The 144,179-nt window shown below is 38.4% G+C and overlaps 1 protein-coding gene and 2 long non-coding RNA genes across 4 annotated transcripts; 2 read left to right on the top strand and 1 right to left on the bottom strand.

Moving 5' to 3' along the window:
* Window positions 1-14,914: 14,914 nt before the first annotated feature.
* On the bottom strand, window positions 14,915-15,583 carry LOC307170836. The gene is made up of 3 exons (XR_013823456.1): window positions 15,541-15,583; window positions 15,189-15,294; window positions 14,915-15,033 (listed from the first exon to the last, which is right to left on the bottom strand). It is a non-coding gene; the product is annotated as an uncharacterized lncRNA (long non-coding RNA).
* Window positions 15,584-34,647: 19,064 nt separating this feature from the next.
* On the top strand, window positions 34,648-41,649 carry LOC307159722. The gene is made up of 5 exons (XR_013821434.1): window positions 34,648-35,660; window positions 36,622-37,088; window positions 37,566-37,655; window positions 38,789-38,902; window positions 40,452-41,649. It is a non-coding gene; the product is annotated as an uncharacterized lncRNA (long non-coding RNA).
* Window positions 41,650-72,323: 30,674 nt separating this feature from the next.
* Window positions 72,324-135,911, top strand: LOC307159639 (NACHT, LRR and PYD domains-containing protein 3-like). Of its 2 annotated transcripts, XM_079873113.1 has the most exons (15): window positions 72,324-72,541; window positions 73,029-73,157; window positions 73,756-73,863; window positions 77,597-77,681; window positions 77,960-78,155; window positions 78,250-80,080; window positions 85,646-85,816; window positions 91,641-91,814; window positions 92,511-92,681; window positions 105,669-105,842; window positions 106,077-106,250; window positions 109,061-109,234; window positions 109,929-110,099; window positions 123,557-123,730; window positions 135,316-135,911. In XM_079873113.1, exons 2-15 carry the CDS (start codon window positions 73,099-73,101, stop codon window positions 135,524-135,526), a joined length of 3,873 nt encoding a protein of 1,290 aa, XP_079729239.1. In that variant the 5' UTR covers window positions 72,324-72,541; window positions 73,029-73,098; the 3' UTR covers window positions 135,527-135,911. The 2 variants fall into 2 exon arrangements, with proteins under 2 accessions (XP_079729239.1, XP_079729240.1); XM_079873114.1 differs by lacking the exons at window positions 91,641-91,814; window positions 92,511-92,681; window positions 105,669-105,842; window positions 106,077-106,250.
* The last annotated feature ends 8,268 nt before the right edge of the window (window positions 135,912-144,179 follow it).

Here is a 144,179-nt window from a genome sequence, read left to right as displayed (position 1 = left end):
TTAAGCTTTGTCGGCTTTGAATTCTGGTTTGCGATCTGGTCACCCGATTATCAGCGAATTTAACAATATTCCATTAGTTATTCCATATAGAATTGTCTACTTTTAAACAAAACAATTCAAGCGAAAATAAACCGACTAGCATATGCTTATGAATTCTGTATGAAGTGTGCATTTCTCTCTATAGGCGTGTTCACTGAGAAGATGATGAGTCAGCATCGTCAACTTCATCCTTGCAGCCGACACAGAAAACACTTTATTAATAAACAATTCAAATGTCTCCTTGCTATATTTGACACATTCATAATCATTACTTTTGCCGGTTCTTTGTGACAGCTGTTATGTGCGTTACTGGCAGCGTCACCATCTGGTTACATGAACACGTCACCACCGCATCAGCACCAGAACATGGAGATTTTATTTTAGAGAATAATCGCACAACCTATTCGATATTCTATAATTAAATCAACTAATCGAATATTCAAAAATCGTGACATCCCTGCATGGAATCTCTTGTTTCTTTTCCCATATCGTCACTCGCGTCTCTAGTCAAAAAAAAAAAAGCCTGAAATAGTCTCTGAGTTTCTTCATTCTTTAAAAAGCTCAGTCTTGCCAGCAGAGTTTTTTCAGAAAGTCTCAAAAAATCTATGAATTTCTTCAAAAAGCCCGTTTTTGGCAGCAGATTTCGCTTACGGCCATACCACTTTAAGAACGCCCGATCTTCTCTGATCTCGGAAGCTAAGCAGAGTCGGGCCTGGTTAGTACATTCTTCATTCAAACTATACCGCTAACGTTAGGTTACGTTAGCCACCCTCTGGTCGTGGGTGAGTAATGCTATCACAGGTCGCTAGCTAACTGGCTGATAAATGCAAACTATCATTTCTAAATGCATTTTGTGGGGGCATTGACTTTAGCTAAAGTTACCACGTGTAAGTTAGTTAACGTTACAGCTAATGTTATGTTCGTAAATTCAAATGCACTTGTTCTGCTGAGTGTTTTTAATAGTTAACCTTCAGCAAGGATGTGTTAACTAGGGTTGGGTACCGAAACTCGGTTCCAATAGGGAACCGGTTCCGACGTAAACGGTAGTAACCAGACCGAATAAGAACGAAACTTTCGGTGCCTGATTTCGGTGCCTGACGTTTTTTACCGCCCCCTATAAAACATCTCGCGGCACGAATGATCCAATAATAAAACATCTCCAGTTAACCAGCAGAGCATTCATTTAGTTCGTTTGTTAAATAAGAGATCTAGCGCTGAAATGTGTTTTTTAAATCAAGTGATCAAAGTGCTCGTTGCCGCTGCGATCAGTGGCGCGGATACAGTGTTTTCTCTTGGCTCGCGCACACACTTGGCTTCACTCGGACGCGCGCTTCAATACGTTGCGGAGATCGATCTATTTATGAGGCGCCGTCTATATGATTATGTGCGCGGAGAGTTTGTGTGTGCGTGCTCGCGTCTCAGATGAGTGTGTGTGTGTGTGTGTGTGTGTGTGTGTGTGTGTGTGCTCGCGTCTCAGATGAGTATGTGCGCGGAGAGTTCCGCGCGTCTCGTGTGTGTAGAGTTTGCGTGTGTGTGCGTGAGCGACTTTAGAAGTTGTGCATTTCATATGTATTAGTTTGAGTATTCAGTAGTATACATGTATGTGTGACTACCTAGTACATGTGTATGCAAGGGTTTCATATGTGCGTGAATGAAGTTTGATTTAAGCCCTAGACGGCGCCTCATATCTATTCGTTCTGGTGAAATCTCAAAATATAATGGACACAAAGTGTCCCTGCTTGATATACAACCACTGATGAGCATAATCGGTTTAAAAAAATAAATAAAAAAATAAACAAAAAACTACGAATGCGGATTAGAACCCAAAACCTCTGACACGCTTGACTAAAGTTCAAGTTCAGCTGCCAGTGTTCCTCTTCGGGTAAGTCTAGTATTTTAATGCTAACTGCAAATCTTGAATATCAAGTATGAAGTATATCAATATCAAGTATATTTATATGGCTATACTGTGTGTTAAATATTTCTGCTCAGTGTCAGATATTTCTCTGTTTTGTAAAAGTCATAATATGAGAAGACAAAATTTTGATCTTAACTCAAGTGTTTTGTGCTACATCAGTAGCCTTTTAAAGGGCACAATTTTTCATTTAATCAGAAATCAGAAAATCTTTTTCAGAAAATCACACACACACACACACACACACACACACACACACAGAGGTATTATTTTTTTGATAAAGTGTGTGCGGTTTAGTTTTCTTAAGTACCGTTTCAAGAACCGTTTAAGTACCGGAACCGTTTGAAAAATACCGAGTAGGTACTGGTATCGGATAAAACCTAACCAATACCCAACCCTAGTGTTAACCCTCTGGGGTCTGAGGTGTTTTCTGGGCCCTGGAGGTGTTCTGACATGCTCTGACATTTGTGCTTATTTCTGTTACTTGTGACATGTTCATGGCTAAAGTCTGATTACACTGTATTCAGCACAAACTCTGCTACAATAATATATCAGCAGCATGTATGTAAAAGTTTGTAGTTTTGAGATAATGACGTTTATGTGTGGTTTGTGAAAAAAAAACAAAAAAAAACAATTGTCACTGAAATAAGGTCATGAAACCCATATTAATTATTTCTTCACAAGACCTTTGAAAATTGTATCACATAGCGTAGAATATTTGCTCCAAAACTATGTGAAAATCATCCTGACAACTCATTCAGATAAGACAATATATTGATTTAAAATTTGTAAGACATGTTTTGCGTAAGAAAGCTTTAAGTAGGCATGAACACATCCTGAATATTAATGGCTTTCACACCTGAGGAAGACAAAGACCCTCCCCTCTAATGGCCCTATCAGGTGCTAACAGGCCCTGTCATTCTGAGCAACCTTGCACAAAGAATGAGGAGATTTAAAAAAGAATGGCTTTTTGATTGTTTGGATTTATTTACAACACAACATAATCCAAAGATACACAACAAATGCACATTATTTAAAGGGGTGGTAAAACACCTTTTTTCAAAGACTTGAATGTGTTTGTGGGGTGCACTGTAACATGTGTTCATGCTTCGTTTTTAAAAATTCGCATTATTTTTCACATATTTAACCATTATTCTACACTGCTCTGTCCCTCCTTTAAAAACGGTTGATGATTTCCGCGTTCTATGAAGCAGAGACTTAACCAGTTACACACCTTTGTGCGATTCCTGAAACATAAAATACCACATTTATTGAAACCACTGTAGTAATGTTGACTACTTTAATCATGGTTTTGCTTCCTTTCTGGATTTCAAGAGGTGCAATGATGTTGCTGTTTATGTGTGATTTAGATGCCTTCAGGTTTCATGAAAAATATCTTAATTTGTTTTACAAAGATGAACAAAGGTCTTACAGGTGTGAAACGAGTAATTAATGACAGAAATTTCATTTTTGGGTGAACTAATCTTTTAACACTGTGTTCAGCATACACTTCAGTACTCCATTACTATCATTTGAGGAACACCAACCTGCATTTTCTACTTTCACTTGTGAAAATACATTGACACCTTTTGTTACTGTCAAAATGTATAAAAACACAAACCATGTCTGATAATACACCATTCATAGTTAACACTAACATCTGGGAATAACAATAGACAAATAAAAACTTCTCCCAAATGTCAGAACACAAAATTTCCTCAATTATGAATGAGACCAAAACTGCTTACATTTACATCTTTTGTTTATCAATCAACCAACAATTCACTTTCCTGTTTTAAGCAAAATTAAGACATAAACAAGAAAATTACTTCTCTCCAAAGTACTCAACTGAACATCTTTCTTTGCGTTTTGTTGTCTCTCTTAACACATTTTCCATTTGTTTTCTCATTCGCTTTCAACGCAACTTCAACAGAAACTCCAGCCTTGCTGCTGTGAAACAAGTTCTCATTACCCACTTCTAGACTAACTTGTTGTTTCTTATGTCCTGCAGTTTCTTTAGACCTTCTGTTGCTTTCATCACCTCCATTTCCCTCCAAAGCCAGACTCAAATAATCAGAAGTTTAATGTGTTAACATGTTATTTCCCCTCTACACTGTTCATTACGGCACAAAGGGCTTTTACACTGTTGAATACGACACGGTGTGCTGAGGATTAGCACATGAGCAGCGCGCTTGTCTGTAAATGTGACAGTGATGGTACTTGGCCAAACACTGACTAAAGTTGTATAAACTATAAACATTGTGTTAATTCTAATTAACATAAACAATTGTTCAAGCATCAAATTTTCAGACAGTGCTTCTGTAAATTGTTCCATGGTTGCACTACTTGTGCATCTGATAATTTTCTTGGAACACGTATCCTCTAAAATGTCCTCTACTTCCTTAATAGTGTCGGTGTAAATGGGATATTCGAGAGGACGATAATGCTCTGTGATAGAAAGTTGTCTCAGTCCCTCCCCAAGGTATTGTGCTCTGTCTAAAATAACCGTAGCATTACCTTTATCGGCTGGCTTGATTACTATCTCAGTATTGTGATATAATTCTTTAAGGGCTTTTCTTTCGCCCGGGGTCAAATTGGGAGTCACACCCAAACCCCAGTGTAATTTTTTGAAGGCAAAATTGTCAGCTCTGATGATTTTTTTTTTCAATTTCTTTAGGCAAGCTAGATAACACGGGCTCCCAGTCAGAGGGGTGAGTGAACGGTACTTTCGTTTTTTGTTTTTTCTTGCCCTCAAAGAATGTTTCTAGCTTGAGTCTGCGGTGGTATGCCTGCATGTCTGCTAGCAATTCTTTTTTTCTGCAGCTCGATGGGGTGGGGATGTAGGAGAGGCCCCTTTTAAGGACTGAGGTTTGATCTTCCGATAACACAAAGGACTTCGACAGGTTAATAATGAGTTTGTGAGAACCGCATTTTGGGTTATCAGGGTTTATAAGTTTAAATGCGAAGCCCAATGTGTGAGGAGAGCCTTTGCCGTGGCCGGTCTCCAATGGAGTCTGTCTTTCTCCACATGGAAATGTGTGGATACCAGCCGAGGGATAAAGTTCAGGTTCTTCTTAATAAAACTGTTCATGTGCTCTAGCATGTCCTGCTCTGCCTGTGGCAGCACTCTCGAGAAATTAATTAGAGGCACGATTATTTCTGTCTGTGGTAGGATCCTTTTCACTGTTTTGTAGGTCTTCTGAATTTCCGTTATGGCCGTCATTCTGTATCTCTGTTTGCGATTGTTAATGCCAAATGACAGAACAACTTTCTCTGGTACCCTGTGGCCTTTTCTAAAATATTGCACGCATGCTGGAACTTAGCCCCAGGTAAGCTGTCAACTTGGAGATCGGGTTCCTCATAGTGAGGAAGCCTAGATAGGTTCGAGTCCCCAATGATGACAATTCTCTTTTTTAATGTGAGGCTCCAATCTACAAGTTTTCTTGTAGTGTTAATGTGGCGTAAAGAGCGGTTAAGAGAACCAGAAGATGGGCTGTCAATCATTTGGGGTTCATTTCTGTCAATTTCTGTTGACAGTCTGGATGTGTTTATGTTTGTGTCTTTCCTAGGTGCAAGAACCACAGGAGATGGTGGTACATCTTTGCCTTCTGTCTCAAAACACTGTTTTGCTGACTCAAAATCACCTCCTTTACCCTTCTCCTCCAAACCCTGGCTCTGTGAACATTCAGCAGTTTCAAGCATCAACAGTTCTTCAAGTATCAAATCTTCGGACATTGCTTCTGTAGATCGTTGCATGCTTGATGTATGAACCACAACGTGTCTCCCTTGTGCTTCAGAAGTCTGATTTGCTGACTCAGAATCATAAATGATGCAGAGATAACACGTTGTCCTCTGTATTTAATGTGCAAATGGCCATGATCATCACTGAGCAACTTTGCTGCCAACTCATCTGGTTCCAGCCGACTGTAGACTTGCACATCCAGCAACTCACGAAGCACAACATCTTCTGTTACAAAAGTGCTCATTTGCTCACTCTTGTCCTGTACAGTGACAGCTGCACGAAGGACTGACATCACTCTTGCTGTTTTGCAGTATGCTGCACATTGTGGACATCTTGTCATCAGTGTCTGGAAGTTGAGCGCAGGCAAAGGATGCAGCTTCAGACATTGGTATTCCGCTTTGACCTCTGCCATCACAACTTCTCCCTCTTTGATCTTAAAACGGTCAATTACTTGCGCAACATTGCTTGATACATCAGGCACAACTGTTATAGAAGACTGTTTAGTAGTAGACAAACCAGAACAACCATCAAACTGTCGAATAGATGCATTCTTGATTGTGTACCACTTCCCTGTTTCAAGCATATCTCCTCCCCAGACAGTCAATGACAAACCACAGGTTTGATCTCCCACATCATAAGACCTTCTTTGCAATCTTTGATTGTTGCGGGTCATTGCCTGAGTATCTTCAGCACTTTGATTGTGACATTCACCTAAAATACAAAATACAGGGCAAAGAATTGTTACACTAACCAACAATAATCTCTTTTCTTGGCAACAATAACATGATGTTACACCACACACACACATGAATCCAACAAACAAGTATGTCTCTATACAACATCTCAGGTACTACAGGCAAACTATACTTAAAGTTACTTAAACTAAACTTTATCTACTATTATCATAAAGGACTGTTTAACAACCACACTTAAAACATTCTAATAATATTTCCTATATATACCAAAACAAACGCCATCTTTACAATCAGAACTGCCAATCAATAGTGATTCTAACAGCAGCACATCCTGTCACATGACCAGAATGATGTATACCGTCTTTACCACCACTATTTACAGATCAATATGGTTAATAGTGCTGTAAAATATGAAAAAAAATATTTGCCAAATTATTTTTTCTTTATTGCCAATATTTGTAGCCACCATACCTTTTCATAAATTAAATGTGACATCATTGGTTATTTCTTTATACTTTTAAAACTTTTTTCATATGTTGTGCAGTACGCAAATGCTTGTATTATAGGTTTGGAAGAATCTTTTTTGCATCTTTTGCAGCATCTCGCACATGACACAATGTTCTACGCGACACTCATAGTAAAAGAAGTTCAACTTTTTAAAAACGCGCCCCTACACCTGCATCTCGAAGACACCTTCTGTGTGAATGGCCTAATACTCAATACTTTATTTTGCCGCAGTGATAATTTGAAAAGACTTGCAAATTACATAATTCTGATTAGGGTTGGGTATTGGTTAGGTTTTATCCGATACCAGTACCTACTCGGTATTTTTCAAACGGTTCCGGTACTTAAACGGTTCTTGAAACGGTACTTAAGAAAACTAAACCGCACACACTTTATCAAAAAAATAATACCTCTGTGTGTGTGTGTGTGTGTGTGTGTGTGTGTGTGATTTTCTGAAAAAGATTTTCTGATTTCTGATTAAATGAAAAATTGTGCCCTTTAAAAGGCTACTGATGTAGCACAAAACACTTGAGTTAAGATCAAAATTTTGTCTTCTCATATTATGACTTTTACAAAACAGAGAAATATCTGACACTGAGCAGAAATATTTAACACACAGTATAGCCATATAAATATACTTGATATTGATATACTTCATACTTGATATTCAAGATTTGCAGTTAGCATTAAAATACTAGACTTACCCGAAGAGGAACACTGGCAGCTGAACTTGAACTTTAGTCAAGCGTGTCAGAGGTTTTGGGTTCTAATCCGCATTCGTAGTTTTTTGTTTATTTTTTTATTTATTTTTTTAAACCGATTATGCTCATCAGTGGTTGTATATCAAGCAGGGACACTTTGTGTCCATTATATTTTGAGATTTCACCAGAACGAATAGATATGAGGCGCCGTCTAGGGCTTAAATCAAACTTCATTCACGCACATATGAAACCCTTGCATACACATGTACTAGGTAGTCACACATACATGTATACTACTGAATACTCAAACTAATACATATGAAATGCACAACTTCTAAAGTCGCTCACGCACACACACGCAAACTCTACACACACGAGACGCGCGGAACTCTCCGCGCACATACTCATCTGAGACGCGAGCACACACACACACACACACACACACACACACACACACTCATCTGAGACGCGAGCACGCACACACAAACTCTCCGCGCACATAATCATATAGACGGCGCCTCATAAATAGATCGATCTCCGCAACGTATTGAAGCGCGCGTCCGAGTGAAGCCAAGTGTGTGCGCGAGCCAAGAGAAAACACTGTATCCGCGCCACTGATCGCAGCGGCAACGAGCACTTTGATCACTTGATTTAAAAAACACATTTCAGCGCTAGATCTCTTATTTAACAAACGAACTAAATGAATGCTCTGCTGGTTAACTGGAGATGTTTTATTATTGGATCATTCGTGCCGCGAGATGTTTTATAGGGGGCGGTAAAAAACGTCAGGCACCGAAATCAGGCACCGAAAGTTTCGTTCTTATTCGGTCTGGTTACTACCGTTTACGTCGGAACCGGTTCCCTATTGGAACCGAGTTTCGGTACCCAACCCTAATTCTGATATCGTCTCTCCCGAATCCAAAGTATTCAACATATATTCATACATTTCTTGGTCCTTATCCTGCCCTGAATTCACCTTCCCTGTTTCTGTGCTTTCTTCTGCCTATTTCACACAAACTCAGTGCATATGTGATACAGCAGTAGCACACACTCATGTGCTTTCCCATATGCCACATCTGCAGTGCACAAATAATCTATGTAATCCGCTGTATATCACAAACACAACATTTACTTATTTTTATTTCAAATCCAAAAGTTATAAAATGGCTTATCAGCATTGCTATTCTCTTTGGATACACTTTTTCATAGATGTCACATTTAAACATACTACATGTGAACAACATTTTTAATCAATTCATTACTTTATACTTGTATAGTAACACTTTAGATTTATATATTACAAAGCTCACGCAAGTGGCAAAACATTTAAACATGGCAGAACATCACGTATAGTGATGAGGACATTATACGTCAAAGAGCACCGTCCTTCGGATGAGACGTTAAACCGAGGTCCTGACTCTCTGTGGCACATTGTGATTACATTACCACATTTTCATAACAATCTATGTTCATTATAAACACAAACCATGCCCTGTCACTTTAATTCAGCATGTGCAGACAATTGCTGCACTACTGTATGTATGCCAAGACACATTGCTGTACCACACCCGCATGCAGTGCGAAAGCTCTAACCTGTTAACATGAGTATGCAAAATTATTATGCAATGCAGACAGACTGTGTGAAACAGGTGCAACATTCTGTTTTTGTGCTAAATTAAGGCATGCTTCTTTCATGTTGCAAACTTAGGTTTCTGCAGTTTAGAAATCACACAAAACCACATTGCTAATTTATTTCATTTCAATTAATGGGTTAAAATAAATACCGCCCTAAACATTAAAACTTAAATAAATCCTTGTAACACATCTTTCCCATAAACAGCTTTCATGTGTTTGTGTGATCCACAACACACATATTAATCAAACACTACTGTAAAAACACACAGCTTCTCACATGAAATTTTGATTTGTAGCATTCATGTTTGCATGCCATTAACATCAAACTACCTTTTGATATTCCCTGGGATTATCTACAATTTGCTGCAACATCCAGTCTTCTACAACCTCACGTGAACAGTTATCGAAGGCAAACTCCAGCCGAAGCACACGTGTCAAGGAGGATAAACTGTTTACAATGATGTCAACCTCTCCTTTCTTCTGCCGTGAAGGGGACAAACCCACCTCACACAGCCTTACAGGACTTCTACAAAAATAACAAAGCACAACTTCCATTAAGATTATCCTACATAGACAAACATGCAACTAATAATTATTCATGAAAAAATTCTGCTTTAACCTGTCACACTTTTTACAATTACCTGTCTTTCTGGGCTTTGACAAATATGTGAGGCCTTTGTACGTCAAAGATAACAACACAACGATTTCTTCCTGCCTCCTGTAAAACGGCAGTGAAATATTTGGCCGATTTGAAATATTTGGCCACACCCCTTCAAGTTAAGTGTTACCGGAGAGAGTTCCATTCATTCTAATCTGTGAATACTCTGCTATAGCCTTTTTGTAGACAAGGACTTGGACCTGATTGTACCTCCTGAGTAGGGATGTAACGGTTTCAAGGTTTCACGATATACCACAGTATTAAAACAGACTGTTATCATACCGTGGCATTTGTCATTCAAGATATTGTATTAATTTAATATCAGGTGCATTCCTGAATTGGAAAAAGAATTAACATTCCCATTGTAAATATCAGTCCTCTTGAGAGAGTCAATTACATTTACACAGAATCATATAAACTTCAGGCAACCAAAAAAAAAAAAACTCAAAACTTAGGGCGTTTTCACACACCTCATTTGGTCCAGACTTTCTCACTTTTCATTTTGTTCCGAAACAATATTTCAGATGTGAAAGGTGCCTCGGACCACGGTCCAGATCAAAATACTACATTTTGGTCCAATCAAAATAGGTGGTCTTGGACCAAACTGAACCATGGTTAGGTTCGTTTGCAGTGTGAAAACACTTTTTGGATGGTTTGGACTTTTGGAACAATTACAGGAAGTTAGGCAAATACGTACCATAGAAAAGAAAAATCTGGAAAAAAATCTTCTAGATCATACTGTCGCTGGCTAGAACAAGCAAAAATGAGTTGTGGAAGTACATGGGGAGAGGAGATTACCGGTAGATTTTTAAATTCAATTTGGTCAGACGAAAACTTTAAAAGTAAATTATAACCTACATTTCTAATGTACAAGTACTGCGCTTCAGAGGTGGGTATTTACTTGAGTAAAGTACTTGTCTGAGTAACTCTTAGTTCACAAGTTTTGGGAAGTCCCTAATTAAGACCAAAATGATCATGTAAAGGGAGTTGATATTTTAACAGTGACCTATGAAACAAATCCCTTTACATGATCATTTTGGTCTTAAGTAGGGACTTCCCAAAACTCTTGAACTCAGAGTTACTCAGAAAAGTACTTTAACTCAAGTAATTACCCACCTCTGCTGTGCTTATAGTTGGTACTGCGCTTGTAGTTGGTGCTGACGTTGTTGTTGCTGCTGGTAGTAATACCATAATAACGCAATCAGGATTTGATAATTCATTTGTTAATTCATTTTCATTCATACGGAGAATACTACATGCCAAAATGACAACACGCCGTCAGACGAACGCCTGTCTACTCACCAATCAAAGGGATTACAAAACACATGTACGTGGTGACGACACACTGTAGGTATGTCATGGAAAGTTCTTTAGTGTGCTAGCAAAATGACTGTGAAACCAAAAAAACGTATGTATAATGTCAAATGTATAAAACGTACTTAAACACAAATGTTGGTCCGGACTTTTAGGTGTGAAACTGCCCTGAGACGTTTTCACTACTCCAGAGCCCAGCGGGAGTGTACTTCACTATCTTATGCCAAAGTGTGCAACCAATTATATTTTTACTAATACTGTGAGACTGTAATACCGTGATCTTTCTCTAACGGTTATCATACTGTGAACATCTCAAACCGTTACACCCCTACTTCTTTTTATCTATTTATTTAACCTTTATTTAACCAGGTGAGCTTTTAGAGAGCAAGATGACAAAGAAGTTACACATGAAATTACACAAAATTACACATTAATTGCACGGAGGGATAGAAAAAGAAAGAAATACAGATAAGCTACAGGATGAGAGGGCAACACAGTAAAGGTGTAGGTATATGTACAATTATTGCAGCACAATCAAACAGAGAGGTAGAAGAAGTTGGTGAATAAAGTGGCAAGGCAACTACCTTAGTAGTAAATTAACACTGGGCGTAATTGTCCAAGTCGAATGTAGTGCAAATGGCATATACAATGAACAGGCAGAAGATCTAATAGACTCCTTAGGAAATAAAAAAAGTACTGACTGCTGAGTATTGTTAATCACAACTTTTGTCAGCCAGGAGCTAGTAGGAAAGTACCTGAGCATTAAGAGAAGCGTGCAGAGTTTTATGGTTAGTGATCTAGTACATTATTTATCCTCACTCAGTCTTCATCGGATGAATCACTGTCATCATGGAGGTAAGGAAATTCCTCACTCTTCCTCATCAATTGAGAGAACACTTGGATCCACCACAATCTGCCTGTGATAAAGTGAACACAGGTAATTGAAATGATCAATATCTTGCATCCTCACTTTCTCAGTCCTGTTGAGCTCATAAAATGACACCATCATTTTAGTAACAAAATATTTTACTTTGTAACTTTCACACAATGCAATACCAAAAGTATGTCTACAAAGAAAGATTAAGCTATTTTACAAGGTACAGTACAAGACAGGGACCGAACATGCAATATACATGTACTGGTACATATACCTACCTGCAAGTCCATGTGCATACAATACAAAACACCTATGCACAATTACAAATTTAACCCACAGATAAGCACCCACCTATATTTTGACTTCACCTCACTCATTTGATGTTGTACGTCACTCAATCTTGCCAGCATAATGCAGCACAGTCCCTCGTATGCCTCCACAGACATGTTAGTAGGACAGACTTAAAACGTTTTAAGATTGGTTAGGGGCAAATGTATCCTACTGCAGCTTTTTACAGAAACATACAATGTCCATATTTCTGTCCTGATGATCTTTGCTAGGTTAATGTATCAGCATTAATACCAGTCATTAGCTCATCCATTGAATATGGCTACATATATCTTACTTAACAAGTAATTATATGCATATATTATATATTTTTTTTTAGACCAAATGGCATGAAAAAGAAAGACCTGTTAGTGTTTACTCCACAAACCTGTCAAATTATACAGTATCTCAGAAACAGTAATGAATACTTACTCCCTTCTTTCAAGTCACCTCTGACCAACTTTATATCATCACCTAATGTCTTGGAGACACCAGCCAGGAACTGCCAGTGTTGTTTCATCTCTTTAATGAGAATAGTCTTTTCTTCTTTTAAACGAGACAACAGCATTATCTTGTCAAACACAATCTTCTTTTGTCTCAAGGGCACAGTGGATTCTGTAAAGACAAATACTGGTAATAGCAAAAAAGATTGACCGACAGTAAAAGGCCTTGCAATGTGATATAAAACTACATACCGTATTTTCCGGACTATAAGTCGCACCGGAGTATAAGTCGCACTTATATTTCAAGGCCCTTTAAATAAACACTTTACTGGTCACCAAAGGCATGGTTATAATTTTATGCTTGTCTACTTACAACTTAGATGTTTAAATATGTTCATTGATATTTACAAAGTAGTTCAAATGAGTGTTTTCCCGAGTGCCAATATAGAATAGACCAGCCAGACGAGTAAAAAAACTGTGACTAATAGTCCGTAAAATACGGTAATAGTGGTAAACAGATGCACTACAAGTCATTTGTCCCAAGCCATTTAGCATTTTAAATGCTTATGTCACAAAAGTGATGTATCACTCTAAAAAGCATTTGAAGTTATTTTGTGAAGTTGTTTAATTATCTCCAGGTTGCTAATTGTGTTGAACTAGTTCTGTTACAAACTTTGTCAGCACATTTGAATTAAAAAAAAACTAGGATCACTATATTCTCAATAATAAAAAAAGCAAATAAAACGAGTTATTTAAGAAAAACTATTGTCTACCATGCCCCTCACACTAGGAATGATTTACAGAGAGAACTCAAGATTGATGCTTTGGTTCCTTTAGGGCATTTTAAATCCATGCCACATTAGAGCATAAACTCTCGCCGAAATTTAACCTATGATGTTTTTTTTTAAATGTATTCGAGTCAACCGTTTCATTAATAGCATAATTAGGATGTAAAAGCCACGTTTAAGATTTATTGTAGTCTCATTGTTCGGTCAAATGGCCGTTTGAATTGAAGTGATGGGGGCATTGCTATGATGGCATCAAAACTGCTATTCCTAAAACAACATTAAACTTTTCTCTAAGTATCACCAGGGGCTCTACACATGAACTAAAGCATTGAGAACATTGTTTGTGTACACAGAGTTTACTAAAAAGAAATGTTTTGAACAACTCAATGTAGCTGTTTTTCTTTCCAGCCGTCTCTATGTTGACAGTCCAAAAGTGTCGATCTCCGAATGCGAATGAACAGACTCCATATTAGGAACTACAAGGTCAATATTGCTTTTCACTAAAGACAAAACAACAAATTACCCATGCATTTATATGGAACTAAGCTTTAGGAGCTTTTTCATGTTTACTCTCCTCCCTGTTACTTTGCAATCAGAGATCGACACTTTTTGACTGGCAAAATGGCAGACCCCGGAATCACGAACTGCAAAAATAATTTTTACAAAACCTTGCATTTTTGTAAACTTTTTGAACACAAACAATGTTCTCAATGTTCGAGTTCATGTCTAGAGCCCCTGGTGATACTTTGAAAAAAGTTTCATGTTATGTTGAGCCTTTTTAGGGTTTTAGGAATAGCAATTTTCATGCCATCATAGCAATGCCCCTATCACTTCAATTCAAACGGCCATTTGACAGAACAATGAAACTACAATAAATCTTAAACGTGGCTTTTACATCCAAATTATGCTATTAATGAAAAGGTTGACTCGAATACATTAAAAAAACCCACCATAGGTTAAATTTTGGCGAGAGTTACACTTTAACCATTTTCTGTTGAATGTGCTGTAATTGTTATTCTTAATAATGTTTCTTGTAATTATATTTTACATATTCTGTCCACAAGGCTCAGCTGTAAAAGAGACCAAGGCCTCAGTCTGATTCTCTCTTTATAAATAAATGTAACATAAAACTAAACTACATGGAATCTAATTGTGCACTATTGTGGTAAGTGAAGACAAAGACAACTTAAATACTGCGTTGACAATAATATTTCCTGTTCCAATCTCTACCTGTTTCCCAAGGCCATATTGAAAAGTCTTGTGCTAAAAGGGTGTCTGCTGGATCCACAGCCTCTGCATTTGAGACCAGAGCATTGTATGATGTTATAGCCTCTTCTAGTTTGCTCTTCTCTTTAGCAATGGCAGATCGCTTGCATCGCCTGTCTTTGTTGCTGTCTACAAGGAGGTAACACATGAACACAGATTTCAGAAAAATATAATTTTAATAAAGTACACACATTATGACATTTCCATTCAGATTCATAGATTACTTTCACAAGAATGTGTAGGATCCTACAAAATAAAAAAAATAAAAAAACTCAATCACAAACCTGTCTCTCTGTACAACTCACATTTTCTTTTGGTGGATTTTAAGGACCAAGCCTTCCATTAGACGCTGCAGCCCCTGTGGATCATGTGAACTGATGGTACTCGGAGCTGTTTGCAAACAAAACGATAAGCGTACAAACATAATATTCAAAAAGTTATAACATTCAAATTTCACAAATGGAAGGGCGTAGGAGCGGGTGGGGAAGGGGGGACATGATCCCTAGTGGCAGTTAATGTGGTCCCACCCAATAAAAACAATGATTGTTGAATAAAATGTGTCCCCCTCAATATCAAACTCATTCCTACACCCTTGCACACATGACATGATTTCTTTAGATTTAGTAACAAAATGACTTGATGCTGCCCACAATTGAACATCTGTGACCCACTGCTGAAGATCTTCACTTGTTTTGTTCAGGTGGGATTTGGTCATCTCAATCTCCCCTGCCACCTCAGCTGTTCTCTGTAATGTCTGTAACGTACATTTCTTAAGTGATGTTTTGAAACCATACAGAGTGTTTTGTTGTTTGATAGTATTTGGGAGAGAGTTCCATTCACACATCGCTCTGTACCTGACTGAACGTTGAATTGATTTGGTTTTCACTATAGGTAAAATAAAACTACCTCCTACTGCATGCCTCGTCTGATAATGATGTGTATCAGTACTAAAGGATAGTTTTGTATATAAAGTAAAAGGTGTTTTGTTTGTTATAATATTATATAAAAATACCATTAGTGAATACACCAATCTATTTTTAACTTTAAACCATGAGAGGCTTTCATGCATTTTGTCAACATTTGATCTAAACCCACATGAGAGAGCCACACGTGCAGCTTTATTCTGAATCACCTGTAGTTTTTTATATTAGTTGATGAAGTATTGGACCAAACCACAGAGCAGTAATCAAGCTGTGAAAAAAACAAAGCATGAAGTACTTGTTTAACGATCTGTGGTGTAAAATGTTTTGCACACCTTTTAATAACAGACTAAGTGTTGCCCATTTTAGTTAACAGTTTCTGAACATGTCTGTCCCAACACAATCTATTATCAATCATCACTCCCAAAAGTTTAGCTTCTTCTCTTTGCTCAACAGAATTTTGCTCTATGCTGAGTTCAAGTTTCGGTTTGGAAAGTAAAGAAAAAGGAGTTCCAACCACTAAACAGGTAGTTTTAGATGCATTGAGAATCAGTTTGTTACTCCTTATCCAGTCCACCACTAACTGTAGCTCTCTTTGTAGTTTTGTATTTAAATCACCAATATCAGTTCCTGCTAAATATATAGTGGAATCATCAGCAAACATTGAAATGCTTGCCTTATCTAAAACAGATGGAAGGTCATTGGTAAAGATTGTGTAGAGGAGCGGCCCAAGACAACTTCCTTGAGGCACGCCATGTTCCACAACCCTTACCTTTGAAAAGCTTTCATTAAAGTAAACTAATTGTCTTCTGTCTGACAAATAACTTTTCATCCATAATAATGGGGGTCGTGAAAAACCATAATATTCCAGTTTTTTTTAACAGTAAGTCGTGGTCAATTATATCAAATGCTGCAGTGAAATCAAGCATTACAACACCTATTATTTTCCTCTCCTCCATATCCTTGAACCAGTCATCCACCATCTGAGTCAGGGCAGTGGCTGTTGAGTGTTTTCCTCTATATGCATGCTGAAAAGTTGTAATTAAATCATTATTCATAAAATAAGACTGAATCTGTTCATAAACAATTCTTTCCATTATTTTACCGAGAATTGGTAATAAACTTATTGGTCTACTGTTTGACCCAGAGAAAGGCAGTTTCTTATTTTTAGGTATTGGCACAACTTTACATATTTTCCATGCTTGCAAACATATATTATCCATAAAACACAAATTAATTATATGTGCAATAATAGGAGCAATGATTGCAACTATTGGCTTAAGCAACTTATGTTCAAGGTAGTCAACACCAGGTGGTTTGTTTTTACAATTCATCAGAAGTAATTCCACTTTGGAACCACTGACACTCTTGAATTTAAAGCTACATGATCTACTTTCCATCATCTTATTTATCAGTGTATTTGATAAATCTGTCTTGTATGGCTGTGTAGTATTTTTAAGTTTATTTATTTTATTTATTAAATAATCATTAAGATGATTCGCTATATCACTTGGTTTAGTAAAAAATTCACCTTCATGTTCTAAATAAGTTGATTTATTATTTCCTCTTAATATATTATTCAGTGTATTCCATAATTGTTTACTATCATGTTTTATTTCTATAATTTTCTTAGTATAGTACAATTTCTTTTTCTTCTTATTTACCTTAGTTACAAAATTTCTAAGTTTACAATATATTTGCCAGTCTGATTTGAATTTAGATATGATTGCTGCTTGTTTAGCGAGATCTCTCTCTTTCATAAGATCTTTTAATTCTTGATCCAACCACAGGGTGTTGACATTTCGAACTGTAAACTTTTTTATTGGTGCATGGTTTTCTACAATTGTCATTAAAGTTTGATCAAAAAGCTGAAATGCCTTCTCTGGATCCTTTTGTAGAATTGACCAATTTGTGTTTCTGACATCATCTTCATAGTAAATGATTGAATCTTCTAAATGACCTTTTCATTATTACTTTTGGACCCGATTTAGGAACTTTTGTTTTCCTTACAATTGCAATAAGATTGTGGTCACTAAAACCAACTGGCACTGATAAGCAATTTGAGCAAACTTGTAGTCTATTTATAAACATGTGGTCGATACAGGAAGCTGATCGAGTGCCATCCCTTTTTATACATATTCTAGTCGGTTTATTAATTACCTGTGATAATCCACATGCTGTTGCTGTGCTCATTAATTTGATTTTCCTAGGACATTCAGAAGAATTCCAATCTATATTGAAATCACCCATTAAGTAAGTTTCCAGATTCATACTGCTAGCATGATCTAACATATCACATATTTTAAACTCAGAATCGAAGAACAGGAGACTTTGGGATCACGTTCAAGAAGGTTGTATTACAAATTTATTAAAATGTTTAATTTAGGTTTACATTGAATTTAGCATGTTAAGGTTAGGTATAAATTATTATTATCAGAGTTTTCTAGCAAAAGACTCCGGTCAGTCCTGTTTTACTGAAACTCTTAATGGCTCTTGGAGCTTGTGTTTTAGCAAGAGAGTCCTGCCAGTCCTGTACTCGGGTCTCCGCATTTGAATAGATATGCTGAGTGGATTAGGATGGGCAGCACTCTCAGTCTCGAACAGGTTCCTAAACCTGTCTCATCACAAAGTTTTGGTATCTGCCCCTAAATGTATATAAACTGTATGAGAACGTCCACTTAGTCAGACTTTGGAAGAACTGCAGCCACGTCAACGCAAAGTCCTCAATAAAGAATAACTTCTTGAACGTGATCCCAAAGTCTCCTGGTCTTCGATTCTGAGTTTCCAACAGTGCCATCTTGGAGGTTTAACAATCCTTGATGAACGTTTAGGTTTCACACAGTCATCCTCAGTCTCCATTCCAGTAGCCTCTCCGGCTCGAAGGACCATGTAGAAATTTAGCAGAAATTCTAGGCTGATTTGGCTGTTGCTACTGGAATGGTGGGTCCATTAAAACTCATGCAGTCATCAAGTACTTTTCCCAGTTTATTTGTAGTGACATATAGGAGTAGACATTTCACAGATGGCAGTGATGGTAATTGTTGGTTTCTAAAACCCATAAACAAAACCATTAATAAATACAAACATAATTGCAAATCTTAAATCATACATCTGAAATCAGCTTTAACAATCAAATGAGTATAACACTGAAGAGCTACTAAACATAACTAGAATTCAATATATCATATCAAACACACATAATCCTTTAAACTAAACAAACAATCAAAAAAGGAAACTTACATGGTCAACAACGCAACAATTCCACACAAGCCATGTCTGAACGACAGACTTTTGGTTCAAACAAGAGGAGACTGAGGGTGTACTCACACTAGCCAGTTTGAACCGTGCCCGAGTGCGTTTGACCACCAAAGCGCGGTTCGTTTGACTAGTGTGAGTGCTCCGAACCGTGCCCGGGCGCGGCTCGATTAGCCGGCCCTGGCCCGCTTGGAAGAGGTGGGCCAGAGCACGGTTCAGTTGGACTCGGGCGCGGTTCGCATGCAGTGTGAGCGCTAACCGTGCTAGAGCACGGAACAGGACGCGCGACGTCACGGTTTTGCGACGCTCCAAAACCAACATTGGCGGGGAAAGGGTCGCTTTGGTCTACGGCAGAGGTGCAATGCGAAACCTCCTCATACGAGCAGCACGATTACGTGAAAATGTTCGTGCCACAAAGGCGATAGATCTGTTTAACAACAGGCTGTGAGAGGGCTGTGGACCACCGTGGACCAAACGACTCAAAATTATCCACAAAGTAAACAGAGCGATGGACTCCATTGTGTTCAGTGAGAGCGCCGCTCTTTCTGTTTATCCCGAAACCGTTGCACCATAATGACGTAAGCGTGCTCCGGCACGAATGCTGAAACCCTATGTGAGTGCAGGCCAGAGGGGGAGTGGGGAGTGGGGAGTGGGGAGTGGGGAGTGGGGAGTGGGGAGTGGGGAGGGGGGACAATCGTACTCGGGCCCGGTTCATGGCAACCGTGCCTAGTGTGAGTACACCCTGAAACATAATTAGTAAGGGGGCACAGGTGCTCTTTATCAAGACTCAGTCAGCCAATCAGATCACAGCAGGATTTTCTACACCATTTAATGACAGCAACAAGGCAGACCAAAGTGCTGTACAACACAAAATAAAAGACTGTAAGATAACAAATAAAAGAAAGCAGAGAAGAACAAAACAAGATAATAAAAGCCAATGAACAGAGATATGTTTTAAGACTGGATTTGAGTGCAGATCAGGTAGAAGCAGCCCTACTGTGGTTATAACGAGGGACCAGCCACAAGTGCAGCCAAAACTTCCAATTGCATCTGTGCTTAGATTCTAAAACAGCGTGCTAAGACAGGTTGCTTTTTCACAGGACAACACTGATTGCAAAACGCTATTGCTTTTTGCAATTGTTTAAATATGCAGAATGGAGAATGACATTTAAATGCTGCAGCAGAGGGAAAGACTTTTAGTGAATAATGACTTAAATTTCAGTTTTCTTTGTCTACTATATGATAGGACAATTACTTGTTAAAAGATTGTGATCTCGATTCAAACACCCACGTGATCTTATTTCTAAATGACAATGATTCTGAGCAGTTGCCATGTATCGGTATGAACATATATGCTCTGTATAAATGATGTATTAACATATATGCTCTGATAATATAGTGTATAGGTTATATGCTGTTATAAAATAAATACATTTTCTGTATTCAGATATAACGTTTTTTTTTTTTTTTTAAGTAGGCCTACAAATAAAATGACAAAATGTAGATGTTAAAAGACATTTATATTAAATGTAATAATACAAAACAACACATTAATGAATTGAACCAATTTGGAATTATTAAACAACTCACAAAAATATTGACATAAACACAAAAAATATTACAAGACCTTGTACTCAACAGAACAGATATTACTTTACCCTCTGAGAGGAGGTCAGATAAATAAAATAGGTTTGAAAGCAGTGAGGCTTGTCTTAAGTGAGACCACACTATGGATATGAGGCTTCCACACACGATAGCGTCCTTTAGAAACTGTGTATACTGATTCTGAAACTCTTTAACTGCATTCTCCTCACGACTGTTAAAATAACAACAAACATCTTCACAGAAAGTGCTCTCCTTGCTTTCACTGTTCCAGACAATGACTGACACCATGTATTGCTAGCACTTCTCTTGCTACTGCTTTCGAGACAAAGTGCTTGTTGTATTCCTCATTTGTAAGTCGCTCTGGATAAAAGCGTCTGCTAAATTAATAAATGTAAACGTAAATGCGCTCACCTAAACAGCAGTTCGCCAGGTAGAGGAGAATGGAGAAAGACTTTATTTGCAAACTAAATAAATTAACTGTCAATTCAAGTTATAAATACTATCACATGATTTAATTTATGGTAAGAATAACAATAATTCAACAAACGCTGATGCGGTTTCTAGTAAAATGTTCATCGATAAAATGACAAGTGACTGCCATAAAACTTGTAGTTGTCCGAGACGTCCAGGCATCAGTCGTCAGACACACAGCAGAGGCATTGCTGACTTTCACCTTCACCTCTTCTTTACTTCTGCTGTAGAGCTGTGGCATCAGAGTGTTTGATATAGTCTTTCGGTTCGGTAAAATGTATGATGGATCAATTGCCTTCTAGAATCTTCTAAATCCAGTGTCACTGACGATTGAAAAAGGTTGAAAATCCAGTGCAATCATTTTAGATAACTCCTCATCCACTTTGCTTTGTTTGACAGGGCCAATTGGTGTTCTCACAAAGCTGGTCATCTAACTCTGTCTCGTCCTTTGGACACTGGTGCCAGATGAGGACGCGGTAGAGGCCGTAACAGAGGAGACAGCAGCCGTAGAAGCACGACTACCTCAGGCTTATAAAAAAAAGAAAAAAACTGAACTTCCGACACTGTCTATTTACTGTGTTTTTGCCAAGTGCAACACAGTCAGTGACACACTGGGATAGACTATGTGGTGCCTGCCTTTTGGGAAGTGAATTTCCCCTTGCCCTTCCATAGCTGTGCTCTCTTCTTGAGCTTTTTGCCCGTGGGATTGTCCGGATGAGCCGTCTCCAGCTGAGCAGTCGTCACTATCGCCAGCCTCGTCCACTCCTCGGCTGGGCTCTCTGGGCTCTCCGCTGCAGCTGCACAAAGGGGATCTAAATAAACATGTAAAGAGAAATTTAAAAGAATTATATATGTTTTTATGAAACTATGGCTGATTGTCTAAATGGATTAATCTAACAGCCTATCACACAGTATAAATCAACATGACAACAGTCTCCTACACAAACTCAAACAGGTATGAGGCTCTCGGTGTTTTCAGCATCTGCACACACACACACACACACACACACACACAGTCTCACTGTATGAGTACACTCCACATGATCTTCATCTCCAGAGCTGCACTTCACAAGCTTTCCCCCGTTTCATCTGAGGAAAACTACTGTTAAACACACACTGAAACTGTCTGATTACATTTAAAATGAAAGTTTTTACTCATTTCAAAACACATCATATTTGATGCTACATTTGTATTCAATCATAAAACATAGAATCCAGAAAGATATAATAAAACACACTTTAGGAAGAAAAATAAAAAATAAATGTGGGCCCTAAATTAAAAGGTAGCTTACTCTGTGGAGTTTAATTGTGAACAAACAAATTATGATGATATTTTTGGCCATATTCAGCTCTATTTTTGAATTATGAATCATTTGTGTCCTAATACAAAACAAAAGGATTGAATGTATAATAAATGCAAACCTCAGGATGTCAGTCATTTACAATATCCAGCATCTTAAATAGTCCAGAAACAGGGAATATAACAGATGCACTGTTGAAATGTCTATTTAAGAGGTTTTAAACAGGATTTAGAGATGTGGTATAATATCCCGCTCCAGTGCAGTAGGTGTCGGTGTGCAACTGTTCAGCTGTTCCAAACCCTCCTGTGAAACACACGAAGAAGAGGAAAACGAAAGTAAAAGCATCTGGGCCTCGTTTATCACCGCTGCGTCGCACAGAACAGACCCTGACGGTGCGTGTCCACTGGCGCGTTGCGAGCGGAGCGGAGCGAGCGTTTTCAATTCATTCCTATGGAAGTTGAGCTTCACGCTCGCGCAGTGCATTTTGGGATTGCCAGCGGACCGGAGAAAGCGTTGAGAGCGACCGAGAGCGTCAAAAAGGTTGGGCAGTTTTTGACTTTATGCAAATATCAAGCGAAAAACGCGGTCGGCAGCCAATTGCTGTGAGGTTCGGAATGTGACGTCTGTTTTGAGAGTTTAAAAATATGCAAATTGTGCAGGAGTTTATGCTGGATTTAGTGCGTAAATCATTTTGTTTACAAATTAGACGCTTTGCAGTTGTTATATATGTTAAAGATTTTATTTTGGATGTGTTCATTGTGATTATATTGGCTGGGTTAATAAAAGTTTATAAAATTGAAAGGATATCTTTGCTTAGTGCATTTGGAAACAAAGCGTCTATTTCTAAATGTAATCGCGTGCATCGCTGATGATTATACTGTGTGTGTGTTGTAAAAAACTTAGATTAAACACACTCGCAACAGACACGCCCCAAAGCGGAGGCGTTAGAGAGGCGGACGACACTTCCGACGCATAAGATGTGATTTATAAAGACAAACTTGATGGGTAAATGTGCGCATCTGCACGCAAACTGTGACCTATGTGTATGAACGTTTTGGAGACGGAGCAGTTTGGCGAACCGATGGTGAGCTGGAGTTAAATGTCGTTTTGTTTGCTTTTAGACAGAGCATGTTAAGAACATTATACATATACAGAGAGATAATACAACTATAATTTCACTCACCAAGCCTGTCACATGAAGCAAACATCCATCTATCCTTTCTACATGTCCGCGCCAGCGAGCGCGCTGGGCCGTTTAGTGGAACTGACGCATTAGCCTATATCTAACGGCAGAGGAAGGACAACCGTACATCTTCATTATGAGTCATAATCATAAATACAGTGCATGTTCACAATATTAGTTTAAATAAATAAAAGAATGATTTAAAATATGTTTTACTTCTGATATAAACATTTAGATGAAATATAATCGATAACGGACGAACGGTTTTCCCAGCAAACAATTTTACGTTCTGGGAACGTTCTGGGAACGTTAGTTTTTGGTTCCCAGAACGTTCTGGGAACGTTCCCAAGAACGTTCCCTATTGGTTAGCCAGGAAAGTTTTCTTTACGTAAATAGAACGTTCCCTTTAGGTTAGGGGAACGTTCCCAGAACGTTCCGAGTAGGTTCCCAAAACGTTCCCGGTAGGTTCCCAGAACGTTCCCGGTAGGTTCCCAGAACGTTCCCCTAACCTAAGGACATTTCAGGAATTTTACAACAAGGTTCCCAGAACGTTCCCGGTAGGTTCCCAGAACGTTCCCGGTAGGTTCCCAGAACGTTCCCCTAACCTAAGCACATTTCAGGAATTTTACAACAAGGTTCCCAGAACGTTCCCGGTAGGTTCCCAGAACGTTCCGGGTAGGTTCTCAGAACGTTCCCCTAACCTCTACTGATGTCTATACATAAATAATCAGTCAACAAACCAATACTTCTACATAGTTTATGTTCACAAGAATAAAGTTCTCTGAAGGTTCCCAGAACGTTCTCCTAACCTAATACATTATGATGTCTGTACATTAATAATCAGTAAACAATTAAGCCATACTCTGCATAGTTTATTGTTCACAAAACATAAGAATAAGGTTCTCTGAAGGTTCCCAGAACGTTTGTCGGTACATTAATAATTAGTCAACAAGCCACTACTTATACATAGTTTATTATAGTACAAAAAATTATATTTTTCTTTTTGTACATAAGAATCTTATGAACCATGAATATACATATAAAATGACTTGCATTTAAAGAAATTATCTCAATCTCTGAAATGGGAAATTAACATTTTATTTTAAACAACAAAACAATTTATAGGTATGGAAAGGTGTAAAACCTAAAACTGAAAATGTGTGCAGTGAACAAAAAACTGTGAAAATGTGCGGTGAACAAAAAATTTGAAACTTCTCCATCTTCACTTCCCCATCAGCTGCAAAACAAAAACAAGGGGGGAGGGGGAGGGGGAGGGGGAGGGGGGGGGACAAGTTAGAGCAATTATATTATAATAGAAAACATTATATAATGCTTTTAACTTGCCCTAGTTTTAACTTAAAAAAAAAGAATAAAAATGATACTTCTATGAAACTACTGAAGTCACCATGCAAGCCTTAAGATATTAATTAATTTGCCCTGCATTAATTTAATTGCAGATTACTGCATAAGTGACGTCCATTGAAGATAATAAACTAGGATATATACATAGGAATATAACTACTACTACTTAATATACTATGAGGATTATACACTACTTTTTACACTCATCTAGTAATTATTCTTTCTAAAGTTAAAAGTTTAGATTTTATTAAAACTAATATCAAAACTTTATTTTGTATGAGGTACATTGAATCATTGAAAACTAAAACAAAACTAACACAATTACATACCATTTTAAATGCCTGTGTGGGGCAAATTTCAGGACCATAGATATCAGGTCTTCGATGTCAGTGGCCTTAGTCTTGTAGACCTTCTGCATTGCCCCTAGATGTAGGAATAAAAGTATGTAAACATTGTAGCCATTTGAGATATGGTATTATTCGAAAATGTACATTGGGACAAGAACAATTTTCCAAAGTGCAAAATTTTTTTAATTGAAAAAAAAAAAAAAAATTGGCTATAATTAGAGAAAACCACTGATAACTTGCCTATGATTACACTGCAAATGTTGAGCTTCAGGAAGGGCAGTTTGCCTTTTTTGCCTTTCAGGCTGTAGGCACCCAACACTTCATTGGTTGCAACCCTGCGCATTATTTTGCGCAAGGTTGCACCCGCGTTCACTCCTCCAAGGGACCGAAGATAATTCGTCTGAAAGAAAGAAAGAAAGAAAGAAAGAAAGAAAGAAAGAAAGAAAGAAAATTTCATTCATTTTTTCATTTACTCAGTTAGCCAGTAATCATAATGACTCAGCTAGCCAAAAATCAGATATGCAGAAGCAGCTGGAAAACCAAGAATGTGCAGGACACAGATGATTTTTCTGTGGGTAGAACAGTATAGCATGAGTTCTGAGTTTGTTATGGCCAAGAAAAAAAAAACTTTATAGTAATAAAAGTATCCTGCATTAAGGTTTGCGTGCCACCTGCTTTGAGTTGAATCACATTATATTTTGTTATAATTTGTTTTGACATCCATTTGTTGCATCAAGGTCACTGCTATTTGTACCAGGTTGTAAATAGAGCTATTCTCATTTGGAAAAAAATCTGGTAATAGATTTGAGTGTCTTGCATAAGTATTACCATCTTGGCCCTTTTTTCCTTGCTTTCTAATTCCTGGTCAAGAGTCTGCAGCTCCTCAACAGTTTGGCATGGCCCCTTTTCCAGGAATTCCCCATCCTCCTCCGTCACTGTTACGGCTACTGCAGCCAGTAGCTGCCTCTGCATGGCCAGGATGTCCTGCTGGTTTTCAACAATTTCTTGAAGTCTTTGTAAGACTTTTGTGCGATAGCCTGTGAAGCAATATCGCAGTGTTAAAAAATGTGCAGTATTACTGTAGTGTTGAAAAACAAAATTGGACTTACTCTTTGTCCCAGAGTCAGAACACTGGGGCTCTTCTACAAGAAGCTTTGAAGCAACTGTGGCATAAAACAAAATTTTGCCATCTATAATTATTAATATTCACAATAAATATAATATTCTGAATTTCAATATATAATATTCTGAATTTTAGAATAGAAATTTAGAAACATACCTTCAAGGGGCCGTGACATGCTTTGCAGGTGGGACTCCTGCAGCGATTCCTCTGCTGTATAAACACATAAAAAGAATATGCATTTTCAAAACGGGTTTTCAAGGGCCACTCTTCAAAGTTTAGATCCAACCTTAATCTAGCAGACCTGATTAAGCTAATCAATGTTGATTAATTTAATAATTTAATTATTGAAATTTATTTATAATTGAAGGAAGTTTAGTTTAATCAAGGTTGAAGCTAAACTCTGCAGGAAAGTGGAAATCAAAAGCCACATTAACCCCCAGTTTCATAGACAAGGCTTATGTCTAGTCCTAGATTAAATTTTAAATCTAAGCTATTTCAACTGAAAGAAACGTGCACTGATCATCTTGTTTTTTCTTAAGTGACCTATGAACTATGAACCTAATCCTGGCTTAGGCTAAGCCCTGTCTGTGAAACCAGGCCATATAGATTCAGTATTAATGAATGAGTCACAGGTTATAATTAAACATGAAAATAAAAAACTATATATACTTACATTGTTGAGAAAGATAACAGGAAATATCTTCTTTTTTGACGAGAGAGAGAGAGAGAGAGAGAGAGAGAGAGAGAGAGAGAGAGATTCATTCATTCATTCATTCGGGAAGATGTGTTTGCTCATAAAAACATACTTGTATATTATACAAACCCTTGTCCAGAGGATGAATATTGGAGATTGATGAATCTGTAAATACAAAATTGAATGGCTGATAAATGGAGACATTGGGTAATAGTCATCTGGGCCATACAGTAATTGAGGGTACATCTTAGGTCTGTGAGATCATTTTGATTCTCATCATTCTCAATGCATACTTTATAGAAACGTATACCAATCACTTCTCTAAATGTGGAAAATGTGGATGTTTACTGTTACAATACCCTCCAAAAAATTAATAGTCACACATAATTTGTATTACATGATATGTTCTCAAGAAGCCCATTGATGAAAGACTAGATGTCATGTCTTCTCTCTTTTCTAAAATATTGCTTAATATAGCAAATCTGTGTCTAGACTGTTACACAAATATAATTACAGCAAATTGTTAACAAGTTGACTAAAACGTATACCCGTAAAAATAAACGTCCCATACGCTTAGTAGCTCTAGGTGTCTATGTAAAAACAGTCAGTAACATAGTAGACCAGTAACATAGTTGACCAGAAATGTATATTTTTATATGCTTTTTGAAACTCACTCACTGTGTTAACAACTTACATTTTGGTGGATGAGGTTTTGACACATCTTTTTTCTTTTTTGGTAAAACTCTTCCATCATCTGAAATGGAAACATGCTTCAAAATAGAGTTCACAAATTGTCATTACTCATTTATTATTACGTTGGCTTCCTGTTTTTTTGTTGTTGTTGTTTTGTTTTCAGTGGATATATAAAAATTCTTTAGTGATTTGAATAGTTACCCTCTGAGGAAGAATCCATTTCAGAGACAAATCTTTGTGTCTTTTTGTGTGCCCTCTTTTTTTCAACTTTGGAGCAGTCTTCAGTTTCCACATTTGAGGTCTCCGCTACTCGCCGGCATTTCTGAAGACCTTTAGTGTAAGAGTCTGGAAAATATGATAAATATTGAAAAATATTAGAGATAGTATAATAGTATATTCATTTAAATATTGTAAAAACTACATTACCTGTCCTTAACCAGACTTTTTTTAATGGACATCGCCTCCACTTTGCCTTGTCTGGCAGAGTGCAGTTTTTAACAAGTTTTCTTGTATTGGGTAAATGTCCAGTAACAGAATATTCCCTGAAAAAAAAAGAAAAAAAAAAGATTTACCATCCTTGAACTGATTTAGTAATGTACAGTAAATTAATGTAAAACGTATTGAAAACAAAACAATACCTCTTTGGTTTCCTCCAACCATGAAGTTGGAATAACTTCAACCGCATTATCCTCACCAAATTCCACAACTGCAAAACTTTTGTTCATCTGTTGAGATAAAAATACACAAAAGGAAATGTTTAATGAAGGTAATTTACACAGTGTATTATATTTATCCAATAACTTATTGCTTATAATAACCTTCACTGTTTAACCTCCTTTGTTTCCCTGAATGTCCTTAAATGGTGAATTAACAGTAGATCTTAACATTGAAGCATTGGATGTGTGTGTGTGTGTGTGTGTTTGTGCGCGCGTGTGTGCGCGTGTGTGTGAGCGTGTGTGAGAGCGTGAGCGTGAGTGCGAGTGAGTGTGTGTGTGTGTGAGAGAGTGAGTGAGTGAGTGAGAGTGTGGGTGAGTGAGTGAGTGTGTGTGTGAGAGTGTTAGTGAGTGAGAGTGTGGGTGAGTGAGAGTGTGAGTGAGTGAGTGAGTGAGTGAGTGAGTGAGTGTGTGTGTGAGTGAGTGAGTGAGTGAGTGTGTGTGTGTGTGAGAGTGTTAGTGAGTGAGAGTGTGGGTGAGTAAGTAAGTGAGTGAGTGAGTGAGAGTGTGGGTGAGTGAGTGAGTGAGTGAGTGAGTGTGTGTGTGAGAGTGTTAGTGAGTGAGAGTGTGGGTGAGTGAGTGAGTGAGTGAGTGAGTGTGTGTGTGAGAGTGTTAGTGAGTGAGAGTGTGGGTGAGTGAGTGAGTGAGTGAGTGAGTGAGTGAGTGAGTGAGTGAGTGAGTGTGTGTGTGAGAGTGTTAGTGAGTGAGAGTGTGGGTGAGTGAGTGAGTGAGTGAGTGAGTGAGTGTGTGTGTGAGAGTGTTAGTGAGTGAGAGTGTGGGTGGGTGAGTGAGTGAGTGAGTGAGTGAGTGAGTGAGTGAGTGAGTGAGTGAGTGAGTGAGTGAGTGAGAGAGTGAGTAAGTGAGAGTGTGCCAGCAGCCATATCACCCTGTAGCCCAAGACTGGTTGCCCACTGAAGCAGGGCTGAGCCTGGTTAGTACCTGGATGGAAGACCTTCTGAGAAAACCAGGTTGCTGCTGGAAGAGGTGTTAGTGAGGCCAGCAGGGGGCGCTCACCCTGTGGTCTGTCTGGGTCCTAACACCCCAGTGTAGTGATGGGGACACTATACTGTCAATGAGCACCGTCCTTCGGATGAGACGTTAAACCGAGGTCCTGACTCTCTGTGGTCATTAAAAATCCCAGGATGTCCTTCGAAAAAGAGTAGGGGTGTAACCCCGGTGTCCTGGCCAAATTTGCCCCTTGGCCTCTGTCCATCATGGCCGCCTAATCATCCTCATATACTGATTGGCTTCATCACTGTCTCCTCTCCACCAGTAAGCTGGTGTGTGGTGGGCGTTCTGGCGCAATATGGCTGCCGTCGCATCATCCAAGTGGATGCTGCACATTGGTGGTGGTTGAGGAGATTCCCCCTTTCATGTAAAAAGCGCTTTGAGTAGGCCTGCCTAGAAAAGCGCTATATAAATGTAATGAATTATTATTATTATTATTTGTGAGTGAGTGAGTGAGAGAGTGGGTGAGTGAGAGTGTTGGTGAGTGAGAGTGTTGGTGAGTGAGTGAGTGAGTGAGTGAGTGAGTGAGTGGGTGAGTGAGTGAGTGGGTGAGTGAGTGAGTGAGTGAGTGAGTGTTTGAGTGAGTGAGAGAGAGAGTGGGTGAGTGAGAGTGTTGGTGAGTGAGAGTGTTGGTGAGTGAGTGAGTGAGTGAGTGAGTGAGTGAGAGAGAGAGTGGGTGAGTGAGAGTGTTGGTGAGTGAGTAAGTGAGAGTGTGAGTGAGTGAGTGAGTGTATGTGAGAGAGAGAGTGAGTGAGAGTGTGGGTGAGTGAGTGAGAGAGAGTGCGAGTGAGTGAGTGTGTGTGTGAGAGTGTTAGTGAGTGAGAGTGTGGGTGAGTGAGTAAGTGAGAGAGTGAGTGAGTGAGTGAGTGAGTGAGTGAGTGAGTGAGTGAGTAAATCAGTGATAGAGAGTGTGAGTAAGTGAGTGAGTGAGTGAGAGAGCGAGTGAGTGAGTGATTGACTGGGGCATTATCTGTGCACATGCAGGATTGCTAAGAAGATAGTCTCTTCTCTTTTTTCCACCATTATAGCTTTTCTTGTCAGTTGCCGTTTTGGTATGAGCTTCATGACAGCATGCCTTGATTGCACTTTGAAGCATCCAAGTATTCTTGAGTCACATGGATCTCTAAAAAGTGATTCTGTTTTCTCAAAAAGCCTGCATAGCAACATCTGGCAACCATCATCCGACTCGCTCTCTTCAATGGCCTCACAGCATTTACCTTGATCAAGTATGAAGGCATTATTAGGCCTTTTGAATTTGGGCTCAGAGGCCTCCACAGACAATGGGGATTTTGACATCTCTTCTAGCCGTTTCACCACTTGAGTAAGTGGCTGCTTTCCTGATCTTACTAGTCGTTTCAGCTTCCCAAGATAATTTTCGAAAGGAAATGCACTGCAATCATCAAGACTGCCATAAGCCATTGCCTCCTCTGGTAAATGCACCATTGAATGTACATTGTACACAATGAAGTGGTCTCCATATAGTTCTCCTGCTTTTCCAACAAAGTATTTCATCAGCTCTTTGCTGTAGCTGTTGTGTTCCACTGCAAGTGTAGGGCAAAGCAGAAGACCCAAGGCAACACTGAAGACCATGAAGTGATCATATAGCTGGTCAGCCAGAATTCCTTTAAGCACGATCTTTCCTGTGTAAACAGCAAACTGCCGCAGTTCCGTTGCCTTCCATCGGTCAACGTCTTCCAAATTTCTAGGTTTCCGGGCAAAACAGCTAGGAATGACCTTTCGAAGTGACAGCAGCCTTTGGGTCACATTGCTTATTTGCTCAGCAGACATTCTCACTTTCCTGTCTCCTCTAACCCACACTGTTATTAGTTTTTTCATTACTCCCAGGCAAGCTTGATGCATGTAATCAATCGGGAATTGTTGTACCATGTCTAGTGGGAGGCTCAGAAAGGGGGACACAAGAGTGTCCTCATTTTCTTGACGTCTAGTCATTTCAGCGCGGAATGTGTCGTTGCTTCGTAAAGTGAGGTTATCAACTTCTTGGTAGGTCACACGTCCATCCACCCATGTACCCTTCTGTGTGCATTTATCACACCCATAGTATCCAGAATATTGTTTGATCTTTTTTACCATGGCTCTTGCGGGTGCGTCACACACAACACATCTGATTTTTATTTCTTTTCCATCCAAACCATTGTCCAAAAGTTCCTGGATGTCCTTTATGGCTTCTTCAGTAAAATCCAAATTTGTTGGTTTGGTGGGACCAAGTGTCAGTGTGACAGGGAAGACACAGACGGGTGGCAGGTGAATGGCACAGAGAATGGGCCAAAGATTTGTTTTGCTGCTTTTAAAAATAGGCAGGCCATCTATATTAAATGATAGCTCCAATGTGCTAACTCCTTCTGTAATCTCTCTTGGATAGCGCTGCAGCTGTTCAAGAAGGCTCTCTCTTAAGTTAAAATGGACACACTCCATTCCTGATTTTGCCACTGATGTAATGAGTCTTGGAGTTTTCAGCAGTGTCCTTGCTGTTGATTGAAGCTCTGGGTGTCCATTTTTTTAAAGTCCTTTCAGGAGATCATCTAGGGCATTATGCTTGATGAGGTGTTTTGTTGCCCATTCTTGTAAAAATGTTGAGAGTGAAGTTTGGGTCACTTTGTTTTCATCCTCGATATCTGAATTGCAGTTTTCCTCTCTGGACACATCGGCCACACTGTCAGGTCCTGAACTGGAGTTCTCCCAACTGACCCCAATTTCTACATCTTCAGAAACACTTGAGATGTCTTCCTCAGTGTAATTTTCTTCATTAATTCTTTTTTGAAGGGTTACTGGATGAACTGATGACTCTTCTCCAATTTCATTACACCTTTCATGCAGTGATCTCCGTGCATATTTCCACTGCCGTGTGTAGCATTGCCTCTTGGTTTTTGAATCCATTCTAAATCCAAATTATTAGACTTGTTGAAAATGTGGTACTGGCATATTTTGCAATATTTCATTATATCTATTAGCAGCCAGTCTTCAGGTTTTTCCCATATAAATATAAACCATTTCAAGAACGTAAACAATAAATTGGTTGGAATACTACTGCTCATGTCTGAAGGCCCTGAAGCATTTCCGGTGGGGCCATTTTTAAATCTCAGGTTTATAAAAAAAAAAAAAAAAAAAAAGCATGAACCTTTTAAGTCTAGTGAAAAGGCAACAGTTACACATCACACTTAAAGGGTTAGTTCACCCAAAAATCAAAATGATCTCAGTTTTTACTCACCCTTGTGTTGTTCTAACCCTGTAAGACTTCCATTTATCATCGCATCACAAAATATTATATTTATGATGGAATCTGAGTGCTGGATAAGTCCTCCATAGACATACAAGTGGCTTAAACTTGCTCGATCAGTAAACGTATTAAGACATCGTTTAAAATAGTCCAAGTGACTCCAGTGGCTCAACCATACATTTATCAAGTGACTAGAATACTTTTTCTGCGACAAAAACAAACAAATATAACAAATTTATTCTAATATCCATTTACTCGTGCTGTGCTTCAAAGCTGTTTACGTAGTCTATCTGCGCAAGCTTCTGGGTTCTACGTCACCACGCAGGTCATGTGTATGACGTAGAACCCAGAAGCTTGCGCAGATAGACTACGTAAACAGCTTTGAAGCACAGCACGAGTAAATGGATATTAGAATAAATTTGTTATATTTGTTTGTTTTTGGCGCAGAAAAAGTATTCTTGTCGCTTGATAAAAGGATGGTTGAGCCACTGGAGTCACTTGGACTATTTTAAACAATGTCTTAATACGTTTACTGATCGAGCAAGTTTAAGCCACTTGTATGTCTATGGAGGACCATCATAAATATAATTTTGTGATGCAATGATAAATGGAAGTCTTACAGGGTTAGAATAACACGAGGGTGAGTAAATACTGAGATCATTTTGATTTTTGGGTTAACTAACCCTTTAATTTGTTTAAATGCGTCTTTTCTTCTCCACCTGTTTTTGTATGACCCTGCTGACCAAATGAGCATTTCACCGTCCAATAGTTATGCCTTAACTGCAATTTAATGCATCCTTCTCATGGGCATTTCATAATTTGTGACTCTTCAGTCAGAGTTAAATCTCTTTTTTGGCTTATTTTATCTGTAAAAAAAAAAAAAAAAACGTGTATATTGCTAGTTGCTTAGTATCCATTCTTCTACCTTCACTGCTGCAATCCAGGGGCGTTTTTCGGAAATCTAAATTCTTTGATTTCCGAGAGCAAGTTTTGGGCCTGAGAGAACATCCAACGTGATGTTGAGTGAATAAGAAAATTAATCACACAATTGCCTTAAAAATGCCCTCCTGCCATAGTTTTGAATGTGCGTGCGGACTAACCGTCTGAGGGCCAAACACATCACTTCCTTACATCTACAAATAGCTGTTGAAATGGTCTCTAAACATAACAGTTTTCTTAAATATATGAATGCATGTTTATTTAAACCAACATTACTGAGACCACCTTAACATGAATATAAAGAATATTACTTACCCTGAATGTGGCAAGACAAAAATGTGAAGGAGGTGGGGAGACGTGGAGGTGGGGAAGATGATGCAAAAACTATTACATGAAAAAAAATATATATAATAATATATTACTCATAAAAATTAAAGTATTCAACATTACAAATGCTGTATGCATGCTGTAAATTATGCTTTTGTGAATATCAAAGGAGAAAAGAGAAATAGGAGTGAGATGTCTGTATAAATTCAAATGTTTTCAGTTCCAACAGTGAATATTAATTAATTTAAAATTATGACGAAACTGGCAAATCAGAGATGCAGAATTCCATTCTATTCATTCTTTTTTTTTTAAGAATAGTCTCTTTAATGACTTCTTTAAGACATTAATAACATGCTGAATGATGTTGCTTTTGATTGATCTTAACCCAAATACTGAGAGGTATCTGATAATCAGTCAAAATAAATACTCACCAAGCCAAAGATGCTCTTGTGGTGTGGCTCTTAGAAGAGCCTTTGGGGTGTATGTAGCTGCTGTTGACAAACAAATGAGGGAAAAGACCAAATATGAGTAAAATATGTCTGTACAAATTTAAAGGTTTTCAGTTCCATCAGTGATTATTGATTCATTAATGTGTTATGACGAAACTGGCAAATCAGATATGCAGGATTCCATTCTATTAATTAATTTATTTAAATAATGAACCATTTAATGTATTCATTAAGACTATAACATGCCACATTAAGTAGCTTTAATTTATATATTGATCAATTAGCATATGATGAATGTGGCAAATTTGAGTTGTAGGTTGACTTCTAATACTTACAACGATCAATGGCAATTGACACTGAAAAAAAAAAAAGAGAAGAGAATAAATTATTTGCTATGTAGCCTGTACATTCTGAAAGTTTCTCAAAGACTCTGATGAATAGGCCTACATAATCCACATTAAGATGCATTATACATAACAATTGTGTTAAGTTTCATAATTTATTTATAGTAAAGTTTCTATTAGAATGTATTATTTTATTATTGTTCATATAACTGTTTTATTATGTTTGTATATAACGTTATTACGTATATATTTTATTTGTATTTGATAACCTGTTTCAAAAAACGTTCATGCCAAAAGCCCCTTTGAATTGAATTGAAAATTGAATTGAGAAAGAGAGCTCGCAGTCAAACCTGTGACAACGCACTATTTTCCATACAAATTAAAGATATTGTGAAGCACTGTATAACTATTTTCTTTTCAAGGAATATTATGACATAATTCTCAAACGAAAGAGCGTCTCTCAAACGGAGCGTATTGGCTCCATCGGCAATGACGTTGTCACAGATTCAACCAACGTCTTCTCACTGACGTCACTCACTTCTAAAACTTGGCTTCCGCCCCTATGAGTACTACCTGGTCCACGCCTATGGTCCACGCATCCACATCAGTCGCAAAGGAACTAGCTAGCTATGCCTGCAATATGTTGTGTGGTGGGGTGCAACAATAAAATAGGAGACCCCACAATATTATTTTACAGGTTACTTCAGCACGAAAATAGACGCCATCAAGAGGGCAGACTGGACACCAAATGCAAACACTCGTCTGTGCAGTGCTCATTTTTTCTGTGGTGAGTGGATGTAAATAACGTTTACGCTAACCCTCGCTATCGCGACCAGATTATTTAACGTTAGCCCCTTTGTGCTGAGTGACATGCTAGAAGCAAGTAATTAACGTTAGTCTAGATAGCCTTGAGTTGTTAGGCTAAGTTAGCTGCTGTTTAAAATAACACTTACCTTTCTGTGGCAAGGGGTCCTACTATAACGTTAGCGAAGTTTGTGACGGGAGATAGGCTCGGAAGACCGGTGTGGGTCAAGTGCAAATGACAAACACCTGTGTCTTGTTTAGTGCGTGAGAGACTGGGGGGATTGCTGTCAGAATTGAAACTTTGCTGCTGCGCTAACTGTTACTTCGTTTTGTTGTTTCTTTTCGCAAAGTAATGTAACGTTGTTTGTGTGAGATGTGGTACATTTACTGAAAAAAGTCCAGTTTTTATAGTAATTAGTTTAATGAGTGAAAAAAAGAGGCTATTATTTTAATGGAGAAAAACGAAATGTTCCCTCAGACCGTTTGCGGTTATAATTACTTATTATAATTACATTTCATTACTTTTTGTCTTCATAGTTTTAAATGTAATTTACTTTTGTTGTCGGACCATACTTTTAAAAAGTAATTTAACGAAATTGGTTAAGTAAAAAGTAACTCACCTCAGAAAACCGCAGTTGATGATGGGATGTCACTCAAAGGGTAGACGGGTTGTGTGCGCGCGGTGGGAGACCCCAGCTTCTATAGGCCCGCTGCCCGGTTTCACGGGCTTGGCACGCGATTAATAACTTAAATATTGTGGGATTTATATATATATATATATGTATGTGTATGCACATAATATAATGACACACCGCTTTACCTTGGCATTAAACGTCAAACAAATTTGGGGTTTTCTAACTGCGGTGTTTGTGTTTGAATATACTTTATTCAAAGCAATGTTACCAAAAATATAAGTCATATAAATTTTTTTCTTTTTCTTGCAGGTTTGAGAGTCCCACATTGTTAATATAATTGAAATTGAGCAACCCTATGTGGCGATACGCACGCGAGCAGGCATTAAAGGGATACTCTACCAAAAAATGAAAATTGTCATCATATACTCACCCTCATGTTGTTTCAAACCTGTATGAATTTATTTCTTCTGCTGAACACAAAGGAAGATTATTAGAAGAAGTTCAGTAATCAGACAGTTTTAGATACCATTGACTTCCATAGTAAAAATAAAAAATATATAGGCTATACCATGGAAGTGAACTGTCTGGTTACTGACATTCTTCTAAATATCTTCCTTTCTGTTCAGCAGAAGAAAGAAATGCATACAGGTTTGATACAACATGAGGGTAAGTATAATTAGAGAATTTTCATTTTTTGGTAGAGTATCCCTTTAAGGCAATGGATGAAGATGAGCCAGCTAGCCGCGCTGAACGTAGAGTTGATGGTTGAGACTGAGGTAAACAGTGTACTAAGAAACACATTACAGAAATAATTTACAAAATGATAACAATCAGGAGTAGTTTACGCTTTACTTTGTTCAATGTTTCTTTGTGCTTGAAATAATCCATAAGATCACACATGTCAGACAAGTACCAGGTGCATCCATATGTTTATTGATATTTATTGTGTAAATGTATTGTTTTTTGTTGAATGAAGCGTTTGGTTCAGTACATTTATTTAAAATAAACCGTCAATTGGGTAAAGTTATTGCTGACATTGAGTGAATTATGTCACTTTAAAGTCATCATTAATAACATCAACAATAATGTTAAAAGTGTTTAGAAGTGCAAAGGCACCCAAAAACTGCCCTGTTGTGCAATTAAAGTATCTGCCTTCATTTTACCTGAAGATTAGTTCATGAAAAAATGGTTTATATTATTTGAATGTATAAGTCTGTAAACATCATACATGTTTTACCCATCTTCTTTTCTAGTGAGATGTGCATTGGGAAACCATAATTCTCTTCAATGGCTTCACAAAATTCCAACTGAAAATTTACTGAACAAAAAGTGAAGTAGCAAAGGTCAGTAACCTTTCACCTGTCAGTGTCCCTTAATAATAAATTATTTTAGAAAAGTGTAACCTGGTCCACTTTAGACTTTCTACTTACTATATTTAACTTTGTAACTACATGTCAACTACTTCTCAATAATTTGCAACTACATGTCTTCTAACTCTCAGAATAAATGCTGTAGGTTTAGGGTTAGTAGAATAAGTTGACATATACTTGCAAAGTTTATTAAAGGTAGTATGTTGTGGACACATAAAAAAAAGTGTTAGAAGATATTAAGCAGACAGTTTACTAATTCTCTAATGACTGTTACTGACATGTACTTGCAAATTTATAGCTTTGTCTACCAGCATGAGAGGGTTAATGCCCGACGAGGTGTCCATTGTCAGGTTTTAATGGACGACGGCGAGGCGTGAACTTACCGACGCTCAGCAGAGGACGGTTGCTTCCGCTGAAGTCCATTAAAACCTGTCAATGGACACCTCGTCACTCGTCAGGCATTAACCTGCTTATACCATGGACAAAATCGAAACAAAATCAAAAATCGAAAAAACAAAAAAAACAATTGAAAATGTAAAGTTTATACAAACAATAACTCCCTGGTTACACCTGACAGTTTGACTGGACAGTGGCAGTGTTAACTGCCTGTTGCTATGGTTATAGAAGTCTTTTACTAGGTGTCCATTATCACTGTCCATTATCACTTTTTAATGGCCACCCTGCAGCCAATCAGAATCGAGTATTCACCCAGACCATGGTATAACATCATTTTTATTCTGTGTGAGTAGAAATGAGAAATGGTAAGAGAAAATTAGGGAAAGAGAACATTTGCTATTGTTTCAGCTACACACAATTATGATGATATTTGAAGAATGCATGCTTTTTTCCTTTTCCCCCCTACCCCATTTTTAATACTTTTTACAACTGCGGAGAGAACTAACCACTGCTGAAATAAGAGCGGTTTGTGACACTAAGCATCTTACCCTGTTCAGTGTTAATAATTGTATTTTATGCCTTTATGTGTAGATATGTTTACTATTGTAGTATTACTATTGTACTATTGTTTACTATTGTATACTATTGTATAGACCTTTTGTTTAGCTTAGTTTTATTATTAATTTCATCTGTACTTATTATTTTTGCAGCTGGTGATCTGCTAAATGTGGAAACCTTTAACAGTTTTTGAAAGACCAAGGGAAGTTGTCAAGAAAGAAAGACACAGATGAGTAGAAGGTGAATGGGTGGCACAGTTGACTGGGGTATGTACATAATCAGTGACATCTCTGCATAACAGTCCAACAAAAGCTTGTTCACAAGTGTATGCACAACAGATACAAATTATATCTGACAAAGAAGTGTGATCTACATCACTGAGCAGGTGGTGTTTACAGAATGTTTTCATTGAAATATGGGTTGTTAACCAAGCATCTTTGCTACTAGTTAACCCTGACCAGTTAGGTTTTGATCTTTCAAAATGGTTTCTGTCATTTTAACTAAAACCATTAAATTAGCACTTCACCCGTGGGAACATTAATCTTTATTGAAAGTGGGTTATATATTATGTAGTTGAAATGTAAAATATTTTTTTAACTTGGTGCCTTCTTGACCGAGAAAAGACAAAGTAACTTTAGGTTGCATTTTTGGATGAAAGACTGCAAATCCCACAATGCATCACATTGCACAGCTCCACAAGCCACTCCCACTTATCCAGAACAGCGCATATCAGAGAAATCATCCATCTACTCTACAAAGCTAGCTACCACCAGAGCTTGAAATTTATTTCACACAAAATTAGTTGGCGAACTCATTAGTGAACTACTACTCGTTTGTATTTCCCTCAAAATGGTGAATTCACCCTTTGCAGGGAGCATGATTGACAGGTGATCGGACCAATTATATTTCGCCATCCACCATTTTGCCCGACAACATTGTCAGAAGAGTTAGTAGCTTAACATGCCTGGATTTGAACTTGAGAAACGGAGTGCACTAACATCTTTCCTCGGTTAAAAATAACAACGTTCGTTCTTATCTTCATTCATGTTTATTTGACACTATAATTGAACTAGAAGGAAGAGATGATCGGTTCACGAGAAGCTGTAACTGATGCTCTACAACGATCTGTCACGAGCAGTGGCGTAACTTTGCTTTGAAAAGTGGTGGGGACACCGCACAACTCGTTTTGCTATTTGTTTATTTAATAACCGAATGGGCTTAATGGGCTTTAAGCCCAGCTGCACTACTTCCTGAACTTCAGCCTGCTCCTTTGTTTCCTGTCTGTCATTATTAGACAAACTGATTAAATCAGGTGTCTGTTTAGTGTTGCTGTGACTACATAGGCCAGGCACACCTGTATTAATCAGTTTGTCCAATAATGACAGACAGGAAACAAAAGAGCAGGCTGAATTTCAGGAAGTAGTGCAGCTGGGCATAAAGTCTATTGGGGACTGAGTTCAGAGTTGGAAATGCACTTAATTTTCACTTTGTATAGGCTACAACACATTCACAAATATGTCTATAAACATCCGAATTGTCTCATTTTATTTAACTTGATTTAGTTGTTTGTTTAATACCAGCAAAAGACTAATGGGCCTATGGATAAAACAGTAGATATATACCTTTTATCAGTTTATCAGATATGAATGTTTATATGAAAGATGGAGTAGTGGTGACTTTACAAGTGACCACTCCAACCCTTTGAGTCAATTGGAATGATATAGCATGATGTTATGGTTCCCAGTGTTTGCTTGTCTTTATTGTTATAATTTACACTGATAGGTAAATGCAATTCCTTTATGATCTTTTGTGTAGGTAAGGTTTTAAACTTCAGTTCAGTGATGCTGAACAACTCTTCTGTGGTGTATGAGGAGAGGATGTACAAACTGCAAGTAATGATGGCAAGCCAACCAACCCAGACTGTGGCTTTCATCTTTTTTTCAACTGTTCCTGCAAAGGAGACCTGTTACACGGCAGATTCTCTGTAAACTGACAACCAAACAGTTGGAGTATCCAGATCTGTTTTTAACTGAACAAGGCATTGATTTCTTCCATTCTTCTACCAAAATTGTATTCCACGACAAGAACAGAAATTAAATGTAATTTAAGTAGCACACATTTTAATAGTTATTTAATTTCATGTAGCCTACAGCCTCATTTTTGTGTATTTCTTGTCTGTCTAATAGTAAAGTGCTATCTTTTTTTATTTTAAAACTTCATTACAACCTAAATCTGTCCTAATAGCATCACTGTTGTGTTAAGAGAACACGCGTTATAACTGCCTTCAACTGCAAGTCTTGATCATCATGCTTGTGGGCATCTTCTGAAAAAAATAAAAAATCTTAGAGAAATGTTGCAAAAAAGTATTCAATATAATTTCATTCTAGAAAGACATTTATATAATATAAGTTTATGTAGTCTTACAATTGATTCCACTTATGTTACAGTACTCATGTGATGGATTCAAAACTGTCAAATTGTCAAGAAGTAACTGCAAATAAATATTAAGAACATTGTGATTATATGCATGAGGATACACCTTTGTGAGGTGATATGTTTTTAACATATGTTTGTAAATTCTGTTTGAAAATAAAAGTGGTAACAGAGCAGGGGCCTGCTATGATGAACAAAGTGACTGGTTTTGTCAGACATGTGCCATGAAAGTGACATGTACCATGAATCCTGTACCATGAAAGTGGCTTGGCTAGCTGTGTTCATTGCCATACCTTCTCTGGGGCAGGTTATGTTTTGAATTAGAGATCGCAAACTAAAAGTAGCCAGCTAAACCGGCTTCATGGTACAGGCCTCTGAATCAACTCTTAAAATGACTGGTTATTTGCTAAGACAATGTTGATCGCAATGTTGGGGGATCCTTCAAGGAAAATGGTAAAGCAACACTAAAACATTGTGAATGACCATCATTTATGTCTGATACACTATTTAAAAAAAATAAACTAAAAACTATATTTTATGTCAATGTCAAATGTAATATAACTTAATTTTAACATCTGCTAAAGAAAAAAAAAAGGTTTTGAAAGTGATCTGCAATAATCTGTTTAATTGTAGTTCTTGTTTTCAAAAGTAAATAAAATAAGAGAACAGGCTGCACAAATATATAATTTATAATTAACTAAAAAAGACTGCCTACCAATGAGCAAAGTTATTGATTACTTAGGCATTATCTACTGCCTGATAATGGTCATGTAATTAAGCATTTGATAAATGGTGTTAAAGCACAAAACATTGCAAACCATTCAATTGGTTTAAGAAAAATAGAACCTAAAAATAACTTACAGGGAATGTTCTCTTTAGGTTATAAATTAAACCTAAAAATAACCTACAGGGAACGTTCTGGGAACGTTCCCTTAAAGTTATAAAACTTGGTTGGACGTGCCCGGAAGACCTTCCCAGGAAGGCGTCCAGAATGCATCCGGAACAGATGCCCGAGCCACCTTAGCTGACCTCTCTCGATGTGGAGGAGCAACGGCTCTACTCCGAGTTCCTCCCGAGTGACTGAGCTTCTCACCCTATCTCTAAGAGATCGCCCAGCCACCCTGCGGAGAAAGCTCATTTCGGCCGCCTGTATCCGGGATCTTGTCCTTTCGGTCATGACCCAAAGCTCATGACCATAGGTGAGAGTAGGAACGTAGATTGACCGGTAAATCGACATGACCTTACGGCTTAGCTCTTTCTTCACCACGACAGACCGGTACATCGACCGCATTACTGCAGAAGCTGCACCGATCCATCTGTCAATCTCCCGTTCCATCCTTCCCTCACTCGCGAACAAGACCCCAAGATACTTAAACTCCTCCACTTGAGGCAGGAACTGAACCAACCTGAAGTGGGCAAACCACCCTTTTCCGACTGAGGACCATGGTCTCGGATTTGGAGGTTATAAAAAGTTATAAAAATAGAACTTAAAAATAACCTGCAGGGAACGTTCCCAGAACGTTCTCTTTAGGTTATAAAATTAAACCTAAAAAATAACCTACAGGGAACGTTCTGGGAACGTTCTCTTAAAGTTATGCAGATAGAACCTAAAAATAACCTACAGGGAACGTTCCCAGAACGTTCTCTTTAGGTTATAAAATTAAACCTAAAAATAACCTACAGGGAACGTTCTGGGAACGTTCCCTTAAAGTTATAAAAATAGATCCTAAAAATAACCTACAGGGAACGTTCCCAGAACGTTCTCTTTAGGTTATAAAATTAAACCTAAAAATAACCTACAGGGAACGTTCTGGGAACGTTCCCTTAAAGTTATAAAAATAGATCCTAAAAATAACCTACAGGGAACGTTCCCAGAACGTTCTCTTTAGATTATAAAATTAAACCTAAAAATAACCTACAGGGAACGTTCTGGGAACGTTCCCTTAAAGTTATAAACATAGATCCTAAAAATAACCTACAGGGAACGTTCCCAGAACGTTCTTGTTTGGTTCCCAAAAAAATAACCAAATGGGAACCAAACGGGAACGTTAGGGGAACGTTCTGTGTTTGCTGGGATATAGCCTAAAACACGCTCTCACACGGTTATTTTTTTAGCATTTTTGGGCGAAATACAATACTCTTATTTTAGAGCGAAGAACAGCGGAGTTTGTATGGGCAGAAGTGCATGCCTGAGCTTGTAGGCTATATGCTGCGTTGCTTTGACATTGTGTAAATAGAATAGAAACAATATATTAGCCTATCCTTTACTATGTCAGTAATTACTGTGCTGCTGATTTCTGATTTGAGAGTTATTTGTTACTCAGAAAAATATTAGGCTGTGTTTTGTATCACTAGTGCAGTGTCCGTTCTCGGAGCCCTGCGCGTGAGGCGCGCGCGCGCTTCCCGCTCGCGCTGTTCTGTATTAAAAGTTTATTAATTCTGAACGTGTCACGTCTCGCGTGTCTATATTGCACCAAATGTGACACTGCACTCGTGAAGTCGATTGGATGAACGGTTCTAAATGCAAGATAAATAATCTAAATGCAAACAGACAGACGCATAGAGATTCCTGCCTTTATTAGAGAGAAGAATATGTTCAGCCCCCTCCCTCCGAAGCTTCGAATATTCGATGTTAATTCCTATCGAAGCTTCGAAGCTCAAAAAATGGTATTCGGACCAGCCCTACATTTTTTAAGCCATTACATCAACACCTCTCATAATGCGAGTGGGGGAACGGATTCCGACAGCTGTTTTTTTGCCGTCGGTTTCTGTTCCCCCTAGGTTTATTACACAATAAGGTTCTAAGATTTATCAAATTGCATTTAAGTACTAAACCCAATAGCCTAGTGGTCAGTACACTCTGCACTTAAACGAATTGCTTTTCAGCTTATTGCGACCCGAGTTCAAGTCCCGGTTCGTCAAACTTTCTTGATACTATACTGTCCTATCATAATAAAAGGCAAAATAATATATTTTTTAAACTGATGCAAGTTAAGCTCCATCCACACACAAAAATTAAATCAGCATTTTTTAAGCCATTACATCAACACCTCTCATAATGGGAGTGGGGGAACGGATTCCGACAGCTGTTTTTTTTGCCGTCGGTTTCTGTTCCCCCTATGTTTCGTACACAATAAGGTTCTAAGATTTATCAAATTGATGCTGTTTAAACTCCATCCACACACAGAATAGAATAAGCACATTTTAAGCCGATACATCAACATCTCTCATCATTGGGGTGGGGGAACGGATTTCGACAGCTGAACTATTTGCCGTCGGATTCTGTTCCCCCTATGTTTATTACACAATAAGGTTCTAAGATTTATCACATGGCAGGAAACTACTAGCTTCAATAGCCTAGTGGGCAGTGCCCTAACAATATTTTTTTTTAGCTTTGGGAGACCCGAGTTCAAGTCCCGGTTCGACAAACTTTCTTGATACTATACTGTCCTATCATAATAAAAGGCAAAAAATATATTCTTTTATTTGATACAAGTTAAGCTCCATCCACACACAAAAATAAAATCAGCATTTTTTAAGCCATTACATCAACACCTCTCATAATGCGAGTGGGGGAACGGATTCCGACAGCTGTTTTTTTGCCGTCGGATACTGTTCTCCCTAGGTTTATTACACAATAAGGTTCTAAGATTTATCAAATTACAGCTAATTACTAAACCCAATAGCCTAGTGGTCAGTACACTCTGCACTTAAATGAATTGCTTTTCAGCTTATTGCGACCCGAGTTCAAGTCCCAGTTCGTCAAACTTTCTTGATACTATTCTGTCCTATCATAATAAAAGGCAAAAAATATATTCTTTAAACTGATGCAAGTTAAGCTCCATCCACACACAAAAATAAAATCAGCATTTTTTAAGCCATTACATCAACACCTCTCATAATGGGAGTGGGGGAACGGATTCCGACAGCTGGGTTTTTTGCCGTCGGTTTCTGTTCCCCCTATGTTTCGTACACAATAAGGTTCTAAGATTTATCAAATTGATGCTGTTTAAGCTCCATCCACACACAGAATAGAATAAGCATATTTTAAGCCGATACATCAACATCTCTCATCATTGGGGTGGGGGAACGGATTTCGACAGCTGAACTATTTTCCGTCGGATTCTGTTCCCCCTAGGTTTATTACACAATAAGGTTCTAAGATTTATCAAATTGCAGCTAATTACTAAACCCAATAGCCTAGTGGTCAGTACACTCTTCACTGAAATGAATTGCTTTTCAGCTTATTACGACCCGAGTTCAAGTCCCGGTTCGTCAAACTTTCTTGATACTGTAACGAGTGGAAATAAGTGTGGCCCCTTTAAGAGCTGCGCGCTCCCTGTAAAACGGTCTGCACTCTGTATGGTATGATATACAACCGCGACTCGAATCCCCCATGTATGCGGGTAATTTCTGTTTGGAGATCAATTTGTTTTAATCTTGATTGTTTGTTTTGGTAACGCTTTGGACGGTGGAACATGGGACGGACAATTGCCCGAGTTCGATTGGAGAAATAAAACGCGAGTTGTTGTTAAATGTCAATCGCCTCCGTGAGTCTGTCTGGCCTAATAACTTTGTGAGCTATCCATATTTTCTTCCCCTCCTGACACAACGCATTACAAGTGGCGCCCGAACATTTTATCTCTGGCCTTGGAGCTAAAGCGAGGTTTTACACGGATGCTGAGGCGGTTTGTGACGGATGACGCCGAAATGCTGTGATCCTCCAGCCGGACATGTGTGAGTTTACACGAGGCAAATTTCACTGGGTATAGAGTGAACGGCCCGAGTCGCCTGACGACGCTGTAGCGGACATTTTGTGTTGCTGACGCAGAGGATATTTGTTCACATTCATGTGGATTTAAGTCGTCATAGATACGATCTTTGTGAATCTGATGTGCACGTAGGATTGTGGTTCGTTGAGGTAATCGTAAATTCAACTGTTAGTGAACTTTGACTGTTTCAAGGATTCAGGCCTGGTTGCTACGTTCATTTGTGTTCATTTGCTGGAACTGAATGTTGAACTGGTTGAATTGAACTTGAGAAACTTTTTTTTTTTGCACTGGATTTTTCCTGATCTTCTACTAGGCTATATTTTGAGTTGTCGTTGGGTAATAACTACTCGACGCTCGCACTGTGTTGCTCATCGAAGGAACTGAAAAAAAAACCAACAAAAAAAAAACATAAGAAGACAATTAATGGACTCTGTGTTTGAGGTTTGGTGATACTGAACTTGTCACTGGTATTGTAAAAAAAAAAAAAAAAAAAATTATTGTACAAATGCCGAATTTATTGTTATGTGGTTAACTTTTTTTTTTTTTTCAAAGGTTATCCAATTGTTTATTCCATTTGTTTTGCTTGATTATACAGTAAATTAGTGCAGGTGGAATTGTTTGTTAATGATATTGTGCAAATTCATTGTTTTGAATTTCATATTGACAAACTGATTTTGATACAATGGCCAGACGTGTTGATGATGAGACTTGATTTATTTGACCAATCTGCATGCTTTGAGTTTCCTCCCAGACGGAGAGTGCCAGGGTCGGGCGAGCGCCTGGAGACACAGGTTGAGTCGTTGAAAGAGGAAGTGGAAATGCTGCGGAGGTGCCTGAGTGAGTCTCTTGATCTACAAAGAGGTATTATTGACCTTTGCACAGAAAACTTGCAGGTACCTGCTTCATACCAATTGCCTTCTCAGGTCAGGCCTGTTGCTTCGTCCACTCCACATGCTCATTCACCAACTGATCAAATAAAGGGGTCTCTGTCCTTTGGAGTGGAAATGAATGCCAGAACCGAAAATGCGCTTGGACTGGCTCAAAGCTCTCTTGATTTGAATAATGCAACCAGAACTTTGGCCTCCGTCTTGCATCAATCGAGACTGGAACCCCCAGTGTTTGGGAATGATGGAAAAATTCAACCTGATGACTGGCTTATTCTTGTGGATGCCTATAGAACTTCTTTGGGTGTCAGCGATGCTCAGATTTTGCTTGAATTACCACGTTTCTTAGCTAAAGAGCCCAGGAAGTGGTTTACGGTACTGAGTTCACATGTCACATCCTGGACACAGTTCTGCACCCTGTTCAAGACTGTGTTTCTTCCAGCGGATAACCAAGAGCGTGTCTGGAGAGGTATTCTTGACCGTGTACAAGCTCAAGGAGAACCATTTCCAACGTTTGTAGCACACTTGTTATCTGAATTCAAGAAACTAAAGTCTCCACCACCAGAACAAGAGCAGATTGATCTTATCTGCAAGCATGCGCTTGAGCGCTACAGAGTTGCGTTGTACGGCGCACAAATTACTTCAGTCATCGACCTCTTGATGTGCACTCCGCTCTCGGTCCTGACAGCCGTGATGAACGAGTATTGCAGAAAAGCAAAACCAGACGAGAGACTTATTGTTTCAAATGTTCTGCGCCTGGTTTTACCTCGAGAAACTGTCCAAACTGTAACTTTGCCCAACATACTGTGCCTTTTCCAGCCGCTGACAAACAGACAAGTCCAGTTTCGAATGAGCCACGGAACGTTCGGGGAGGACGTTTCACCGAGGCAGTCCTCCCTCCAGAAGATAAATGAGCCCTTGTCTTATGTCCTCGCCTGAGCCGCTTGTCCTTGGACATGTGGAGGACCGTGCTTCTCCTTCATTTTGGAATACACCATTTATTGTTAAGGTCAATTTCTGTCATAAGGCCATCGACGCAGCGCTGGACACCGGTGCCTCACTTTCAGCAGTTCGTACAAATATGATTTCGGATGTCTTGTGACATTCTCAGAAGGTTCGACCTTGGATTTTTCCCCCAATTCAGCTTGCCAACAGTGCTGCTTGCACTCCGACTGGTGTTGTCTGGTTAAACATTGGCCTCCAGGGAAAAAATTTCTACCATCGATTTGTCATTATCCCTGATCTTTCCTCTCCGCTCATCTTAGGGATGGATTTTATGCTGCGAGCGTCAGTCAGCATTCACATCCCATCAAGGACGGTGACCCTGGGTGAATCTACACCCCAAGAGGTTTTGAGTGAGTGGTTGGAGGCACCTGAGCTTGGAAGCTTAATGTTTTTAAATGTCTGCCAGTCTGCCTTGAATGAGAAAGTTGAGAGAGCTTGTCTGAAAAGGGAAGAAAAAGGGAAATTGTTGGACCTTCTTAAAGACTTTTGGAGCCTGTTTGATGGACACCTGGGGCACACTTCATTGGGGGAGCACGTAATCAACACTGGTGAAGCAAAACCAGTTCACCTTCCGCCATACCGGTGCTCACCAGCCAAGAAAAAAATCATTGAAGATCAGATTCAGATGATGCTGGAAGAAGACATCATCGAATGGACATCATCATCAGTCCATGGGCTGCACCTGTGGTAATTGTCAAGAAGCCATGTGGAGACCACAGGTTTTGTGTTGACTACAGAGGCCTTAATCACCTGACACTTAAGGATTCGTATCCACTTCCCAGAGTCGACGAATCATTGGATTTCCTGGCTCGTGGAAAATTTCTTACTACTTTTGATTTGGCTCGGGGGTACTGACAGGTGTCGGTAGAGGAAAAGTCAAGGCCAAAGACAGCATTCGCATCACACTGTGGCCTTTTTTCAATTCAAAGTCCTTCCTTTTGGGCTTAGTAACACACCGGCCACGTTTCAGAGAGTAATGAACAATGTCCTTGCTGGATTGGTTTACAAGTGCTGTGCAGTGTACTTGGATGATATTGTCGTTGTATCCCCAACCTTTGAACAACACTTGGAAGACCTCCGGGAAGTCCTTTCTAGGCTTGAGTCAGCTGGTCTTACTCTCAAGCTAGATAAGTGTCAGTTCTGCTTGAGTGAACTCATCTTCCTAGGATACAGGGTCTCTCCGGATGGTATTTCTCCTGATCCGAGAAAGGTGGAAGCGGTCACAGAGTTCAGGACACCGACGGATGTGAAACAAGTGAGAGGATTTCTCGGCCTCACAAGCTACTACAGGCGATTCATTCCAAGTTATGCACAAAAAGCTGAGTCGCCTTTTAAACTCACCAGAAAGGAAACTCCGTTCAACTGGGACGACGGTTGTCAGGCTTCGATGGATTACTTGAAAAACTGCCTTACGTCTGAACCCATTCTGTGCCTCCCGGTTTTTTCATGTCCATTCTTCATCCACACTGACGCTTGTGACTTGGGCCTTGGTGCGGCCTTGATGCAGAAGGATGACATGGGGCGAGATGTGGTGGTAGCTTTCGCGAGCAGGACGTTGCACAAAGCGGAAAGACCATACTCAACACCTGAGAAAGAGTGCTTGGGAGTGATTTGGGCTCTGGAACATTTCAGACCTTACATCGAGGGCCTTCATGTAACCATTTATACTGATCAAAACAGCCTGAGGTGGCTGATGAACCGACCCAACCCCTCTGGACGACTGGCGAGATGGTCCTTGCTGGTATTTGCTCGACATGGTGCGCCAACCTACCTCATATCAGATCGTGGGACCCCGTTTGTGAGCAATCTTTTTGAGCATGTGGTTGCTGCCCTTGGCACTGAACACCGGCTGACAACGGCATACCACCCGCAAACGAACGCCACTGAGAGGGTAAACCGCACACTTAAAACTGCCATACGTGCATACGTGGAGGACAAGCACACTTCGTGGGATAAATATCTTCCACAAATCTGTTTTGCTCTTCGAACTGCTTGCCATGAGAGTACAGGTCAATCCCCAGCAATGTTGTTATATGGCCGTGAGTTGGACACACCGCTTGATTTGATAACACAACCAAATTCTGCGGGAGTAGATGAGCCTGAGGTACCCTATCCTGAGAATTTGAGATCTTCCCTGAAGGATGCTCACGATCATGCCAGAGCTGCTCTAAGTGCAAGCCATACAAAAAAGAAGGGTTACTATGACAAGAAGCGACGTACAATTTCCTATGCTGTGGATGACTTGGTCAGAGTTAAGACACACCCCAAATCTGATGCTGGTGCAAACTTTACAGCCAAGTTGGCCCCAGTTTATGACGGACCATTTCGTGTCTCTAAGAAACTGTCAAGTGTCAATTACAGACTTTCAAACGTGGACACTGGAGAAGATGCTGGCGTGTTTCATGTAGTGAATCTACTGCCTTTTCATTCATGGGACACGGCCATGCCCACAATCAGTTCCTATGGTGATGTTGAGATGTCACTACCTTTGGATGAGGACTTTGATTCTCAAACAGACAGAGAAGAATCTGTTAATGTTGACCAGGAGGTTGGTACTGTCTACTCAAACGAACCTTTGAATCGACACTCAGATGAAAGTTCGCTGGAACATTGTGCTGGACACTCACTTGACTTTGCTCCTGACAGTGTTGACGGGGGTACTGTTTCTGACTCTCATGACTTGACATCTGACGCAGTTACTGTCGAACCGGCAAATCAGGGTCTGAGTCGTTATGAACTGAGACAGAGAAGAGTCCCTAGAATTACTTCTGACTGGTCGGTGAATAAGTGGACTAACCCCTACCATACTCAAAGATTTGACTTGTATTAAGGATGACAGACTAAGTAAGAGTGTTATTCAAGAGTTATAACTGTTGTTGTTCTTGCATGTTCATGGTTCTTATATAGGAAAAATTTAGTGTTTCACTTTTGTGTTGCGGTCATACTTTTCTCAAGTGTTACGGTGCTAATGTACGCTGTGCAAACATGTATGCTTGTACAGTCTGTGCATTATATACCCCTCTGTCTTGTTAACTTTTCAACTCAGTCATGTATGAGTGGTTGTTAAGTAGAAGTTTTCCGTTTGCTGTGTACGGCTGAGGGCAGCCTTTTTTTTGGCCGGGGGAAATCTGTAACGAGTGGAAATAAGTGTGGACCCTTTAAGAGCTGCGCGCTCTCTGTAAAACGGTCTGCACTCTGTATGGTATGATATACAACCGCGACTCGAATCCCCCATGTATGCGGGTAATTTCTGTTTGGAGATCATTTTGTTTTAATCTTGTTTGTTTGTTTTGGTAACGCTGTGGACAGTGGAACATGGGACGGACAATTGCCCGAGTTTGATTGGAGAAATAAAACTCGAGTTGTTGTTAAATGTCAATCGCCTCCGTGAGTCTGTCTGGCCTAATAACTTTGTGAGCTATCCATATTTTCTTCCCCTCCTGACACAACACGTTACAATACTATACTGTCCTATCATAATAAAAGGCAAAAAATATATTCTTTAAACTGATGCAAGTTAAGCTCCATCCACACACAAAAATAAAATCAGCATTTTTTAAGCCATTACATCAACACCTTTTTTTTTGTCGTCGGTTTCTGTTCCCCCTATGTTTCGTACAAAATAAGGTTCTAAGATTTATCAAATTGATGCTGTTTAAACTCCATCCACACACAGAATAGAATAAGCATATTTTAAGCCGATACATCAACATCTCTCATCATTGGGGTGGGGGAACGGATTTCGACAGCTGAACTATTTGCCGTCGGTTTCTGTTTCCCCTATGTTTATTACACAATAAGGTTCTGAGATTTATCACATTGCAGGAAACTACTAGCTTCAATAGCCTAGTGGTCAGTGCTCTAACAATATTTTTAGCGCAATTTTCCACCAGACAAATTGCGATTGTTAACTCATGATTTCTGTTCTGTGCGTCTGTGCGCACCAATCTTGCACTTCTATCTACTCCTCAACCAGACCACCTATAGACTTCGGGTTTTCGGCATTATGTTAAGGAAGGTCTAATCTCGGGAACGCACAAAAAAAATCCAGGAAAAGATTTACTATCTCTTAGTGTTGTGATCCCATGAGGTGAGAAAATTGCGCTAAAACACTCACCGAGTTTTTATTACTTGTTTTTTAGCTTTGGGCGACCCGAGTTCAAGTCCCAGTTCGTCAAACTTTCTTGATACTATACTGTCCTATCATTATAAAAGGCAAAAAATATATTCTTTAAACTGATGCAAGTTAAGCTCCATCCACACACAAAAATAAAATCAGCATTTTTTAAGCCATTACATTAACACCTCTCATAATGGGAGTGGGGGAACGGATTCCGACAGCTGTTTTTTTTGCCGTCGGTTTCTGTTACCCCTAAGTTTCGTACACAATAAGGTTCTAAGATTTATCAAATTGATGCTGTTTAAACTCCATCCACACACAGAATAGAATAAGCACATTTTAAGCCGATACATCAACATCTCTCATCATTGGGGTGGGGGAACTGATTCCGACAGCTGAACTATTTGCCGTTGGATTCTGTTCCCCCTATGTTTATTACACAATAAGGTTCTAAGATTTATCACATTGCTGGAAACTATTAGCTTCAATAGCCTAGTGGTCAGTGCCCTAACAATATTTTTTTTTAGCTTTGGGCGACCCGAGTTCAAGTCCCGGTTCGTCAAACTTTCTTGATACTATACTGTCCTATCATAATAAAAGGCAAAAAATATATTCTTTAAACTGATGCAAGTTAAGCTCCATCCACACACAAAAATAAAATCAGCATTTTTTAAGCCATTACATCAACACCTCTCATAATGCGAGTGGGGGAACGGATTCTGACTGCTGTTTTTTTTGCCGTCGGTTTCTGTTCCCCCTATGTTTCGTACACAATAAGGTTCTAAGATTTATCGAATTGCAGCTAATTACTAAACCCAATAGCCTAGTCGTCAGTACACTCTTCACTTGTAAGACTGAAAATACTGGTTGAGGCCCTGGTCTGAGACAAAGGGCTAATTACCATTTGACCTCCCCATACGACCTCACTTCCGCAAACTACTAAGAACTCACACAAGAATATGGTTTAATGTGAATGTTTATCATTGACTGTTATGTTTTTGGTGTCATTTGAAATGTAATAGTGAGTGGTACAGATATCTCATATCCAGATAGATAAAATAAAAGGTAATAAGGTTTATAGAAGTTTAGAGAAAACTGGTTAAGCCATTTGAGGGTGGTTTTCCCCATCCCCCATATCACCTGGGCAAACAGGATAAAGGAAGGTGTGCATGCTCTATCTTACCCCTTTTCCACCAAGGCAGAGCTGGTGCTGGTTCGGAGCCAGAGCCTAGTTTCAAATCGGTTCTTTGTTTTTCCACCGCCAAAGCACCAGCTCCGAACCAGTAAAACTGGTTCTTAAGTAGCACCAAATCATTGCAGGGTCTAGAACGGAGCCAAGAAAGAACCGCTTGCGTCAGGGGCTGGGGGCGGGGTTACCGTGACCAACAAGACGAATAGAAACTTGTGACCGCCATTTTTAAATAGCAGCTAGTCGAGCTAATAGCAGCTCGATTATAATATCCGTCTATGTAAGTTACGGCGAGCTGCACGAACGCGTTGGATTCCGATGTATTTTTGCAAACCCATGAGCATCCATAGTATTGCAACGTCCGTTATTGTTGATGGCTTGTTCGAGATGCATCGGAGCCGCGAGGACCGATCGGAGCTGCGGGAGTGTTTTGGAGAGCATACGACTCCTTGTGCTTTTAGATCGCTATCGCAGTGCTTTGATGTCATGCGGAGATCAATCTGCGAGAAGCCGATGCATCTCGAACAAGCCTGGCGTGTTTGTGTTTGGCGCTACCGCACTAGCGGTTGCTGGGCAACATGAGACGTATACAGTGACGTAAGATCTGGCTCTGTTGTGGCTCTCTAGCCGGTGGAAAGGCAAACCGGTTCTTAGTAAGCTCGTCAGTCGAACCAACTCTGAACCAGCTCTGGCTCTGGCTCTGAACCAGCACCCGGTTCTTGTTGGTGGAAAAGGGGTATCTGTGGCTCTTCTTTGCTGGACACGAATGGAATAGGGTCTCTGTCTCTCTCTCCCTCTCTCTCTCTCTCTCCCTCTCTCTCTCTCCCTCTCTCTCTCTTTCTCTCTCTCTATTTCAGGTACAAACTGGGTAAGATTCTTTGGTGTAACCAATGTATAACCATGTTCTAGATATTTGAATTGATTGTGGAATTGATCTCTGATATCTGGAATATTAAATTATTACATGTGATTATTCTAACTGATTTTGACATTGTTCATTTAATGGTTAAAAGGAATAGTCAAACATTTGCTCACTTTTAGTGAGGCACAGATATTATTAAAACCTTTCATTTATGGAGTCAGATGAATTAACGAGAGAATACATGATTAATGTATTGCATGTAACCAACCAATACTTTGCATGAGAAAAGGACAGTAACACGTGATACCTTCCCCGTGTATTGGCGAACCGGAAATTGGACCAATATAACGGGCCTTACAAAATGGTGACCTCGAGGCGTGATCTCAAAACAGATCAAAACAGATTCACGAGAAACGTCCTTTCCAGCAAGTATTAGGATCTTAAAATCAACAAGAGGTTTGAAAATCATCTCTTTCTTCTGCTGCTATGGTAAGTAAACTTTTTCTGCCCTTTATAGAAGTGTTGAAGAAATGTTTGCATTGATTACGGGTCGGAATTAAAGCCCAGCCTTGTTTAGAAGCGTGATATGGCAGCCAGATGAAGAATGAAAAACAAACCAGCAACATGTGAAAAGAATGAGCAAACTAACAGAAAACAGAGAATTTGTAAACGATCGGAAAACACATGATTTTATAAATAAAAAGGCAGATCGATGCATTGTTTATGAAAAGAAAATTTTGGGAAAACATGATGATATGATTTACAGGCTAACACTAAATGATGTTTTATTAACAAGGTTCGGGAGGAGCAGGTGCAGATAATTAACCCAATTAGCACAAGTGGAGATCAATCTGTAATCAACTCAGGACAATATAAATAACAGCAGAACCCACCTCTGTTCCTTGACAGTTTATTCAGCATCCCACCTCCACCCCATCTCCTCACTTTTAGTTCCATCTCCTCACTTCTAGTTCGATCTACTCTTACCAACGGGGGGAGTACTCTGGGTTCGGGCAGAAATTCCGAGCTCGGAGCCCTCCACCCGGACAGCACGCCAAATACGCATAACCTTTACTGTAATAATTATATGTAGATGTGAACTAGTGAAATGCTATTGTCCATGTTGTTTTCAAAACGTTCAAAGCTAATGCTAAATGCTATCGGCATGCTGTTCTCAAAATGCTCAAAGGCTAATGCTAAATGCTAAAGCCATGCTGCGCCTGAGGCTAATGCTAAATGCTAAACCCATGCTAGCCCGAGACGCTTAACCCTTGTTTTGTGTCACTGGCTGACTGGTAGGCCCAAAAGCCACATTGAAAACATTAGTGTGAAATCATGTGTACTGATCATGTCCTGTTTACATTATGGGCTGAAAAGGTTGAGCCTACACTGTACAAACTCAGTAGAAAAGGTCTTAACATGGATGCTATTGACAATGAAATTTTCACTTGGTGGAAAGCAGTGGGTAGTAAGCAGAAGAAATCAAAACATGGTGAAATAATTGAGGCTTTAAACTTCATAAGTTATAAACGGCTAAATGAGTTAACAAAATTTCTATCTTCGCTTATGCATGCTAAATGTGAAGAAGTGCATTCTAAAAATGCAGAGGCACAAAAGTCTGAGGAAAAGATTCAAGATCTTCAAACACAGCTAGATAAATTACTAACTGAGCAGTTAGCCCTGACTGAAAAGTGTAAAAATCACAAAGAGACCATTGCAGATCCCAGCGATTGGGCTAAAAATGTACACTTCTTAGATGAGGCAGCCTGCTCTAATGATTTCGTATCTTTCCAGACAGATGAAGCATGTGATAAAGTTATGAAAAGAGTGCCTGTTTCAGCCCTTAATGTGGTACGGCACCCAAACGGCACAGAGTCAACCATTTGGCGTCCTTTAACAGTAACTGAATGTAGCTTGTTTAAAGCAGAGACCATTCCCTTTGAAAGGGCCATTCGAACCATGTTGGAGACGCATTGTTAGTCTAAAACATGCATTTCAGCTCGAACCAAAATATATTTGGCAAATTGTTATCAGCTCAATTCCAGATGTTCTGAACTATAAGATACCACAGGTTTTGATGACGGGCACCATTGTGCAGTCAATGCATCAAAATGAGCCTGAGAGCGAAATCTTGAATAGACTAAAACAATGTCTTCGCGAGCTGCGTGGTTGTAGTCCTGTTGGATGGGAATTGATTTTCAATCGGAAACAGAGTACTGAAGAATCGTTTGAGACATATGCAGAAAATATGTTTGAACTTTTTGAGGAGTATTCTGGAATTGAAGGTGTTAACCACAACAATGTAGTTCTCCTTGAATTCCTGCTTACAAATGCAGGGCCGCGTGTACAGCAATCACTCATGTGTGGTGCTTCTCCAGCACAAAATACATTCGAAGGTATTGTTAGCTGGGCAACAAGAATTGAGTCACGGAAACAAATGCATGGTGAGGTAGCTGTGTTAGAATGTCATGAAAATCCTCCATCTACAGGAGAATTCAGAAAGCCACACTGTGGCAAACAATTTGGTTGTTTGTGCTACAACATGCACATAGGCTAATTTAAAGTTTATTCTTTAACACAGGATTGCTTTACTGTAAGTGTATTTGAAATACTTAAGCAAAGGTGATATAGATGTTGTATTCTATTGTTTTGCTGTGGGGGTATTTGGAACACTTAGGTAAAGGTTGTAGATGTTGTATTCTAGGCCATGTATCCTGTGAACTGAATTAAATGATGTTTTATAAACAAAGTTCGGGAGGAGCACGTTCAAATAAGCAATCCAATCTACTCGTCATCAAACAATTATGTCTACCCTAATCAGCATGACAAGAAGTATATATATATCCACACTGTCAACTCACCTAATATTCCTTGACAGTTTTTCAGCATCCCTCCACCACCCCGACTCCTCACTCTTGGCTTAATCTTTACAGCCAGGAATACGGGGGGAGTACTCTGGGTTCGGGCCGAATACCGAGCCCGGAGCCCTCTCCTCGGACAGCACGCCAAATACGCATTTATTCTATCTAACTTATTTGTAAGTGTGAACTAGTGAAACGTGTGTATGTGCTGAATTTGGTGGCTATAATGTGATTCACAATGAATTTGAAAATCAGAAACAGCGAATGCATCTCATTAATCCTGAAACAAAAACCTTTTTATATTTAAGGCTTCAGAGAACTAAATATTGTTATGTTTGAATGTATTCTGAATTACTCTGAGATTTGTTTTTTTCCAAAATAGATTAACGGATTCGTATATTACCACAAGATTGCGTCAGAGATTGGCGACAGCTAATAACTGATATCTTTGATTGTTGCGCGTGTACGGCAAAATCCATAGATATTTAGCCAACTGCCTCAGCTTCTGATCTTCGGGGCTGACCACTTGTGTTGTGCATCCTTGGGAAGGACTGCAAAGCGATATAGTTTTCCTTATCTATAAACGGAAAAATATAAAGTAAGAGTAAATAGAAGAATCAAACGTTATAATGGCCATTTAACCCTCTGAGGTCGACAAACGCGCTGGCGCGTTTTGCTGCATTTTCTCCTGATTGTAGCACTATAAACTTAAATTTCTCCGTCATTTATGGTCATACAGAAAAAAGAAATATAAAAAAAGAATCTGTGATATTTCTACTTTTGTATGTGTCCACTTCCAATCAAATCAAAACATTGTGCTTTTGTAAAATAAAGAAAATAAACAGTGTGTGCGTTCTGCCTCTCCGTCGCGGTGAACTTTTTTTTCTTGAGCACGTCTATAAACTGAAACAAAACTCAGCGAATACTTGTCACACATTTATGAGCCATACACCTTTATAAACATTTAAGTGTGTACTTTTAAATGATCGGATTCAAAACGAAAACAAATATTCTCTGTTTAAGTAATTTGTATAAAACCAACAAGATGTCCAGCTTCTCAAACGCTTCCTAATTATTTTTTAATTTACCACGCCCACTCGCGCAAAAGATATTCACATGCAAATCTCCACATGGAACGCGATCGCCCTCATTACTTCAACAACAAAACACTTCACTTCACTTTTCGTCGAGTTTGAAAGACGTGCCTGAGCTTACATTGGATTTACATCAGAAGAAGAAGAACGCGATTTGAAGACAAGAAAGATAAGGTAAGAAATTCTTACATATTAGTTTGCTTATTGTTGCATAAATTTCACATTGCAGTTGAACTGTTGCTAGATGGTGAATATTATAATATTTAGAACCGTGTTTACTGTTACTGTGTTTGTGGATATCTGCTCAAACGTAGATATGTATATGGTAACCATACTGTTTTATATTTGAGCGCGATCGCGTTTGAATGTATCTTATTTTGGATCGTGATCGCATTTGAACGTATCATCATATTTTGGATCGCGTTTGAAAAGCAAACAGCTTCATGTTTTTACTATTATCTCATTTCATATCGTCATAACGAATGGAAACATTTGAAGTAACATGATAATCAATATATTTTTCTCTAGCTTAGTTGTTAGTGAAATCTTTTGGAAGATTTATACTGTTATAGGTTATTATTATTTTATCCAGCACTGCGCATAGCTTATGCCTACAAGGCACAACAAACCTGGTGTTCACTGTTCATTATATCTTGTTGGAAACATTTTTGTGTGTGTGTGTGTGTATTCTGTGAATTTTAAAAAGCAATTTTAACCAGAAAAATCTAAAATTTATTCCCAAAATCGTGCAGGCCTTTCTCTTGATATCAGTATGTTCACTTTTTTTTTCAGGGCCCAGATGACACTGAGGACTGCTGAATTCAACATTCACATGAGTCTCTGTATATGGTAAAGTGAAAATCAAACACCTTGGAAATTAAAGGTATGTACAATGTTTTTAGGAATGGCACAAAGGTCTCTGTCTTTGGATCATTGTTTTCAATTAGAGCTTTTTGGCACTTGTTGTGTATCTTTGGACGATGCTGTGTTGTAAATAAATCCAAACAATTTAAAAGCCATTATTTTTTAAATCTCCTCATTTACAGTATTGTGCAAGGTTGCTCAGAATGATAGGGCCTGATAGCTCCTAATAGGGCCGTTAGGGGAGGGTCTTTGTCTTTCTCAGGTGAGAAAAGCTTACATATTAATGAGCTCTCGCATAAGGCTTATTCACACAAAACACGTCGTAAAATTTTTAAATCAATATATTTTCTTATCTGAATGAGCAGTCAGGGTGATTTTCACATTGTTTTAGAGCAAATATTCTAGGCTACGTGATACAATTTTCAAAAGTCTTGTGAAGAAATAATCAGTATGGGTTTCATGGCCTTATTTCAGTGAGAATTTTTTTTTTGTATTTTCACAAACCACGCATAAATGTCATTATCTCAAAACTACAAACTTTTACATACATGCTGTTGATATATTATTGTAGCAGAGTTTGTGCTGAATACAGTGTAATTAGACTTTAGCCATGAAAATGTCACAAGAAACAGAAATAACCAGAAATGTAAGAGCATGTCAGAACACCTCCAGGGCCCAGAAAACAGCTCAGACCTCAGAGGGTTAAAAAGACTAAATGAGAAGAAAAGGTATTTGAAACCTAGCAAAGGAAAAAAGAAAAACAGCGAATGTACATCTTATCAGCCCTGAGCCAAAAGGCCTTTTAATATTCAAATGTATTGACATGAGAACAAGCAGAGATTTGACCGTGCGTTAAGTTGTTCCGGAGACTCTTAAGAGACCGAAAACAATATAATTGACTTGTATAATTGACTCGCGGAGCAGGACAATAATTGGAGAAGTGTGACTTTCGTCATTAAAACTGAATTTCTAAAACAGATTTTCATTTGTGTGCTACCCAGTGCCAAAAAGGGGAGGGGTATGCCCTTATTTTTCACCATTAGAAAACACGGCTAGAATTGTGGCACAGGTAATAGCAAACCAAATTGTGCAACAACTAAAATGTAATCTATTCAGAGAAGTAAATTTACGAGGAGGGTGTGAAATGCTAAACAACAGACAGAAGTACCACAGTTTTTTGCAGGTAAAAAATATCTGCACTAACTAAAATGTGTGAATGACACCATAAAAAGCAAATGCTAACCAGACAACCCACAGATCTGGCTGTGATGAGAGGAAGCAATGAGCATTGCACATGCAGCGGACTGAAGGCTGAACTGAAAGAGCAGCTTCAGGTGTCAAAACACATTGAAACAACAGCAACAATTCAGACTTGGTCAATGAAACTCGGTTTCATGCGACATCTGGAATTAAAATTGCTACTGACATGATAATGGAACAGGTAAAAGAATTCCACACGTCTGAATTTAATGCTTTTGAAATATTGGAATGATCTGTGGTTCGCTCTCCTCTGTTTTCTGTCTCAGGCATAGGCTACTTCTGCAAAATGGTGGAGCCCACCTGGAGCAAATCCAGGACAGCGGAATTGTTAGAACATAACCTGAGACTCAGGAGATGGGTGAAAAGACATTATAAAAGGCCTTTTCACACGTCACACTATCACATTATGGCCTCCCAGTTTAGAACTGGATCAAAATTTGCAACACAATTGTTATAGATTAGATCCCACCCATCTCCTAGACATGAACACTGAACACACACCTCCATCACTATACCCTCACAGCATCATCACCTGGAGTAGATAGAGTCGATCCAGGCTGAACACTGCACATCAGACGAAGATGTGCCATCTTCACACTAACATATCCAGATAGCTTCACACACACAGGGTGGAGCTGATCTCATGATCATGGTCTAACAGAGACACAGAGAATAGCATACGCTATTCACAACAAACTGCCAACTAATGTAACACACATGAACAACTGAATGGCTACAGTCACAAATCAAGACAAATTCTAAGGCAGACCTGCCATTAAATTTCAAACTCTATAATTGTTGGTGGGAGTTGGAAGATCAGAGGGCCCCTGATTTCTCAACTTACCACTAATAACAGAAACATAATTAAAATGGATAAATCTGAAGTGAGACCAATTCAATCAAGTACAAAAATTTACAATTCAACTCTGTCATCGACTGTGACTTAGCCAGATCAATACACACACTCTCAAACACACTCTCTCACAGACACACACACACACACACACACACACACACACACACACACACACACACACACACACACACACACACAAACACTCTCACAGACAAAAACACACTCTGACATTCTAAAAAATACTCACAAACACACAAAACCATTGATTGATTTACACCGACCTCTTGCTGCATTTCTGAAACCTATTTTGATTTCTGCATTTTTTCCTTTGAGTAATTCAGAAAAACATTTCTGAAACTTATTTAGATTTTTATTTCTGAAATTTATTTTGATTTTAATTTCTGAAACTCATTTTGATTTCTGCATTTTTTCCTTTGAGTAATTCAGAAAAACATTTCTGACACTTATTTTGATTTTAATTTCTGAAACTTATTTTGATTTTAATTTTCTTTAACTTATTTTGATTTCTGCTTATTTGTATTTTGTCCATTTTACATGCAACGATGTATTTGGACATCAATTCAATTGAATCTCTATTTTTGGTTACACCAAAATTTAGCTGACACTCTTTATGAAATGTTGTTTTAACCTAGCACTGGTTGTTTTGTTAGAATGCCATTTATTGAAATGTTTCTTGAAACAGGGTAAGCGCTTGTAAGATCTTCCTTTGTCCTTCATTGACCCTCTATAGGAGTACTATTGGCGTGGTAATTAAAAATCAGGTAATTAATGAGACCAAATGTACCACTCACATTTTGCTGACATGAACATGGTATTTTACATTGAACATGACATGATTTTGTTTTATTGCATTATGCATTCGTATGCATTTCCTTATGACTGTAAGTTCATATGTGCTCAATCGTGAAGCGGACCTTTAAGATGCTTTTCAGGTGTCTCACACAAAGCAGTGTGAACCAAGGAGAACCCCTTCATCCACTGAGGTCTGCCCAGACCACCGTACCGCTGGAGGTGACAGGGTTGGTCAAGAAGGGTCAGATCATCATCGTGGGGAAGGTGCCAGGGAAGCGGAAGTTTCTCCATGAAGGAATGACACGTCAACTGAACAAGTCACAAAAGGTCCAGATTGACTCTATGAACTTTGCACACGTCACAGGATTACAGGAAGAGAACCTGAACGCATTCATCCACCTGCTGGACTCAAGCTATACACCTGGTGAGAACAGGTGTTCTGCAGGTGAACACAGCCCACTGAGCTTCTACAGACGCCAACATTGCAAAGACAATTTTTGTGCTACATCTTCAAGGATTATAACAAACGTCTTACTGTGACCCCGTAAGTGTTCATCAGAATGTGACCCACGGGATCAAGGAGGGAATCTGTAAGACTGAAAATACTGGTTGAGGCCCTGGTCTGAGACAAAGGGCTAATTATGACCGCCGCTAGCGTAGCTAGCGAAAGCGGTCATATAGGGATTGTCAAAGTTTTTTTTTTTTTTTTTTCCCGTCACCTTACTGAATTTTTCGTCAACGATACCAGGAACACCGAAGCACCGGGGAACATGAAATTTGGTGGGCATGTAGCCTCACTATACTTCTAAGGAAAAATTTCGTTTGGTCCCCGGGGGCCACTCCCCCCCCGCGCTGGGCCCCCCCAAACCCAAAAAAATGCAGTTTTTCCTAAATAACTACCTGAACCGTGGCACCGAGGATGAAGAAATTTTTATGGTATGTTGGTCTACTAGACTTTTACGGAAAAATTTCGTTTGGTCCCCGGGGGCCACTTCCCCCCCCGCGCTGGGGCCCCCGTAAATTTTTCGTCAACGATACCAGGGACACCGAAGCACCGGGGAACATGAAATTTGGTGGGCATGTAGCCCCACTAGACTTCTATGGAAAAATTTCATTTGGTCCCCGGGGGCCACTCCCCCCCCGCGCTGGGCCCCCCCCCAACCCAAAAAAATGCAGTTTTTCCTAAATAACTACCTGAACCGTGGCACCGAGGATGAAGAAATTTTTATGGTATGTTGGTCTACTAGACTTTTACGGAAAAATTTCGTTTGGTCCCCGGGGGCCACTCCCCCTCCCGCGCTGGGGCCCCCGTAAATTTTTCGTCAACGATACCAGGGACACCGAAGCACCGGGGAACATGAAATTTGGTGGGCATGTAGCCCCACTAGACTTCTAAGGAAAAATTTTGTTTGGTCCCTGGGGGCCACTCCCCCCCCGCGCTGGGCCCCCCCAAACCCAAAAAAATGCAGTTTTTCCTAAATAACTACCTGAACCGTGGCACCGAGGATGAAGACATTTTTATGGTATGTTGGTCTACTAGACTTTTACGGAAAAATTTCGTTTGGTCCCCGGTGGCCACTCCCCCAGCCGCTCTGGGGCCCCCGTAAATTTTTCGTCAACGATACCAGGGACACCGAAGCACCGGGGAACATGAAATTTGGTGGGCATGTAGCCCCACTAGACTTCTAAGGAAAAATTTCGTTTGGTCCCCGGGGGCCACTCCCCCCCCCCGCGCTGGGCCCCCCCAAACCCAAAAAAATGCAGTTTTTCCTAAATAACTACCTGAACCGTGGCACCGAGGATGAAGCAATTTTTATGGTATGTTGGTCTACTAGACTTTTACGGAAAAATTTCGTTTGGTCCCCGGGGGCCACTCCCCCCCCCCCCCCGCGCTGGGGCCCCCGTAAATTTTTCGTCAACGATACCAGGGACACCGAAGCACCGGGGAACATGAAATTTGGTGGGCATGTAGCCCCACTAGACTTCTACGGAAAAATTTCGTTTGGTCCCCGGGGGCCACTCCCCCCCCGCGCTGGGCCCCCCCAAACCCCAAAAAATGCAGTTTTTCCTAAATAACTACCTGAACCGTGGCACCGAGGATGAAGAAATTTTTATGGTATGTTGGTCTACTAGACTTTTACGGAAAAATTTCGTTTGGTCCCCGGGGGCCACTTCCCCCCTGCGCTGGGGCCCCCGTAAATTTTTCGTCAACGATACCAGGGACACCGAAACACAATTTGGTGGGCATGTAGCCCCACTAGACTTCTACGGAAAAATTTTGTTTGGTCCCTGGGGGCCACTCCCCCCCCCCGCGCTGGGCCCCCCCAAACCCCAAAAAATGCAGTTTTTCCTAAATAACTACCTGAACCGTGGCACCGAGGATGAAGAAATTTTTATGGTATGTTGCTCTTAAGGGCCCACATCAACCTAGCCCATAATCACTCATTTGTGATTTGCGCCCCTCCCATAAAAAATGAAAATGCAATATTATTCTGCTTTAATCGCCCCTATCTTCAGTGGAGATGTTCAGAACTGCACCATATTTCATGTGTATGATTAACTTGACATCCTCTGGGGGTATCCTCTGCTAAGTTTCGTAGAATTTCATCCATGGGGGGGTATAAAATAAATTCATTTATGTGCACATTTAGTGACTGTACACTCATCGGCCTGTAGATGGTGCTGTTGAGCGAAGAGTTGCTGGTTTAGGATGATACTGTCACACACACACATGCAGGAATACAAACAAACGCAAGCATGCACACACACTGACATCCACACGCACAGACACACACCCATACACACACATACAAATCCACATGCACAGACACACACACACAAACACACACGCGCACACATGTACGCACACATACATACACGCACAGACACACACACACACACACACACAGACACACACATACACAAACACACACACATACACACACACACACACACAGACAGACAGACATGCACATACTACTACTTTTTTTAGGTATATACATAAACACGCAATACAGCCAAATTACTCCACGTCATTTATTTTTGTGGAAAGCCAGTGCAGGCCTGAGCGGCGGTCATATTTTGTACCGCGATGCGGTACATCTAGTTACCATTTGACCTCCCCCATACGACCTCACTTCTGCAAACTACTAAGAACTCACACAAGAATATGGTTTAATGTGAATGTTTATCATTGACTGTTATGTTTTTGGTGTCATTTGAAATGTAATAGTGAGTGGTACAGATATCTCATATCCAGATAGATAAAATAAAAGTTAATAAGGTTTATAGAAGTTTAGAGAAACTGGTTAAGCCATTTGAGGGTGGTTTTCCCCATCCCCAATATCACCTGGGCAAACAGGATAAAGGAAGGTGTGCATGCTCTATCTGGGGCTCTTCTTTGCTGGACACGAATGGAATAGGGTCTCTGTCTCTCTCTCCCTCTCTCCCTCTCTCCCTCTTCCTCTCTCTCTCTATCTCAGGTACAAACTGGGTAAGATTCTTTGGTGTAACCAATGTATAACCATGTTCTAGATATTTGAATTGATTGTGGAATTGATCTCTGATATCTGAAATATTAAATTATTACATGTGATTATTCTAACTGATTTTGACATTGTTCATTTAATGGTTAAAAGGAATAGTCAAACATTTGCTCACTTTTAGTGAGGCACAGATATTATTAAAACCTTTCATTTATGGAGTCAGATGAATTAACGAGAGAATACATGATTAATGTATTGCATGTAACCAACCAATACTTTGCATGAGAAAAGGACAGTAACACGTGATACCTTCCCCGTGTATTGGCGAACCGGAAATTGGACCAATATAACGGGCCTTACACACTTAAATGAATTGCTTTTCAGCTTATTGCAACCTGAGTTCAAGTCCCGGTTCGTCAAACTTTCTTGATACTATACTGTCCTATCATAATAAAAGGCAAAAAATATATTCTTTAAACTGATGCAAGTTAAGCTCCATCCACACACAAAAATAAAATCAGCATTTTTTAAGCCATTACATCAACACCTCTCATAATGGGAGTGGGGGAACGGATTCAGACAGCTGTTTTTTTTGCCGTCGGTTTCTGTTCCCCCTATGTTTCGTACACAATAAGGTTCTAAGATTTATCAAATTGATGCTGTTTAAACTCCATCCACACACAGAATAGAATAAGCATATTTTAAGCCGATACATCAACATCTCTCATCATTGGGGTGGGGGAACGGATTCCGACAGCTGAACTATTTGCCGTCGGATTCTGTTCCCCCTATGTTTATTACACAATAAGGTTCTAAGATTTATCACATTGCCGGAAACTATTAGCTTCAATAGCCTAGTGGTCAGTGCCCTAACAATATTTTTTTTTAGCTTTGGGCGACCCGAGTTCAAGTCCCGGTTCGTCAAACTTTCTTGATACTATACTGTCCTATCATAATAAAAGGCAAACAATATATTCTTTAAACTGATGCAAGTTAAGCTCCATCCACACACAAAAATTAAATCAGCATTTTTTAAGCCATTACATCAACACCTCTCATAATGGGAGTGGGGGAACGGATTCCGACAGCTGTTTTTTTTGCCGTCAGTTTCTGTTCCCCCTATGTTTCGTACACAATAAGGTTCTAAGATTTATCAAATTGATGCTGTTTAAACTCCATCCACACACAGAATAGAATAAGCTTTGGGCGACCCGAGTTCAAGTCCCGGTTCGTCAAACTTTCTTGATACTATATTAATAAAAGGCAAAAAATATATTCTTTAAACTGATGCAAGTTAAGCTCCATCCACACACAAAAATAAAATCAGCATTTTTTAAGCCATTACATCAACACCTCTCATAATGGGAGTGGGGGAACGGATTCCGACAGCTGGGTTTTTTTTTTTTTTGTTCGGATTCTGTTCCCCCTATGTTTCTTACACGATAAGATTCTAAGATGTATCAAATTGCAGCAAATTACTAGTCTCAATAGCCTAGTGGTCAGAGCCCTGACAATATATTTATTTTTTTTAGCTTTGGGCGATTGGAACGGATTCCGACAGCTGAACTATTTGCCGTCGGATTCTGTTCCGCCTATCATTATTACACAATTCACGAGTTCACACTTACATATAATTGAAGGGGTAAAGTTAAATGCGTATTTGGCGTGCTGTCCGGAGGGAGGGCTCCGAGCTCGGAGTTCGGCCCGAACCCAGAGTACTCCCCCCGTATGTAAGTGTTTAGGACTAGAAGCATGGAGAAGGGGTGGTGGAGGGATGCTGCAAAAACTGTCAATGGAATGAGGTGAGACTGATGAGTATATAAACACCTCTTACCATTGATTGCTGAGTGCTCTCCACTTGTGTTAATTATCTGAACGTGCTCCTCCCGAACCTTGTTAATAAAACATCATTTCACGAGTTCACACTTACATATAATCGAAGGGGTAAAGTTTAATGCGTATTTGGCGTGCTGTCCGGAGGGAGGGCTCCAAACTCGGAGTTCGGCCCGAACCCAGAGTACTCCCCCCAAAGGCTAAAGAGCAGAGGACAGCCGCCGGACTGAAGACCCCCCAAATGAGTGCCAAGTTTGGCGGACTGGCATCTCGAGAAGGGGCCTGGATGCTTGACCGGGGAGGCCCGTAATGGTGGCTCACTGCCTGGTCTGACGGCCCCTGTTAGTCTGTGAATGGGGAGCGGTTGTAGTTTTACAATGACCGATCGGGAGGATTTGCGCTTTTCCGCTAAGCCCAAATGCTCGCTGGACAGAGAGGAAACAGAAAGGAGGAAAAATTAGTGCTTGCCCGAGAGATTTTCTCACACTGCATCCGCTGTGAGACCAAATGCTCGCTGGATGAAAGAGAAAACGTAAGTGCTCTACCGGGAAAGTTCTCACTCCGTCCACTGGGAGACCAATGCTCGCTGGACGGAAAGAGGAAGTGGAAAAAATGAGTGCTTGCCCGGGATATTTTCTCACACTGCATCCGCTATGAGACCAAATGCTCGCTGGATGAAAGAGAAAACGTAAGTGCTCTACCGGGAAGGTTCTCACTCCGTACGCTGTGAGACCAATGCTCGCTGGACAGAAAGAGGAAACAGGAAAATGAGTGCTTGCCCAGGAGATTTTCTCATACTGCATCCGCTGTAAGACCAAATGCTCGCTGGATGAAAGAGAAAACGTAAGTGCTCTACCGGGAAAGTTCTCACTCCGTCCGCTGTGAGACCAATGCTCGCTGGACAGAAAGAGGAAACAGGAAAATGAGTGCTTGCCCAGGAGATTTTCTCACACTGAATCCAAATTAATTCCTAGGAACTCGATATATGTTGCAGGGCCCATGGTTTTTTCCTGTGCGATAGGAATTCCTAGCTCAGAGAAAACGTTTTGTACCGTGAGGATGTGCGCGGCTGGGACGAAGGAGAGTGCTTGCCCACAATATGCACAAAAATAAAATCAGCAGTATTTAAGCCATTACATCAACACCTCTCATAATGGGAGTGGGGGAACGGATTCCGACAGCTGTTTTTTTTGCCGTCGATATTTCTGACACACTAAGGTTCTAACATTTATCAAATTTATGCTGTTTAAGCTCCATCCACACACAGAATAGAATAAGCATATTTTAAGCCGATACACATCAACATCTCTCATCATTGGGGTGGGGGAACGGATTTCGACAGCTGAACTATTTGCCGTCGGATTCTGTTCCCCTATGTTTATTACACAATGAGGTTCTAAGATGTATCAAATTGCAGCAAACGTCTCAATAGCCTACTGGTCAGAGCCCTGACAATATTTTTTTTTTTTAGCTTTGGGCGATTGGAATGGATTCCGACAGCTGGGTTTTTTTTGGGGGGGGGGGGGTTCCCCCCGTATTTCTGACACACTGAGGTTCTAATATTTATCAAATTGATGCAAGTTAAGCTCCATCCACACACAGAATAGAATAAGCATATTTTAAGCCGATACATCAACATCTCTCATCATTGGGGTTTTTGTTTGTTTTATTTGGATCACCATTAGCTTCAGCATAAGCTAAAATCTATTCTTCCTGGGGTCCTACAATCTACCATGTGACAATACAGTTTATGACATCACAGTACACACATACTCACAAGACATTACACAACATTTGAAAATACATATTGTACAGTTAACGCCATTAAATCACAAAAAAAAAAGAAAAAAAAGTTGCTACTCCTAATAGATCTATATAAAAAATAAGATAACTAAGAACCCTATAACAGTATCTCCTTAAATTAAATTAATATTAACTATTTTAATTTCTTTGAAGGTAATATTTCTTAAGTGATGTTTTCAAACCATACAGAGGGTTTTGTTGTTTAATAGTATTTGGGAGAGAGTTCCATTCACACATCGCCTTGTACCTGACTGAACGTTGAACGTTGAGTTGATTTGGTTTTCACTATAGGTAAAATAAAAATACCATTAGTGAATACACCAATCTATTTTTAACTTTAAACCATGAGAGGCTTTCATGCATTTTGTCAACATTTGATCTAAACCCACATGAGAGAGCCACACGTGCAGCTTTATTCTGAATCACCTGTAGTTATCGGAACGTGCGCACTGTTGACGTTGACAGCAGCGCGGATTGATAGAAATGGAAAGTAAATAGTGCCGATTAAAAACTGAGGTATGAATTTTGTCTGGCGTGTTTTTTGTGATGTAAATTAATCAAGCTTTGAAACGCATATAATTTTTTCACGTAAAAACGCACAGTTTTGAGCCCCCGGAAACTAAACGGGACTACTTTCTTGAAAAACTTCCAGCGGCCAGAACTCTGACCAGGGAGGTGACCACAGAGTGGGTCAGTGTGTATGCACTATAGTGCTGGTAAGGATTGCATACAACTTCATGTCTTAAATGGGCGAACTAACCCTTTAAGTGAGACCGCACTATGGATACGAGGCCTCCACACACGATAACGTCCTTTAGAAACTGTGTATACTGATTCTGAAACTCTTTAACTGATCATTCTCCTCACGACTGTTAAAATAACAACAAACATCTTCACAGAAAGTGCTCTCCTTGCTTTCACTGTTCCAGACAATGACTGACACCATGTATTGATAGCACTTCTCTTACTACTGCTTTCTCTCGAGAAAAAGTGCTTGTTGTATTCCTCATTTGTAAGTCGCTCTGGATAAAAGCGTCTGCTAAATTAATAAATGTAAACGTAAATGCGCTCACCTAAACAGCAGTTCGCCAGGTAGAGGAGAATGGAGAAAGACTTTGTTTGCAAACTAAATAAATTAACTGTCAATTCAAGTTATAAATACTATCACGTGATTTAATTTATGGTAAGAATAACAATAATTCAACAAACACTGATGCGGTTTCTCCACACTGGGACACCCTTCTGGCTCAGCCACTGGTGCAGATTCTCCCACAATGACATGAAACTCTTTACAATAACTCCTAACTTAAACAGAAATAAGAGTGTGTTGTAGACATTTACGTTTGCATGTGTTCTGCATACATCCATACACTGGTGTGTGTTAGACTAATGATTATGACACAGTGCTCATCATTTCCAGGATCTGAGTTCACCTTGTCAGAGTAGCCATAATGACTGAGCACCTGTGGTCACCAACATCTGGACCCAGAGGTCAATGTGCAGCTAGAGTTAGGGTCAGGGTTAGGGTCAGGTCAGGGTCAGGGTTAGGGTTAGGTTAGGGTCAGGGTTAGGGTTAGGGTCAGGTTAGGGTCAGGGTTAGGGAGAGGTACTGGTCCACCACATCCAGATGCTGATAGCACCTCTGCTTCATACCATGAACATGCATAAACATGAACAAACATAGATAGACAAACTCATCAACACTCTTGACTTGTGTCACTGTCCCTTGAATGTGGTTTAAGCTTTCCCTCACAATCAGATTTAATGTGTGGGCAAAGCATGGCAAGTGCTTCCATTCAGCTTTCCGGAAAGCTGCTTTCATGTTGCTGGCATTGTCAGTAACACAAGCAACCACTTTGTTTGAGATTCCCACTCTTCACATATCTTTTTAAGTTCGGCTGCCAGGTTGTCAGCAGTATGTCGGTCAGTGAATGAAAAGCAGTCAAGAAGAGGTGATGAAAGAGTAAAATGTTCATCGATAAAATGACAAGTGACTGCCATAAAACTTGTAGTTGTCCGAGACGTCCAGGCATCAGTCGTCAGACACACAGCAGAGGCATTGCTGACTTTCACCTTCACCTCTTCTTTACTTCTGCTGTAGAGCTGTGGCATCAGAGTGTTTGATATAGTCTTTCGGTTCGGTAAAATGTATGATGGATCAATTGCCTTCTAGAATCTTCTAAATCCAGTGTCACTGACGATTGAAAAAGGTTGAAAATCCAGTGCAATCATTTTAGATAACTCCTCATCCACTTTGCTTTGTTTGACAGGGCCAATTGGTGTTCTCACAAAGCTTGTCATCTAACTCTGTCTGGTCCTTTGGACACTGGTGCCAGATGAGGACGCAGTAGAGGCCGTAACAGAGGAGACAGCAGCCGTAGAAGCACGACTACCTCAGGCTTATAAAAAAAAGAAAAAAACTGAACTTCCGACACTGTCTATTTACTGTGTTTTTGCCAAGTGCAACACAGTCAGTGACACACTGGGATAGACTATGTGGTGCCTGCCTTTTGGGAAGTGAATTTCCCCTTGCCCTTCCATAGCTGTGCTCTCTTCTTGAGCTTTTTGCCCGTGGGATTGTCCGGATGAGCCGTCTCCAGCTGAGCAGTCGTCACTATCGCCAGCCTCGTCCACTCCTCGGCTGGGCTCTCTGGGCTCTCCGGGCTCCCTGCTGCAGCTGCACAAAGGGGATCTCAATAAACATGTAAAGAGAAATTTAAAAGAATTATATATGTTTTTATGAAACTATGGCTGATTGTCTAAATGGATTAATCTAACAGCCTATCACACAGTATAAATCAACATGACAACAGTCTCCTACACAAACTCAAACAGGTATGAGGCTCTCTGTGTTTTCAGCATCTGCACACACACACACACACACACACACACACACACACACACACACACACACACACACACACACACAGTCTCACTGTATGAGGACACTCCACATGATCTTCATCTCCAGAGCTGCTCTTCAGAGTCACTTCACAAGCTTTTCCCCGTTTCATCTGAGAAAAACTACTGTTAAACACACACTGAAACTGTCTGATTACATTTAAAATGAAAGTTTTTATTAATTTCAAAACACACCATATTTGATGCTACATTTGTATTCAATCATAAAACATAGAATCCAGAAAAATATAATAAAACACACTTTAGGAAGAAAAATAAAAAATAAAGGTGGGCCCTAAATTAAAAGATAGCTTACTCTGTGGAGTTTAATTGTGAACAAACAAATTATGATGATATTTTTGGCCATATCCAGCTCTATTTTATGAATTATGAATCATTGTGTCCTAACACAAAACAAAACTTGAATGTATAATAAATGCAAACCTCGGGATGTCAGTCATTTACAATATCCAGCATCTTAGATAATAGTCCAGAAACAGGGAATATAACAGATGCACTGTTGAAATGTCTATTTAAGAGATTTTAAACAGGATTTATAGAGATATACCGGTATGTATGTGGTATAATATCCCGCTCGAGTGCAGTAGGTGTCGGTGTGCAACTGTTCCGCTGTTCCAAACCCTCCTGTGAAACACACGGAGAAGAGGAAAACGAAAGGAACAGCATCTGGGCGTCGTTTATCACCGCTGCGTCGCACAGAACAGGCCCTGAGAGAGGCGGACGACTCTTCCCGACGCATAAGCTGTGATTTATAAAAACAAACTTGACGGGAAAATGTGCGCACCTGCACGCAAACTGTGACCTATGTGTACGAACGTTTTGGAGACGGAGCAGTTTGGCGAACCGATGGTGAGCTGGAGTTAAATGTCGTTTTTGGTCGCTTTTAGACAGAGCATTTTAAGAAAATTATACATATACAGAAACATAATACAACTATAATTTCACTCACCAAGCCTGTCACATGAAGGAAACATCCATCCATCCATTCCTACATGTCCGCGGCAGCGAGCGCGCTGGGCCGTTTAGTGGAACTGACGCATTAGCCTAACGTTATATCTAACGGCAGAGGAAGGAGAACCGTACATCTGCATTATGAGTCATAATCATAAATACAGTGCATGTTCACAATAACAGTTTAAATAAATAAAATAATGATTTAAAATGTTTTACTTCTGATATAAACATTTAGATGAAATATAATCGATAACGGACGAACGGTTTTACAAGTCTGAATATTTTTTTGGCCTACGCCATTTTTGGCTTTCGGGCGCACGTTCACTTCTTCATTGTCTTAAATAAGATGTTCTTCATCTGTGTAAAATGGTGTGATCTCCAGGTGATGCTGAAGGATTGAGTGTTTTCAGAAAGCAGTGCTGATCAGTTTTCAGTGTCAGTTTAGCTGCAGTATGTCAGAGGAAAGAGGAAAGGACTCTCTCTCTCAGATGAGTCTCTCAGAGAAACACAGGTAAGACTGCATCTGTTTTCATCAGTTTAAACTCTGCTGGACTTTGTGTTTCCCTGTCAATAACACAACTTTAAGCATATTAGCACATGCTTTGCACAATTTCTATTTTTAACTTCTTAAATTAACTCTGACATTGTCTATAAAGCCCTGTTTGCTCTATAGAAAATATCACAGTTAATAATTTGTTAATAACCTTCTAGATGCTGAATTAATCCAAATAAACGACTTCAGTTTTTAGATCATACAATTATTGACAGACATTAGGAAACAACTATACACTTAATTTAATTCAAGTATGCTAACACAACTGTGTCACACAGACATTTCTGCTCTCTATTTCTGTCAATAAACAAAAACTTGAAATGTTCTCATAAATTAGAGTGAAGTATTTTTTAACATATTAAATCTCTCTCATATATATTAAAGAAATCGTTAAACTAATGTGAGCCAGTAAAATAAAATAGTAGTTAACTATAAAAAAGTAAATTGTGTGAGTGTGTGTATTTCTGTGGAGGATTAGATAAAGACACAGATGTGTTTCACACACAGTTGATCCTCCTTTACTAAAGTGTTTTCTCTCTGTTCTTTGTGTCATCAGTGTAAGATCAGGCTCACATGTGTCCAGCTCTGTGTCTCTGAAGAGTGATCAGTCTAAACGTGGAGAACCACCATTCTTCAGTGAGAAAACACCATCATCTAATAAAAGGTATTTCATAAGTTTCTAATTTTTTGTCACACGTTTAGTTTAGTTTATTTGTTTAGCACATGTTTAGTACAAGTACAAAACTATGCAAGGAGGGAACGAAGCCACTCTAGGCTTGTACAGAGTTCCACTCCTGCTCATATTAACTCATGAGACATGCAGACTAAACACTTAAAAATAAAAAAATAAAAAAAACAACAACAAACGAAACAAAGCAAGAGCATAAGCAGAAGAAAAAACAAAAAAAAAACAATACAAAGCAACAATTCAATAACAAAAGATGATCAATCTAGATAAGAATGCAAAAAAAGCAAACAATACCTAGAAAGGACTACATAAAGGCGTCAGGCTAACAATAGTAGTCTCTTCAAATGCTTTTTGAAAGCAGAATAAGAGGACATTGATCGCAACGATGGACTTAAATCATTCCAGAGCTTAGGACCTCTGAAAGAAATATTAAATTGATGTCTTGTAGTTCGTGCGTATGGTAAGAATAAAGTATTATTGCTATGTCTAGTTTGAAATGAGTGTACATGTGAGATAGGGATAAACAAACTCTGAAAAGAGTCTGGTAGATCTTGTTTCCTATATATAAACTTATGCATAAGTAGACATGTTTGATAAATATTTACCTTATCAATAGGGAGAACTTTGAATTTATTATAAAGGGGTGCCGAGGGTGCATATCTATTTGAATGAGAAATAAATCTAAGATATTTCTTCTGTATGACTATTAATTTATTCAGGTAGGTAGGATAGGTAGCTACCCAGACAATATTGCAATAATTAATGAATGGAAACAAAAAGCTATAATATAAAGTTAAAAAAGCTGAGGAATGAACTAAAGGACAAACCCTCCTCAATATACCCAACATTTTAGCTGACCTCTTAGATACGAAGTTGATATGGTTAGACCATTTAAGACCACTATCTATAATGACTCCCAAAAATTTGGTATGCTGAACCAATTCGATTTGAGTCTTATTAATAAAGATTTTTGATAATTCTATAGGGTAATGTTTGTTAGTATTACAAAAAATCATAAAGTTGCATTTTTTTATATTAAGAGTAAGTTTGTTCCATTAAAACCATTCCGCAATGCATGGTAGTTCCTCATTGACCGTTTTGATTAAAATATTAAAGTCTTGGTGAGAGGCTACAAGATTTGTATCATCTGCGAATAGTACTGGGAGGAGTTTGGTACAAGTCGTGGCCATATCATTAATATAAATTAAAAATAGAAGAGGCCCCAAAATTGATCCTTGAGGGACCCCAATCATAATTTGTGAGTTCATAGAGGTATAGCCTTCCAGGTATACATATTGCTCTCTGTTAGCTAAGTAGCTTCTAAACCATCTCAAAGCAACATCCTCCACTCCGTATCTGCTAAGTTTAGCAATCAAAATATTGCGACTGACCGTATCGAATGCCTTACTCAGGTCCAGGAAGACTCCAAGAGCAAATTTTTTATTGTCAAGAGCTGAAGAAATATAGTTCACAAGTTGAATAAGGGCATGCTCAGTCGAGTGTCGCTTCCGAAAACCATATTGATGTTTGTATAAAATATTATTGGCATCCAGGGGCCGTATTCACAAAGAATTTTAAGGCTAAAAGGAGCTCCTAACTGGCGAATTTAGGAGCAACTCCTAAAAATAATGGGCGTGTCACTCGTAACTTCAGGACTCCTCATTTTTTTGACTAAGAGTAATTCACAAAGCATTTTAGCCCTAAAAGTAGCACCTAAGCCTGGGACAGCTTAAAAGAAGTCGAGAGGACTCCTAACTCATTAAGACCTATTCACAAACCGCTTTTTGTGGCATTTCACGTTGCGATGTTTTGAAATGCGTATGCGGCGCTACAGGAGCTTCCAATCGTGAGGGAACAATTCTGCATTGTAGGCATAACTAGGGATGCAATAACGCCGCCACCAACAACAACCAAAACTAGGCTACTCATTGCATGTAAACTAATTGTAACGTTTCATTGTGAATCAAATTAAAATGTTCTTCTCTTTGCAAACGTAGGCAGAGGCATATAGTGACAGATTAATTCAATAATGTTGCAAAGATATTGCATCAATCCATATGTTTCATTAGGCTACTAGGCTATTTGTTTTGCCTTACTCTTTATTCATTTAGGCTATTTATTCAGTTATTCATCATCTTCCGTCTTTCGCACTACTTGTGTAGCGCACGCATTCTCAGACCTGTCACCTGTCACTCATCATCGTAGGGGAGGTGTTTGGAATCATTCCCGCGTTACAATCATCAGCCAATCAAGGTGGTCACTTCAGTCAAGCTCGTGCATGAGTAATGACGTCATCCATAGCAACGAAGACTCACTCTTAGTTTAGGAGTTGTCATTTTTCTTTACTAAGAGTAGGTCTGAAAGGTGTTGTGAATAACTTTTAAGAGAAAACTCCTAGCTAAAATCTTTTAGTGTGATTTAGGAGTATTCCTAGTGGTAAGATAAAATGCTTTGTGAATACGGCCCCAGGTGATTAAATAATCTAGAAAAGACAAGTCTTTCCAAGATTTTCGATATACACGGGAGAATTGATATTGGCCTATAATTACTAAATTCCTTGGAGTCACCGGTCTTGAAAACTGGTATAACCCTAGCAACTTTCAAATCCCGAGGGACAATTCCAGTTTTCAGAGACAGTGAGAGAATATGAGTAAGAGGTTTAATAATATAGTCAATTGTCTCTTTAATAAGAACACTTATTGAACACCATCATGACCATGGGCTGCATTTTTAAGTGATAAAATAATATTACGAACCTCTTGAACAGTTGGTGGGTCAAAATTATAGAATGGAGGATATTGACCTTTGATTAAAGAACAAGGATGTATATCCGAACCATTAATGCTAGATGCTAGTTCAGAACCAACCGATATAAAAAAAATCATTAAAGCCATTAGCAATATCAACAGGGTTAGAGAGAACCCCCTTCTTACTGTTCATTACTACAGGGGCAGTAAATGGGGATTTAGTACGATTCAGTAAGTGATTAATGAGGTGCCATGTTGTCTTAATGCTTTTAGAAGCTTGTGCAAATTGATTTGAATAATATGCTTTCTTTACTTTTCTTACTAAAGATGTGAAGTGGTTTTTACATTTCTTTATAAGTTTCAATATTAACTGAAGAAGGGTTAAAAATAGACCTCCTATAAAGTTTTTTTTTTTTCCGGGAAAGCTTTTTTAATTCATCAGATATCCACGGCTTCCCCTTAGAGTATTTATTTCTGGATTTTGTACTCGTCAACGGAAATGATAAATCTAAGGCCTTATTAAAAGACTTTAAGAATAAACTGTATGCACTGTTAACATCTTGTGACACAAGTACCTCATCCCATATAATATTGCCAATGGCAGACTTAAAATGATCAATGCTATTTCTAGAGAATTTACGATATTTATTTGGCCCATTCTTAGGATAGCTAGACATTAGTTGGCGGGATTGAATAAACTGGAAGACAGGAAAGTGGTCAGAGACATCACACGTTGTCTGTGTTTAAAAGTTGTATCAGTGAATATCAATCATGAAACATTTCTAGATCCAATATTTATCATTATTTATCATTGAATCATTTATCATGATATTTATCATTGAATACTCTGATAAATATTTGATCTGATTAATAATTATCAGAGTATTCACAGCTAATGCTTTTTCTCTTTCTGTGAAATTTTGCCCGGAAAATCAGTGTTTATTTTATTTATTTGATTACAGGCTTCAATATGAGACATTAGACTCAGACGTTCAGACTCACAGGAACCACGAGAATTTCAAAGACAATCTTCTAGGAATCTTCCAGGTAGGAAAACACATTTTTATAAATGTTTAATATTCTAACAAACAAATATGTTATTGCACAAAGACATTTTATTTAATTCCCCCAGATCCATTTTTTCCTTTGAAGCACTTATATATTTTTTATTTTTCTATTTGTTAAAAATATCAGCTGGTTAACATGTTAGTCTTTTAACTAGATTTTTTTTTATAGATATTATAGTTATAGAATAAATTGTGTTGACAAAATGTAGATGTACAATTTGGTTTAAATTGTGTCTTTTCTCTTTCTTTTGTTTGTAGGATCTTGAGAGCAAAATAATCACGTTTCTGAAGAATGAGCTGAAGAAGTTTAAGAAAATATTACAAAAAGAGAACACACAACACTTTGTGAAGGACTTTAATGAGAACAGATCCAGTATCAAAGAATCAGCTCTTGATCTCACACTACATTACCTGAGAGAGATGAAGCAAGATGAAGCTGCTGATGCTCTAGAAGGTAAGAGACTCATGATCATCTGTCTGATTGTCTCTTATAAATGTAGGAGAGAAAATGAAGACTAAAACTGTCTATTTTCTGTTCCTGTGTTTAGATGAGCTGCTCTTCATTCATCAGCTGAAATGTGGCCTAAAGAAGAAGTATCAATGTGTGTTTGAAGGAATGGCGAAGCCAGGTGACTCCACACTTCTGAATAACATCTACACAGATCTCTATATCACTCAGGGTGGCAGTGAACAGGTCAATACTGAACATGAGGTGAGACAGATTGAAGTTGCTTCCAGGCGTCATGAAGCACAAGAGAAACAAGTTAAATGCACAAATTTGTTTGAAGCTCCTGAACAAGACAAGAAGATCCGAACTGTACTGACAAAAGGAGTCGCTGGCATCGGGAAATCAGTCTCTGTGCAAAAGTTTGTTCTGGACTGGGCTGAAGGAAAAGAAAATCAAGATATCCGCTTCATATTTCCTCTTCCTTTCAGAGAGATGAACTTAAAGGAGAAAGAAAAACTGAGTTTGATGGACCTTATAACTCAATTCTTCCCAGAGACAAAAGGACTGAACGTTACAAGATGGAATCAATTCAAAGTGCTGTTCATCCTTGATGGACTGGATGAATGTCGCCTTCCTCTGAAGTTTGATTGTAATGAGACGTGGCGTGATGTATCGTCACCAGCCTCTCTGGATGTTCTCCTAACGAACCTCATGAAGGGAAATCTGCTTCCTTCTGCTCTCATCTGGATCACCACCAGACCAGCAGCTGCCAGTAAGATTCCTCCTGACTGCATCGACCGGCTGACAGAGATACGAGGATTCAGTGACGCACAGAAGCAAGAGTACTTCAAAAAAAGATTCACCGATGAGAATCAGGCCAACACAATCATAGATCACATTAAACAATCAAAGAGTCTCTTTATCATGTGCCACATCCCAGTCTTCTGCTGGATTTCAGCCACGGTTCTCCAGAACATTCTGGAGGAGAAAAGAAATAATGATGTGAAAAACACTCAGGCTGATGCGATCTCTAAAACACTGCAGGAATCAAACACTGAAGACACTCCCAAGACTCTGACACAAATGTACACACACTTTCTCCGCTTTCAGATCCAGCAGAGCCGCCGAAAGTATGATGGAGAATACACACCAGATGTTTCCTGGGATAAAGACGCCATCCTTTCACTGGGGAAACTGGCGTTTCATCAGCTGGAAAGAAACAACCTGATCTTCTATGACACAGACCTGGAAGCCTGTGGTATTGACATCTATAAGGCATCAGTGTACTCAGGCATGTGTACCCAGATCTTTAAGGAGGAAACAGGGATCGTTCTTGGTACCATGTACTGCTTTGTTCACTTGAGCATTCAAGAGTTTATTGCAGCCCTTTATGCACATCTGTTTCTAGACATCAAGAAGACAAGTGTGTTTGATCATGAGTCTACACAACAGGAAAACAGAAATGAAACCATGATTGATTTTCTCAAGACTGCAGTGGACAAGGCGCTCGAGAGTGACAATGGACACCTGGACCTTTTCCTTCGCTTCCTCCTCGGTCTGTCGCTCCAGTCCAATCGAGGACTCTTACGAGGTCTGTTGACACAGCAAGACGGCAATGACCAGAGCAACAAGGAAATAGTTCAGTACATCAAGCAGAAATTAGAAGGTAATCTTCCTGCAGAGAGATCCATCAATCTGTTCTACTGTCTGAATGAACTGAACGACCAAACTCTGGTGAAAGAGATTCAGACCCACCTTAGCAAAGGAAGTCTCTCATCTGGTGACCTTTCACCTGCCCAGTGGTCTGCTTTAGCCTTTGTGTTGTTGACATCAGAGGAGGAGCTGGAGGAGTTTGAGCTTCAGAAATTCAAGAAATCAGACGAGTGTCTCATTAGATTATCGGCAGTCATCAAAACCTCCAGAAGAGCTCTGTAAGTATTTTAATATATTTTGTCATGTTTTGCTCTCATCTGAAAAATGTTTTATCTACATTACTCTATAGTGATTCCTCATCATGAACATGAACTTATCCCTGTAAAGCCTGACATATGAAATAATAGTCTGAATTTTATTTTATTTTTGTGTGGAGACAGTTTATCAAACCTTTAGAAAAAATATAAAAGACCATGTAAAAATGTTTGCATGTTTGTCTTGTATCATATGATACACCAGACTTTAATGACTTGTATAGAATTATATATTAGCTCATACTTGTGGAAAAATAATTGGGGAAATAATGTGGGGGAAATAATGTAATTTGGTACAGATGTTATTTATATTGCCAACAAGTAAGATGAAATTCTGAAAGGTTATAATATAAAACATTGAGATTTTTATAAAACAGGCTTAAATAAAGTACATATATATTACCACATCATATATTAGTTGTCCCTGTCACGTGTCAGCGAGTGTTTGTTTGGACTTTCAGTTCGAGTTTTGCTTGGTTCCTATTTGCCTTTCTATGGTTACCATCATTATCAGTTCAGTTGTGTCACCTGTTTAGTCATCATCGTCATTAGTGGTCGACCGATATATCGCCAAGGCCGATATATCTCCAAGGCCGATATATAGGCCGATATTTGGCACTTTTAAAATATCGGCATCGGCCAATACGTTTTTCTGATTGGCCGATGTGTTGGAAGCGGGACTTTTATTTTGACGGCGCTCCGGACTTTTATTTTGACGGGCGGTGCTGAGAACACCAGCGCCTGATCACACAGCGCTCACTCACATTCTCCGTCTTCATTAGTTTACAATCTCTGTCAGTCATATCTAATACTTTGTTAGACAGAACTGGTAAACAAAGAAAGTAAATGGTATGCGAAAAAGTAAAGTGTTGCTTTTATATTATTATGACCGCCGCTAGCATAGCTAGCAAAAGCGGTCATATAGGGATTGTCAAAGTTTTTTTTTTTTTTTTTTTTTTCGTCATCTACTGAATTTTTCGTCAATGATACCAGGGACACCGAAACACCGGGGAACATGAAATTTGGTGGGCATGTAGCCCCACTAGACTCTTACGGAAAAATTTCGTTTGGTCCCCGGGGGCCACTCCCCCCCCCCCCCCCGCGCTGGGCCCCCCCAAACCCCAAAAATGCAGTTTTTCCTAAATAACTACCTGAACCGTGGCACCGAGGATGAAGAAATTTTTATGGTATGTTGGTCTTAAGGGCCCACATCAACCTAGCCCATAATCGATTGTCAAAGTTTTTTTTTTTTTTTTTTTTTCCGTCATCTACTGAATTTTTCGTCAACGATACCAGGGACACCGAAACACCGGGGAACATGAAATTTGGTGGGCATGTAGCCCCACTAGACTTTTACGGAAAAATTTCGTTTGGTCCCCGGGGGCCACTCCCCCCCCCGCGCTGGGCCCCCCCAAACCCAAAAAATGCTGTTTTTCCTAAATAACTACCTGAACCGTGGCACCGAGGATGAAGACATTTTTATGGTATGTTGGTCTTAAGGGCCCACATCAACCTAGCCCATAATCACTCATTTGTGATTTGCGCCCCTTCCCATAAAAAATGAAAATGCAATATTATTCTGCTTTAATCGCCCCTATCTTCAGTTGAGATGTTCAGAACTGCACCATATTTCATGTGTATGATTAACTTGACATCCTCTGGGGGTATGCTAAGTTTCGTAGAATTTCATCCATGGGGGGGTATAAAATAAATTCATTTATGTGCACATTTAGTGACTGTACACTCATCGGCCTGTAGATGGTGCTGTTGAGCGAAGGGTTGCTGGTTTAGGATGATACTGTCACACACACACACACACACACACACACACACACACACACACACACACACACACACAGACAGACATGCACATACTACTACTACTTTTTTTAGGTATCAGCCATATACCCGATTTACCAATACCCAATGTGTTATGCTTGGGGAGTATACTAATGAGGTGGGTGGGACATGTTTCATGCCATGTTAGATCACATCCTGAGAGTCTACGCTTTCAGAAAATATATAGTTTATATAGTTGAATCAGTTTTCTCTTCATGGTACAGACCAAAATGTATTATTTGTACACTTTCTTCACCTAAATCCATAAAATCCCATTAATTTCAATGGGACATTTACTTAAGTGTTCTACTATCCTAAATCCTCACATTTCATATAATATTTTACAACCTATGAATACATTTTATCAGCGTTATGGACATAACATGAAATACACACACTTTACAAGTGTTCTACAAACTCTGTGAATTATTAAACAAACTGCCGATGTAGCATGAAAAAGACTTGCTTGAACACAATAAGTGTGTTTTTGAAACTCATTTTTGTAATACATTATGTAGGGAAAACCACTGTTATGGATGTGACGTTTTCACATTATGGATGTTAAGTGTCTAAACTATTGACTTTTGATATAAAACTTAAATAGTAATGGCAAATAATTACAAAACTCTAAATTATCCATGATCCACAGGAATACTCCAGACAGTCTTTTAAAATATACAACTTATATACATAAACACGCAATACAGCCAAATTGCTCCATGTCATTTATTTTTGTGGAAAGCCAGTGCAGGCCTGAGCGGCGGTCATATTTTGTACCGCCATGCGGTACATCTAGTTTGTAACAGAAAAGGCAAACAATCAGGCTAAAATACTTTCTCATTTACTCGTCAACATTCAGCAAATGCGCATCTACATCATTTAAACAAATCTCTGAATATCTAATAAACATTTAATATCACAAACCTTGCAGATTTAATGGAATCCAGCTGTGATATCTTGTGAGGTGTGCATTTGTAGCCTGATAAACGTGTGACTGCGAGTGACGGTCGAGTGAAGTGAGTGAATGCGAAGAGAAGATCAGCTTCACAGGAGACGCGATCGAAAAACTTTAAATCCTTCATATTAAAATATGCTATGCTATATCCAGTTGGCCACTGTGTCATATTCATATAGTTTTCACTGTGTGCTGTATGTAATATTAGTGTTACCTTGTCTTTATTTGCAAAAATATGATTACCAGTGCGCACAATATTACCAGATTACTGAGTGCCCTGTTACAGTGTTTGCTTCCTTTTTATTCACATATTCATATATTTTTAAACAATTACTTTATTGGTGAAAAATACTGTAATAGGTTTGCAGATACAAGAAGTTGCCATCTAAGCATGTTTATTTTAAAGATTTGTTTTCTAATTTATTTGAAATTGATAAAATATTGATTAAAATAAATATAAAGTATATAATAATAATATTGGCTTTACATCGGCTATCGGCCATCCTGCTCTCTAAGATATCAGCATCGGCATCGGCCATCAAAAAAACAATATCGGTCGACCACTAATCGTCATCTATCTCACCTGTGTTCTGTTAATCAGTGTAATGTGTGTTTGTATTTAAGTTCCATTCTGGGGTGCGTTTCCCGAAAGCATCGTTGGCCAACTCTGGTCGCAAGTTCATCGCAATGTCCATTGAACTCTATTGGTAACGAGGGAACTTGGGCCATAGTTGGCTAACGATGCTTTCGGGAAACGCACCCCTGTTCAGTCAGTCCTTGTCCGATCTCCATCGTTTAGTGTGTGTGTGAACCTTCTGCCCATCTTCTATGTACCTGTATTATTTATATTGTGAGTAAATGTTTGCATTGGAACTTTAGATTCTCTTTCGTCTTCTTCTGCCTGCACCACACCATGACAGTCCCTCTGTATCTCCTAGTAATTAGACATTTTAAATGCTTATTTTTATCAGTAATTCTGTAGTTTAATGTAATAATAATGTAATGTAATATGTAGATTGAGAGATTTACAAATAAACATTTATCAAAAGCCTGTTGTATAATATGTGATGTACACATTTAAAGTTGTTTTTTTCTACAAAAAAGTTCAAAATGTTTTTTTTTTCAATGTTTTTTTTATTTTATTTAGTGAATATTAAGTAAAATAAACTATAAATGTAATTTCAGTAATTCTTATGGATGCTTTTTTACTATCTTTAAATTAATGATATATCACCCATTGATCACCCTGCACTCTTAAGATATCGGCATCAGTCATTGGTTAAACTTAATCTTGAAATAATACAAATACAATTTCTTAGGTTCTTAGGTTAGGGGTGGGCGATATGGCAAAAATATCATATCACGATTTTTTTCAGGAAAATCACGATTCACGATTTTATCACGATTCTTTTTATGTTGGTTTTACTATTTTGTGACTTAGCATTACAGCCAATCTAATGTCACTATTTTAAAAACAAAGCCTTAGGTAACAAAATATAAAAATATTTGTCATTATTTTCTTTGTTATTAAATATTAAGATCAAAGATACACATTACACATACACAACTTAATATACAAATTAAATAGGCTAAACAGTGCTTTATATTTTCAGCTACAGTAGGTGTATTTAACAGTAGCATTGAAGAAAGTAATTAAATGAACAAATATGAAAATAAAACAAAACGGACTTCACTGTATAAATTATACATTGATACTTATTAAAGCTACTATTAAAGTTATCAGTCAAGGGCAGTGAGTGATTTTCTCTTTGCATTGTGTTGTTTTATTAACATTAAAGGGATAGTTCTCCTAAAAATTCAAATTATCATAATTTACTCTCTCAAGTTGTTTTAAACTCGAATAAGTTTCTTTCTTCTGTTGAAAATAAAAGTTATTTGGAAGAATGTGGGTAACCCAGCAGTTGATGTACCCCAGTGACTTCCATAGTATATTTTTCTCCTATGGAAGTCAATGGGGACCAGCTACTGTTTGGATAGCCACATTATTCAAAATATTAATATTAGAAAAATATTAGAAGGAAATTAATACAGGTTTGGAAAAACATTAGAGTGCGTAAATGATGAGATCATTTTTATTTTTGGGTGAACTATCCCTTTAAGGACAAGTGGCAGCGTGTTTACTATTACTACTGTCTCTTTAAGAGTTGCGCGCGACGCGTCTAATATACACGCATTTGACAAGCAGATTTTCTCTCAATTTTCTCAAGTTTGCTTTCACTTTAGACATAACTGACTTTGTTTATGTAAACCTTGTGTGTATTTAACAGTATAAGCACAATAAGACTCGAAAGATAACTTAGTCCAGTATCCAGGCGCTGGTAGACAGGCTTTTAGTGCATGTGAGCTTCACATGTACGTGCTGAGAAACGCACACGTTAGAACAGCGCATCAGCTAATTAAATGTTTAACCGACAAGGCATTAAAACACATGCAAATTGTGAACTTTTGTGAACTGCAGTGTCCCGTTCCGCTGCTTTAACATTTTATGTGAATATACGTGAATTTTTCAAACATGCTTAATTTTATCTAGGAAATTTGTCACTGAATAAAAAATGCTAATGTACTGGAAATAGTATTTTTTTGTAGATGAATGCTGTTTGAATGCATTGTATGCTGTTTATGTAAAAATAAATAATGAAAAATGTATTTAATATTTGTTTATAGAAAATGTACTGTATGTGTGCCATCTAATTCTGTGTTGTGATTTATTGTAGGTTAAATGATTGTAACTTAACAGAAAAAAGCTGTTCAGCTCTGGCTGCAGTTCTTGGATCAGATACCAATCTGAAAGAGCTGAACATGAACAATAATAATCTGCAGGATTCAGGAGTGAAGCTGTTCTGCACTGGACTGAAGAATATAAAGTGTAAATTGGAGATACTGAGGTAAGTTGAGCCACAGGAGTCACATGACTAAAGTTAGGTGCAATGACTGATGAGTTTAAAAGTTATAAATAAAAGTTGCATTTCTTTGTTTAATATAAGTAAGTTTGTCTTTGTTCTATTGTAGTTGTGTTTTTCATTCAAAATAATAATGAGCCACAAACTAAGCAATCCAAAGATCTTTTATTTATTTGTTACAACGTGGGTATAGCATATCATCCTTCTTATCAATTTTGTTAATAAAAGTCCAATGTTTAATATAAGTGAATTTATCATTGTACTATTTTATTATTGATGTATTTTCATTAATACTAATGAACCACAAACTAAGCATTTGTTTTAAATTTAGGGGAAAACACTAAGACCTTCATTTATCAGTGTTACAATGGGGGTATACTATGCCATCTGTCCTATTTGTTTTGTTGATAACATTTTTATTGTTCAAAATAACAAACAATAACAAAATGGTTGTCATTGTGCCATTTTACTGTTGTTGTGTTTTTTTCAGTGAGTAATACTGAAGTGACATTAAGCGTTCATTTTGTGCTGCATTCATTTGGTGCTGCACTGTAATGCAAATAATTGCAGGGGATTATAATATTTAATTGATAATGTATTTTCCATATATGTATATTCTACTTCTTATAAGTTAAGACTTAAATTGTGCTATTTTTGTTTATAGTAATTTATAATTTAGTGATTTAATCGTTGTTTGCATACCTAGTGTTGAGACAGAATTCAGATGATTCTGTTAGAGCTGGTAAATCTGCCACAGAAAGGAGGGTGAGATCTAGTAGAAATCACTTATCTTAAGATTGTATATAACAGGATTAATGTATTTTAGTGCTTTTGAGGAAGCTGTGTATCTTTGATTCTGCTTTCAGCTTTGCAGCTAGTCTCGACTAAACACTTCCTGTAGTGTTTTACACCACTATTAAGGTATTTTGGTCCGTTTGTCTCACTCAGTGGCTTAAAAAGTGGGTATGCGCTATATGCGGCGCATAGGGGCGCAGCACCATGCAATGGTAAAATAAATAAATAATTACAATTCTTTTTTTGGTATTTTCTATATGTAGCTGCTGTTGTGCATTTCTAAATCATTTCTGCATTTCCTCAATGTTATATAACATTTTAGAGGACTAACAGGCTAGAGTAGGCGCCCTCATAAAATTCCATCATAGAATTTTGACATTGAAGATATCGCGAGCGTAATATTGCGAGGGGCGCCGTGAGCACTGAGCGAGCAGGTACGAGTAGTGAATTGTCGTTGAAAAAGATGGATAAAGCAAAAAAACTGTCAGGGCTAAAGATAGAAAAAGAAAGAGGGAAAGTGAGATGGCATGTCAAGGGATACCAAAAGCAGCCAAATAAGTGGATGGTGAAAGGCAACAGGTAGGATTTAAAGTAGGGCTGAACGACATTCTGTTTTAACATCAACATTGCGATGTGCGCATGAGCGATAGTCACATCACTGGAACATGCGATGTGAAGGGCTCTCTCTCCCTCTCTCTCCCTCTCTCTCTCTCTAGGGCTGTCGCGGTGAAGGATTTTCCCTTGCGGTAATTATGAGTGGCTCAATAGCGCGATATGCGGTTTTACCGCATTTATTAATTTATTTTGATTTATTTGTTGCTATATAAATAAGTGTTACGATGTGGTCAGCATGCACAAAAACGAGTACATTTTCAGTAACCAGTAAACCGAAACTAAACAGTGTATCTGCGCATTGAAAGCCTGTCACTCAGCGCGCAGTTGTTACAGCAACGGACTGTCTTTGAGTGAGTCATAAACATTCAACAACACGTTCAAAAACGCTGATTGATTCATTAAAAGATAGTAATGAAACAAGGTTAATTATTTTTAACTTTGAGCTCCACTTTTCAAGGCTCAGCTGACCAGCAATGCGTTGCATAGGTAACGCTGAAGCTTCACTTAATAGAGACAAATGGCATTGATTCAATGCGTGACTCACTGAGTTTTGTTTCCCGCGACCGCGAGTTCCTCGCGCTGTGGATGCTGACCAGCGCTGTCGCTGATGCCATTCATGGTAAATACCCTTTATTTTAAACGTTAAAAGGATGACAGGACAAATATTTAACTTTCCTTGTACACGGCAACCTTTTCACGAATATGACTTGACCTCAAAGACAAACGCAGTTAATCGCACGCGCTCAGTCGATCTCTCTCATTCACTGTCTGTTTAGGCTTACGTGCAAATCCACGAAGCCTCTGTACAAATCACCATGATAAAACCATGATCACCACGTCTTATTATCATTATTAACTTATTTAACATTCAATACACATGCACGAAGTTCAAAACAAGAAGGGTATAGCCTTATGAAAAAAGAAAACACGCGAATATCGCGGTTGCTGCGGTAACTTGAATTCCTCTGCGGTTGGCATGTCAGTAGCGCGGTACTGCGATATTGCGGTTATCGCGACAGCCCTATCTCTCTCTCTCTCTCTCTCTCTCTCCCTCTCTCTCTCTCTCTCTCTCTCTCTCTCTCTCTCTCTCTCTCTCTCCCTCTCTCTCTCTCTCTCTCTCTCTCTCTCTCCCTCTCTCTCTCTCTCTCTCTCTCTCCCTCTCTCTCTCTTTCTATGTTTTCGGTGCTGATGCAGTGACGCGTTCATGTAAACGGCTCCTAAAAGCTGTCACAAAGAACCAGCAAAAGTAATTATTATGAGTATGTAAAATATTGCAATGAGACATTTTAATTGTCTATTAATAAACAAGTGTTTTCTGTGACGGCTGCAAAGATGAAGTTGACGATATTGACTCGCGATCTTCGCAGTAGTGAACGCCCCGGAGAGAAATGCACATTTCATATGGATTACATAGTTTTATGTTGAGTTTCGGTTCATGGATGATAGCTTAAGCTCCAGTTCAGGCGCTGGCGCCTCCGTGTCGTGATTATCTATTGTCTGCTATATTTACTTTTTATTTATTAAATCTAGAAAATTGGATAATGAAACACTGATTAAAATTAAGATACAATTAATACAAAACGAAATTCGCTTTAAAGAAAGGCTTTGTGCTTTCTGTTTGAGGTCTCTGTGGAAGTTTTAAAGCAGTCTTATAGCCTGGATTGATGGCTCGCAATATCGCAGTATATATATAGTTGGGAAAAAAATATTGCAATGTAATTTTTTCCCAATATCGTGCAGCTCTAATTTAAAGTGTGATGTCTGTGCTTGGAGGCTTTCAAATGTTCATGTTAACAGACATTAGCGCTCTAAAGTTTGGCTGAAAAAGCCAAGTAAAACTTTAAATAACCATTGAATCAAATTAACATTTTATTCTTATCTGTGAAATAAGCATGTAACCCGTTTCAACTCCACCACTCAAAGAATTGTTAAATTGTTCGCCAAATTTGTTGCTTCATACCCCTCTGACACTGGGTAGTTGCGCCCCTGGTCTCACTCATCCTTGCAAAGCTGCTTCAGCTCAGTGACATTTGTAGGCTTTCCAACATGAGCTGTGTTTCAAGTCCTTCCACAGCATTTTAACCCCCTGAGGTCGGCGGTATCGCCGGCGATACCAGCTCGCTTTTTTTTTATCAGTGTAAAAGAAACTCATGAATACTCTGTTGACTTTGATTTTCCATAGGAGTTTCATACATCAATCGATTCTGTTAAATGTGTATTATTTTTGTGTATACTCACAATAAAAACAAAGTGTTGTGCTTTTCGCCAAATAAAGAAAAATAAACACGAAGCGAGTTCTGCCTTCTCTCTCTCCGTGTAGTCCATTCTGAAACGCGTCCGAAAATGAATCATAACTCAGCGAATACTTCTCACACAGGCACGTGAGATATGTCTTTATGAAGCTTGAAATCTCTTCTTTTGAATGAAGTAATTTACATAAAAAACAAATGTTTTAAACTCATGTAATCCGTTTGAAAGCAAGGAGAGGTACCGTTTTTCCTTCTGCCTCATTATCTTTATAATCAGCTGCGTCCGCCCCGCCCCCGGCGCGATTCACATGTAAATAGTTTAGGTGATCATCGCATACGCCCCCCGATCAATGCCATAAAAACACAGTTTCTATCAGACTTACTGATAGTTCATCGCGTTTTGAGTATGGCACGCTTCTCCGGTAATAAAGACGTCCTTCAGATGATTCTGGACAGCGAGGAAGAATGCACGATACCGGGTTGTTTCCTCAGAGGAAGATTATAACAGAGGACGAACGGCAGCATTTTGAAGAGCAAATTCCGCCGAGGACACAATTTCGGAGTAAGTTTTACTTAAAAGTCTTTTGTCTTTTATTTTTCGTGTTCACATTTATGAGGAAAAAAACAATATTACGTGACAGTTCTCCATTATGGACGCGAGCGCTCTAAGCACTAAAAGACTTTCAAACATTCACAGAGACCTCAAAACAGAAAGTACAAATCCTTTCTTTAAAACGAATTTCGTTTTGTATCAATTGTATCTTAATTTTAATAATTTTTTCATTAACAAATTTCCTGGATTTTAAATATGCTAGCAATCACAACATAAGGTCTGAACTGGAGATCATCATGAACCCGTAGCCTACTCGCCTCACATGTCTAAAAAAAATTGAAATATATTTACAGAAAGCTGGTTCTAAACAAAACCATCCAAAACAAAAAAACTATGTAGCCTAATAAATGTGCATTTCTCTGGTGCGTTCACTAGCCTACTGCGAAGATCGCGAGTCAAAAGCCTATCATCAACTTCCTTTTTACCAGAAGTTAAATTTAAATCGCGTGTGTGAATGATGTTTTAGCAAACTGTATTGCTAGACTGAGATGAGTAAAAATTTGACTGAAATATGAATACATAGATAAAATGTAGGCCTATAATCTTTTTTTTTTACAAAGAAAGAGTACACTTGAAATATTGTTAAAATTGTAATTATTGTTGTAATTGTAACCTTTTTAATAAAATAGCAAAACATATTTACAAGATGTAAGCAAAATCTTAAATGGTCAAGTCTTCTTCTAAATATATCTTTTGTCCTTGCATTGTGGCTCAGTCAGTTTCACACCTGAATGAATGGCTAATTATGCAGAGTCATTATGCAGAGTGGGTGGGACAATGTAATCTAAGGTGAAAACCACTCCTCGTTCACGCCCCCCTCGCATATTGGCTTTCCAAGCAAAACCTGTTTTACATCAATTTAAATCAATGTATGGTTTTATGTGAACGATAAAGCAAGACTATTTTCACATAATTTTGAAGAAAAAACTATAGGCGACCACATCCATTAGTCAAAAGTCTTATTGACACATATTTACTATGTGTTTTGTGGCCTTATTTCTGCAACTTTCATTTTAATTTTTTCCAATAACCACGCATAAACATTATTCTCTTAAAAATTCAAACATATACATGCATGTTGATCAGATATTTTGGTAGCCCTGTTTGTGCTATATAGAGTGAATTTACACCTTTGCCATTAACATGTTTATAAATAACTGAAAAAAGCACAAATGTCAGAGCATGTCAGAACACCTCCAGGGCCCAGCAAACAGCTCAGACTCCAGAGGGTTAATGGAATTGAAGTCTGGACTTTATTGGGCCATTCCCAAACTTTAATTTTCAAATTTTCTGACCATTTTCAGATCATAGACTTTTAGAGTTGTACAGTTTTAGTTAATTGCAATCTTGAAAGGGATGTTGATGTCTAACATATTAAAGTTCACTGAGCCTTTTGTTTCCCTCCATATTCAATTGTCAGTTTTTGCAACTGACTTTCAATACATTTGTATGAAGAATAAAATTAAATTCAGTTTAAGGATTTTTATTGTTCAGGTTTAACTGATTAATCAGCTGAATGTTTTCCTCTCTGTTCTAGACTCTCTAACTGCAGTGTGACAGAAGAAGGTTATAAAGCTCTGGCTTCAGCTCTGAGATCAAACCCTTCACACCTGATAGAGCTGGATCTCACAGGAAATGATCCTGGACAATCAGGAGTGAAGGAGCTCAATGATTTATTGCAGGATCCAGACTGTCAACTGAAGACACTGAGGTGAGACATGATCAAATAATTAACTAAATTAGCTATATGCAGGCTAAATATTCATAACTAATATATTATTTTAGTTATATAATAAGCTGTACAATTTGTTGCATCAAAATGATCAAGATCAGATCAGATGCTGCAGGTTCTGTCATGATGATGATAACCGTCAACACATTTTAGTTGTGATACGAGCTACAGGTCAAATAGATATTATGGGTCAGTATATGTGTGCTGACATTCAGGAGTATACCTTGATAATTAACAATAATAGTTTTCCATCAAGCCCAGATTCACTGCATCTCTCTGCACCAGGTCTATGAGTCTCCAGATGTTCACAAACATGCAGTTTCACAAGCCAGTTTTCTCTGTGCTGACGTTTCTCACTCCTCCTGCTTTAAAGACAGAAAGATCGTAATTTCACACTCTGTATTCATACTGAAAATCATGATCTAGTGAGCCTTTGCCCTTCTGCTCTGTGAGAACTTTCTGTTCTTATGCTTATGTTTGCTTTAGGACAGAGTGTTGCTCTAGTTTCTTTTAAATATATATTTATTTGTGTATTTAAATGTTTAAAGAAAAATTTGACATCTAAATAACTAACTTAAGCTTGTCTTTAAAACAATAATTACGTTTTTTATCGTATCAATCATTTTTTGTAATGCAGTGGACATTTAGTTGATACCTGAATTGCCTCTTCTGCAGGTTTGTGAGTCCTGCTGCAGAGGAAGCCTGTCAGTATGTGAATAGAGTTGTGGGTATAAACCCGTTACTCCAGAGAGAGCTGAATCTGAGAGGACATGAACTAGGAGACACACGAGTGAATCAGATCGCTGCTCTACTGCAGGATAAACACTGTCAACTCAACACACTGACGTGAGTATTGCTCATTTATTTATTATATTACTTTTAAGCATTTTTTCCCTCACACAGAGCCAGAACAATTTAAAGTTATAAAATTAAACAGTCAATTAAACTATTAAGCTGCAACCCCCCTTTTGAAAAATCCCCAGAATGTCACATGATTATGGCACGTTTTCATGTGTTCCATATATGGACTAAAGCTGCGTCCGAAATCGCGTACTATGGGAGTAGGTACTACATTTAAATTAGAACATACTAAAAAAGTGCGCTCTATATAGTTTGAATACGGGTAGTATGAATGGAGTCCGGACGTACTGGTATTACGGTTGGTATTGTCACGTAACATGCGCGGTCACATCAGCGCGAAAATTTAAAGAGCCCATTCCACTGACTGCACCAACTTAGAGCAATGTTTTTAGTTCTTTCCGCTTTCGTCTGCGTTTTTACGTCGTTCGTGCTCACAATTCAGAGTCGTCGGTCAGCTGCTCGCAGATCACGCCTTTGTCGAGAGCTTTGGTGTAATTTCTCAAATAAGTTAAATATCATTTAGCCAATACATTTTACCTCAGAAAAAAAAAACACACACATAAACCTGTGAACAATGACAGATGTTGATTTTTGGTAAGGAAAAAGTAATTTATTTGCTTGTGATATTACCATCAATGAATAAACATGAATGAATCAATAGTATGTGTGTGTGTATCTCTGTTGATTCATTCATGGATGGCAATATCACAAACAGTGTGTGTGTGTGTATATATATATATATATATATATATATATATATATATATACATATATACATGTAGGGTAACACACTGAGATCAGATACAAAACACACATATACACACACACATTCATATACATGTGTATACATGAAGACTTCAGATGTAAAAGAAAAAAAAAATCTTCTTAAATTAGCATTTTTATCAAGCTTGTATATTTAGGTTCAGTAATTTCACTTTATTGACAAAGGTCCTTTTCATTGCCATTAAAGTGAAATAACTGAACCTAAATATACAAGCTTGATAAAAATGATCAAACTAGAAGAAAATTCTAGTTCTATATTTTAAAGGACAAGTTCGGTATTTTACACTTAAAGCCCTGTTTACAGATCGTTTCTGATGAAATAGAACGGTTAAGATTAAAATGTTGACACATGCTGCTGTCCCGAGAATTTTAGGTTTCTTTTGCTTTCCTCCCCACCTACAGAATGGCTGCATAGGTGCACTCGAACAAATCCTTTCTAAAACGCATTAAACTTTCGTTTACAAAGAGATGAAACTCACCGAGTTGTCAGGGGTGTTCACTGATATGCTCATACAAAAATCGCTGCAAAAGATGCTTTCCAACAGGTTTTATCATAGTTTTTGTCCAACTCCATTGACTTGTATTGAAAGAGCTATGTGAGGTACGGTATTACTCCGCCGCTTCTTCTTCTAATTCTTCTGTGTATTCAATGAAATGCCAGTGGTTTGCTTGCAATTGGCAAAGGTGCATTATCGCCACCAACTGGGCTGGAGTGTCTATTATTCAAGCTCTCAACGGAAGAATCTACGGGTGTGAGACGTTTGGAAAAATAGATCCACAGTTTTACAACGAATGGTAAAACACCTGTTGGAAAGCATATTTTGCAGCGATTTTTGTATGAGCATATCAGTGAACACCCCTGACCACTCAGTGAGTTTCATCTCTTTGTAAACGAAAGTTTAATGCGGCTGCGCTCTGGTGCGCTCCGGCCAGGCACGGATTAACGCACGGGCCTACTGGGCACTTGCCCAGGGCACTGGGCCAGCAGGGGGCCCTGTCAAATTTACTGTCTCTTATTTTCAAATAATTATTTTCATTTTAATTTTATTTTCAGTAAAATTGTGTTAAATATTGAGGAATAATGTGATTTTTTTTTTTTTTTTTTTTTTTTTTTGCAGTTGCAAAGTATTAACTAGTAAATAAATCAAATAAATAATTTTAATGTATTGCTGCGCTGTTGAGAGGGACATCTAGAGGCGAGTGAAAAGCATTGCGTAATATAAAAGTCACGCGTAGAAGACGGTTACTCAAAAACCCAAACAAAAATGAGTTTAAAACCACAACCAAGTGGATCATTAAAAAGAAAGCACAAAAAGGACAAAGAAGCAAGAGAAGCTCAATTACTACAAAAGCTACCAACAATCCCAAATAGAAAAATATTTTTCTAGTCGACTAGTAGTCATTCATTTAAGCAATTAGTCGACTAATCTCACATTAATATTAATTTCTGCTTAAATACTGAGTGCATAGAGGCATATAGCCTATTCCGCGCTCAAGCGCATGCATAAATCTTGCCGCAAAAGCACCGGCAAAAGCAGGCTAATTATAATATAGTAGTAGTAGTATCTTTTTATTCAGACTCGGTCCATCCAAAAAAAATAAAAAATATTTCCAAAAAATAAAAATAATACAAATACAAAAAAACAACACGAAATACACAACACAAAGTTACAAATGACTCGTTTTTAAAAGACACTTATACCAGTGTTCCCAAAACTGAGACATGCAGCGTGTGGCACTGTACCCAACATTCACCAGCACCACAACAACTTGATTTACAGAATCATTCAGCCGACAAATGAACCTGAACATCGCTTTTCGCAGGACAGACTGCAGTGTGTCCACTCTGGTGTTCACAAACAACTCACTCGCACAAGTTGATCTGGGCTTTTTTAGTAACATCCTCAGAGCGTCATTGAATGCTACTTGCAATTTCTGAAGACTAGCTTTTTTATAGTTCAGCCACAGATGTGCAGTGTACAAAGGCGAACAGTATGCTTTAAATAGGGTCAACTTGACTCCAGCAGTGCAGCAACCAAATTTGCGTACCAGAACATTTGCCCGCACATACAGCATACGGCACTGACGATTAATGTCATCGTCATCTGTAAGCTGATCTGTAATCAGATGACCAAGATATTTTACTTTACTGCAGATATTAAGAACATTACCTGCGAGCCTAAAAACAGGAAAGGTTAAATGTCTGTCTTCTGCGGTTCTGCAAATCATGATAACACTTTTGGAATCATTGTAGCCTACTTTACATCATGTTCTTCCCCAAACGCAGAACATATGCTAAGAAGATGAGCTCGGGCTAAAAATCACACAATCATCTGCATACATAAGATGGTTCATCATTGTACTGCCGACCATACAGCCAGTTTTACCTCGGTTTAGATTATATGATAAATCATTCATGTAAAAATTGAATAAAATGGGGGATAAGATGCTCCCTTGTCTTACTCCATTACTGATATGAAAAGGCGCCGACATACAGCTGTCCCATTTCACTTGCATGGTCTGTTGGGCATACCAATATGATAGGATTCTAACAATGTATTTAGGGACTTCTGCTGCATCCAATTTTTTAAATAATTTCCAATGATTCACCCGGTCGAATGCCTTAGATGCATCTAAAAAACATATAAAAACAGTTGAGTTTTTTCACTTATAGTTGCTTAGTAGTTCCTTCAGAACATATATGCACATATCCGTACCATGCTTTGGTTTAAAACCAAACTGATTATCTGCAGAGATAATTAATTCATTAATCCTCTCAAGGAGAATTAATTCCACAACTTTTGATAATATATTAGCTAGGGCGATGGGTCTATAGTTGTCTGAGGAACCCACTTTTCCTGCTTTATCTTTAATCACAGGAGTCAGCATCACAGACATCATTGAGTCTGGAAGAAAGCCATGGATCATGAAGGCAGTAAAGCCTAGTGCAAGAAGTGTATACAGCCGTATGCTTGCATTTTTTAGATGTTCAGCCGAGATAGAATCAAGGCCAGTTGATTTATTAGCTGCTAAGTTCCTAATAGCTTTTGTCAACATTATCTACTTTAAAACATTTAGTCTGTACACAATTAAACAATTTTCTATAATGCATTCGCCAGAGCTCAGCAATAGCATTTGCACCAGGGACTCATCAACTGAACATGGTAGTGAGGGTTTGCAGTTATTTGTACGTTTCACCTCTTTCCAGAAATCATTATTTGTGTTGTCTAAAAGTTTCTTGGCCATAGCTTCTGCCCTCAGATGCTGCTCATTTTTACCAATGAAACGTATTGCATATTTACATTTTGCATTTGTGCTCTTCTTATATTCAAAAACAGGTCCCTGTTTTGGTTTACCAGCCATTGCCCAGGATCTAGTAGCTTCACGAGCCTCAGCATAGAATTCAGCCACATATGCATTCCAGCCAGGCCGAGTCTTTCCTCCCTTTTTATGCTTAAGAAGAGACTTACTATATATACTAATATGTCTGAAAAAACTATATACTTACTAATATGTCTGAAGAAAAAAAAACCTAGGCATTTTTATTGTTTAATAATAAAAAAATATATATTTATAAATCAGTGTCGGCTGCAAACATTTCTATATCTGCTCTGTAAAGTGGATGCGCCTTTAGAGAGAAATGCACCTTTCATATCATATCAGCCTAATCAGCCGGTATTTGCTTTCGATTCGATTTTTTTCGTTTAAAAGTGGACATTTCAAGCTTTATATAGAAATATTCATCATGTCTGTGAGGCTATACACTGTGTTTCAGTTCATTTTTGAGACGCACTCCAGTTCACGCCACGGAGACCAAGAAAGCGCGCCCTGTTTGTTTTCTTTTATTTTACAAAAGCACAACGTTTTCTTGTTATTGTGAGTTTACAAAAATAAAAGTAGCTACTTGCTACTGATGCATTATTCTTTTCTGTATATGACCAGAAAAGATTGAGTATTTCAAGTTGTTTCCACTGTTGATAGGAAAATGCAAGTGTTCGTGCCGACGCCTGCCATGCAGTGCGCACTGCACACTCCGCACAAACACTTTGGATATGCATTTATCTATGTTAAAGTTAGAGCGAGCTGCCATGCCAGACGGATAAGTCCTTTTCATGTTTAACAAATCAAATCATGCATTTTCTACCTACCGCGAGTAAGCGCTGCACCAGTTTGAAAAAGGTAAAAGCATAACGAGCGTAACGAGAGAGGGGCCCCACTAAGGGGGATGCAGAGATGTTGCTGCGTCTTTATATTAACATTTCTGATTGTTTAAATTATCAGCCCCCTTAAAATGCCTGGCTTGCCTGCCCTATTGTGGCGCCTGTGCATACAGGTGCAACACTGTTGTCCAAAAAATTGGTGAAGGGGGCCTTTGAGACATCCGTGCCCAGGGCACATCATCGCCATAATCCGTCCCTGGCTCCGGCCCAATTTAACCTATGTATATGGTAATAACAATATTAATTTAGTTCTACTTAACGGTTCCTGAACGCTGTAACTAACAGCTGCCCAGCCATCAACACAGCCGCGTGTGATTTGTTTTTAATACGAGCTGCACTAGGTCTATTGTAATACTATATCTGTATTCTAAGAGTTATTATTACTTGTATGGATCTCGTTAATAACTTGACAACACTTAAATGTGTATTCTTACAAGTTAAAGAACAAATGTTTGTGCAATTCCTTTTTTTTCACCTTTTATGAGGCAAAAAACAAACAAAAAACTGTCTGGTAAAAAGTCACTGTGGCGGGTGGTCAAAAAAGTTAAAGTCTGCGTGAACCGGAAGTTGCAAACGACTTTTCTCCAGTGTTGTGACGTATTTCCCAGTGAAAAGGCATATTGAACAGAGGGCAGGGTTTTACTCTAGCGCTCCTCCTCTCCATCTTTGCTCATAGCAGACTAACGGTTTGAGGGGAGTGGTTAAGCGTGGTTAACCGGAAGTAGTAGGTCATCCGGGTACTTTTCACCTACTGTTTTTCGAATTCTATGATTTCGGACATACTACTCTGCTCGCCTACTGTTTTTCGCATACTATATAGTAGGGAAGTATTCGATTTCGGGCGCAGCTTAAATGTGCATAGGGCGCCCTCAGGCTGCTGGTATGGATTGAAAACACAGTACATCAGAGTATCCAGCGCTCATAATGATTACATTGACACATTTGGGTATAAATTCAGTAAATATTATTCCTGTCTATAGAAATATGATGTAAATCTATGAGAATCTATCAATATTTCTCCAAATCTGCACATTTTTGAGCTAAAGCCCTGAGGGACGTTGTTTTGTCAAGAGTTGTCATGACGACAGCACAGGAGTTTTTTTCTGAATGGGCTGACTCTCATAATTCATATTAAAGGTATCGACTCATTTTTTCATTACATAACTCCTGACACAAATTAAGACATAACTGTCACTATAAGTTTCTCAGAATACAATAGTGATCAAATACTGAAACTTGAGTCATATATCTTTTTAATGATGTATAGTTTGTCAAGGTAATAACATTAAATCTGATAGTAACTTTGAACTATAAAAAAAAAAAATGCTTCAGTGTGCCGGTGTTACGGATCAACTGGGGATCATGTTAACTGGGGGAACGCGCGTGCATGCAGATTTACCTGGATTTCCAGCAGATGTTAGACGGCTACAGATTCGCCGCAGCCATTTTTCACAGATCCATGATTAAAAACGTATGTTTCACCAGTTGTATGCATAATAAAGCGATTTGTTTTTGAAGTGTATATTCCTGCGTATTTGACGCAATTTCAAAGAAGTTTAACATACTTTAGTGTCAAGCTCAGAAACCACGCCTATGTTAACATGGGGCATTCGGTTTCATTGGATGAACAGACTTGTCAGCACTTCAGAAGACTCTTCTCAACATTAGTGTATCATATTTTCTGTAGTGTGTTGTCATGAGTTCTAATCACAAATAACAACAGATAGGCCTGTCGCGATAATTAAATAACCGTCTGATCGCGATTATTTGATCTAACCGCGATTGTTTCAGACAACCGCGATTATTGCGCTCTTTTATAGACCTACGGCACAAGGGGGAGTCATGGACCAAAATAAATAGACAAGCACTAATTACGTTTTCCAGCAATATATTCAAAGTCATCTGAAGCCATTCCATAGCTTAATGTGAGGGACAGCAGTATATTTACATTGTTAAATTAAAGTTCACAAACTCGTCTGCAGCTGTCAATCATTCCGTTCAGCATTCAAACTCTGCAGCTGTCAATCATTCCATTCAGCATTCAAACAGCGCGCGTCGTCCGGTTACGACAGGATACACGGTAAAACTTTCTCCAATGTGACATTGACGTTATAATGCTTGATCTGTAGATAAAGGGCTGTGGATTTGCATAAAATGACTTTATTTTGCTGGAGTTTTTTGCTGTTTCTAAATGACTCGCTCGCTACCGTGTGCCTACACAGCACAAGGACTATGAATTGGCATCAGACGCACAATAACTGGAGTTTAAAACTGTGAAGAAACAAATGATCAATAAACTGTTGGACTGATATACACTAGGATTTGTGCCCTCGACATTTCTTCGCTTTGTGCCGTGAACTTTTAAATGCGCACTTGTGCAGCTCTGCGCACTGTGACTCCATGTTGCATTAAGCACATCATTCTGCACCCGCGATGCGCATACGCGCTTTGTTCCGCTGTTTTGAAGCGTATCATATTATCATGGTTTGTGCACATTTGTTTTTATTAACATGTTCAGATTTTATTAAATTACTGTGCAGATGTTTTCAAAAATTACTTTTTGCTGCTGATTTATACACTCTCTAAGTTTAATAAACAAACTGTCATAGCTATTGAATATATTTATTTAATATTTAAAGGTGTTAACTGTAATCTTACACTGCATAATGATAACTTACAAAGGATTAAATTCATCACAATTATTTAATGAATGAAGCACAAAGCCCTAAAACAGACAATTAATCGGCATAATCGCCAAAGCCCTAACACAGACAATTAATCGTCAAAGCCCTAAAACTGACAATTAATCGGCATAACCGCAATTATTTTTTAGACAATTAATCGTCAGCCAAATTTCATAATCGTGACAGGTCTAACAACAGATGTAGATTAAATAAAAGTAGCTAGACTACCTAAAAGAAGCATAAATTGCAAAGTCATTTACATTTTTTTCCAGTTGCATTTATTGATCTGCATATAGCCTAATTTTATAATGGATCTATTTTAGATTTTTATCAGCTTATTTTACTCTGCTGATTATATTAAGATCTCTTTTCTGTACAACCAGCTCTGACACCTGTATCCTTTTCCCTGGACATAAAGCAGCTATGCTTATAGGGTCATGAAGTTACAGTAATTATCTCATGAACTTGTAACATTCAACAGATTTATAAAATAAAAAATAAATAAATAAAAACTAATTTTGACTCTTCTCCTTTCAGAACAATTCTATATAGCAAATATAGTAATATTGAATTGTACATTGTGTCAAGCTTTCCTGTAGCTCAAACAGTAGAGTTTTGGCGCTTACAACACGAAGGTCAAGGGTTTGATTCCCAGGGAAAGCAAGAACTAAGAATGTAAATGTGTAGCTTGAAATGCAATGTAAGTCGCTTTGGATAGAAGCGTCTGCCAAATGTGTACATGTACATTATGCTCAGTAGCAGCATGAACTTGAATGTTGTGTATCTAATGTCTTGCATTGGACATGTAGAACACTTTGTCTTTAGTGATTAAAGTCCTGTGAAAAACACTGAGAGGCAACCACAAATTGTATTACTGAAATAAGCAAAACATATGATATAGTGATAATGAATTATTACAAATATATACTGATATTCTCTATGGCTAATATACTCATAGGCCTACATCACTAACCTCTTAATCATCTGTCACCTCACACAAATAGCATGACCCTCTCTAAAACAAGAGGAAATGCTTTATTGTTTACTTTTTTGCTGACCTCTTTAACAAAAGAAATATGACACAATCTTTTTATGTAATATAAATTTAAATTATGCCAGTTCTCTTCATTTGACTGGTACCATGAATCTCATTAACATATTCTCTTTACTTGTTATGAATCATCACATCATGTGCTTTCATTATTGTTGTCTGCTAACCGTTAGGAACAGATTAAAAGGTCTATAAATTAAGTGTCATTGTTGTTAGGCCATATACTGCCACAGCAAATGGACGCAATTAAAGTTAGACAAATCAAAAACTTTGCAGGATAACCAATATCCCGATTGCTGCTCAAGAAAGGAGCGTGATTATATAAAGAGGAGATGTGAAAATTTCACAATGAAGGGTGATGGTGTGTTAAATTGTTCTTAAAAAGATAATACAACTGTGACATTTATTTACTAATATAACTACATTAGATGGAGAGCAGCATAGGTATGAAGGCCAAACTGGCCAATGGGTAAGAAAAATGTATACATATACATTACAAAACAAGTAACTGTTCTTCATAAACATGTAACTTAAGTCTATAGTTTGTTCTCCCTTCCTTAGATTGAATGTTCAGAATGTTGAAGGTGGGACTGTGTGGTCAGATCTTCCACTGTTGGCAAATACAGCTGTCCTGCATGCATGCACATTTGCCTATTTTTTTTTTTTTTTTTTTTTATTGTTGCTTTCATACCTGTTAGCTAATAAATATGTTTGTTGAACATTCCCTGAATAAATGCTGTGGGTAATTCACTGGATCCATAAGCTATGGCTTCTCAATTTTCAACACTCTTTAGGAATATTTATGGAGTCTAGCCTACTGTATGCTTTATGCTTTAATTCATTCCTCAGTAACATTAAAATAAATAATAAATAAATGCTTGACATCCCTTTTACCACAGCAGTATTGCTGCTCAATTTAAATTAAGCCACAAATTGGCATCATAACAATAATCTGCGAATATACATGCACTGCAAAGACACAATGTCAATAGCATAATTTATTGGATCAGTGGTTCGGAGTGTGTATCAAACTGCCAAAGTCACATGGTTTCAGTAAACGAGGCTTCGTTACGTCATAACTGTTTCAAAACGTTTAAAAATGTCAATGGTTCACCACCGGGGGGCGATGATCTCTGTGAACCCATGAATCATGCAGATTCACTGAGACTGAACAAGTGTTTGTGGGTTTTACCTGATCTCTGATCAGTTTTATACATTTGTAGACATTTTAATTAGACATTAGTATAATTAAAAGGAATAATAGTAGCTAATAGTCTCTTATTGGCCTGTTTAGCATAAAATACACTGACACTGCCTCACGGTGCAGCACTAAAGCAGATGAACTGCCTTTTACAAAACTTGTTTGATTGTCTTCTGCTTAAAGGAGACATATCATGCTTTTAAATCGTTCCTTTTAACATATAAATCATACATTTGTAGTCTATATAAAGCAGAACTGCAATGCTTGGGTCTGAATTCCTCATTATTATAGCTCCACGGGCCCCTTTCTACCCCTTTTCTGATGTGCGTCTGAGAGCAACTCGTTTTGGTGCGGTCTCTTTAAATACAACTGAGACACTTCATACCCCGCCCCCTCTCCAGTTTGCAGAGGTTCAACTCCACCCCGTTCGGCCATTTTTGTAGTTTGATAGCAGAGATACGATTATAGCGGCACAGAAACTTTTTATTCACACGTTATTAACAAAATGTCAACAACGGAAGACTTGTCCAGCCAGCCTTACATGTTCGAGCCAGAGTCGGAGCCGGAGCGAGATGAAAATGAAGATGACGAACCTGCAGAACAACGTCTTCATATGGATGTATCGCAATGGTGTGTACTGTATTTACACATGAAACTTTGGTCTTCCGACCTTTTACCACCGTGTTGATTTATTTTGATTAATATGTGTGAGGGACAGAGAGCAAGACAGCGCCTAGTTTGGAGACGGTGTCTTGTTTACACTTTCGCCTGGCTCCGAAGAGAGAGAGAGAGAGTGTGCGCTCTCTCTCTCTGCTCGTTCTTTCAGTTAAACATACGCTCTGTCACAAGCGCAGCAGTTCATCTACATTAGACGGTGTAATGAAGCGTGTGGGTTACTACATCCAACAACCGAACATTTTAACTTACCCTCTCGTAACTTCTGCATCCTTTAGCTTGGACTACAAAATTGCAGCGAGAAATAATAATGGCGGATTGCTCGAAGTGTTGGGCTGGAAGTCAATGTCCTTATTTGGCAGTTCCGCTGCAAATACTGTGACGTATTAGTTCACAAAACGTCATAGATAACAGAAAAATCTGAACAGGTTGAAAAATAAGGCCAAAACAGAATATAAAGATATCAACGAAGCACCTGAAGAGAATAATTTGAACTTTTCTGTACTTTTAAACACTCCAAATATACAACAAAATGCATTTAAGGGCTAAAAAAGTGGATTTAGCATGATATGTCCCCTTTAAGGAAATACTTTTAGTCCTTAATCTGATCATGTTAGTTTATCAGAGGTGTCAAAAGTATTCACATTCATTACTCAAGTAGAAGTATAGATACTAGGGTTTAAAAAGACTTCTGTAGAAGTTGAAGTATCAACTCGAGCTTTTTACTCAAGTAAAAGTATAAAAGTACTGGTTTCAAAACTACTTAAAGTATAAAAGTAAAAGTAATGTAAGGAAAAAAATGCCATTAAGGACAAAAGCTTAGGCCGTGCCACAGGGGCCTATAGTGCACTACCCCAGCTCCTCAAAAAAAACACATTTTTCTAAAGGCCATATTTGACTATAATTATATTAAAATGTTGATGTTGAAAAATTTGGGATGATGCACTAGGCTACCTGTTTCAGCTGTATATATGCCCATAGAAAATTTATTTTCTAAATAAATAAGCTAAATAAGCTGAGGAATCAGGAAATTAATAGGATAATGTATTAAGGTTTTTAGTCTATATTGACCTTAACAATACGTAAATTAATTAATTCTGTAATGTTACAAATAACTAATAAAGACATGGTGGCAGTTTAACAGAGACTTAACTTTACTACGCTCATAGTGCAATGCAATAGTGCAATACTGTCTTGTTCCTTGCTTTTTGAAGAAGCCAAACACATGTCTGCATCTTTCATTAAAGGGTTATAGTTCACCTAAAACTGAAAATCATTTACTCACCCTCAAACTGTTTCAATCCTGTATGAATTTCTTACTTCTGCTGAACACAAAAGAAGATATTTTGAAGAATGTCGATAACCAGACAGTGGATGGACCCCATTGACTTCCATAGTAGGAAAAAAAAAAATACTATGGAAGTCAATGGCTACCATCAACTGTCTGGTTATCGACATTCTTCAAAATATCTTCTTTTGTGTTCAGCAGAAGAAAGAAACTGGTTTGAAACAACTCGAGAGTGAGTAAATGATGACAGAATTTTCATTTTTAACTAAGTGAACTAATCATTTAACAGAAATGAACTGTTGGCATATGTTTCACATCAGTACTGTCTAGTTTGTCCTGTTGGACACGACACACAGCAATACTGTCAAGTGTCACTTGTGACCATTGCTCTGAGCTGTGTTTTCAGTGTCCTAAGAGCACTGAAACTTCTTTCAGTCCAGCTGATGATTTGATCAACAGGCCTCTCATTTCAACAAGACCAGCCTTCAACAGACCAAGCAATGTTATTTTTTCATGTTTTATGGGGACTTTTTTTTTATTCCTTAATCTGATCATGTTAGTTTATACAGTTATTCTTTGTTCATGTTAGTTCACAGGGGATTTACTAATGTTAACAGAAAACTTTTGTATTTAAAAATGTATTAGTAAATGTTTAAACTTAAGGTTATTAAATGCTGTATAGTATTGTCCATCATTGGTTCATGTTAACTAATGTAGTTAATGTTAACAAATTAAACCTTACTGTAAAGTTTTAGCAAGTAGACAATGTGTCTGAAAACAACCGACATAAACACATTTGACCCAGTGAGCAAACCAAGGGTGACATTGACATGAAAGAACCTTAAAGATTAAATTAAATGAATGTGTAAACTAACATAAATAGATCAACGCTTTCAACCTTTTTATTGTTACAATGTTGGTAGTATATTTAAATGAACAATGTGTAGTCTTTCTCCATGTTACCTTTACCTTGATATCCCTGTTTATTTGTCAGCAAAAGTCTGCTGGATGAAGATGAACACGTTAGTTGATCATCATAGATCTGAGTCATTTTCTCTTTCTGTCTTCAGTCTGAGTGATTGCAGTATTACAGAGAAACAGAGTCTCATCCTGACTTCAGCTCTGAAATCAAACCCGTCACACCTGAGAGAGCTGGACCTGAGCTGGAATAAACTAGGAGACTCTGGAGTGAAGCGCTTCTGTGCCGTACTGAAGGATTCACACTGTAAACTGGAGAGATTGAGGTCAGTCACATTCACATACAAGAATAAAAATGCTTAAAATCACTTCAACAGTTTAAACTAAAACACTTTAACATTGTATTTGTGCAAACTGAGTATTTTGTGATCTGGTGAAATAAAGATGAAGATCTCTCTTCCTCTCCCTGTTTTATGTGCTTATGAAGATGATGTGACTTTACAGAATAAAGAGTTTTCTTTTCTTCCGTCTTATTTTCTTCTCTCTCTCTGCTAATGTAGTTTAAGCTGGTGTGATATGACAGATGAAGGTTGTTCTGATGTGACTTCAGCTCTGAAATCAAACCCGTCACACCTGAGAGAGCTGGACCTGAGCTGGAATAAACTAGGAGACTCTGGAGTGAAAAACCTCAGTGATCTACTGATGAACTCACAATTCAAGCTGGAGAAACTACAGTTAGTATCATTATACTGTACAGCAATTACAGTGTGACTGAAGTTTATTTATTTGAAGACAGCAGGGCTTATGTTTCATTGTTTATAGCAGTGCACTTTCTGGGTTTCCCCTATTGCTCACAGGGGGTTAAAGTGGGATGTGAGTGTGCCGTACTCTTATTCTGGCTGTACTGAAGACGAAGCGGTTTGACCAATCAGATGAAAGGGGCGTTTCAGCGCCGCCCACATGTGCAAACGAAATATCAAAGCCATAAACCGATTTGTAAACCACAAACGAAAAATTAGAAATCGAGCCGAAATCTCATTTTCCGTTTATTAAACTAAATGAAACACAGAATAAACGATCCGTCTTTTCATTTCTCATTATTCCATTCCAAACAGGAAATGAAATGATCAGATGATACACGGACCGTGTCGTGTGTTCATTCGTCTTTTGATTTAATATTGAAAGTAGAAAAACGAGAAAACACTTCCTTTTTCGTCTTTTTATTTTTTCAAAAAAACTAAAAACAAGTATTCAGCTTGATTTTTCACTTTTCGTTCTCAGGTAGAAACATGTATAAACAGCTTGAATATCTGATTTCTACACGTATAGGCGGGAATGAAACGCTCCTTTCCTCTGATTTGTCAGCCGAAGATCAAACTGTCCCGTCATCAGTTCTTCCTCAGCTCCGCTCAGCAGAATAAAAGTCCTCCGCTGCTGCAGTTGTACGGATTCTGAACGCGTTTATTGCAACTACTACATTTCATCTTTTTCTCATCAAACACCCAGACTAATGGCTCGACACGACCCGCACCGGGGAAGAGCCTCGACAGGGCTTTCTTATGAGGCTTTCAGTTCTCAAGTGCCAGGGGGTCCGTGAAATAATTTACTATAACCTACTGTATTTTCCGGACTGTAAACTAAAGTCACGTTTTTATCATGAAACACGTTGTGATTTATTCCAGAGTGACCTAGGCCTTTACAATGCATTTAACTTAGTTCACATAATCTAAATGTTGACTTTCAAAAGTAGGCGCGCCAAGAAGACTATTTGCTGTATTTTGGTTTATATATATATACAGTATATACTTTTTTTTTTCATCAATCTCTTTATTAAATTTTGAACATGAAATAAGAACAAAAAAAGTTCCCCTTCACATACAAAGAAAAAAAAATACAAAAACATAAACACCAAGAATCAACAAAAATAAACGATAAACAACATAGTAACAATGAAGGAAAAAACAACAACAATAAAAACACATTAACTAATAGCTGTGAGTGACGGTCCAAGAACTACTGCCCAGTCATTTGCAGCAAAAAACGTGGGACACTAAGTTTACTCAGGATTGTCTGGGAAGGTCAACTTCCCAACATATTCAAAAAAGGGTGTATATATATATATATATATATATATAAAAAGCATATATATATATATATATATATATATATATATATATATATATATATATATATATATATATATATATTATGGGTGGAACGGTACATGTATTCGTATTGAACCGAATCGGTACGGGCGTCATGGTTCGATGCATGAATTTACACAGAGAATACACGGTATAAAAAAATCTTTATCTTTTTTATTATTCAACAAAAACAAGCAATAAATCATTGTAAAATAGGGAAGGGAATCTTTAGGCCCCTCATAAGCCGATCTAATTTTTTTCTTATTAATTAATCTTATTAATAAAACTTAAAATATTTAATTACATATGTAATTATAAGTAGGCCTACTTTTATAAACAATTACACATTAAAAAACTAAATTAATACAATTAAATGTTAATAATTTTAACTAATATAGCTTCAAAACAAATAACAAAGAGGGGAAAAAAATATTACAAGCAATAAACAAAGTGCTTTCAGTATTTAAGAGTCGGCTGTCTGAACGTTTTCATCTCTTTTGAAATTATAAGATGTGGTTTATCTGTTTAATAACTTAAGATATAACTGACTGTGTCACATTAATTTTGCGTCATAAAAGCATTTTGAGATGCAATTACATTTAACCACGTAGACGGAGTCGCTCACAGCCGCATGCTCAAACGCTCTTCGCAAAGCGCGCGTGAGTATTTGAAATTGAAAGCAGCTTCTGTCTGTGATTTTCATATTTGTAATATATAAGCCAACTGCATTCCAAAAGACATATGATGCCTTCGTAGAGCATTTGTAAGCAAAATACCGGCGGGCGAGACTGCGCACTACAAAAGTAACATCAAGCAGACCGCGCGTATCTCATATCATGTGCAATGAAGCACGCGAATGTTCTTGTAATTCGCTTCAACTTTTCCGAACTTTATGAAAGATTATTTTTTGGAAGGTTCGAGTGGTGTCGTGTGTGTGTGTGTGAGACAAAGGAATTAGAAGCAAGCAGAATACGGTTGTTTATAAAGCACACGTAGCGTCATCACGTATCTGTGTTGAGAACTAAGCTCAGACATAAATCTGAAATTATCTTAATCAATACAGAATCGTTGGAGAGAATCTATAACACAATATCACATAAATTAAACAAACTGTTATTTCCTGTAGCCTACCTATGCCAGGCCTATGCGCAGCGTGACAAGTTGATGCTTCATCTGCAAGACTGGTTTACTCTCGCGTGTCACGTGACCAGAGTGTAATCGCGGCTTTGCGATTAAAAAAATCGCATTTCATCAAATCGCGATATTATCGCAAATGCAATTAATCGTTCAGCCCTACTTTCAATACATTTGTATGAAGAATAAAATTAAATTCAGTTTAAGGATTTATATTGTTCAGGTTTAACTGATTAATCAGCTGAATGTTTTCCTCTCTGTTCTAGACTCTCTAACTGCAGTGTGACAGAAGAAGGTTATAAAGCTCTGGCTTCAGCTCTGAGATCAAACCCTTCACACCTGATAGAGCTGGATCTCACAGGAAATGATCCTGGACAATCAGGAGTGAAGCAGCTCAATGATTTACTGCAGGATCCAGACTGTCAACTGAAGACACTGAGGTGAGACGGGATCAAATAATTAACTAAATTAGCTATATGCAGGCTAAATATTCATAACTAATATATTATTTTAGTTATATAATAAGCTGTACAATTTGTTGCATCAAAATGATCAAGATCAGATCAGATGCTGCAGGTTCTGTCATGATGATGATAACCGTCAACACAGTTTAGTTGTGATATGAGCTACAGGTCAAATAGACATTATGGGTCAGTATATGTGTGCTGACATTCAGGAGTATACCTTGATAATTAACAATAATAGTTTTCCATCAAGCCCAGATTCACTGCATCTCTCTGCACCAGGTCTATGAGTCTCCAGATGTTCACAAACATGCAGTTTCACAAGCCAGTTTTCTCTGTGCTGACGTTTCTCACTCCTCCTGCTTTAAAGACAGAAAGATCTTAATTTCACACTGTATTCATACTGAAAATCATGATCTAGTGAGCTTTTGCCCTTCTGCTCTGTGAAACCTTTCTGTTCTTATGCTTATGTTTGCTTTAGGACAGAGTGTTGCTCTAGTTTCTTTTAAATATATATTTATTTGTGTATTTAAATGTTTAAAGAAAAATTTAATATCTAAATAACTAACTTAAGCTTGTCTTTAAAACAATAATTACGTTTTTTATTGTATCAATCATTTTTTGTAATGCGGTGGACATTTAGTTGATACCTGAATTGCCTCTTCTGCAGGTTTGTGAGTCCTGCTGCAGAGGAAGCCTGTCAGTATGTGAATAGAGTTGTGGGTATAAACCCGTTACTCCAGAGAGAGCTGAATCTGAGTGAACATGAACTAGGAGACACACGAGTGAATCAGATTGCTGCTCTACTGCAGGATAAACACTGTCAACTCAACACACTGACGTGAGTATTGCTCATTTATTTATTATATTACTTTTAAGCATTTCTTCCCTCACACAGAGCCAGAACAATTTAAAGTAATAAAATTAAACAGTCAATTAAACTATTAAGCTGCAACCCCACTTTTGTAAAATCCCCAGAATGTCACATGATTATGGCACTTTTTCATGTGTTCCCTATATGGACTAAAGCTGCGTCTGAAATCGTGTACTATGGGAGTAGGTACTACATTTAAATTAGAACGTACTTCGCGACCGTTAAAAAAGTACGCTCTATATAGTATGAATACGGGTAGTATGAATGGAGTCCGGACGTACTGGTATTACGGTTGGTATTGTCACGTAACATGCGCGGTCACATCAGCGTGAAAATTTAAAGAGCCCATTCCACTAACTGCACCAACTTAGAGCAATGTTTTTAGTTCTTCTTTCCGCTTTCGTCTGCGTTTTTACGTCGTTCGTGCTCACAATTCAGAGTCGTCGGTCAGCTGCTCGCAGATCACGCCTTTGTCGAGAGCTTTGGTGTAATTTCTCAAATAAGTTAAATATCATTTAGCCAATACATTTTACCTAAAAAAAAAACAAAAAAAAAACAAAACACACACACACATAAACCGGTGAACAATGACAGATGTTGATTTTTGGTAAGGAAAATGTGATGTATTTGCTTGTGATATTACCATCAATGAATAAACATGAATGAATCAATAGTATGTGTGTGTGTATCTCTGTTGATTCATTCATGGATGGCAATATCACAAACAGTGTGTGTGTGTGTATATATATATATATATATATATATATATGTAGGGTAACACACTGAGGTCAGATACAATACACACACATTCATTTACATGTGTATACATGAAGACTTCAGATGTAAAAGAAAAACAATTCTTCTAAAATGAGCATTTTTATCAAGCCTGTATATTTAGGTTCAGTAATTTCACTTTAATGACAATTAATAGGTCCTTTTCATTGCCATTAAAGTGAAATAACTGAACATAAACATACAAGCTTGATAAAAATGATCAAACTAGAAGAAAATTTCAGATGGCACTTAGAGGCTTTTACATCTTAAGTATTCATGTGTGTGTGTGTGTATATATATATATATATATATACACACATACACACACACACACACACACACACACACACACACACATATAAGAAATGGATCATATACATATAATACATACATACATATTATATTTATAAATAAGCCAACACAGAAAACAAAAAAACTATAAACACGTTACAGATTGTGAGCCCTACAACCTACTGCGCCAATTCTTCATCTATATTTTAAAGATGGAGCTGACCTCCGCCCCGACCTCCGACTTTCACGGTAGTCCATTGTAAGATATTTGTAATTTGTAGTGATTCGTCAATTTAGCTCAAAGGAATTATTAATTAATTTATAGGGAATTAGAAAGAGTCACTTATTACAACCGAGCAAATAACTCCTTCGCGGTTCATTTGAACTGGCTGTAACTATCAACTCTGCAACGGATATAAATATCCGAACTATAGTGAAACACTATATAGTTAGCAAGGTAACTTAGATCAGAAGTTTAAGACATTAAATTCGTAAGCACATAACACAAGTAATACTTCTCTTTAAAATACAAACAAGACTTTATTGATTATTCTAACACATAAAACTAATGTCTAACACAAACACACGCACACACATTCATGCGTTGCAGAAAGAAAAAGAGTGAGGAAAGATTGAGTTTTAAGAGTGAGTTTAAGAGTGAGATGATGAAATCCCAAGTTTCTATATGCACTTATAAGACATGACCTGGAACGAACCATCAAGCATTAATTTAACCCTTCTATCGTTATTTAGACAGGTTAATACATTTATATCAATACACCAGTAGTTCAGCTTACAGTATGGAGGCAGTACTTGCTCGTTTTGCGTTCCTTTTGGGAATTCCTTTGGTCGGCGTAACAGGGGTTTCCCGAGTTCGTTCGTTGGCTGGTCTCCTCGTGCCTGGGTCTGGGGCGGCCAATCACGTGGTGTGCTGGCGGATGAATTGAGAGTCTTTGTCTGAAGCTGGTTTTGTCGAATCGTGGAACGAAACTTTGCCGCAAAACTTAACTCAGAACCGAGGCTCACAACGGAAAAGAAAGGAAACTAAGAAAAGAAAGGAAATTGAGAGGAGAGTAGATGATGGCTTGAATGAAGTTGTTTAACTTATGTTCTTCTGATCTTGATTTGGTTTCGTCTGCACGTTTACATGGTTACTTGTCTGAGAGAGCGAGGACAGAGAGAGCAGAGAGAGCTTTGTTTCGTGTCTAAGATTTTAAACTCAAAGTTTGCCCCCCCCCTCCTGAAGAGATCGGACCAATTAGACACTGGCTTTGTTTGTCTCATCGTAAATCATGCATTATCTGGGATCTCCTTACTTTCCAAGCTCTAGCAGAGAGTGCAGAGGCCACAGTTTAGACATCATTACTATTATAAGAATACGATTTCAATCAAGCCATCTTTTGAATCACGAGCATACGATCATACTGATATGAAACACAACACACTTTCATTCACACACCTAATAGTTATACAATTACATGAATTATATGGGATTAAAGCATATTAAATGGACACATATATCGTAGAAACACCTAGAATGATGTATGATGTTTATAAGTCCATTGAAAATTGTTCTTGAATGAGTTTTATGTATACTGTAGGAAGAATCTCAGTTTTCTGGTTTAGAGAGAAAAGAACTCTGTTTGTTCGTTCAGAGGTCCCGACGGGGGAGGGGGTCTGGAATGTTGTGGGCTCCAGCAGCTTCTGCTGTTATCTTTATTGGGCACTGAGTTGTCATCTCTGAACCAATCATTCTTTTCCTAGCCATCTCACATTGACAAGTTCTTCCTTTAGCTGGGCTCATAAAAGCTCTTAGTTGGGGGTTTTCGTTGGTTAGCGTAGACTAGCTGGAGCCTGATTTTATGGCTCTGGATTGGTGATTTGGGTTCTGGAATGTTGAGTTCTGTGTGGAATTATGTTTGAACAAATCACCCTGAAGATTCATTTGTGTTTGATTCGCACTCAATCCTACACCATCCAGTCACTGATTGCGACCATGGGTGGAAAAAAAGTACATCGAGGTGCAGGTGTTCTAGCTACATATCACATATTTGAGCTTAATTTTTTACAAATTATTTACTTTAAATTTGGGTAGGAAAAATTCAAGTGGAAATCCAAAAATTACTATCTTGTACATGCTTTTAAAGAAACAGATTTTGAATTATTTTAAAGTGATGCCCTACAAATGAGATTGTTAGTAAGAAAGTCCCTTTAGATCTTTTAGAAACCTGTGAAGGTTCCCTTACTGAAGCTGCTGACGTTCATTTTCTTCCCTCAAGACGACGTTTTAAAACTTTTGCTTTTGGTGGTGCTTTAAGCTCTATTATACTACTTTGTGCCAAAGTTTTGTGATTTTGTTTTAAGCTTTGTATTCTGTATCCATTTAAAAGTTAAATAACATACGAAAATAAAGCAAATACATTTTAAAGGTGTCTGGAGTGTGTGGGTATTTCTCTATAGTGCGGCACTCATATTTTTCAGATATACCTGCAATTTGCTAGTTTCAAAAACCATCTGGAATCTGCCACAAAATAAGTGCACACACAACACACTTTAAAAATATTAATTACTCAATTCCACATATTAAACACTTTACAACTGACAGTCTAACTACTGTAAATCCCTGGGAATGAAGTGTTTTGTAATAAAACTTGCTAAAACAGCATGACAAAATGAACTTACTAACAAATAAATGGAAAGAGAGTGTGTAACATTTGTTTTCTTTATTATTATTATTATTTTTTTAGCAATTATTTCTAAAAGCTGAAGGAATCTTTCCTCTCTCTGGCCTCCTGTTCTCGTCTCTCCTCATGCTCTCGTCGCTCTTTCTTTTCTTTCCTCTTTTTCATTAGCCACTCTCCACTCTACAAGAACACAGGTGTGTTCATCAGCCCCCTGCAAAATCAACACAGAATTGAACATTAGTGATGAACCATGGTCAATCTATATTATTATATTAATATTAACGTTACATGGACAAGTTGAGGTACACTTGATAATAGTAGCTTGCTACGTAGCCAACACATATTACATATCAACACTGGTAAAGGAGAAATAATATCGCTGTAAAATAAAAAATAAAAGTTTTGTAACTATCATTTAACTGAGAAACAACACCGTTGTTTAAATAAAACAGTGTTAACTAGCTGACAGGCATTAGCTGTCATAATCACTCGATGAGACAGGAAGCAAGTGCAAGAATATTTATTAGGTCACAAGTCAACAGTACAAGCAGGTGGATGGTGGGTGACGCAGGGACTAGATGGTCAGGATCCGTGAAGACGTGCTGTGACGGTGACGGTGACGGTGAGAAGACAGAGAATCCACGACGAAACTGGAACAGGACACGAGGCAGGAACACGAGGCAGGAACAGGACACCGGAACACCAACACGGAGGACATCAACAAACGATCTGACAAAGATGATACAACAACTGTGAGTATTTATAGAAGGGTGAATTGCTTGCAGCTGGTGAAGTGATGATGATCAGCTGGAGCGGATCAGGTGATGTCATACACTCACACCCACTACACACGCGCTCACACAACAACATAAACACGAGACTAAAAGGAACAGAGAATACGTCTACCGTAACAGTACCCCTCCCCCTAAGAACGCCTCCTGGCGTTCCCAGGCCCCCCTACCTGTCGATTGTAATCATCGATAAGGGAGTGATCCAGGATGTCTCTAGCAGGTACCCAACTTCTCTCCTCCGGACCGTAACCTTCCCAGTCCACCAAGTACTGAAATCCGCGTCCCCTCCGCCTAGAGTCCAGAATACGATTAACCGAATAAGTGGTCTCCCCATCTACGAGTCGCGGTGGAGGAGGAACCGGGACAGGCGGATTAATGTGAGAATGAAACACTGGTTTGATTTTAGACACATGGAAGGCGGGATGGATCCTCCTGTACGCGGGAGGCAATTTGAGGCGGACTGCCACCGGACTAATGATTTTGGTGACAGTAAACGGGCCAATAAATTTGGGTGCAAGCTTATTAGAGACGGTGCGCAAAGGAATGTTCTTAGTAGAAAGCCACACTTTTTGACCCACGACGTATACGGGAGGCTTTGACCTGTGGCGATCGGCCTTGGCCTTGGTGCGCGCTCCCACTTGGAGTAGAGTCTCACGGGCTCTCGTCCAAGTACGATGACACCTCTGAACAAAGGCGTGAGCGGAGGGAACCGCAACCTCGGATTCCAGACTGGGAAAAATAGGTGGCTGGTAACCTACACTACACTCAAATGGAGAAAGGCCCGTGGCCGACACTGGCAACGTGTTGTGAGCGTACTCCACCATAGAGAGTTGCTGGCTCCATGAGGAAGGATTCTTGGACACCAAACATCGCAACACCCTCTCCAAATCTTGGTTGGCTCTCTCGGTCTGGCCATTGCTCTGGGGATGAAACCCTGAGGACAGACTAACAGTCGCCCCCAGTAATCTACAAAACTCTCGCCAAAATTTGGACACAAACTGGGGTCCCCTGTCAGAGACCACGTCAATCGGGAGGCCATGTAAGCGAAAGACGTGGTCTACGACGGCTACCGCTGTCTCCTTAGCTGAGGGTAATTTGGGTAAGGGGACAAAATGGGCTGCCTTTGAGAACCGGTCCACCACAGTCAAAACGACCGTGTTCCCTTGAGAGGGTGGGAGGGCGGTAATGAAATCTAGAGCGATATGGGACCAGGGTCTCGAAGGAACCGACAGCGGTTGAAGTAACCCATCAGGAGGTCGATTGGAAGTCTTACCAGTGGCACAAACCGAGCAAGCCAAGACAAAATCGTGAATGTCACGAGCCATATGTGGCCACCAGAATCGTTGCTTGACTAAAAAACTAGTGCGATTAACTCCTGGATGACAAGCCACGTTGGAACCATGACCCCACTGGATAACGTCGGACCGTAATCCCTCCGGCACGAATAAGCGACTCGGTGGACCACCGGGCGGAGGCGTTACCCCTTCTAAGGCCTTCTGGACCCTCGATTCGATCTCCCATGAGAGTGTGGAAACGACTAGAGTTTCGGGCAAAATACACTCGGGAGTAGTCGGGCGTGCGGAAAAATCAAATATGCGAGATAAAGAGTCGGGTTTGATGTTCTTAGAACCCGGGCGGTACGAAATAGAAAACTCGAAACGACCGAAAAAGAGTGCCCACCGAGCCTGCCTGGAGTTCAGTCTTTTAGCAGTGCGGATATACTCTAAATTCTTGTGATCAGTCCAGACGATAAAAGGTACCCCTGACCCTTCTAACCAGTGGCGCCATTCCTCCAACGCTAGCTTAACTGCCAACAACTCCCTGTTGCCAATGTCGTAATTACGTTCTGCAGGGGACAACCGATGAGAAAAAAACGCGCATGGATGCACCTTGTCATCTACAGGGGAGCGTTGGGACAACACTGCACCTACTCCCACCTCTGACGCGTCGACCTCCACCACGAACTGACGTGATGGATCAGGGGCGACAAGGATAGGGGCTGAAACAAAGCGGCCTTTCAGTTTGGTAAACACAGCCTCGGCTGTGTTAGACCACCTGAACGTCGTTCTGGGGGAGGTCAAGGCAGTCAGAGGTGCGACTAGTTGGCTGAAATTGCGAATAAAACGCCGATAGAAGTTGGCGAACCCCAGGAACCTCTGCAGGGCCTTGCGAGAATCCGGGCTTGGCCAATCTACCACAGCCTTGATCTTCTCAGGGTCCATCCGCATCCCCTCAGACGACACGATGTACCCAAGGAAAGGAACTGACTGTGCATGGAATTCGCATTTCTCCGCCTTGACAAAAAGCCCATTCTCTAGCAACCTCAGAAGCACTCGTCTGACGTGTTGCACATGTTCCTGGAGAGAAGAAGAAAAAATCAATATGTCGTCCAGGTAGACATATATGAACTGATCGATCATATCTCGCAACACATCATTGACCAGTGCTTGGAAAACTGCCGGGGAGTTGGACAGCCCGAAGGGCATGACCAAATATTCAAAGTGCCCCCTAGGGGTGTTAAAGGCAGTTTTCCACTCATCCCCCTCCCTAATGCGAACCAAATGATAAGCGTTACGCAAGTCCAATTTAGTGAAGATGGACGCTCCCTGCAACCTCTCGAAGGCTGAAGACATCAACGGCAAAGGATAAGTATTCTTTACCGTGATGTTATTCAACCCCCGGTAATCAATACAAGGTCGCAGAGAACCGTCCTTCTTCCCCACAAAAAAGAACCCCGCCCCCGCTGGAGAAGAGGAAGGGCGAATGAACTTGGTTGCTAGAGAATCAGAAATGTATTTCTCCATAGCCTCCCTCTCCGGAATAGAGAGCGAATATAACTTGCCCTTAGGCGGAGACTTACCTGGCAGTAGATCTATTGCACAGTCATAGGGACGATGCGGAGGAAGAGAAGCAGCACGAGACTTACTGAACACTTCCTTCAGGTCCAGATACTCCGCGGGCACGTTAGACAAATCCCCTGTTTCCTCCTGAAAAACAGAAACAGGCACAGACGAACAAGCAGACACGAGACAAGACTTATGACATTCCTTGCTCCACTCCAGCACGACCTTGTGATGCCAGTCCACTCGAGGGTTGTGTTGGATAAGCCAGGGATGTCCGAGGACGACGGGTGCCAGGGGTGAATCCATGATATAGAATGAAATAGTCTCAGAGTGGTTGCCAGAAGTGATGAGGGTTAATTCTTCAGTGGATAGTGAAATAGTGGGAAGTGTCTGTCCATTAAGAGCGTGAACTGCGATTCTGTTAGTGAGGGGTTTGAGGGGAATCTGTAACTGTAGTGCGAATGAGTGGTCCATAAAATTACCCTCAGCCCCAGAATCCAGAAGTGCTCGACAGTCGTGCTGGTGGACTGACCATCTTAGTCTTACCGGGAGGAGCGTGGAGGTAGATGTAACAGCTGATGAGGTCTTCCTGGCGGAGATCCCACCCGATAGTAGCCTCAAGTTTACTATCGGGCTTGGCCTTTTACCGGGCAGTTATATGAAAAATGTCCCGCTCCCCCACAATATAGGCAAAGGCCCTGGGACCTCCGCCTCTCCCTCTCCTCCCGGGAAAGCCGAGCTCGACCCACCTGCATGGGCTCGGGATCGTAGACGGGGCTGACCACGTCCCTGCCGTTGGATCTTGAACCGTCGACCCCTCCGAAGGTACGGGTGGACGGGACTCGGCGTTCGACCCTGGATAGCCGAGCGTCCACCCGCAGAGCTAAATCGATCAACCCGTTCAGTGTGGTAGGTAGATCCAAGGCGTAGATCTCCTTCTGGACGTGGTCAGCCAACCCATGCAGGAACATATCCCACTGCGCCTCCTCGTTCCAGCCACACTCCGCCGCCAGGGTCCGGAATTCGATAGAAAAGTCTGAAACTGATCTTTCACCTTGTCGAAGATCCGCCAATGATCTGGCAGCCTCTCTCCCCGAAAGCGCTCGGTCAAAGACCTTCCTCATCTCGGCGGAGAGGGTCTGGAACGAGGTGCAGCATGGATGTTGGTTCTCCCACACCGCCGTTCCCCAGAGTGCTGCCCTCCCAGTCAATAACGTAAGAACATACGCCACTTTGGTCTGTTCTGTGCTGAAAGTCTGTGGTTGAAGAGCAAAGTGCATTGAACAACGCGTCAAGAATGCTCTACAAAAAGCTGGTTCACCTGAATAAGGCTCTGGTGTGGGTAGACGCGGCTCAGACTGGGAGGGTCTCGCTGGTGTTGCAGGAGGAACGGCTGGTGTGGGCGGCGCAGCGGGAATCTGTAGGCGATGGATCTGCTGGGTGAGCTCGGACACCTGCGTCACCAGGGCTTGTACTGCGCGACCCGTGTCGCCGATCTCTTGTTGCTGTGAATCCATTCTACGGATACTGTGATGAATGAACTCTTCAATTGATCCAGAAGACGCGCTCGCTGCTTCCATTCCGCGGTCAGATCGTTCTGTCATAATCACTCGATGAGACAGGAAGCAAGTGCAAGAATATTTATTAGGTCACAAGTCAACAGTACAAGCAGGTGGATGGTGGGTGACGCAGGGACTAGATGGTCAGGATCCGTGAAGACGTGCTGTGACGGTGACGGTGACGGTGAGAAGACAGAGAATCCACGACGAAACTGGAACAGGACACGAGGCAGGAACACGAGGCAGGAACAGGACACCGGAACACCAACACGGAGGACATCAACAAACGATCTGACAAAGATGATACAACAACTGTGAGTATTTATAGAAGGGTGAATTGCTTGCAGCTGGTGAAGTGATGATGATCAGCTGGAGCGGATCAGGTGATGTCATACACTCACACCCACTACACACGCGCTCACACAACAACATAAACACGAGACTAAAAGGAACAGAGAATACGTCTACCGTAACATTAGCTCGTTCTGTTCGGTAATAATAATGATAAAATTGTCAATTTTGCAGCCAATTCACAAAATTGTACCCTCAATTTACATTATTTAAACTTTTAACAAGTCAGTCGTTTACTTATATGATGTTAAACAAATACAATTTAACCACAAAGAAACAAGAAGTGTTTTGTAAAGTATTTACACTTGAAAACAGCCACGTTTCCATTTTCTGCCATTTTCGAATATAACGATGACAACTCCTCTCCCGTGGCATCATGGGATAGTAAGGTGGCCATCATATGCGCACTTCAGAATCTCGCCGGAAGTAGTAGGTCATCCGGGTACTTTTCGCCTACTGTTTTTCGAATTCTATGATTTCGGACATACTACTCTGCTCGCCTACTGTTTTCCGCATACTATATAGTAGGGAAGTATTCGATTTTGGACGCAGCTTAAATGTGCATAGGGCGCCCTCAGGCTGCTGGTATGGATTGAAAACACAGTACATCAGAGTATCCAGCGCTCATAATGATTACATCGACGCATTTGGGTATAAATTCAATAAATATTATTCCTGTCTATAGAAATCTATGATAATGAGAATCTATCAATATTTCTCCAAATCTGCACATTTTTGAGCTAAAAGCCCTGAGGGACGTTGTTTTGTCAAGAGTTGTCATGACGACAGCACAGGAGTTTTTTTCTGAATGGGAGCGGCTGATGCTCATAATTAATATTAAAGGTATCGACGTTGTAAGATATTTGTATTTGTAGTGATTCGTCAATGTCGCTCAAAGGAATTATTCATTAATTTATAGGGAATTCGAAAGAGTCACTTATTACAACCGAGCAAATGACTCCTTCGCGGTTCATTTGAACTGGCTGTAACTATCAACTCTGCAACGGATATAAATACCCGAACTATAGTGAAACACTATAGTTAGCAAGGTAACTTAGATCAGAAGTTTAAGACATTAAATTCGTAAGCACATAACACAAGTAATACTTCTCTTTAAAATACAAACAAGACTTTATTGATTATTCTAACACATAAAACTAATGTCTAACACAAACACACGCACACACATTCATACGAGTTGCAGAAAGAAAAAGAGTGAGGAAAGATGAAGTTTTAAGAGTGAGTTTAAGAGTAAGATGATGAAATCCCAAGTTTCTATATGCACTTATAAGACATGACCTGGAACGAACCATCAAGCATTAATTTAACCCTTCTATCGTTTCTTAGACAGGTTATTACATTTATATCAATACACCAGTTCAGCTTAAAAGTCTGGAGGCAGTACTTGCTTGTCTTTGCTTTGGGGATTCCCTTTGTCGGCGTAACAGGGGTTTCCAGAGTTCGTTGGCTGGTCTCCTCGTGCCTGGGTCTGGGGCGGCCAATCACGTGGTGTGCTGGCGGATGGATTGAGAGTCTTTGTCTGAAGCTGGTTTTGTCGAATCGTGGAATGAAACTTTGCCGCAAAACTTAACTTAGAACCGAGGCTCACAACGGAAAAGAAAGAAAACTAAGAAAAGAAAGGAAATTGAGACGAGAGTAGATGATGGCTTGAATGAAGTTGTTTAACCCATGTTCTTCTGATCTTGATTTGGGTTCTTTCGTCTGCGCGTTTACATGGTTACTAATTCTGTCTGGTCTCTTCTCCCTTCGCGCACTTTTCTAACCTTGTTGAGAACTCTTCTAAACTTTGTTCGGGTCTAAGATTTTAAACTCACATGTTTGTCCGGCCTCCTGGATCAGTTCTGACCAATTAGACACTGTCTTTATTTAGGAGGTGGCGTTCTCTTCACTTCTTATCATAAATCAAGCTTATCTGTGCTCTCCTTACTCTCTAAGTTCTAGCAGAGAGGACAGAGGCCACAGTTTAGCCATTATTACTATTATAAGAATACGAAACATTTTACACAGATTTCAATCAAGCCATCTTTTGAATTAAGAACATACGATCATGCTGACAGGAAGCACGACACACTTTCATTCACACACCTAATAGTTATAACAATTACATGAATTATATGGCATCTAAGCATATTAGATACCCATATATTGTAGACACAAAATAGAATCATGTAGTTGCATGATGTTTGATTATAAGTCCGTTGAAAATTGTTCTTGAATGATTTTATGTATAGTTATAGGTAAAATCTCAGTTCTCTGGTTTGAAGAGAAGATAACTCTGGTTTGGTCATTCAGAGGTCCTTAAGGAGGAGGGGGTCAGGAATGTTGTGGGCTCGAGCAGCTTCTGCTGTTATCTTGATCGGGCACTGAGCTGTGCCATCTCTGAGCCAATGATTCTTTTCCAAGCTATCTCACATTGACAAGTTCTTCCTTTAGTTGGGCTCATAAAAGTTCTTAGGTAGACTGGCTGGAGCCTTCTTTTATGGCTCTGGATTGGTGATTTAGGGTCTGGAATGTTGGGTTCTGTGTGGAATTATGTTTGAACAAATCACCCTGAAGATTCATTTGTGCTTTGGTTCGCACTCAATCCTACAACGCATTTTTTCATTTCATAACTCCTGACACAAATTAAGACATAACTGTCACTATAAGTTTCTCAGAATACAATAGTGGTCAAATACTGAAACTTGAGTCTTATATATTTTTAATGATGTATAGTTTGTCAAGGTAATAACATTAAATCTGATAGTAACTTTGAACTATAAAAAAAAAAAAAAAAAACGCTTCAGTGTGCCGGCGCACTGGCAAAGGTTTACAGGTTAATAACACAAAATTAAAAAGGTGATATCAAGCTTTAAATATTTGATTAAGACAGACAGTTTGATCATGGGTCAATAATTATATCAGTTTCTGTAGAGGCAGAACAATGTTTTTTTTCAGACATCAGGATCAGAACTATTCATAACTGCTTTCAATTTAATCTTTGTATTTCACAAATATTTAATTTTGGTGCAACATATACTGTAACTTGTAAAAACCGAATAAGTGCATTTTAAAAGTCTGTGATCAGTATCTGCCTGTAATAAGATCCACTGAAGGTAAGTTGACTGAACGCTAGTGATGGGCGCTTTCGAAACACGCTTCATGAAGCTGTGAAACCTTTACGAATCTTTTGTTTCGGATCAGTGGTTCGGAGTGTGTATCAAACTGCCAAAGTCACATGATTTCAGTAAACGAGGCTTCGTTACGTCATAACTGTTTAAAAATGTTTAAAAATGTCAATGGTCACCACTGGGGGGCGATGATCTCTGTGAACCCATGAATCATGCAGATTCACTGAGATTGAACAAGTGTCTGTGGGTTTTACCTGATCTCTGATCAGTTTTATACATTTGTAGACATTTTAATTAGACATTAGTATAATTAAAAGCAATAATAGTAGTTAATAGTCTCTTATTGGCCTGTTTAGCTGAGCCATCCATAAAATACACTGACACTGCCTCACGGTGCAGCACTACAGCAGATGAACTACCTTTTACAAAACTTGTTTGATTGTCTTCTGCTTAAGGAAATACTTTTATTCCTTAATCTGATCATGTTAGTTTATACAGTTATTCTTTGTTCATGTTAGTTCACAGGGGATTTACTAATGTTAACAGAAAACTTTTGGATTTAAAAATGTATTAGTAAATGTTGAAACTTAAGGTTATTAAATGCTGTATAGTATTGTCCATCATTGGTTCATGTTAACTAATGTAGTTAATGTTAACAAATGAAACCTTACTGTAAAGTTTTAGCAAGTAGACAATGTGTCTGAAAACAACCGACATAAACACATTTGACCCAGTGAGCAAACCAAGGGTGACATTGACATGAAAGAACCTTAAAGATTAAATGAAATGAATGTGTAAACTAACATAAATAGATCAACGCTTTCAACCTTTGTATTGTTACAATGTTGGTAGTATATTTAAATGAACAATGTGTAGTCTTTCTCCATGTTACCTTTACCTTGTTATCCCTGTTTATTTGTCAGCAAAAGTCTGCTGGAATGAAGATGAACACGTTAGTTGATCATCATAGATCTGAGTCATTTTCTCTTTCTGTCTTCAGTCTGAGTGATTGCAGTATTACAGAGAAACAGAGTCTCATCCTGACTTCAGCTCTGAAATCAAACCCGTCACACCTGAGAGAGCTGGAGCTGAGCGGGAATACACTAGGAGACTCTGGAGTGAAGCACTTATGTGCCGTACTGAAGGATTCACACTGTAAACTGGAGAGATTGAGGTCAGTCACATTCACATACAAGAATCAAAATGCTTAAAATCACTTCAACAGTTTAAACTAAAACACTTTAACACTGTATTTGTGCAAACTGAGTGTTTTGTGATCTGGTGCGATCTCAAGCATTAGCCTACTATTCCTGCCAAACTTCCATAGTTGCAGTTAGTGTTACTACAGTAAATCCATGGTGAATAATGCTGATCTGTGGACACTGGATAGTTCATTCATGGCACAATGTTTCTTCCCGGCTTCCACACGCTGTTTGATCCGTTAATAACAGAGAAATGTGAGTGTTTCTCACTAGATCTCGCAGCGATGTTATTACTTCAGTGGCGAATTCAAATGATTTATTTACTGGATCTCTTAGTGCTGTGTAGTAACAGTGTCGCATGATAACGATCGGCTCGCGCTGCTTTGGTCCAAACTGATAAACAACGGTCCGTCAACCACACAATAATGAGTAGCTCAGTTTTGTTCCACTTACATTACGTTTTCCATTTGATGTCGGACAATTGTCTCTTACATTATGAGCGCGCTTGCCACGCGCGACCCGCCTACATTTGAAATAACGAAATTTTGGTCGGCAGGAAAAATGGTCCAACGAACCGTTCGGTTTGAAAATGCGTACCGAACACCGAACCGAATCCGCGCTAAAATATCAAGGTGAAAGTCATCATAGCTTGCATAGACCCAGCTCCCAACCCAACTTTGAGAATAGATTAACGGCGATATTTTTTTTAGCGCCCGATAATTGTCTCACGTTAACGCAGCACGTTAACACCGATAACGGCCCACAACTAATATATATATATATATATCAATGCTAATTTAATAGAACACATAAAATATATAAAATAAAGATATACAACAGGCACGTTTAAATGACAAACAATAAAATCAGAACCAGTATTCTGTTGCGTTCATGGTTCCAGTGGCAGTAATGCATGCACGGCTTTTCAAAATGTCACAAAGCGTTTTGAGATTGTTTTGAATGAAATGTTGAAGTTTATAATTGAGTATTTTGGCACACCACGACGAGTGGCGCTATGCATTGTTCTAAAGCCAGGTTTTATTCTGGCATGTTGAATTAGTGTTCAACAAACGCGGCGGCGCGTTCATTTGAATGAAGAGCGCTTCTCGCTCGTGTGAGCGAATACTCATTGGAACGTTTGGGGATTTCGCGACGAGTAAAGTCATGGCCGAGTGGTAGAACTTACGTTACGATCATTAAGATGACACGGGTTCAAATCCCGAACCAACTTGGACTGCTGAAATATTTATATTAGCCTATTAATGCATTTTATAGCCTATTATTGATGCAGAGAGATTTGTCTAGTTCTAAAACTCTGTTACACCATAGTTTTTTGCTTATAGCCAATTTATAAAATAAAATTACCATGCATTTCCATTTTACACCAAGGAACAAATAGGCTATTATACAATGACTTTATTTCTAATAATTCCAATCGTAATTTCAAAAGCAGTTCTGTAAAAAAAAAAAAATAGGCCTATATATTAATGCTAATTCAATAGACCATATAAAATATATAAAATAAAGATATGCAACAGGCGCGTTTAAACGACAAACAATAAAATCAGAGCCAGTATTCTGTTGCGTTCATGGTTCCAGTGGCCGTAATGCATGCACGGCTTTTCAAAATGTCACAGAGCGTTTTGAGATTGTTTTGAATGAAATGTTGAAGTTTATAATTAAGTGTTTTGGCACACCACGACGAGTGGCAAACTCTTTGTTTTGTTTTGCAAACTCAGATAGCCTGTGGGGGGTTTGGAGAAGGCAGTTGCTTTATCGTGGGGGTGCAGGACAAGAGGTGTTAATGTTCCGTCTTTCATATGGAGAGTGTCGGATAGCCAGCCTGATGAGCAGGCAAAGGCTACATTCTTTTAAGGATAAATCTCAAAATCTCCAAAAGTCCATATGTGGGCCCTATATCTTATTAAATTATAAATATTGTAGTTTTATTGATTGTATTTAAAGGTTTTCCACACACAATTTCAATTTAGCAGATACAGAGCTCTTTAATTCGCGATCAACCTCGTTTTATTGTAGCCTAAGGTAAATTCAGCAAGGCATGCTGTATCTTTGAAGCAACAAAGGCTGTTTGTTACAGTTTTTTCTTTCGTGATTTGTGTGGATGACACGCAGTGGCATATACAGTATTATCAGCTGTATGGTGTGTTTTTACCCAGAAGTGTTTTTTCGAGAAAGCGCGCAGTGGGAGACAAAAGAAACTTACTAAAAAAAGATCCAGCGCGAGAGAGAGGCAAAGAAAAACGCCTGTTAAATAAACTATACCTTGAAATGTGCGATGGGTTTTCAAACTTAATTAATTTTATTTTTCTTTTGCATTTTCATTGTTTATTTTTTAATTGAAAGCAATAGGGGAGCGCGGGGCACAACCTAACGCTGGGCTAGTTGTAACACGCTTGTTTTAAATACTTCCGCACATGCTTGGATGACGAAACTTTGTGTATTTACTAGTTGCCATATCAACACTATATAGAGAGAAAGAAAATCCGCCAAAATTATTATTTTTTTGGAAGATATCCATAGACATTTATTAAACCATAGCAAAAGTAAATTACTTAAGTTAATTTTTCATCTCTATTTTTTGTTTATTTAAAATAAGACAAATCTGATATTATTTTAATCTCCAAGATGTTATTTAACAGTTGAGATAGTTCTTTAATGCTTCGCTAACTAGCAGAAGACACTAGCCGGGTTTAAATCCCAGATGAGCAGGCGGGGGCATGTTGTAACACTGCGTTACAATGTGCCTCTATTAGAAATATGCTATTATATTCTATAATATCAATATTCAGAAATTACTAATTATTTATTTGTTTTGAACTATTTTGTATAGCTGTGTTTTCATGTGTTCGTAGTCAAAACTCAAAAATGAGTTTATATTTAATTATTAAAAATTGCCATTATTTTATATGAAAAAGTTTTTAAATTGTAATTTATTTAGAAAATATTTTAGTTTGTTTTGTATATTTTTTTTATTAGATCAGATAACATTTTAAGCTGCCATATGTTATGTTACAATGTACCCCACCTATGGGGCATGTTGTCACATTTCACTTCCATTCTTTCGGGGTATATCAAGAAAAAAGTATATACTGTATTAATAAAACAAAAACACATAATTGTACTAGACATGTGGGAAATTAATGTGGGAAAAAATAAATACTCTGAACCATAAGTAGATTTACACAAACTGAGAAAGTCAAAAAGTGTTACTTTGTGCCCGCTCTCCCCTACTGTTTTGAAAGTATTTTTCTGATTTGTTCGATCTGTTTTGAAAAATGTCTTCCGTTGCTTTGGCCGGGTATCACTGTCAGTCATCTCAATTTCGCGAATGATTCACAAAAAAAAAAAAAAAAAAAAAAAAAAAAAAAAGCAGATTAAAGACGAGCTTCATCATCTTCATTTTCTGGTGCGATCGACTGACAGTCTTCCTTCATCAGATGTGTCGTCTTTGCAGAGGCTCAACTGGAATGTAGCAAATTTATGTTGTAATGTACAATTGATAATTAAACAGGATGCTTGACTTTAATAAACAGATACATATTTAAGCATCAAGAACGGAAAAACATAAACACTGTCGGCTACACTGAGATTCGATCTCAGATCGCTTGAAGCTCTGCGAGGCTCATGTTATTGCATTGACCACAGAGCTATCGCATACTGTTAATCTAATGTCTTATGCTCTTACAAAGCCTCATTGATGTGGCCAAATATTTTTCTATTGCAATGTTTTATGTTGATCTTTTTTTTTCATTATTCAATTTAATTTCAGTATTGTGATTATGAATTCGTTCAATGTTTCATTTGAACTGATTTGCTACCAGCTTTCAATCGCTCTCAATGAGCCGCGGCGCGGCGGCAGATTACGCAATAGAGAGAATAAACTGACACTTTGCAAAGTCTGTGATTGTAGCGCCTCTTAGCGGTAAGAGACTGCAAATACACACACGCAATTTACTCCGCTCTTGGTGTACATTTTTCCGCTCCTCGCTCCCTCCCCACTCCACCCTTAATACGTCTCGCTCCGTTTTCGCTCCACGGTAAATTTGTATTCTTTTTTTTTAAATAACACCAACCTCTGATCAGAAGATGCATGTACTGTAAAACGAATACGCAATACTAAGAGAAGAACATCCACATACTTTATTGGAATTTTGAACAGCCCCAAACCAATAAATTAGGCTATCCTTTAGCTGACTTTAAAACAAAGCAAAATAGGAATCTTTTGACGTTGTAATCACCTCCCCGCACTCGCGTTCTCCTTTGTCATCACTACCTTTTTAAATATACAATATATTTATATTTTTTCCCCTTCTTCACGGTAATATTTCGGAAATGAAGAGAAAACGCAAAAGTAATAACTTTTATTCTGCGTTTAGATGACCGTTATGGGAGGGAAATCTACGGAGCCCCTGAGGGGACCTTTGCAAAAAAATAAAAAATAGGACTTTCGCATGCGCACGAGAAACTATCGGTTTGCGTTATAGCGTCATTAATACAAATGTGGAAATATGGATGATGTATATATCATTTATGTATGTATTACATTGCCAACATGGGGAAACAAAATATTAACATAAAAAAGTACAAAATATTAAAGTGGATTAACAAGTAAGTGAAAATATTCACACTTGTTCCAAACCAGAGGACCTTCTTCTGAGGAACACAAAAGATGTTACGCAGAATATTAGGCATTGGCAGCCTCAGTATCCATTTACAACCATTGTATGAAAAATATGAAAGCAAATGATGATAAAGAAAGCTGATGACTGTTCAATGAACATTCTGCAAAACACTTTTGTGTTCACAGAAGAAAGTCTGAAAAAGACAGAATGTTTTAAATTTATATAAAATATAAAAAAATAAATTTTAGATAAAGGTTTGAATTTTTTTATTCAAACTACAATTAGTAGTGTAATTGAATCAGTGTATCTTTCGTTCAGTATAGTTTTTTGATTTAATATTTAAAGTAGAAAATTAGAAAAGAGTTCCTTTTTCGTTTTATAAACAATATTTCTAAAACGTTTTTCATTCTGAGGTAGAAAATTGAATAAACAGCTTGAATATTCGATTTCTAGTCAAGTCAAGTCGCCTTCATTTATATAGCGCTTTTAACAATATGGTTGCAAAGCAGCTTTTGCATAGATAATGGGAAATTACTGTAACAGATTGTTTATAGGCTTTACAACAGCTCTTGGATAAAGTTCTGCACGTCCGCATCATGTTGTTTTCTTTCTTTTTCAAAGGCATGACATTTTGTAGTCATTTTGAATGTACACAAATAAAAATATACATTTTACTGTTTCGAATGACAGTATGAAACGTAGATAATGTACTAAGTTATTTCCCCAACTGAGGAACAAATCCAGGTGATGGCGCCGGCGAATCGCGCTATTAACAACATTGGTTCACTTCTGGCATTAACTTGACATCACAGCCGGTTCATTATTAAATGATTATTAATTCCTGTTCAGTATTAAACTTTGGACCGAACGAAAGATGCGCGAACCCAACTTTGCGGTATAGTTTCAGTTTCGATTCAAATAAATTTGTTTAGGCTTGGCGTTTAAAATAGGCTAAAGGTTGTTTGTAATAAAGGGCACAATGGGCTATTTTTATGTATTTTTTTATTTTTATTTATTTTTTTTATTTATTATTATAAGTGGTTAGGCCTACTTATTTTTCATTTCTTGTTGTTTTCTGATCCCATTCATTTAATGATTTGGTTAGTAAGGGGAAGTAAAATACGCATAGCCTATATGTTATTAATAGTGTTTATAATGTTAATGTTTTATTTTATTTACAGGTCTTTTACACTATTTCTGAATAGACTAGCCTAATAATATAATGCGTGTTTCCCTCTCAACATGACCGAGTGCGCCACGCATAAGCACGCATCCTTGAGAATGATATAAATTATAGGCTAATACATTTTAATAAAAAAGGCCTACACTGTTAGACCTTACCGGGTTTTTTTACAGTAGAATACTGGCAACACTGTTGCCAGTAAAATACTGTTAATTGTACAGTTCTTTACTGTAATCTAGTTTGTTTCTGTAAAAATGCACTAAATTCTAATTCAAGTTAACTAATTACACTTGCAGAAACCGACTGCCTTAAATTGACCAACTGTCATTTAAATGTATTAACTAAAATTTATAATGCATTAATAATGTGAGCAAAGTATTACTGTGAACTTCTTTCGTTTGAGACCACTAAAAAACTTTTGTAAATAAAGAGATTTCCACTGGACCAGCAACTACACAGGCACCGCCTGTTAAAAAAAGCAACATGCAGCATATCATCAATGATTGTAGATCTTCTCCTGGACTGAAGCACAGGCTCTACTCTTCTGCACAACGGTGACCCAAAAAATACATTTTACAGTAAACTACTGGCAACAGTGTTGCCAGTATAAACCTGTTTTATAACTTACAGTTTATTACTGTTAAAATATATTTCGTGGGTGTGACTTTTTATCTTACACTGTTAACCCTTTCAACCCCACAGGAAAATCCACACTACAAAGAGTAAAAAGTAACATTGACGCAGTGTTACGTAAGGGATAATGTATAGAGAGGCGGTCGTTATAGCGAATAACAACCCCGACAGGCTGAACGGGATCCCGACGCGAAGCGGAGGGGTCTTGAATCAGCCTGAAGGGGTTGTTATTCGCTATAAAGACCGCCTCTCTATACATTATCCCGCTTATTACATGGCTACCTACAAAATAAATAAATAATTTGCTACGAATTATTGATTTAAAAAGGAGTTTATTGATTTAAAAACGATTGTATTGCTTCCGCCAAAGAAAATAGTCCGTTCCGCGTCCATATCAACGCGCTGTTTTTCATGGCAACGGTCTGTTATACTTCGCAGCGGTCTGTTATCAAGAAATAACAGACCGCATTCTACATTGGAATTCAGCCAAGCCATGTAATAAAGTGAGATAATTAAGGGAATATGTAAGTGATTGTTAAGCATTAGTGATGAACACCTGCTGTTAACAAGCAGATTCACTGAAGGAAAGAGGAACACACGAACAGAAAATAGAGAAACACAATAACTACGACTGACTTCCCGTTACACATTATTACACTTATTATTAACCAGTATGACTTTATTTCATACATCTACAGAAGTTGTTACTGAGATGTTTAATTGAAAATGTTTGGTTTGAAGTTACCATTATAGAGATCAGTGCTTGCTTTAGTTGGGATGCTGATGCTAAAACATTAGTTTTTCTTTTGCTGCTTGAGCTGTGTTTTTGCAAGTCACACTTGTGCACACACACAGTTTATGAATGATTGCGGTTATAATGCTTATGATGACAAAATCATCATATTGCCTGTTCATTCACTAAGGAATTAATTCTTACTCATTCAGAGTTTAATCCTTGATCAAAAGTGTTACATTAGCACTACTGTGAAACCACAGCAATAAATTACTATGACTAATTTTTTTTAACACATCATGCATAACCAGAGAAACAGAGCTATCTTTTAGAAACACAGAGATATCACAATTTAGCACATGAATCTCAACAATGGTGGCAATATTTCTTTTTTTTAATTATTATTCATGCAGCAGTGCATGCTGGGAGTTTTATATTATCCTGGAACCCAGCATGCATTGCGACATGAAACTTTTCACCATTGTTGAGATTCATATACTGATTGTTGATATCTGTGTGTGTCTGAGTCAAACAGGAGTAAAATAAAATTGAATGCACTATATGTTTACAATATTCTTCAGAAGACCTGATTACAGAAATATTGATTTCATTTTGTAGATTCACAGATATATGCTAAATATGAAATACCCATAATTTCAATGAATATATAAAGGAAAAATCTGAAAATCAGACATGTTCAGCATGATTGTGACATCATCACAAAATAATAAAAACAGCTGATCATCTTCATCTTGACGCTTTCTTGCCATAACAAATGTGTTTTATAAACTCACTGTTACAGCAGTCAGAGAGAGATGAATGGCAAGAAGTCAAGGGACAAGTGACCAACTAAAGCAAATACTGATCTCCATCATGGTGACAACAAACTTTATTATTAACTATATCTCTGCTAATTCTCAACAAGAACTTTTGTACATGTATGAAAAAAATAATCGTAAACTGGTTTGTAAACTGGTTTCACACTCAGTGTCGCTGGAAGGCAGTTGTAGTTCTTGTGTTTCTCTTTTTTCTGTTCTTGTTTCTCTGTCCTTCAGTGATTCTGCTTATCAGGTGTTCATCAGTGTCTCAATTCACTCACTTCTTTACATTCACTGTCAAGGGGACTATAGTGAACTAATGTAGGGAATAGTGAATGAGGGTATAGGGTGTGATTGGAAAACAGCCTCTGAGTGTCGACTTTGAGCACTGTTAATTCACAGTATATTCCTGTAGGCTACTTTTGTTTTCTACGGTATATTACTGTTTTAATGGAAAATGGTATAATATTGTCAGAATTTGGCCTTTTTTTACAGCAAGGGTTAACAGTGTACATCATAAAACTCAGAAGAGTATGTATTTTAATATCTCTGATGTTCTCTGTTCTCTGGTTGTTAGATAGTCAGTCTGAATGACAGTTCATGCATGAACGTTAGGACTATACAGTCAATTATTACCTTTTTGTATTGTTTAAAATATTTAATTTACAACGAATTATATTGATTTATATCTTAATTTATTATTATTATTATTTAAAACTTACTGGACGAGGGCGACCATGGTAGGCCAACAGTCGTCATTTACCCTGTATACAGTATATCTATACAGAAGAAAGCCCTGTCTAGGCTCTTCTGTACGGGATGTGTCGAACCATTCGTTAGTCTGGTTGTTTGATGAGAAAAAGATGAAATGTAGTTGCAATAAACGCGTTCAGAATCCGTACAACTGCAGCAGAGGATGACTATTTTATTCTGCAGTGCGGAACTGAGGAAGAGCTGATGACGGAACAGTTTGATCAAGATAAATAGCAATCTTGTGAACTTTACTTCTTAAAAAAATGTTTCCTTCATCTCAGTAGCGAAGATTATTACTTGTTTATTTTTTTATCAATACACATACAAATACAAAGTTTATTAAAAGTCTATTCAAAGTTAATCAAATTATTTGAATTGTGACTAAAATATGTCTCTAAGTGTTGTCTTTAATAGCACCTTGCTTGGGATTTTTGCTAAAATAGACACTTCAAAACATGTCAAACAACAACATAAATGATATACATCATCCATATTTTCACATTTGTATTAATGACGCTATAACGCAAACCGAAAGTTTCTCGTGCGCACATTTTTTTTTTTTTTTTTTGCAAAGGTCCCCTCAGGGGCTCCGTAGAAATCTGCGTGCATATGGTGACGCAAAAGTGTGTGAAATTCAATGTAGTATGCACTCAGCGGCAAGGTGGCAATGTGAAGCACTGATCGGTGCCTTCACTGTCTAGCAGACTTTTGCTTTTACCGTTTAGACGGAAACACGACGGTGGAGCGTTTTTAAGGCTACGTTTACACGGAAACGATCTGAAGAGAAAACGCAAAAGTGATCACTTTTTATTCTGCGTTTAGACGAGCGTTATGGGGGGGAAATCTGCGTGCATACGGTGACGCAAAAGTGTGTGAAATTCAATGTAGTATGCACTCCAGGCGGCTCGGTGGCAATGTGAAGCACTGATCGGTGCCTTCACTGTCTAGCAGACTTTGTTTTTTACCGTTTAGATGGAAACACGACGGTGGAGCGTTTTTAAGATTACCACTCTGGAGGGTGGTTTCACTTTTTTGCGTTTTTAAGCCCCAAAAACGCCGTCGCCGTCTAAACGAAAGGCACATCTGATAAAATATTTTTACGTTTTCACCCGCGAGCGTTCTCGTGTAAACAGGCAGGGCCTTATAAAATCGTCCATCATATAATGGAGTTGCACAGGTAGAAATTGCGAGGGGGTCGGTAAAAATATCATTAAAAGCATGTGTAAAATTAATTACATGATATATACTTTTATAACTGTTTGTGAAAGTACTAGTAAAACAATACAAATGCAAACAAATGCAAAATATGATTAGAAACATTTTGAGTCCCCCTCCGTTGCCTCACAGTGGTTTGGTCCTTTTGAAGCGATAGTGGAGCGAGAGAAAATCACAACGCTCCGACATTAAAAAAATCCGCTCCTCGCTCCTGGCAAAATCACGCAACTCCGCTCCTTGCTCCGCTCCCACTCCGCACCGCTCACATACTCTGGTAAACACTAAGAATCAACAAAAATAAACGACAAACAACATAGTAACAATGAAGGAAAAAACAAACAAACAACAAAAAACACATTATACCATGGGCTGTTTAAATACTCGATTCTGATTGGCTGGAAGGTGTGCAGTAAAACCGTTTAATGCACAGGTAGTTCCAGTCAGTTTGATTACAGTTCGAAATTAATCCGCTACATTGGTAACCATAGTAACACAGATACACTTGCAAGCAGAGTGAGAGACGCATATGAAAACGTTTAGGTAGGCTAAATGGATGATTTTTGAATATCGTTTAATTTGTATCAGTGTTGCCTGTCATTCATAAATAATTGTAATAAATCCATTAAAGAATCATTAAGTTAGCTATATGCTTAAGCAACGAGGGGACTGTAGCTGCTAGACTTTAAAGAAGAGATCGACGCACACAGGTAACTCGCGCACGCATCTCTCTCTCTCTCTCTCTCTGTTCCTTCTCCTTCAGTTCTCTGTCTCTCTCTTTTAAAAATGAATTTAAATAAATGTGAATTCATTCAAATAAAAGCAATCCGATGGCTCTACTTTATTTAAAGCGGACGGAGTGCAAGAACTGACGAGCCTTAACTTAAGAAATAACCGTCATTTTTACACGTCTGTTAAAAATATACACTGTAAACATCAGTTACAGCTTTAACTTATTTTTAACTTGGCAAATAACCAAGGTATAAGCGGGATAATCCACGGCTAGCCATGCATTAAAGAATTTTAATGCACTTCGTAGAGGCAACCAGAGTTCTTCGCCTCTACGTCGTGCATTAAAATCCTTTAATGCATGGCTAGCCGTGGATTATCCCTTACTTAACTAATAGCTGTGAGTGACGGTCCAAGAACTGCCCAGTCATTTGCAGCAAAAAACGTGGGACACTAAGTTTACATACACATATATACACACACACATATATATATATATATATATATATACTTTGTAACCACAAATGCCCGTCTTGTACCATCTCAGATGTGCCACGTATTACATCATCACGTTGGAAAGGTCACGTGTCACGTCATCAAAAAATGTGTTCTGGGGTTTCATGACCCTTTAAAAATGAAATGAAATGAATGTGTAAACATGAATACATCAACAATTTCAACCTTTGTATTGTGACAGTGTTGGTAGTATATTTAAATGAACAATGTGTAGTCTTTCTCCATGTTACCTTTACCTTGATATCCCTGTTTATTTGTCAGCAAAAGTCTGCTGGATGAAGATGAACACGTTAGTTGATCATCATAGATCTGAGTCATTTTCTCTTTCTGTCTTCAGTCTGAGTGATTGCAGTATTACAGAGAAACAGAGTCTCATCCTGACTTCAGCTCTGAAATCAAACCCGTCACACCTGAGAGAGCTGGAGCTGAGCTGGAATAAACTAGGAGACTCTGGAGTGAAAAACCTCAGTGATCTACTGATGAACCCACAACTCAAGCTGGAGAAACTACAGTTAGTATCATTATACTGTACAGCAATTACAGTGTGACTGAAGTTTATTTATTTGAAGACAGCAGGGCTTATGTTTCATTGTTTATAGCAGTGCACTTTCTGGGTTTCCCCTATTGCTCACAGGGGGTTAAAGTGGGATGTGAGTGTGCCGTACGGACTCTTATTCTGGCTGTACTGAAGACGAAGCGGTTTGACCAATCAGATGAAAGGGGCGTTTCAGCGCCGCCCACATGTGCAAACGAAATATCAAAGCCATAAACCGATTTGTAAACCACAAACGAAAAATTAGAAATCGAGCCGAAATCTCATTTTCCGTTTATTAAACTAAACGAAACACCGAATAAACGATCCGTCTTTTCATTTCTCGTTATTCCATTCCAAACAGGAAATGAAATGATCAGATGATACACGGACCGTGTATCAAAAAAAAAAAAAAATAGACGAAAAAGGAAGTGTTTTCTTATTTTTCTACTTTCAATATTAAATCAAAAAACGAATGAACACACGACACGGTCCGTGTAACGCTTTGCAGTTCTTTGTTCAATTTGCACCATCAAAATTAACCAAATGAAAAATTGGCTTCAAACTTTCATTTTCCATTTCTTTGGAATAATTCACAAACGGATAATTGTTTCTCAGTTTAATTTTCAATTCTACAAGCTGGGTTGTTGCGTCTGATTTTTAAACAAACATAAAACATTACTCATTGCTCTGATTTTCCATTTCTCTGTGTTTTGCTCGCGGTTGGACCGTACCAGTTCCACTGGGGGGTGGAGCGGGGGGTGGGGGGATGTGGATGCATTAACCATAGGCATTAGAGCGCTGTAGCGTTATGTGTATGGCATGTCTGAGTCTGTCCATGATTTATCGCAGTGGTGTAGTCTACGTGATACGCAGGTGTACGCCATATACCCACTAGAAAAGGCCAAGGATTTGCGTATACCCACTTAAAAAAGCGTGAGGATACGTAACAACTTCGTTTTGTGTCAGAACTTTCACACTTTCATTCATAAATTCACCCGTCTGTGTTTGCGAAGTGACACGGATCGAATCGCGGAATCCAGTCACAAATGGAGCTTGCAATTCAGAACGTCACAGAATTTGGCGATTTTTGAATGAATAAATCAAAAGTAGGGCTGTACAATGAATCAAATTTCGATATGGACTAGTGTATATCACACACACATACACACACACACACACTGAAGCACGCGTGACTCACGCTCGTGGTGTTTTCAGCGTTTCACTGTATTGAGACATGATGTAGGATAGGATACACATGTGCACTTTCATCGCAGAGCTGCTATGAGAGTCACTTCATGCGAATTTCACCATTTCATTTGATAAAACTATCGTCATTCATTCGTTTCATATACACACAGAAACTGTAATGTCTTTATGACAACCTGTCAAAATAAAAGTTCGATATAACTTGAAAAAATTATAACAGAATATATATTACTATTGCACAGTAGAGTAGCCTATACTTAAAGTAGTCCTAATAATAATAATAATAATAATAGTTTATTAAAAACTATTAATATATTATAGTATATTACAGTATACTCACTACAAAAAACTAGACTACACACCACTGCACTGATTTATCGACATGTCAGACAGTGGCAATGCGCCAGCTTTCAGACACGACATTCTTCTCTTCTTTAGCTATAGTTCTTTTGAGGCAGTTTCTTTCTATCGTGTAATTTTAATAAGGACTGTCAAGAGCGTATTACTGTAACACTTGAGTGGTTGTTAATGCGCAAGAGCGAATCTCTTCGCAGGCGAATTTCCTTCTCTCTCACACGAATGTCGGGTCGCGCTTTCAAAATTCGCTCTGCATTCGCTGACTCGCTGAGATATTGCGCGTGCACGCTCAATCTTGGTCCTTTTGACTCAATCTCCATACTTTTTATATAATTATCTAACCTCTTTTATTTAATGTGTTTATAAGTTGTCGACAAACAGAATAAGCCATCACCGATTAAATAACATAAGGATTTATTAATAGCTACTATTATAAGTCATCATTAGTAGGCTAGCATATTGTTTTAGGTCAGTGATGGAGTACTCGAGTCCTGGACTCGGACTCGAGAACCTATTCTCTGGACTCGTGACTTGACTTGGACTCGCGGACTGATGATCGTGCTTGTACGGACTTGAGGATATAAAATTGGACTTGAGCATTCATCAAATGAATGACGTTGGATGAAGTTTCTGACCAAATAGGTTATAAAATTTTGATTTAAGATGTTACACTTTTCCTGTTACGGGCTCCAAGACTGCATGGCCGGGATCTCTTTTTTCCCGCATAAAAGCCCTACTCGACGCGTCCGCACGAGCGCGAAGGTGTAATTAGGTGTCACTAGTAATAATTTCAGGGTTTACTGGGTTTTACATGATTCTTTTTGAAGTGTGGTATTGGTGGTGGTGTACTAAAATAAACATTGTCACGTGTGTGTACTGTAGCTTTCTTCTTCTCACCGCTGTTTCCTGATTGTTTAGAGGACAATTACTTGAGTCGCCCCCTGTCGTTTCAAAGAATAGTACAACGGCAAGTGCGTCAATAAACGCCTCGTCCGTTTGGGGAGGTGCGCGCGCAGTCTGCTGAGACTCGCGTTGCGGAGCCAGGCGAAAGTATAAACAAGAACGAGCAGAGAGAAAGCCCCGGCCGCGCGCGCACTCACCATCTTCAAACGCTACAGCGCTCTAATGCCTATGGTTAATGCAACCACATCCCCCCACCCCCCGCTCCACCCCCCAGTGGAACTGGTACGGTCCAACCGCGAGCAAAACACAGAGAAATGGAAAATCAGAGCAATGAGTAATTTTTTATGTTTGTTCAAAAATCAGACTCGGATGCAACAACCCAGCTTGTAGAATTGAAAATTAAACTGAGAAACAATTATCCGTTTGTGAATTATTCCAAAGAAATGGAAAATGAAAGTTTGAAGCCAATTTTTCATTGGGTTAATTTTGATGGTGCAAATTGAACAAAGAACTGCAAAGCGTTACACGGTCCGTGTCGTGTGTTCATTCGTCTTTTGATTTAATATTGAAAGTAGAAAAATAAGAAAACACTTCCTTTTTCATCTTTTTATTTTTTCTAAAAAACTAAAAACAAGTATTCAGCTTGATTTTTCACTTTTCGTTCTCAGGTAGAAACATTTATAAACAGCTTGAATATTTGATTTCTACACGTATAGGCGGGAATGAAACGCTCCTTTCCTCTGTTTTTTTTTTTTTTTTTTTTTATTGCTCAAGAACAAAATAACATCATCAAGGGATTACATATACATACACAAGAACAAAAAACATTATCAAGGAATTACATATAGCCTACATATACATACAAAAAAAAAAAAAAAAAAAAAAAAAAAGGGATGACATGGCAGAGGGAAATAACAAGGAATTATACATATACAAGGAAAGCATTTAAGTGATTGTATTTACTTTAAATATTTCATCATAGTATTGTATAAATCGTAGGGATTTTTTATTATTTATATAACGAAGAGAATGAAGAAGTGAGCTTAATTCAGAGTCAAAATAAGGATAAGACAGAATGTTATTTGCACATTTTTGTTTATGAATGAAGAATTTACCGTAAAGAATAAGGAAATTGACAACGTACTCTAGGGGTTTATTTTTATCGTCATTATAATAAAAAATAATGTCTTTTAAACTGAAAGAAAGAGTCACACTAGCAGATAGGCCTATGTAAGAACCTAGGTCAGACCAACATTTTTGGGATATCGGGCAATCATAAAACAAATGTTCAAATGTCTCCTCTGCTTGTTTACAAAAAGTACATGAGCTGTCAATATCCAAATATTTAGAAATATTAGAGTTGACAGGATATATTTTATGTAAAATTTTAAAATGTATTTCCTTAGCCTTATTGGACAAACAGTATTTACCAGGTAAAAGCCAGGCCCTTTTCCAATTTATATCTTCTACCAAAGGTCTCCAATAGAATTTTCCTCTTGGAGAAATCTTTTTCATAAATTGAAAGATTTGGCGTATATGTCTATTTGTACATTTCTTGTCCAAAAAAATCAATTCCATCTAAGAGTAAAGTAGACTGTATTGTGACTGTTCTTCTTGGATTATATATGGAGTGGCTTTTAACCAGATGAATTAACCCAGGCGAGATTGCTTTAACCACTGTATTAAACTCTTTTGGATGAATTGGGAAATTGTGGTAAGTCATAAAATTCTCATAAGTAAAAAGGTTACCCGAATCATCAAATAAGGAGAGGATACAGTTAATATCATTTTGGAACCACCTGGGAAAAAATAAAGATTTATTTCTGACAGTGATATCACTGTTATTCCATAATAATGTTTTGTGAGGTGAAAAACAGTGAACATAACACAGCTTCCAAGCAAGGAGACATTGTTGATGAAATCTGGACAAGGCGATAGGTAGCTTAGACGGTAAATAATTCCATTTTAGAATAAAGGAGAGACTACCGATTTGATTAAATATTTGGTTGGGGATAAAATACCAAATGGATTTTGGATTGGCAAGACATCTCTTAAGCCAATTTATCTTAAAGATATTTATCATATCAGAAAAATCTAAAAACTCAATGCCTCCATCTGCTCTATCGTTAGAGAGCACTTCTTTTTTTAGTTTATGAGGTTTCTTTTTCCAAATGAAATCTAAAATTTTTTTATTAACTTCTTTAGCAATTTTTTTCTCCACAAATAAAGATAAGGATGGATAAACAAAAAGAGAAAGACCCTCTGCCTTTGACAGGAGGTCCCGTTGTAGCCAAATATTAAGAATAATTTTAGATTTAATGATTCTAGATGAAAAGTTTAGATGTTGTCTTGACAAAAGATTTTTAGTAATATAAATTCCTAGATATTTTATTGTGGACTTAATAGGTATATTTTCAATCGAATCATAATTCAAATCATGGAGAGGCATGATCTCACATTTTGAGATATTCAATTTTAAACCAGAAGCACAAGAAAATTGGTTAATTAAATCTAAAGCCTTTGACACATATTTTCCATCTTTTAAGAACAGCGTGGTGTCGTCTGCCAACTGAAATTTTTATTTCCCTCCCAAAAATAGATATTCCTTTCAATTCTTGATTTTGAACAATGCTCACAGATAGCAACTCAGTAACTAATAAAAATAAAAAAGGAGAAATAGGGCAACCCTGCCTAACACCACGATGTACATCAAATCTATGAGAAGTGTCAAAATTAATAATAACAGAACTGTTAACACCTTTATAAAACATAGAAATAGTAGAAATAAAAGAATCCCCAAAGCCAAACAACTTAAGTGCTTTAAGAAGAAAATGATGTTCAATTGTATCAAAGGCTTTGTAAAAATCAAGAAAAAGAATAAGACCTTGAGATTGCATGGAATCTGCATAATCTAACAAATCCAGGACCAATCTTATATTGTTGGAAATATGACGGCCTTTTAAAAAACCAGATTGTGTTTCAGAAATAATAGAGCTAAGATTCAATTTTAATCTGTTGGCAAAAACCAAGGCCAGAATTTTATAATCTACAGTAAGAAGTGTAATAGGGCGCCAATTGTCAATAGAAAGAATATCTTTGTTGGGTTTAGGTATGAGGGAAATAATCCCTTGTTTCATGGTTACGGTCATCTCTCTCTGAGCGATGCATTCTTTGTACACACTGAGTAAAGGGCATTTAATAATATCCCAAAAATGAATATAAAATTCTATGGTAAGGCCATCAATGCCCGGAGATTTTCCTTTTTTCATCGAATTAAGTGCTTTCCACACTTCCTCGCAATTTATATCCAATTCATAATATGATTTATCACAGTCATTAATGGCTGGGATAAAGCTCTGTATTTTTTCAATAAATTTATCACAGCTATTAATATTGAAATTAGAAGAATAAAGGTCACTATAAAATTTTGTAACAAATTTAGAAATTTGAATAGGATCTTTACAAATTGATCCTTCAATATTAAGGGCCGTAAGAGCTTTTTTCTTTCCATTTCTTTTTTCAAGTGCAAAGAAATAGCTAGAATTTTTTTCACCTTCTTCTAACCACTTGGCTCTAGATCTTATAAAAGCCCCCTTAGCTAATTCTAAATAAAGTTTATTAATTTGCAAATTAATACTATTCAACTCCAGTTTTTCTTCTTCAGAGATGGTCTTTTTCAATAATAACTCATTTAACCTGCAAATCAAATTAGATTCTAACTGATGTCTATTGGCTTTCAATGCTTTGCTTCTTGTTATAGCAATTAGTCTAATCTTGTATTTGAAATATTCCCATTTTTCTTTGTAATTATTATGTACATCAGAGAATAATTCTTTTACCAGATTAACAATACATTTATTGAATTTGCCATCCTTTAATAAGCTATTATTAAACTTCCAGTAGCCCCGCAATTTGAAATTAGGTTGCAGACTGCAAAGGTTTAAATAAATTTGCTTATGGTCTGATAAGGGAGCAAAGGCATGAGAGATATCTTTAACAAGATGAAGAATTGAAGAAGAAATTAAGAAAAGATCTATTCTAGAACGAAAAGATAAACTTTTGTTGGACCAAGTATAATCCTGCGAATCTGGGTTATAAAATCGCCATGCATCAGTCAAAGAGAAATCAGAACATATAGAAAGAAGCCATTTCTTAGAGCAATTTTGCTAGACCTAGGTGGATATCTATCTAAAGCATCATCCATGCACTCATTAAAGTCACCACCTAAAATAACACAAGAACCTTTATATTCAATAAGTAATTCTTTTTATTTTAGAAGAAATTTGAGAAAAAATAACCTTATTAGAGGCATGAGAATTAAACCCATAAATATTGCATAAAATGACGAAAGAGTTGTCCTGCTTAATAACTGTTGTAATCCACCTGCCATCATTAGATTCCACCACTTTTAGAATATCCCCTTTGAATTTGTGTATGAGAGTCAAGACCCCTGCAGAATGACTACTCCCATGACTGGCAAAAATCGTATTTCCCCATTGTGTTTTCCAAAATTTTAGATCTGCAGCATCAGAGTGTGTTTCTTGTAAAAAGATTAAGTCTGCATCACTACTCTTACAAAATAAAAAAATTGCTTTCCTTTTAACCACATCACATAATCCCTTGACATTAAGAGACATAACAGACAAAGACCTAAATGTAAAATCCATTAGAACAAATAACCAAGAACAAACTGGAAACTGAAAGGAAAAATTCTTAAATTCGCAACAATTAAGAACCCCCAAGAATTTAAGAAACACTTAGTAGAAACTACAAGGGAGAGGTGGCTAACATCTTTTCAAATATAGTAAACAATGTGCAAATACAGTACAATATACCCGTTTGACAAACAAAGAAATAGAATACACAATTATCAAAAATTCTAAACATCTCAATCTGGGTTAATTTGGTTGTAAAAAAAAAAAAAATAATAATAATAATAAAATGAGAAAAAATATATATATTTTAAACAAATATACTTGAAGCAACAAGTAATGACTAGCTACTAAAAAAAAAAAAATCTAATAAAAGGGTAAATCAGCATTATGTAAAATTATAACTAATGCATTGCATTATTATTACTATTTTCATTTATTTTTTTATCAAAGGTTTATTCCTAGGATAACCAAAAAAAATCAACAACACTACTTTACATCCGAAAAGAAGTGCTTCTTCCCATCAATTAACGCGAACGAGGAACGAAAGGAAGCCTTCTTGCCCGCATCCCTCGCAGCTTTAACTAGAGGCCAGAGTTTCTCCCTTGCAGCTCTGTCTTCTGGAGATAGGGGTTCTGTGAGGCGCAGGCCGTTGTCATCCAGATATTTGCATCTTCTTGCTGCACGCCAAATGGTGTCTCGTAGACGGCGGAGGGAGAACATGACAATGATAGCTCTTGCTTTTCCGTCATCCCTTGCCGGACCCAGACGATGAGCTATATCCACCATCCAGTACCAGCTGATGAACCGTCGAAGAGAGATTTTCAAGCAGTTTAGACGTAGAATCTGTTGTCATTTCAATGGTTGCAATTTTTTTAAAGGTCTCATCATGTTTTGCAGAAAGTTCTCGAATCGCAGATAGTATACGTGCGTTTTCATCGCCTCCTTCTGGAACTCTTTCCACGTGTCGTTTGCTTTTTTTGGCCAACGGTTTCATAGGAGTATCAGGAAAGGGAGCACCAAGAGCCTTTCATCAAAGACTGGGACCGAATCAGACACCTCCAGTGCCTCACCTTCGCTCGTCGCGTCCATCATTGTGAGGTTAGAGAAACTGAATTCTGACCATTTACTCTTGTACGCGTCGGAAACACAGTCCGGAATTACGTTAAAGATTTGCTTTCCTTTCGTTTTCTTCTTAGATTTACCCATATAAATCCAGTTTCACAGATATATGTACTGTAGATAAGTATTCATTTGCAAATTAAAAGAGAAAAGTGGTAATAAATTAGAAGTTTCACCACATCACCTTAACAGGCCACACTTACGCGACCACCTATGACGACGCCATCTTGGCCCCCCGCTCCTTTCCTCTGATTTGTCAGCCGAAGATCAAACTGTCCCGTCATCAGTTCATTTGGTTTATATATATACAGTATATACTTTTTCTTTTTCATCAATCTCTTTATTAAATTTTGAACATGAAATAAGAACTAACAAAGTTCACCTTCACATACAAAGAAGAAAAAAAATACAAAAACATAAACACCA

This window comes from Squalius cephalus (genome assembly GCF_949319135.1).
Source record: "Squalius cephalus genome assembly, chromosome: 1".
NCBI lineage: Eukaryota > Metazoa > Chordata > Actinopteri > Cypriniformes > Leuciscidae > Squalius > Squalius cephalus.
This window is presented reverse-complemented; position numbering and strand designations above follow the sequence as displayed.

Bases quoted from the DNA above. Each gene is read 5' to 3' on its own strand.
- LOC307159639 (XM_079873113.1), top strand. From the start codon at position 73,099: ATGTCAGAGGAAAGAGGAAAGGACTCTCTCTCTCAGATGAGTCTCTCA. The intron at 78,156-78,249 runs GTAAGAGACTCA...TCCTGTGTTTAG, and splicing joins AGCTGCTGATGCTCTAGAAG to ATGAGCTGCTCTTCATTCAT. The intron at 106,251-109,060 runs GTTAGTATCATT...TCTCTGTTCTAG, and splicing joins TTCAAGCTGGAGAAACTACA to ACTCTCTAACTGCAGTGTGA.